Source organism: Lissotriton vulgaris, chromosome 11, assembly GCF_964263255.1.
Source record: "Lissotriton vulgaris chromosome 11, aLisVul1.2, whole genome shotgun sequence".
NCBI lineage: Eukaryota > Metazoa > Chordata > Amphibia > Caudata > Salamandridae > Lissotriton > Lissotriton vulgaris.
In genome coordinates this window covers 646,740,537-646,884,715 of record NC_141699.1, presented here as the reverse complement: position 1 = coordinate 646,884,715, position 144,179 = coordinate 646,740,537, and the positions used below count along the sequence as shown (strand labels likewise).

Sequence of the window (144,179 nt, the reverse complement as noted above, 5' to 3'; positions counted from 1 at the left end):
GAGATCACAGACTCACATTCGCTTGCCTGATCATCAACTATGAGCGGCTCTTTTCTAGAAGGTGCTACAATAGGCGTAATAACGGGAGTTCTTGGAGTAGCCTGTCTATCCCCATAAAGGGGAACAACTGGATCAATAGTAACAGGAATTGTCAAAGCTTCAGGACTGGGATTTATCTGCACTATAGTCTGAATAAGTTCATTTCGCTGCTTTATCAATGCTTCCTTTTCTCGTTCATGTAAAACCCTTTCCATAGAGTTGTCATGCATTACTTGGGGTACTAATGGAGGGTATATACTCGGGGCAGTTGGGATTGCCAAACTTGGTCTGTCATCACCAAAGGGTCGATAATTTGGAATTGCAATGCCAGGTCTACAAAATCCGTCACTATCACTGGGTTTGCTACCAGTACCAGCTACATCTGTCTCACTGGCCCTTCTACTTGTAGGATGTCGGAAAAAATGATTTTTCGAGCTTAGGGGCCCAGACTCTTCAGCATAAGGAGGTGGATTTTTCATTAATAAATCCTCCAGGTATTCATCCTCCGAATCCCCCATAGCCATTAAATGTCGGGTTTTCTCTGCCCTTTTTCCTCCCCCTTGTTCAGTTACCCAGAACATCGGAAATAGTCCCTCAACCATCATATTCTGTCTCCACTGCTTCATCTTTATCTCCTTTGTTTCCCGCTGCAATTTTGGGTACCATTTTCTCACTCCCTTATCCATCCGGGGTCTGTCTCGCTCTAGAGCCTCAATCTCCCATTCCTCTAAAGCTTCATATTGCGTTAATCTGGGTCTGGGGTGTAGTTCATTCATTCGGGTCCTCAAGTTAAACAGGATTCTACCATTAAAGGTACCATCGAGGGGAAATGCTAAGACTCCGTCATCTTCAGTATACTTCACCCAATTCTCCAACTATACACAGGTATGATACCCTTTGTCAAACATCATAAATGATGCGGGAGTATTAGGTGGTGGAATGATTACACCTTCTCTAATTCTTATAGGTTTGTCTTTCTTGAAATAATTCTTAATCTTTTCAGCAAATGTCAATTTTCTCTTTCCTCCATACATATTGTAAGATCTACCTCTTAGCATCTGCTCCTTATGAAAACCTAGATTTTTCGGATTAGGTAAGAATTCGGGATACCACATACACCTCTCCAAACTATCTTCAAGCTCGGATTGATTAATTCAGTTTACTAAGGTGCTTCCAATGCTAGCGCGCCTTTTAATTCACAGCAACCAATCAACACAGAGGTTGCAAATACTCTTGACCAATGGGTGCGCGGCCCTTTCGCGAGACGCGGTCTCACGCTTCGGCACTCACCCCTCCTTTACAATTCCAGCTTTGCTACACACTCGCTGTCTCAACCAATACCAGCGCGGCACGGAGTGACGTCAGTGCAGCCTTGCGACTGACTCCCTCCTTCACAAGGTAACGGAAACTTTGAATTTTTCTTAAAGTGCAAGTGCTCAATTTAGTTAACAACGTGTAACATTCGCCACTGTGCTCGAGGGTTTTAAAAAGAAAGAAAGTTTTTCTCTCACTACAAGTAAACCACTTCTGTCTACTTTTCATTCACTACGGATAGAACCTTCTGCCTATCCCTTCACACGAGCATTAGAGAACCTGCTACTTCTTTGACTCATCCACTTCTTTCCGGGATATATACTAAGTCAAACTTTCACCAGCGGACTCCTTTGCTTATCACTCAAGCTCCGAAGAACCTATTACTCCTTCCGCATGTGACCCTTACTAGGTGATATCACACCGGGAGTTTCAACAGTGGACTCATAGCTATCATTTATTCAATAATTCATTCAGGAAAATCCTAATTAGTGCTTCCAGTTCTGCCTAACCATGCACTAATCTCCCTCCCAGCCAGTTACCTCACAGCCAAGTGGATTCTACTCACCACCCGCTATTCTATTTCCCCGGGGATTCCAACAACATAAAACAATCACGGACAATTATGTTAATTACATGCAATAATATAGCAGTGATTCATAAATCTTATTTCAAACCTTTTATAACATTTAAATGCAATAAAACTTATTTTAGCAGCAATAAATTTTAGCAGCACATTTTATTTTTCACAGTTCATCAAAACTATCTTATCTACCTATCTTAACTAGTCCTAACCATAGCTCTGCTACCAGAAAATTACTGATAGAGCGCACAGGTCACCCGACTCTTTATTTCACCAGATTTCGCGCACTTGGGCACATGACGTATTTATGACAGTATTTTTGTGAATCGGGCGAGTTTACACGACACCATCAGTAATTCTATGTGTTTTCTTGCCACTATTACCAGAGTACCTGACTTACCACCTTGACGCAGGTACCTATATTTCCGATAGATCAGGAGCTATCAGTGGATAGGAGATAAGCCTAACAAAAATACTTTATACATTTAATAACACTTTATATCTCTTGTAATGACCACAGACACCTGACGGGTTTTAAAGACTTTATATAGTAAGTTTTAAATTCCAAATACCATGAGAATAAAATTGATACAGATTAGAATATCAATAATCAGGATTATGACTATAATGTAACTATGAATAAGTGCAAGTACCATTGAGTACGAGAGAAAAACTACAGGGTAAGGGTAACAGGGAACATGCTATTCAGTTTCAGGTTTATACTAAGGCTGGTGAGTTAAAACATATTAGTCAGTGGATTGCAAAATTTCTACAAGTGATTCAAACTGATCTTAGTCTAACTGCTAATTTAAGCATAGATGCAAACCACACGTAACATTAGATCACACTAATTATGTAAACCGTTTCAATAATGTCCTACAGGTAAGGGGAAAAAATGGAACATAACTAATAAACAATAGCATGTACATTTTTAGACAAGGCAGAGGAAATAATACGGTCAAGAATGCTTTATTAAAAGGAGGAAGGAAAAGAAGATAGATAGACGGTCACCCACAATTATATATTTACCTAGGACAGGAATGAGGACTAACCCTGGCCACGGGTCAGTTTGGGAAAAGGCGAGGACAAGGACCCTCAAGGACTTAGGATGCCAGTAGGCGAGCAAGTACAGCTCATGGACAGTCAGGACAGGATACCCCTCAGGATTTGGATCCGGACTGGGCTCACCAAAGGTACGACCAACACCTGCTGCTTCGGATGCAACGCCTGCGCTACTCCCTCTCTGCACGGAATCCGCCAGTAACCCCGATTGGGTTCTCGAATCTCCCAGCAAAGTGCTTCGCCGGTACTTAAGACTATTCCACCCCTTGGAGTTTTTGAAAATTACGGACAGAGTGCTCCGCAGCTCTCTGTATCAATCACCTATAGAGTTCATAGGGTCGGTGACAGGTCTGCTACTCGGACAAGTCGGACAATTTCTCTAGCTAAAACTAGGCTAGTTATACTAATTTCGGGTCCCTAGACCACCCACAAATGTTGCAAGTGACAGGATCCCCAACTTTGGATTGGTCAGGAGAGATGGTTAGGTCATTGTCACCACCTAAAATTCTGTGTTCCCACCATGAATATTTAATTTTTGTACCCACCCCTTACATTCCTGTACCCATGGCATGTGGAAGGTGTAAAACAATAGGACACACATAAAGTATATACAATGGTATCATATTAAGGTACAGCCGAAATCTTCTCCTGGTGCAAAGGTGACTTTCCCAGTCGCATCTCAGCTTCAGAAGCCAGCTGGCTTGGCTTTACTTCTGCGCAGTTCGGGTTTTCCCTCATCACGTGATTAGGGTGACATGGGTTTCAAAGATGGAGCGGCTCCCCACTCCCAGGCCCACAGATACGCGGTACATGAAAGGTAAGCGAAAACAGATTAGAAACACAGAAAAAATGAATACACTGTACACCATGAATAGCTACACTGCACACCTTACTTTATAATATCTATAGCATTAGAGGTTACGCAGAAATAGACAGCTGGGCAAAAGCGGCAGTAGCAAGCGGAGAGCATGTTAAAGACAAAGCGGCCATATAAGCAGTAATGCGCATGAGCGAAAAATCCCTCCAGAACTGCGAGTGCGTCACATCACATGGGTATGACCGACGCATGCGCAGACTGAAATCCCGCATAGCAGCGATTCCGTAGTACGCAAGCCTCATTAGGATTAATAGACACATAGGCAAGCATCTCTGGGACACCCGCGTGTAGTGTGAAAGTACAATATTAATGACAAACAGGTTGATTAATGACATTATAGATTAAACGAGGTTCTTGAATGTGAGCAAGTCGCTTTACGTGCGAATCCTTGCTCCATCAATCCCTCCGGGTGATCTTGTATCCGTCCAGGATGGCTATTGCGATGTCGGGCGCTGAGGATATATTTTATAATGCTGTTGTAATGTTTTGAAATGTTGTATTGTATGGGTGGGGGAGGGGTCATGAAATTTTAGGGGAGGGGGTGGGGGCGGGGTTTAGGGTTATTTATTTATTTAGTGAGGTTTAGTTTTGGAAGGCTTTTGCCAAGGTTTATTTCTTTTGTGATGTGCACCTGTTCCAATAAAAGCGGCCTTTTTCACATTCAAGTTTCGTGGTCTGCTTTAACCCCCCCTCAACCCTCCCTCCCAATAAACAACAATGCAGGCTGAGGCTGGGCGCGCGTGCACCGTTCCGCGTTTGATTTGAAATGATAAGTAACATTGCTGTTACTGTTACTTATCATTTTAAATCGAAATTGTGTGCGGCTGTGGGCGGCTTGGCTGCAGTCAGTGGGTGATGGCATGCATACACTGACTGCATACCGAGGCCGAGCAGGGTGAGCAGCGGCGGCGGGCAGGAAAGGGAGGGCGCCGCCCGCTCGCCCATTGCAGAAAACCTCCGCTGACTGGAAGGTTGTCTAACCTCAACGTGCTTCTGTGAAGGTCTTCCAGACAAAAAGGTGTATCGTAAACAAAGAGATTGCACAGAAAACATGCATAATATTTTAGTGAACAGTTTCAAGCATATTCAAAAAATGGACTTTGGAAAAAAAAATGTTTGTATAAGAGTTGTCAGCGTCCCAGGACCCCTCCCCTACCAGACAAACGTTGTAATTATATTCACAAAAGGGAATGGATCTCAAAGGGACACACTCCCCTCTCCAAATGGGTCACCAGCGCCTTTGTGGAATCTGTATCCTATTACTGTTTTGCAACTGAAATTGCGGTTGCAAACCATTGGTACATAGCATTCCAAAACTCAATTTGGAAGGATGCCCTAAACACACCCATTCCCAAACTGAGATGTGGTATTCATTCCTAATTCCATTTTATGATTCAGTAAGAACGTACCAAATCACAAAATAGGGTTAGAACATACTAAAAAGCCATTTAGCAGTCACAAAACTTGTGATTTAGTTAATCGCAGGTTTTACAACCATTTACTGGCTTTCTACTTATGACGCCTTGTTCGTATCGGAAGTATTAACACACCTCAAACTCATTGATAGGCAAACCTCAGCCTGTAAATATTTACTGTGTATCTCAGGTAGTTGTTTGCCCTTTCAAAATTCTACTCCAACAAAGACAACATAAAAACAGTGTTAGAAGTGAGATGAAGGCTACAAAAACAAACATATACCTCGACCTTGAAGAATATGCATGTACCTGCTAATCAAGATCTTTTGGTTCATGTGCTACAGGTCCTTGTTTTCAAATGCTATGCTCACCTCTCAGCTAAGGTTTTTACATTTTGTTATTTCACTCGGAAAACTGAAAAGTTGTTGTAGAAGTCTAGTTGGTCATTGCATGCTTGTAACTAAGGTTTGGGTACAGTTTTTAGGAAAGATGTAACTGCCTTGTATTAAGTATGAAATTGTATGAAAAACAGTATGGCAGCTGACCTTCCCTATTCGAGTATTCATTACATGAGGAAAGATTTCTAAGACTAAATTGGATTTACATGGGTGTTTATCTGGAATGGAGCCTTCACACATACGTTGCAGAAGTTGTCGAGAATGAAAGTGCAGGGCTTAAGAAACATCAAGATGTGAGTCCTCATTGGGAATCACATTCTGTTAATGCAAGCTGTTTCAAATACTCACATCTTCAAAATGGCTGCCATGACCTTGAAGTAGATGTACTGCACCACAATGTCAGGTTTTCAATATTGTCCTGCCATTAATATCGTCTACTGCAATATCGTGAAGATAAATATAAATAAGTAATTGTAGAACTACTATACTTTAAGTCCACATACACGTACTTTGGCTTTACATATCTTCAAGGTACGACGATGTGGCATTAAGAATTGCAAATCTATACTTACCTATCTAGACTTACTTACCTTCCAGATTTCATGGGAAGTCGATATTCTGGTCACAATTAGGCCTGGGCAAAATTCAGTGGAACTCCGCAAAGTGACCAAAAATTTCCGCCTTGCTATGCAGAGTTCCACAGGCGGCAGAGTGCATTAGGTCACGCGGTTCACACTGATTTTTAGCGCTGGGTGTTTGCTCATGCTGGAAAATCAGCTTGAATGGCACCATGCGCAGCGCAAGAGGGCGCTGCTTCTTTCTGCCGCTCAAGTAGGTTTTCTACTTGAGCAGCAGCTTCCTGAACGCGAACGGAAGGTTTCTCAACGCGAGCGGAAGCTGCCATCCACGACTGCCCGCGTTGAGAGGTGGTCTGGAGTAAGATTTTCCTTGCTCGAGCTCACCAATTTAATGTTGTTGAGTGAGGAAAAACTCTACCTTACTATGCACATTAGAGTTTTTCAGAACTCCGCATGCTTAGCAGAACAATGAGTGGGAAACAATCTGCAAACTCCACAAGCGGAGCGGAATTTCACACCCAGGCCTAGTCACAATATCATGGCAGGATGATATTTTGTCATAGACATATCTGTGAGATTAAATAGAAGCTGATATTTTTATGGACATGGTCTTCATGGTCTCGTTCACTCAATTTACGTTTGAGGAAGTATTAGGGAGCATTGAAAACATTTGCAAATCAGCAATTGCACATTTGGGAACTTGTAAACAGATTTGCCCTGATGTATTTTTTATTTTAAAAGTCATTGTGCAATTTAGAACTCAGCACCATATCACTTTGCAAGATATATCAATAAAAGCCTACATAAAACATTCTAGGGACATTTAACATTTTAGGTATGTGAAACACCATATGTTCAAAAATAGCAAAAAAATATTTGTCTATGAGTTCGTCATCCACAATAAAGAAATTCTAGAGACTTGTGAGTGTCAGGCCACATACATAATATGATTAACGTTAACAATCAATGCACTGCAGCCTTAAACTTGAATGTTCAGCAAAGACAAGTTGTAGTTATGTGTATCACCTAAGAATATCAGAGTGGTTATTAGATCGTGAAATGTAACAAACATTTCACTCCAGCCAAACTTTTCATTTGTTTGGGTACTATAAATGTTAATTGATATAAAATGGTGCACTATGGTGCTTTGGTTGAGTCGAGTCATAACGGTTGAAAATAGGCTGTAAACCACTGAACTATTTCTAAAATACCCATTTAATTCCTTTTGCGTGAATTGTAAACAGCTAACAAGAAAAAAGTAGCAATTTCAGATTGATTCCCTGCACTTTAAAGCATTGCACTGCGCTAAAGCAGGGCCTACTTGCATACACGTGCACCTCAGACCCTGAGAGCTAATTTATAGAAACTAATTGGCAATCAATGGCCACTGTTTGTCGAATTAGCCGAGTCTGAAGCAGTGAACCGTGAAAGGCACATGCAGTCATTAGATTCGGGGCCACAGTGCACACAGACACAAAGATGGGGAACGGCGTCGGAGGGAGGAAGTTTGCTGCTAGATTTCTCAATTACCCCCAGGCATGCGTGTTGTGTGTGACTGCCACTGATATGGCTCTTCTCGGCTTTCCTCTTACAAGCCATATGTCAGTGCACTTGTAGGGAGAATGACAACAGTGGCTTTTTGTATCAAAGGCCGACGGTGGCCCGACCTCCAAGTGTGAAATTGGAAAAGTCAAGACTTTTATCTCCCTTGTCCATTTACCTCAGCTAGCTTGCTTACTGGTGCTAACTTACGCTGAAGTCACTTAGGGAATGGTCAACACTCTCATCTATTCACATCTAAAATGATTTTTATATGTTTGGGAACGTCACGCTGCGTGTTGCAGCTGCACTGCCTCCTGGCCTCTTTAGTGTGACTTATTTTGGAGACCAGCTCTTCATTTTCTAAATTTCTATGGCTTCCTGGACAATTTGCTCACGTTTTTCTCTGCACGGTTCTTATGCAGCTATGAAAGGCTTAAATTATTTCCAAACCTCACAAACAAATTCCCCTTTGTTGCATGAACCACTCAGCAATCCCACCTTAAAATGTAATTCAGGGCTGAAACCGCTATAAACATCGTAACCATTACCTCCTCGTCCGTCTTCCTGGATGCAGTCCTTATGCATGATATTTCTCCTTTCTGGCAGAACCAATTTCCTAGCTGAAACCCAAAAAGTTTCCCCAAGAAGGCCCCTGTTATCCATGTCATTTTGCTCAGCTTTAGCGAAGTGTGATTTGTTTCAGGGTTTCACCCTTGCTCTTCGGCGTGGCGTGTTTTGCCTCCCCATGGGGTCCTCTCTAAGGGGACTGTTGGGTCTTCGCACTCTTTATACGTGGCCAGCCCTGAGTGCTTTAGCAGGTGGGTCCAGTACACCAAGGGGCATATTTACATGTTCTGGCGCATCTCTGCAAATCAGCAGGGATGCGCCAGAACAAATGCGTCATGCAATCTCCTCCTTCCGCCACCACAGATGCGCCGCATTTACAATGCGGCGCACCATGGTGCAAGGAAGGGAAGATGCGTGACGCATCTGTGGCGTATGGGTGGCACATTGCTGGAGTTGCGTCGCAAGGGCGACGCAACTCCTGCAATGCACAGGGGCCACCCATACTCAACGTGGTGCGTCACTCCTTACGCTTGCTTCAAGCAGGCGTAAGGATTTGACGCAGCAGCGTCGTAAAACTGACTCAGTGAAATCTAGTAGATTTCACTGTGTCAGTTTTACGGGGCTTTCCTGCGAGGGAACGCCCACCCTCCGACAGAACGCCCACATGAAACCTGATGCAGGTTTCATGTGGCGCAGGACTTTACAACGTGACACATCTGCCTAGATGCGTCACATTGTAAATAAGTCGCAACGTGGCGCATTGTTTACGCTGCCGCTGCATCACAAAAGTGACGCAACGGCGGCGTAAAAGTGTCGCAAGGGGCTTGTAAATCTGCCCCGTAGTCTTTCTTGTTCTTTGCGCGTAGCTATATGCAGATAGCGGGCGGGGCTAACAAGTTCTTCTGCTTTTGGAGCCCTGCTATAGCAGGCTTTTTTGTGCTCTTGCCAGGACTCACGGAGCTGTCCTTTTGGCAGCCTATCGTGCTGTGGCTTGCCGGGCTTTTTTCCCCCTCATGACGCATGGGGATTATAAAGGTTTGGCTCCCCCCCTCAGTAGTCCTCTACGGGTGTTTTCCATGTGATCTTAGTTCATAGGGCACCCATATGTAGCCTGTATTGGCTTGTGCCTTCTCAGTGTTTCGGCATTTTGGATACTGTGGAGCCTGATGAGAGGTCGCTTGTCCTTCAGTGCAGCCCTCGGTGCTGTCCCTGCAACACTTGCTTGAAGCTGCGGTTGAGGTGGCTTTTAAGGCCAAGGAGAGAAAGCTTCTGCCTAAGCTTACAAGGCAAGAGCTGGTGGAGTCTTGAAGGACTGGGTTCTGTAGGACCCAGCGGTGCCAGGGCACAACACCTGAAACCTTCGTGGGTAACCTGCTCCGGCGTACGAATGACAGAGACACGGGACACTTCCTTCGGCGTCAAAGATTCAAGGTTTATTTGCTGCAGGGAACACAGATATCACGACAAGTACAACTAGTGCAACTTGGGGAGACTGCTTCAAATTGGTTCTGTAGATCGCTCCTTTTATACACAATTTCCCCATAGGGTTACATTGAACACAAAAGTTTATGACCCGGTTCCCACAATCATCCCCCAGAGGGGTCGTTTTGGTCACTTTGAAACACACAAGGTCCGGATCATAAGTGCGGAAACATTTGGCGGTTCCCAACTGTAAAAACCCATCTTCCCAACATTAGTGCATTCCAATCGGTAATAAACAGAACGAAATAGGAACAAGAACAGGTGTAGAGGAAGACAGAGACAGTGGGGAATCGGAAAGGGTGTAAAAAAGGGGAGGTATCGGAAAACACGAGATACAGGCATCAAAGGGACGTGCCTAATGAGATGCACGGCTAAGACAATAAGTCCGTGCAGCAAGATGAGCCTCGAGCGGCGCCATCTGCTTTACAGTAGCATCTCCCTCATCATAAAGACACTTACAAAGAACATGTGTCTTCCGTAAATATCTTGGGAGTCCCAGGGTCGCGAAGCGGACAACGTCCGTTCGCTGGCTACTTGAGGGCAAGAGACAAAATGGATGCCGTATCTAAGATGGAACCCGTGGGTACAGATAGAAATACCCACGTAACAGACGAACGGTTTAGGTTAGCACAACGAAACTGCGTACACCCACTAAACTCGTCATTTGCGGTTCATAGATACCAGACTCGACCATATTCGTGCGAGTCGAAAGCACCACTTATAATTGTCACGGAACCTCAGACGCTCCTTTTGCCCTCATGTAGGCAAGCACTAGTCGGAATCATACTCGATATTCATCAGACCATCTAGATGCTGTTGTAGCATAGCTCTGTCCAACCGAGTCCCATTGGTGACAGGCGGCTGTCTCATACACGTTGTAGCACAGAGGCCACATAAGGCAGGACCACACTGCACGCAAAGGCAACACGTGAACAGGAACGCCACAACAACTCCGATAATCATCAGAATCTTCCAACCCCAAGTCGACATCAGGCCCCAAAACCACCCAAGCAGCGTCCAATCCCCTACATCCACGTGTATGGATTCAGAGATTTTATGCAACTTAGAGATGGCTTGATAAACAGTCGGAGCATTATCTGGAATGAAAATGCAGCAGCTCGAATGGATCACCTTACATACCCCACCTCGATCTGCTAAGATGACATCTAAAACCATACGGTTTTGTAATGTCATAAGTCTATCCGCCTGAAGTTCTGTGGTGATATTACCAAGGGCACTGGCAGTAATATTAGCTGTCGATTCTACCACTCGAGTCAACTGTCTCAGGTTCCTACTATTAACCATAGGTCCCCAAAACGGGAGGAAACCCTTGAAAAAGTCTCCTGCCTCTTGACCGGCAGTGTCCTCTTCGCTAATTACGCCTCTCACAACTCTAGTCTTGTGATAATCGGCATCTACAGTGAACGTCGGAGGCAACAGATTTGCAATAAAACATGAGCCCATGAAGTCAGCGGGCAACCATGCATATGCACGATCATGACAGATGAAGTATGTACCCTTGGCAGCCAGAAACACAGGGGACGAGAACATCGGCAGAATGTAATTTTCAATGCAAGCACTCGCTCCAAGTCGGGCTTGCGATCTTCGGCCACGACCCATAAGACAATAATTACCAATGTGGGGTACGACTTATATCGGAGGTGAGCTTTTAAGCTGCTTTTCACTCGTGAAGACACTATACTCACCTCTACTCAGGACCCTGTAAGCTTGTACCTCTTCTTCGGGAATAAGCGAGGGATCATAGATATCGCTGTCTAAGTCCTCTATTGCTATTGACAAAGGTTTCTGATACGAGGTAGGACCAGAGTAGGGGGAACGTGGTTCTCGAATGGGGTGGAAACCCAGTGCGCTTCGAAACATTGTTTGAAATGCTCGAGCTGACCCTTGGGAACTATATGGTAACACCAGATATGGAATTCCCTTATCCGTAGTATGCGGCATCAACCCACACACCCAACAGTTAGTAGTGTTAACCACTAACTGATGCTGATGAAGGAGCTGAATAAAGGAATTATTACGGAATTCTGCACGTCTAGCCTGCTCGTGTTCAGGTAGGATGTGGAAAGAATGGGGGGATGCAGTGGAGATAAGTTTAGGGTCAGGGGTAGGAGTAGGTGTAGCAGAAAGTAAGAAGTAAGACATCGTGCAATACACCCCACCCGCCAATAATGCAGAAGCAGTCAAAAACAATACAAATATTTGGAATATAAAACATTTGGTACGACTAAGTTGCTGCAGCTTGAATCTATGAGCCTGTGCTCCTTCCAAATCGTTCAGCTTCGAGAATGCCATTCCCTACTACCGTCCGCAACGTTTCTTGACGCACTTCGTTCTGTGTAGCAATAGTCAATCCCTGGGAATTCCCAGGAACCGACGGCCTTTAACCTAGCGTCAAGACCTACTATCCAGAAGGAAGTACGCGCGCGGCCCTACGGCCTTTAATGCACAATATATATATATATATATACAAAAACAAAGTCTCTCGGCTGTGGAAGCAAAAAGTATAAGGAATGAAGCTCAGTGTGTATATACAAGAATAATCACAGTAATATGAATGTTCAAACTGATCGTGGAAAACGGGATAATGCAATTATCGAAGAACAGAACAGGATCTTTTATTAGTCTTTAGTGTGGGATCGTAGAAAGTATCGCGTTTTCCCAGGACGTGTCTGCTCGTCGAACAAAGGATCCGTTGAAGAGACAGCGTCCTGCTGATCAGTTGAGTGTTCTGGTCTCGAGTCCTTTGATGACAATTGTTCAACAGAGTCTTTCTGCTGCTCTGAGGACTCTCCAACAGGCTGTGCGTCGCTGAAAGGGACAAACGCCGGCAATCCTTCGGTTTCAGTTGATACAATGCCTTTCCTCACCCACGAGTCTGCTGGCAACGGGATGGGGACTTTCTTCGTGTGGGTGGCGTGCACCCAATTCTTCCGCCCCTCAAGACGAACCGCAGTTCTCGTGGCAAGGAGGACCTGGTAGGGTCCGGTGAACCTCGGGTCCAAGTTATTCTTGCGCGAAAAGTTCCGCGTCACCACCCAGTCTCCGGGCTGGAGCTGGTGGCCTGGACCCTCCGTCTGCGTCGGCAATGCTTCGTGAACCTGTTGGTGAATTAACCTCAGTTTAGCAGTCAAGTCATGAAGGTAATCGATCAACATTGGGTACTCGAGATCACAAAAAATACCTGGCCTAGGAACCCCCCACACATTCGCAGGACGACCGAACACTATTTCATAGGGACTAAGCCCTACTCGGGAGTGTACAGTCGCCCTAGTTGACAGTAATGCTAAAGGTAAAGCGTCAGGCCACGAAAGACCAGTCGTAGCCTGAATCTTCGCTAGCTTTAATTTAAGGGTGCCGTTATACCCTTCAACCAAACCAGCTGACTGGGGATGATTGGCGCTGTGGAATTTCTGATTAATTCCAAGGCCCTTACACACACTCTTCATCACACTACCCACAAACTCACTTCCGTTATCTGACCACACGACTCTAGGCATTCCGTACCGAGGAAAATATTCCTTCAGTAGGATTTTCGCAGTAGACAAAGCAGTATTGTCTTTGAGAGGATAGGCCTCGATCTATCGGGAGAATGCGCAAACCACAACTAAAACGTATTTCAGGTTATTGCATCGCTCCATATGGATGAAGTCCAATTGGATCACCTCAAAGGGACATGAAGGGGGAGCAAAACTGCCAGGAGGAGTTGGGGTTCCTTTGCCAGGATTGTACATCATACACACCATACAATTCTTCACCAGACGTTCAGCACATTTCGTGATACCATCATTCTTCCATACAGGAGACAACAACTTACAAATACCTTTCGCACTAATATGTGCTAACCCATGTGCCATTGTCACAACGGCCAGCACATACGCATCGGGCAACAACCATCTTTTCTGATCTGACAAATCAATCCAACAACCATTCGCATCCAATTTTCCCGTGCTTTCTTTCCACTTCATCTTTTCAGTCTCGGTGGCCTCATTCTGAATTTCTTTCACACTTTCGATAGTGTCCTCACACATGCTCGATTCTGTAGGCCACCTAACCGAACTCGTCACATACATCCGAGTGCTAAGGTTCCGGGCAGTCTCCTTAGCGATCTCGTCTGCAAACGCATTACCACGACCAACATCATCCGTCACCTTACGATGCGCACTACATTTAACAATCGCTACTTGCTTAGGCAACGTCAGTGCATCCAAAAGATCATTCACAAGCTGGCCATGCTGAATCTTCGTACCGTGCGACGTCAAGAAACCTCTCTCTCTCCACAATCGTCCAAAACTATGTGCGACACCAAATGCATATTGGCTGTCGGTAAACACATTCACACGTTTCCCTTTTGCTAACACGCACGCTCTAGTGAGAGCGATCAACTCTGCAGCTTGGGCAGAATTCTGATTCAACCTTGCAGTCTCAACAACAGTATTCAACGTTACAACAGCGTAAGCAGTAGTCACATCGCCATTCGGCAACTTAAAACATGACCCATCCACATACAATGTACCGTCCGGGTCTTCCAATGGGGTGTTTTTAAGGTCCACTCGACCTTTTGTTTCTTCCTCTGTCCTCAAGTAGCAATCATGTTCTGCTACTTCATCTGACTCTGCGCTAATTGGTAACAAAGTTGCCGGGTTCAGAACATTACAACGTTTTATCTGAATATGACTTGCCAGCAACGTCAGCTCGTACCCAGACAACCTCGCACTCGTTAAGTGCTGCGTTTTCGTACGATTCAAAAGAGTATCGACTGCATGCGGAACCATCACCGTAAGCATATTATCCATGACCAGTCCTGCTGATTGTCGGATGGAGACCGCAGCTGCCGCAGTTGCTCTCAAACAACTCGGCAATGCTCTAGCTACTGGGTCCAAGGTCGAGGAAAAATATGCACATGGACGCTGTTTACCACCAAAAGGTTGCGTCAAGACACTTAAAGCACAACCTTCCCTCTCGTGAACATATAATGTAAACGGCTTACTGTAGTCGGGAGTACCCAACACAGGAGCCGAACACAATGAATCACGCAGTTCAGAAAAACTTTTCTGACATTCTTCCGTCCATGGTAAAGGAGTTGAAACATCCTTGCACGTAAGAGCCACCAATGGTTTCGCTAGCAAGGAAAAATTAGGAATCCATTGCCTGCAGTACGACGTGATACCTAGAAAGGCACGCACATCTCTTTGGGTGTTTGGCACAGCCATTCGCGCAATCGCTGCAATCCTCTCTGGGGTCAGCCTCCTTCCCTCCTTTGACAATAAGTGACCTAAGTAGGTTACTTCTTGACAACAATATTGGAGTTTAGAAGGGGACACCTTATGATTCAACTCACAGAGATGTTGCAGCAATGACACCGTAGCAATTTTGCAAATGTCCTGAGTATCAGCAGCCACCAATAAGTCGTCGACATATTGGATTAAAGCCGCACCAACCAGCAACCTAAACGCATCCAGTTGACCCTTCAAGGCTTGACTGTAAATCGATGGACTTTCACAGTAGCCCTGAGGAGCGCGTTTGAACCGGAAGCTGCGTCCACCGAGAGAGAAACCAAAAAGGTCTCTGCTCTCCTCGGCAATCGGGATGCTGAAGAACGCATTCTTTAAGTCAATCACCGAAAACCACGATGCAGAAGCTGGAATCAGAGTCAGTAGCGCCGTGATGTCAGGCACAACAGGGAATTGAGGAACCACAATTTTATTCACCTCCCGTAAATCGATAACAAAGCGATAAACAGGCGGTTTTGAAGGATCAGTACGTTTAAGAATAGGCAGTACAGGGCTGTTGCACACGTTTCCCCGTGTCTCTTCAATAACGTCCTTCTCGATCAGGTCGTAAATGATCGCTAACAATGCTCGTTCACCATCAAGAGAGATACGGTACTGGGGAATACGTGGCAATCGCACATTACATTTCAACTGAACAACATAAGGGGAGATGTCAAGCAGGCCCACATCATTGGGACCTGTTGCCCACAAAGACACAGGAAGAGAACTCAATTCCGGTGGAAGCTTATCGAGAGACAAATACATAGGAGAGACAACCCTCTCTCCTAACGTAAGCTTTACCCCCGCAGGAGAACAATACAAAGTTGCATACAAACGTTTAAGCAAATCCAGGCCCAAAAGGTTTTCACCACAGCCAGTAGTCAAAATTAACGGAGCTTGAAGCTCACGTGGCCCTATTGTAAGGGGCAAAGGGCACGAAACTGGATTGCTAACGGGGGCGCCAGAGAATCCAACGGAAACATTTGTTAAGCCAGACAAAGGTGCGCCAGGGAGTTTCGAATGCTTGATGAAACTTTTCGCTGCACCAGTGTCCAACAGAAAAGGCTCAACGACGCCCGATGTAGCAACTGCGACGTAAGGCCCTCTCTGATCAACCGGAACTGATACCACTCCCTCTCCTTGTCTTTGGCTGTCCTTTACCCTGATCGACGTAATAATCGTCTACATTGTACTGCGCAGATCGTCCTTGCGATGATCCACGTTGATCGAAACAATTAGTAGAATTAGAGGGGTTATCGGAACGATCATTCTGAGCACCACGACCCCTACCGCGTGACACCTGATGAGAACCACCACGACCTCCTTTGGACGAATTACCACTATTTCGATCGTTCAAAACAGGGCAATTGAATTTAATGTGTCCCTCCTGTCTACAATAAGCACATTGGTTGTACCCTAACGATGATCTTTGGGAGGAGGAATCATTACGCGGCTGCGATCGATTCGATTGCGACTGCGTTCTATTCTGTTGGGATGCATTCTGGTTTAAACGTGGAGGATACGCTTGTTGCAGCAACACTTTAGTTTTTAGTTCTTTCGTCTTTTTATCAGCACGGTCGTTCTCCTCTTTCTCTCTATTCTCATAATATTGTGCTGTAGCCAATATCTGAGCTGAGGTAGAAACGGCCCATGCACTTTCCGAATTCTTTAATTTATTGCTCAAATCGGGCAATAAGTTTGAAACGAATTTATCCACAAACAATCGCTGACCACCCTCGGTACCCATATCCTGTCCACTGTGGTCAATGAATGCTTCCTCGAACCTCGTAAAGAAGTCGGAAACACTCTCGTCCTTCTTTTGCTTACAAGCTGACAATTTGTCCCAGTTCACCCTCATAGCCGGCATAAGAGTTTTCATTAACGCTATTATTCGTTGAGGAAGAGCAGTAATCATCTGCTCAGGTTTAGCCCCACCAGTTTGTAACCCATCCGCCGCCACAATGGCAGCCCAATCACCACCTAATTCATTCGGATGATTTTCCTGTCGGATCTTAGCCCATACAGGTTGCGGTACGACATTGCCGAACAACATATCAATATCGGCAAGATTCATTATTGTAGCGTCCACAAGCTGCGATAGTTCTTTGTAATACCCTGTAGGATTTTTGCGAGGGTCAGGCAAAGATTGCTTCACCTGCAACACTTCTGAGCGTTTCCATGGGAGATGTATCCATACTCTCTGGAAATGCGGCAGAATAATAGGATTAGCTGTAGCATCACCTGGCATCCACACTGGTGGAACTTCACGCATGGGAAACTGACCAGACTCATCTGGCTGTCTTTCAATATCCTCAACAAACAATGCATGAGGTATCGGAGTGGGACGAAAAGATAGCAACCGCTCAACAGCACGTCGAACATTGGTATCCACTATCAGTCCATTTGAGAACTGAAGCTGAAGATCAGACAAAGCGGCCAGCACCTCGTCAGGCGCATCAGCCGATATCTGATCGCGAAGGAACTTACACATTTCATCGAACACGTATGTCTGGGTTGGTATATTGAATTGACAAAACGTTTCGAGCACAACACGGGGCGGACTTCTAAGAGGGTTCACCATCCAACCCATCGCCATATTATATAGCGCAACGCGTTCTCTGTTTCCAGGAAGCTGACTACGTCTCTGAGGACCATCGGAACCAGCGGACCCATGAACAGGTCCGAGCGAATGAAAGAAACTAGCCGCAAGAGGAGTAGTACGAGAACGAGTCGAGGGAGAAGTATAGGACACAGGACTAACAAGTGAAGGGGTAGAAACAGTAGCGACAGCAGGAGTTAACAGAACAGCAGCAGCAGCGGGAGCAGGAGTATGTGGAAGCGGTGGAGCAGTAGGGATAGCAACAGGCAAAGGAGCAGGAACAGTCGGAAGAGCGGGTGCAGGTTGAGGAACAGGCGGGGGAATAATAGGCGGGAGAATAGGTACGGCAGGAACCACAGGAGTTGCGGTACCCTGTACGTACGGAGGTGGCGACTTCAGAAGATAAGACATTAAAGGATCCTCAACTGGCTCTTCCTTCTTTTCCGACTCCGTAGGCAAAGCGGGATAACATTTATCAGCGGTCATACGCTGTAGTCTATCAAACACTTCCTTATCCTTAACCTCCTTGTCGCGCTGAAATTGCTCTGCTTTCTTCACTATGGTAGCAACATTATCTCTCTGATTTCGTTTAGTCTGTCTGATTTCTTTCTGTTTGGCTTCTTTACGCCACAACCGAAAGGCATCAAACATGGCCGGCCTTGACTTTCTTTCGAACAATTTAATTTCTAAATTATCTAAGATCGGGGCCTCGAAGCTACCATGAGGTGGCCAACGAAGGTCACCGTCCTTCTTCGTGTATTTAATCCAATAATCATTAAAAGTAATGGGGCCTAGCCCATGTTTACTATATAGTTCTCATAAGTGGGAGTTCCAACCGGAGGTATCGGACACGAGTCCTCCAGTCGGGAATCCGTACCACAAGGTCTGAAACAACTAAACAAAGTACTACGACCAGGCATCTTGCACACTAGCCGAGTTTCACAGACTTCAAGGGTTACGGGATTTACCAAGTCGCAGCAAAGAACAAAACCCTCGGTTTTTGGCGGCTGCAGTCGTCAAACAACACAACAAAATACGCTTAGCAAAGTGTCATCGACAAAAACACTCTCACAGCGTCAACAACAAAAACACTCGCTAAAGTGTCAACAACCAAGGACTCTGGGAGCGACCCACAAATACTTAACTCAAAGATCAATGGCGTCACCAGGAAGGCCCGTCAATCGTCTCGCTCTACCAAGGTCTACGCCAGGCGCCAAAACAGGTCTACAGTCAGGGCAGCAGTCCGTCGCAGCCGTCAGGAGGCGGGAATCTTCGCGGGAAAAGTCTTCGGGCCACTTATTTCGACAACAGGATCGATGAAGCGGGGTGCACCTTCCCTCGGAGATTTCACACGAAGTTCCTCACGATCGTCGGGCTTGGACCGGTACCACTGATGCAGCCCCACGTTGGGCGCCAACTGAAGGACTGGGTTCTGTAGGACCCAGCGGTGCCAGGGCACAACACCTGAAACCTTCGTGGGTAACCTGCTCCGGCGTACGAATGACAGAGACACGGGACACTTCCTTCGGCGTCAAAGATTCAAGGTTTATTTGCTGCAGGGAACACAGATATCACGACAAGTACAACTAGTGCAACTTGGGGAGACTGCTTCAAATTGGTTCTGTAGATCGCTCCTTTTATACACAATTTCCCCATAGGGTTACATTGAACACAAAAGTTTATGACCCGGTTCCCACAATCATCCCCCAGAGGGGTCGTTTTGGTCACTTTGAAACACACAAGGTCCGGATCATAAGTGCGGAAACATTTGGCGGTTCCCAACTGTAAAAACCCATCTTCCCAACATTAGTGCATTCCAATCGGTAATAAACAGAACGAAATAGGAACAAGAACAGGTGTAGAGGAAGACGGAGACAGTGGGGAATCGGAAAGGGTGTAAAAAAGGGGAGGTATCGGAAAACACGAGATACGGGCATCAAAGGGACGTGCCTAATGAGATGCACGGCTAAGACAATAAGTCCGTGCAGCAAGATGAGCCTCGAGCAGCGCCATCTGCTTTACAGTAGCATCTCCCTCATCATAAAGACACTTACAAAGAACATGTGTCTTCCGTAAATATCTTGGGAGTCCCAGGGTCGCGAAGCGGACAACGTCCGTTCGCTGGCTACTTGAGGGCAAGAGACAAAATGGATGCCGTATCTAAGATGGAACCCGTGGGTACAGATAGAAATACCCACGTAACAGACGAACGGTTTAGGTTAGCACAACGAAACTGCGTACACCCACTAAACTCGTCATTTGCGGTTCATAGATACCAGACTCGACCATATTCGTGTGAGTCGAAAGCACCACTTATAATTGTCACGGAACCTCAGTCTGAGGGCTATCCTGAGTAGGAGGGTAGGTGGGGGCAGTATGTTCAAAGTCCTGAGATGGTGGCTCTTTTGCAGCATATTCAGGAAAACTTGAGTCTCCCTGCCATATGTGCATCGAGTGATGAGGATGATTTTTTAGCCAACTATCAGCAGGCAGAGCCTGAAACTGGGCCTTTATGTAATGCAATCCATAGAGGGATGTTGCATTTGTGGAAGGAGGTGGACAAATCAGCCTTCCCTTGGTTTCTATCCCGCCATAATCTGGTAGACAAGTTTGCGTAGGACTTTCCATCAGTGGTTAAGGTGGATAATCTCATTGCTGGCATGTCCATTCAGGGGAATGTGGTTTGCGAGGATGCTTCACCCCTGATGCAGTGGATAAAATGGTGGGTGGTGCGGTTAAACAGGGTTATGCTGCAGCCAATTTCTTTGTTCGTGCAACCACTTAAACTACTTACACTGTGCAGTCTTTGCTAAAGGCCTTTCAGACCTTGTCAAATCGTATGTCTGAGGGTTCATATTGTTTGGATATGCTGGTGCTAATGGAATAACTGGTTCGCTTTTTGTCTGATATGTCCTTCAACAGCTTGTGTGCTTCTGTGACTACTTATGGGGCGGCTGTTGCTGCTTGTGGACTTCTGCTGATGTGTAACTGGAAGGCTGATGCTGCTCAGAAGGAGGTTTTCTTGGGTCTGCCCTTTGAAGGCCCTAGTTGTTTGGCCAGCAGCTTGAGGAGATGGTCAAGAAGCCGGTAAAGAACAAGAAGTTGATGGCACCGGTGAGTGGCAAGGGTTTTGAGTTTAAGAGGGCTTTACCTTCCGTTCTGTGAGGGGTTCAGGCTAGCCCTTTCGAGATAGGGGTCACAGCCGTGGCACCCCATATCCAGCCAAATCTAGTTTCATTCTTCCTCTTCCACTGCCAACCCCCAGCCTCCTAAAGCATGACTGGCAGCGTGCCTTTCCAGTGGGAGGGTGCCTTCTGTATTTTCAAGACCAGTGGCGGAAGGACGTATCGGATGCCTGGGCCTTGCAAGTCATGTCCGAGGGGTACGTCCCAATCTGTCCTCTGCATCAGAAATACCTAAAGTTTTCGGTGGAGGCCCGCCATTACCAGTTATTTTCCCTCCCCTTTGGGTTGGCATCAGCTCCCAGAGTTTTCATCAAGCTGCTGGCTCCTCTGGTGGGTATTTTTCACTCTCAGGATATTCTGTTTTTTCCTTACCTCGAAGATTGTCCGAGAGAAATGGCTTCCACTGTACTCTGGTCCCCTGGAGCCAGCCTCATCTCTAACCCTTGGTGCATCATGTTCTGCAGCACTGGAATCCAGTGTCTCAGGATTTCGAATCCCAGCATCCTGTTACTCAGGGGGTGGGGCAGGACCTTCAGTGGTGGTTGAACCCGGCCAACCTCAACAAGGGTCATCAGTTGTGTGTTCCCCCTCCAGTGATCATTTCCATTGATGCCAGCAGTCTGGGGGTGGGGAGTGGTCCCGGGAGCCTCTTTACACAGTGGGGCAGGGTGGAGTCTCTCCATTCTTTTAACTGGAAGGAGCTGACTGCGGTTCGTGCAGTTCTGTTTTATTTCCTCCCTTCCATCAGGGGTCGGGCGTGTGTGTCCAGATGGACAATCAGGTCATAAGGAATTATGTTTGTCATCTAGGGGGTATGGTTTCTTTCCTCTTTGTCCTGGCCAGGAAGGTGGGGTTGTAGGCGGAGCCGATGACTGCAGTCTATCTTCCGGAATGGGAAAATGGGCCTGCGGCCCAGCTCAGTGACAGGTTTCCGTCGTCGGTGTGTCTGTGTCTCGCCCGCAGGGCCTTTTGGAAGGATTGTCTTACGTTCTTCTGATGGCTCCGGGGTGGTCAAGAGGGCCTTGGTTCCCTCTGCTTCTTTAAACTGTCAGTGGGTCCTCCCTGATTGTTTCCTCTTTTTCTGTCTCCTCTGAGTCATCCCATTCTGGATCCTTCCTCCATGCAGCGTCTCAATCTGGGGGTCTGGCTGCTGAGCGGTTGAATCTATTAGATCTGGGTTGTAAACTCCATCCAGTTGTCCTGCAAGCCATCTCACTAGTCGTGCGCTCGCCATTGGGGTCACATTGATAAGTCGTGTCATTCTAAAGGGTTGGTTTCCTCTTCTTGTCCTCCTTTGCAGATTTTGGATTTCTTGCAGGATGGCTTTACTTTAGGTTTGGCTGTTTCTACCCTTAGAGTCTAGTGGAAAACTATTCGGGTCTTTCATGGGGCTGATCTCTCTGATATTGTCCCTTTGGCCTCTCGGCTCCTTTGGAGTTTTTGCTGCAGAGACCGGTTTCCTATTCTCTGGTTCCTCCCTGGGATTTGCCTCTGGTGCTCTGGGCGCTGACTGGTCCTCCTTTTAAGCCTCTGGATGAGGTTTCCTCCACTTTTCTGATGGAGAAGGTGGTGTTTTGGTTGCTGTGTGTTGCGGGTGAAGGGTGTTAGAAATTGGTGCTTTGATGTTGGTTTCTCCATTTCTCAGTTTCTTTCTGGTTAAGGTTGAACTTTGGCCTGGCTTTCCTTCCTAAGATTCCTTCTCGTTTTCATTTTTCGGACAACATTGTCCTTCCAGCTTTCTTTTCCGACCCTCTGTCGACAGAGGAGGTTTGTTTGCACTCCCTTGATCTTTGTTGGGCTTTGTCCATTTAATTGGAGCACTCTTCTTTTTTCAGAGGGATGATTCCCTTTTTGTTACTAGCGGTCTTCCAAATAAGGGCTCTCATCCTTCAACTGCCTACATTTCCCGCTGGATAAAACCTGCTACTGTGAGGGCTTACCGGGTGTTTGGGTCTTCTTCTCCCTTGCACGGTGCAAGGTCGTTAGACGTTGGAGTGGCTACCTCTTGGACGGTCTTTGGGGGCCCTCTCTGCGTGTTGTTTGTGCTGCGGCTACTTAGAGTTCCCATCACACTTCTCTTTCCCACTGTTGTTTGCAGTTGGGTGGTATTTTTATCTCCTTCTTTGGGGATCATGTCCTGTCTGTGGTGGATGGTGATTCTGCTCCTTTTGTATCTTGAGCTGCATTGGTTTTTGTATGGTGCATTAAAACCTTGATTTGGTTCCGCATTCTTGGTGCTTCACTAGTGTGTTTCTTTCCTGCATTTGTGTCTGGAAATAATCATAGGTTTGCTTGGGTACTGTATCATGCTTTAGGACTGCATCCAGGAAGATGGACGAGGAGATAATGCCCCGGTTACTTACCAGTAATATTAATTTCTCCAAATCTTGGTCTTCCTTGATAGAGTCCTGAGTCCCGCCCTTCCACATGGGCATGGTGGTTGACTATTTCCTGTTTTCTTGTGCCATTTGGCATGGTATGTTACAGGAAGTTCTTTGTTTGTTCCTTCCTTTTGAGGTGGATCATGGATAACAGGGGCCACCACAAAAGGGAGGAACAAACAAAGCACTTCCTGTAACATACCAGGGAGTTGGTTCTCCAAGGACTGCATCAAGGAAGACCAGGACTCGGAGTAATGATGATTACCGGTAGGTAACCGGGGCATTAGCATTGCTGCTCACCTCTTTCTTGCACCCTGTTTCAAAAGTAGCCATGTCTTGAGTGGCCCCACACTCCAGTGGTTTTATGGCTGCCCAGCATACTGGAACCTTTTAAGGTAAAGGATACAATACAGATTGCCATTAGAGGTATAATTTGTAACAGTGGAGTGGAGTGGATTGTCCAATTGCATGGGTACATTGTATATTTAATGACACTATTTACATGATCACATTCATGGTTTGGTCACGGGTTATTTTAATATATAAAATAGGACAGAGTTTGTGCGAGGAGTGTACTTTTAGTGGGAAGTAGGACTATTCTTTAAAATCTTTAAAGGCTAAAGTTGTCATGCCTTTTACTATTGTAGACACTTGTATACGTGTATATTGTATTTGTATAGCACCAACCTAACAAAATGGTAGCAGAGTGCTGTGCGTAGCAAAGAGCAAGGACAACGTCAATAGGTGATTGGACGGGAAGTCGGGTTGGAAAATGTATTTGGGTGAATAGGAAACCCTCCATTACCTCCCGTCCCTCCCTCACCTTCCTTCAGTACAATTGAGGCCCCGCCTCCCACCCAGACCCACCCCCAGCATAAAAACTCTGCCCGCCCCCACCTCCACCTGTTTTTTTCTGTCTCCCTAGTGGGACTTACCTTTCAGCTCCTCCCTGTGGTGGTGCCGGGGAGTCTTCGGTCTGGTTCTCTGCTACGGCGGTGCCTTCAGCAGCGTTCTCCTGGCGGTGCCTCCTCTCCTCGTCTCCCTCGTGGTGTGGGGGCGGAGCGGTGGCTCAGGAATCCTCGGCGGTGTCCGGCGGTCCTCCTGTGGCTGGGGCTGCGTTTCCGGGTCGGGCTGTGTGGCTGCCTCCTCCCGGTATGCTGTCCTCCCGGAGGCCAGGTAGGGCGGGTTTCGGCCCGTTTTTCCGATTTTGTTCCTGCTTGGGTGGTTCTCTTGCCTGCGGGGCGGCCCTTGGTGCTGTGGCTTGGCGGCTGTTCTCGTGCCTTTGGTGGCTCGGGCTCTCGCTGCCTGGGGTGCGTCTCCGGCCACTGCTCCATGTTTCCTTGGGTGGTACCCTTGGCGCTTGTTTGCCCCTGGGTCGCTGGGGGTTGTTGGGGCCTGCTGCCTCTTCCCTACTGCTGGTTCTCCGGTCCCCCTGGGGTGCCCTGGCCGCATGGGCTCCGTGTGGGGGTGTTCTGCCTCTGGTGTCTGCTTCTGTTGCTTGACTTGGATGAGGCTGCTCTGTCCAGTGTTCTGGGGTTCGGCGGATGGCTTCTGTTCCCTCCCATCTTCGTCCTGCGGCTCCTGTTCGGGGCTGGTTCCTGGGATTTGGGGGGTCCTTCTGCCGCCTTTGGCGTTGCGTTGGGCTCTGGGTTCTTGTCATGGATTTTTCGCTGAACTCCTGCGCTGGTCGGGGGTTGGGGGGGCTTTGCTCTTTTCCTGCCGGGCTGGAACTGTGGGGTTCTTTCTTTGCTGTTCCCGGCCCTTCTGGTTAGGGCTTGACCTTAATGCCCGGTGTGGTGTGTGGTGCTGTGGGTGTGGCAAGCGTTGCCCGTGCGTGGTATTTTTCCGTGCTGTTCCCACTGTTGTGCGCTGCTCTATCCACGGTGGCCTGCCCGGCTGGCGGTTGCCTGTGTGACGTGCCGGGGCGGTCTCTCCTCTGCCCTCTGTGTTCCTTCTGCGCTGTGTTGGTCCTGGAGGGTTTTCAGGTTTCTTTACGCGCTTGGTTGGTGTCTGGGGTTTCGCTTCTGTGCTACTCATCCCTTTCTTCCTCCAGTGGCTTTGCTGCTTGGTGGTGGTCGCCCCTTTCCTCCCGTTGTGCTGCTGGACTCTGTCCTGGCCATGCTGCTTGGTGGGTCTGAGCTTTGGCTGCTGCTGTTGCGCTGGTTGGCCTGTTCTCTGCTTCTTCTGTGCCCTCCTTGTTGTTGGGTTTCATGGAGTTGGCGTCGGCGGCTCGTGGTGGCTGGGTGTCGCCACCTTGGGCCCTCTGTTTGCCTTGCCTGGGATGGGGCGTCCTGCCTTTCCCGCGTGCCTTGCACTGGGGCCTTTCCGTTCTCCCCACTGTGGGTGTCTCCACTGGCTTTCGGGTGTTTGTGGTTTTGGCCTTTTATTCGCCCGGGCTTGCTGCCTCCTTTTCTGGGTGCCATGCCCTGTTGGGTTCCTGTCACTGCTGTCTGGTCGATTCCCTGTCGGTGGGTGGTCGTCTTTGGCATTTCCTCCTCTGTGGCTGCGGGACGTTTCTGTTGGCGGGGTCCTGTGTGCGGTGGTTCATGGGTGCTGGGTCAGCTTGATGCCGGTTCCTCCGGTTCGTTGGGGGTTCCTCTGCCGGTGCCCCGTCTCCGGTTCCTGCTGGGTGGCTCTCCTGGACTGGGTGTCCTGTTTGCTTGCCTTTTGTTCCCTCTGCTGGGTTCCTGTCGGTGGGGCCCGGGTTTGAGGGCCGCTCCGTTTACTTGCTGGGGCTGTCGGTGTCCGGCGGCTTTGTGCCTGTTCCAGTTCTCCTGGGGGTCTGCTCCTGGCTTCGGCCCGATTTGTTGCTGGGGCTGGGGTGTCCGGCGGCTTTGTGCCTGTCCCGGTTCTCCTGGGGGTCTGCTCCTGGCTTCGGCCGGTTCCCTTCCGTGTGTTGGCCTTTCGGGCGGCTTTTCCGCGGGCTCTGCCTGGTGGTTTTTGGCGTGCCCTGGGTTTTTGGGGGGGGGGGGGCGCTTCTCTCCGCTTCCCTGACGCTGCTTCTTTTCTGCGTTTTCTGTGGTTCTCTGTGTGGTACGCACGTTTTCTGGGTTGCGTCCTTCCCCTTCGGCCTCGGGCCTTCAACCTGGGTCTTCCGGCATGTCCGGTTGCTCTCGTGGTTCTCCGTCTTACGGCGGGGGTGTTCCTTCTTCCTTCTCTGGTCAGCCTCTTGCGACTTGCGGCTGGAGTGTCTTTTTGCTCGGTCTGTTCAGGAGGTCCTTTGTGGTTCTTCTGGTGATCGGGTTTTTGGTGGCCTGGGGTGTCTTCGCTGATCCACTCTCTGGGCCTGGGGTTTGTCGGGGTGCCGTCTTCGGGCTGTGCTCTGCCCCGTTCCCTTGTCCGGGTGCCTGGTCTCTCTTCCTTTGTGGGTTTGGGCCTTTTTGTCCCAGGGCTCCTCGGGCGGTCCTGTGGCTGCGGGTGCTGGGGCTCCTGGCTTCTGTGGTGTTTCTGGTTGCCTGGGCTCGTTTTCTTCTTCTCTGCTTGTCCGTCTGGCTCCTGTTGGGTTGGTCTCCGGGGTCTGATGTCCCTGCTGCCCTTGTCGGTCCGTCCCCGGGGGTGCTCTCCTGGTGGCTCGGCCTCTGTTGACTTCTGGATGGGTGTTCGCTGGCTCTTCCGGCTCCGCTTGTGGTGGCTTCGGTCACCGGCCTGTTCTGGGCTTGGCTGAGGTCGGTTCGGGTTCCAGTTCTGGTTCCTGCTGCTTTCCCGAGGGTCCTCTTGCTGGCGACTGTTGTATCATTGGGGCTTGCCCTGGTGCCCTTTCGGGGGTCTCTGCGGTTCTGTGGGTGTTGGCTCCGTGGTCGTTCTGGTGGCTTGGTCCTCTGCCTCGATTGGATGGGCCCTGTTTCTGGTCCTTGTCCTTCGTTGCCTGGGTCCTGTTTCTGTGGGCTGGGTGCTGGATCTGTCGGCTCTCTGCCTTGGTGGGTGACCTGTGTGCTGGCTGTTCTGCTTTGCTGGTTTCTTGCTTCGTCCTGGGTTTTCTCACGACTTCCCCTTCTTGGTTTTTTTCCGCTGCTCTGGCCTTTCCTGTGCGGCCTCCCTGGGTCTGTTCTCGGGGGTTGCTGCTGCTCCTCGTTGGCCTTGGGCTCTTTGTTTTCCTCTCCTGTCCGGGCTGTGTTGCGCTCGGTGGAGGTTCCTTCCGGTGGCTCCGTGCCCTTTGGGGTTTCGGGCTCTTCCCCTGGGTTCTGTGCGGGGTTTGTGCCTGCTGCCTCGTGGTTGTGCGCCTGGATTCGATTGTGTTGGGGGTTCCGGTCTGGTTGGTGGTGGCTTGCGGGCTTCCTGTCGGTCCTCCTCTTGGCTGACCTGTGCTTGGTGTGTGTGGTCCTTTTGGGCCTGGTGTTCTGCTCTGGGTGTTGTTCCCATGCTGCTGGCCTCCTTTTGGTGGGGCGGTTCCCTCCTGCTGGGGCTCTTCTGGGGTTGTCGGTGGCCCCTCTGCGAGTGCGGTGGGCGTCTTTCCGGCTTCTTGGTGCTCCTGTCTTCCTTGCGTGTTGCCTGGGGTCTGTTATCTGGTTGTTTTTCCGGGTCTGCTGTGTTTGTTTCCCCACCTTGTCCGGTCCTTCCCTTCGGGGTCTTTGCTCCTGGGGTTGGTTGTCCTGTCCGGTCTTCCCTCTGGGCCCCTTGCGGGTCTTGGGTTTCGGCTCTTGCCTTTTGGGTTTGCCCCCCCGCGTGGGCCTGGTCGGGTGGCTGTCTGGCCTGCTGCATGCACTGTGGCGGCTTGTGTTCCGGTTCTTGGTTCCGGGTTCGTGTCCTCTTGGCCTTTCCTCCTTGGGGGGGTCGGCGTGGTCGGCGAATCTGCTTTGGACTGTCGTCGTCCCTGTGGGGAGCTTGGGGGTCTTGTGGGCCCTGTCAGGGACGTTTCCCTTCTGTCTGGGCTGTTCGGATCTGTTGGTTTTGGGTCTGGTTCCGTCCTTTGTCCCTCCGGTGTCTCGGCGTTTTGGCTCTGTCGCGGGTTGGTTTTGCCTGTGTTCGGTCCTGCTCCTTCCTTGGCTGTGGCTCCTTTGGTCGTTTTGACTGTCCGGCCTCTTTTTTCTGTGATGCCTGCTGGTTGTGGTGTCCTTCCGGGTGGAGGTCTCGGTTTGTTCGTTTTGGTCCGGCTCTGGTGTTTGTCTTCCCCTGCTCCGTGGGGTTGTTGGTTTCGGTCCCCTGTCTTGGTGGCTTTTCCTCTGGTGGGGGTTCGGGCTTCGGAGTCTTGTCCTCTTTGCGAGGCCGGGGATGTTGATCTGCTGGGTTTGGGGCACTGTTTTGTGTTCTTTGTCACTCAGTTGTCCGTCCCTGTTTTCTTCTGCTTGCTATGTCCTCAATTGTACTGAAGGAAGGCGAGGGAGGGACGGGAGGTAATGCTTCCATTTCTAACGATAATGGCATTACTCCTAGTCCTACTCCCTCGCCTTCCTTCAAGGACCCTCCCTCCCTCCCGGTGCGGTTCAACTGAGTGCTAGCTCGGCTTGTTTGTGTACAGGTGGAGGTGGGGGCGGGCAGAGTTTTTATGCTGGGGGTGGGTCTGGGTGGGAGGCGGGGCCTCAATTGTACTGAAGGAAGGCGAGGGACTAGGACTAGGAGTAATGCCATTATCGTTAGAAATGGAAGCATTCACCACCGGTGCCTACTGTAATTACCAGAGGTGAAGGTAGAGAAAGTGACAACACTGCCAACACTAGCCCCCTTCCCTAAAGAAACAGACTCCAAAGGCGCCATAATGCTGGTTAAATGGACAGTGGGAAAAACGGGCAGTCCGGGCATACATCAGATTAACGGGAGGTGACAGAAATGCCAGCGAAAGAATGACGTGTAACTGCAGGAAATTCTGTACATGTCCTGTACTGTTATGTTAAGCAGCAGTGCTCCACCTAATAACTGCTACAAGCATTAACATTGCTTTGATTTGAAAATGAGGCACCTTATCAGAAATGGCTTACACCCATATGCTTGTAATGCATTGGAAACCTTTGTCCCTGTAGTTTGGTGGGCTAAAGAAGAATACTTTACACACATTTGTAATTAAAGTGAAATAATATATTCTGTCATGGGACTGTTTCAAATTTAGTAGTTTGCGATTTGTTGGTATTTATAAGTCTGAAAGTATCAAATTATGTGTTCCTACATTAAATAATTCAATTTAAAATGCACAAAATAAATTAAAATCATTAAAATAATAAAACCGGTTTCCTGTATTTTGTGGTTGGTTCTTTATTACAGTTGAAAGAAAAGCAGTTAATTTCACAAAGACGTTATGAATGAAGATACATCTGTTGTCCTCTGTTCAGCAAACAGTGCGGACACATAACGTTTTTAGGAACTAAAAAAATGGTGCTTTTTCGCACACAATCACTTCGGGTAATATTAAACACGTAACAAAATCACTCAAGCTATACAAACTTACGTATAGAGGGGATGGAAGATTATGCCTGCTCGGTCTCACCTATTTGCCAATTATATAACCGTTAGAAACTTAACTCATTTCCTGTTTTGATGCACTCAAAGTAAACAAGACAAGTAGCAAGAAGGATACGGATGCAAAGTCGGTTAAACATTAATTATGTCATCAAACACAAATCGTTTCAGCGTAAGCCAAATTCTCCAATGCTTTGATGCCAAGGCAAACTTCAAAGGAATGACTTAAAAGGGGAATTCCTTATGCAGACGTATGCTCTTTCTACATACAGGTCGGTTTGTTACACCCTGGAGGCAAATTCTCTGCTTTCTCACAGTGTTAGTTATATTAATTTATTTCGAAGTTTCCTTTTGCACTGAAATACAAAATGTTGAATATAGGAGTTTCACTTAGTAAATAGGATCTAATAATTTTCAACACGAAAAACCCCAGGGCTAGTTTATGCTATTTCACTTAATGCAGGTGTCTCTTTTATCCTATCAGGTTATCTGGATGAGGTTAGATTTTTTCTGAAACCTAGGGTGAGTTTACACCTTTTGACTTGCTTCTGAGGACAAATGGATTTTTTATTTCAGCTTTGCTTTTCGAAAGCAGGGTGAAGGCTGTAGCGTTCTCCCCAGCTCGGGTACATGCAAATGATCATGCCACACACAGAGTTTGGTATTACACATTGTTATTCCTTGCTGTGTAACCATTAACTGAACATTCTACATCAGGAATCCTGTCACCCACGCACTTACGTCGTCTTTCTACAGAGTCCATCAGGAACCAAAAGGATCATGCCATCTCTAACTCACAAGACACTACATCTCCCCCTTTGTTAAATAAAAAGTAGAAATAATACATATATACATCACAACTCTTCAGTAAGTTATTTTGGTGCTTGAATCAGTTTTCCAGATCTGATCATGTGTGGTTGCAGCGATGCAGAAGAAGTGTCCATGACTGGCACTAGTGACCAAGACACTGGTACACTTCTTGGGCTCTCTGGATTCTCAGGTTGAGAAGTCTCACTTCTGACATCTGGAGCTGGTGATAGTCGAGGCAGGTGAATGAAATGTGAAGAATCTTGCGTAATGTACTTTCCAGGGCAGTGAGCAGTCACCATGTGTCCTTTACCAATCACAACCCTCAGCGGGGCAGCATCAAAAGGAGCATCTGACTTGCGTTTCTGTTTCTGCCAGACAATGGCTCAGTCTCCTCGTTCGAACAGAGTGCTCCGAGCACAGCGGCATCTATCCGCATAGGTCTTCATTTTGAATTTGTTAGACAAGTCAGTAGCGCAAAGTCTATCAAGGTCAATAGATCTCTCAGTGGTCCATTGTGACAATTTGGTGCCTGTGGCTCTCCCAAACATTAAGGTGACTGAGCTTTCACCCGTGATAGAATGGGGAGTTGAACTGTATCCACGCAGCGTAGACTGAAGACCTGATTTGAGTTCAAGCTTTTACAATGCAGCGCGCTGAACGGTCTTCTTGAGGGTGCTCATAAATCTATCAACCACACCATTCGCCTGAGGACAGAGAGGTGTGCTTTTCTAATGGTTGACAATTAGAGGAGTGAGAAAATCTTTAAATTCTCGATTGAAAAGGCCATTGTCAGATTTCAAAGACATAGAAACACCCCATGTTGCAAAAATACTTTCTAGTCTCTCAATGACTCTGTCATGAGCAGTTAACAACAGATCTTCCACAAGGGGAAAACAGGAATATTCATCAACAATTACTAGTAGATGATGTCAATTGTCAGGGGGTCAAAAGAAATCACTTGCAATCTTCTCCCATGCATGCTTTGTAATACCAAGATGATGGATTTACACTTGGTCCTGTAGAGCTCGTTTAGTAGCAACAACTCCACAATGTCCCTCATGGGTCAGTTCAATAGTTTAGTGTCTCAGACTCTCGCTATGACAATTCTTGATCCTCATAAGATTTTGCCTTCTGGGGTAACTGAATGTTCTTCCTGTACAATTTTTGAATTTCTGGTATTCAAGGTCACCATGAAAAGGTCAAATATGTTTTGACCACAACTGATGTGTAATAAAGTCTTTGAGTATCAGCAACTCTTTTTCAGTGCTGATGGCAGCAATGATTTGTGCCATCAATACGGCAGCCATGGTACTGGATTTCACGATGAAGTTAACATAAGCATCAGCTGCTTTAGAAGTAGTGCCATTACACTGTATTCGTACATGTGAGAAGTGGTCAGCAGCGTTATGATATTTTCCTGGACAATGCACAATCGTATAATCTTACTCTTGCAGTCGCAAACCCCACCTCTCAATGCAAGGGAGATTCTTGGCTTTAGGGATCGCAAAAATTGTGGGGACTGCTTGGTGGTTGGTGACGACAGTGTGAAATACTATCAATACAGGAATACATGTAAATACTCACAAGCCACACCACAGTGAGACTTTCTTTTTCAGTTTGAAAATAGGCACATTTCGCCAATGGCAAGCTCTGGCTAGCATAAGCCACAATGTGTCTTGGAATATTAGGATGTCCTGTGTGCTGGGCGAGGATGACACCCAACCTTACTGGGATTGCATCAACAACAACCTCCGGCTATAATTTTGGATCAAGGAATGCTGTTTCAGTGACATTCTTAATTGCATGCTTGATTTTCTTGAAGCTTTGTTCACATTCACTTGACCATCGAAATGGGATATTTCGTTTTGTTTAGTCTTTCAAAGGGGCACTTACCGACACAAAGTCATGTATATACCTTGAACATTAACTGCCCATACCAAGGAAGGATCACAGCATAGCTACATCTTGTGGGGGAGAAATGGATGTACAAGGCTTGTACTTTATTTGGATCCAGAGTCATTCACCCATCAGAAAAGATATGACCAAAGAACATGAGTTTGATTTAATGAAAATCACACTTTGCAGCATTTAACGTGAGACCTGCATTGGTAAGTATAGGGCACACTAGTGTAAGACCTTTATCATGTTCTTTCGTGTGGCCCCAAAAACTAGTATGTCACCAGTGTAATTGAAAGCATATTTGACTGGTTGTATTATGTGATGAACGACATCCTGAAATAGTTCTGCGACTGGTTGTATTATGTGTGGAACGACATCCTACAAAGGTTCTGCAGCTGATTACACTCCAAGACGTAGTCATTTGTATCTAAATAAACCTACATGAGTCGAAAAGGTAGACACTTTGGCTTCATTGAGCTGCGTAATCATGTCAGCAATGTGCAGACTTGGATGTCATTCTCTTTCAATCGCCTTGTTTTTGTGTTGCTGTAGGTGCCCTAAATGGGAAACGTGTGCCCAGACATGGGTCCCATTCTCACTGTGCCACTGAATTCAAGCTAGCCTATGTCACGAGGGGTGAAACCTCAAAACCAGTCCCAGGATGCTTGTGTCCAGTCGAGGGAGGATATGGTTTGGCAGTTCATGCTGGACTGTTCCCAAGGGGAGCAGGGTCAAGAATGATGTGCATATGGCTGGGTGCAAACTTGGGTGCCAAGGTAAGCAAAATAACCAATGGATTTAACCCAGTTCTGTGACTGTGTGGTTCTGAAATTCTCAAACCTGTCTGCATTTTAATCTTGCCTTCACGTAGGCTAGTGAAGTGGGCCCAACAAGCAAGTGGCTTTGCCTTCTGAGTTCGTGCATATATTAATTTGGGTTTCTCTGACTCTGAATGAACTGCAGAGAGAGTAACCCTTTTCACCTGAAGCTGACCTTTTGCAAAACCAGTTCCGCTAGCTGATCGTTGTCTGAGTTTTCAATCACTGTTTAGGACCTTGTTAACCATTAGTTTCCTTTGCACATATGTTATCTTAAACAACATCTAAATGGTTTCTTTCCTTAAAGACTTTCTTTTCTGAAACTTGGGTTTTTGCTATGTGTCGTGATTGCCATCTAGTGTTACTTTTCATGTAGGCTTCAGAAGTTAGTTTGTGAGCAAAGCAGTCTGACCTGTTGCGAACCACATATACACATTAACCAGGGATTTCTTCGTGCAATGGAGTTAATTTTAGAAGCTGGCCTTTCACCCAGGAATTGACCCTGCCAAGCCAATTTCCCTGCAAGACCGTTATTTACTTTTTCCAATCACTATTCAAGACATTTGTTAACTTTTAAAGTTTCTTTTCGTATTTGTTATCTGGCACATTATCTGAAACTACTTTTCTTGACTGTTCTTCATTTCATGGGTTACGCTTTCAATTAAGGGTTTGTGCGGGCCTTCCAGATTATTATTTAGATATGCCTAAATATTAACTTGTGGGTTGGGACACTGTAAAATGAGCTTTACTGTATGATGCTGTGTGATGTCATGTACTTTCTACTGGTTGAATTTTGGTGCAGGGGTGTGTATTTTAAATGTACCTTTTTGTGTATAAATTGGGATGTCTCTCCTTAGTAAAATTGAGCAGTTTCTTGAGTTGTACACCGTGTTGTATTGCTGGGATTTCTGCTACTAGCTGCAGCTAATAAATTTGATCTCTGACGCCACCTAGAAGTATTCTGTGTCTCTGTATACCAAGGCAAGGGAACCTAGAGGACTCTGGGGGTGTCCCTGACGCTGCTGGGTACTTGAAAACCCGGTTCTTCAGTTGGCGCGACCAACGCGGGCCAACTTCAGTGGTAGCGGTCCAAGCCTGAAGATTGCGAGGAGCCACGTGAGGAAATTCTGGAGGAGGGCCCCACTTCATCGACCCCTGCATGTCGGTGTGGACCAAAGGACTTTTCTGCGAGGCTTCCCGCTTTCCAACGGCTGCGAAGGACTGCTGCCCTGACTGTCGCCTTGTCTTGGACCCTCCGATTGATGTTTGTAAAGCGAGACGATAGACGGTCTTCTGGTGGCATGACAGATATTTGGTTAAGTATAAGTGGGTCGCTCCCACGACTTTGTTTGATTCCTTGGTTTTGATTTGGCTGCTGCAGTGTCCAAAGCTGAAGGGCTTGTATATTTACATGTATATCATTTTTTGATTCCCTTTGAAGTTTGAAACCAGACTAGTGAGCAAGATGCCTGGTCTTGGTAAATTTGGTAATTGGTTTGTTTGTGGTAGTAACAGGGATTCCCGATTGGAGGATTCATGTCCGATACCTCTGGTTGGAACTCCGACTTATGAACTTTATTCGAAACACGGAGTGGGCCCTATTACTTATAATGAAGTATGGGTCCGCTATACTTAAAAGGATGGTGTTTTACAATGGCCCCCACATGGTAGTTTTGAAACAGAGATTTTAGACAATCTAGAAGTTAAGCTATTTAAGAAGAAAGCCCGGCCGGCAATGTTTGACTCTTTCCGCCTTTGGCGTAAGGAAGCCAAACAGAGAGAAATTAAGCAAGCAAAGAGAGATAGGAAAGATAAAAATATGTCAGTATTACAAGCTGCTAGACAGTTTAAGGAAGATGGAGAAGAGCGTGCGAGTGAAGTCTTAGATAGACAGCGTTGCATGGCCATAGGTAAATGTTATCCGGCCTTGCCGTCTTCTCCTCCGAAAGTGATGGAAGACCCTGAAAAAGATCCTTTGATCTCTCATTTATTGAGATTGCCTCCTCCCTATGTGCAGGGTGCTACTGCGCCTCCATTACCCCCAGTTGTCCCACCCTTTGTTGTTCAACCTCCTGCTGTTGTTCAGCCACCCGGTGCGCCACAGATGGTTTTGCCTTCTCCTGCGCAACCCATTCTAGGGTCGCCAGCCTTGCTACCAGCTTTGCCTCAAACTCCTTTGCCTTCTGCTTCTGCATCTTCGATTTCTAATGTTCTTGTTCCTACACCTTCCTTGCCTCAGAATACTTATTCTCCTGTTCTTATGTCTGCTTCTTCTCCTTCTGTTCGAAAACGAATGACAGAAACTGTCTCTAATTTGTTGTCACCATTGTTTGGGTCACTGAATATGACCCCTGTTTCGGAACGTAAACAGAGTCGTAGTCAGCTTCCTAGTTCTGAAGAACGGACAGTGTTGGATTTGTTGGCTCATAGGTGGATTTGAAATGCTTCGAGGTATAATTTGCCAGCAGTTATGGATGTTTTCTTTCAGTGGGAACCGCCTAAGCAAAGGTATGCTTTTGATGTAATGTGTACCTTTTTGCGTCAGGAATGGGAAGATAATGAGTTGGGTCCGATCCCGCAGGATGTGCTTGATGTTCAGTCAGATTTTGCTAAAGGGATGATAGTGGAATCTGATGTTACAGATGCTGTAGAGACGATACTTGCTTTCAGATCTAGGCTTTCGCCTCAGACATTGTATGAACCTGATCCCTCTGTTAGGAGGAAAGTGAAACAGTACCCTATGAGAGAAGTTCCTCCGGTATGGAAAGAAGCAGTTCAGGCTAATGTAAATCAGGGTATTCAGGCCGCTCCGGCTCATTTTCAGCGAGTATGGGTACATGTCCCTTGGAAGAGAGCAGAGGTCTTGGCTCTTAAGCAGACCTTACCTGACCCTCGTAAGAATCCTGCTGGTTATTACAAGGAGTTGTCCCAGACAGTTGAAGCGTGTATTATGAATTTAGCTGACATCGATATGTTGATGGGTAATGTAGTCCCTCAACCCTTGTGGGCGAAGATTCGTCATGAGAATCATGCTGCTGAATTAGGTGATACCTGGGCGAATATTGTCGCTGCAGATGGTAGACAGGAGGGAGGTGCTAAACCTGAACCTCTAGTTTCAGAATTACCAGGTAGAATTATTAATCTGATGAAAACGATGATGCCCGCTTTACGAGTGAATTGGGATAAGTTAGCAGCATGTAAGCAGAAGAAAGACGAGAGTGTATCTGATTTCTTCACTAGGTTTGAAGAAACGTTTATTGATCATAGTGGTCAGGATATGAGTACGGAGGGTGGTCAAAGGTTGTTTGTGGATAAATTTGTCTTTAATTTGCTTCCCGAACTTTCTAATAAGTTAAAGGACTCTGAGAGTTTATGGGCTGTCTCTTCGTCGGCCCAGATATTGGCTACTGCACAATATTACGAGAATAGGGATAAAGATGAGAAGGATAAAGTGGAGAAGAAAACGAAAGAGTTAAAAACAAAAGTTCTTTTGCAGCAAGCTTATCCGCCTCGTCAGAATCAGCCTCAGTTTCAGCAACCTCCACAATTTCAGAGATTGTTACAGAAGCCCGAACCTTATGTTCAGCGATTCTTCCCTGGCCCTAATCAGTGTGCTTATTGCAGAGAGGAAGGTCATTACAAGAATAGTTGCCCGGCTTTGTTACAGCGTGCGAATGGTGTATCAGGTCAGAGAGGTCGTGGTAGTTTTCAGCAAGCTCCTAGGGGTAGGGGACGAGGTGTGATCCCTTAGAATGAGCATTCCTCTTCCCTACAGAATTCTGAGAATTATTTTGACAGACAGAATGTGCAGAGTGGTCAGTCTGCCCAGTATTATGTTGAGGATTACTATGTCGAAGGTGAGAGTTCTGGTTATAATGATAACTAGGACAGCCAAGGACAAAGTGAGGGAGTAGTGTCAGTTACAGTAGACCAGAGTGGACCTTACGTTGAAGTGAATACATCAGGTGTTGTAGAACCTTTTCTTTTGGATACTGGTGCGATGAAGAGTTCTATTATGCACTCTAAACTTCCTGGCGCACCTTTGTCTGGCTTGATCAATGTTTCAGTAGGATTTTCAGGGGCCCCAGTTCGTAATCCGGTTTCTAGTCCTTTGTCCCTTTCGATTGGCCCTTGTGAATTGGAAGCTCCACTTATTTTAACGACTGGTTGTGGTGAGAATCTGTTGGGTTTGGACTTGCTGAAAAGATTATATGCGACATTACATTGCTCTCCTTCAGGAGTACAACTTACCCTTGGTAAGAAAGTTATTTCCCCAATGTATTTGTCTAAGGATTGTTTGCCACTGGAACTGCGTTCGCTTCCTGATACACTTTGGGCTACAGGTCCAAATGATGTTGGTCTTTTGCAGATTCAACCTTATGTTGTCACGCTTAAGTCAAATGCTAGGCTACTGGTTAGAGGCGGCAGACCTGAGAGCAGAGGACGGCCTGGGACCAGGGTTCGATTCCCGGCGCGGCAGGTTTCTGGACCAGGGTCAGCGGACTCGATAATTCTCTCGCCTCGGTGCCCACTCTGATCAGCGATCACACTCGGCAACTCTGGGCATTAGCTTGCCTCATCTTCACTAACGGCCCCACCAGACCGCCGGGGATGCCTGGTCTCACCCTGGAGATACCCATTAAGGGACCATCTCTCAGGGAAGCCAGGAAGGGTTTCGCAGCAGTCGAAGCGCCTTGGGACCCTACGGGTAAGTAGTGCGCTATATAAATGCCAATACAATACAATACAATACAATACCTCGTATTCCACAATACAAGATCTCGAGCAATGGCGAGAGAGCTCTTTTAGCGATTGTTTATGATCTGGTTGAGAAGGGTGTAGTTGAGGAGACGAGAGGTAATGTTTGTAACAGTCCTGTTTTGCCTATCCTTAAACGTACTGATGCTTCTCAGCCACCTGTGTACCGGTTTGTGATCGACCTTCGAGAGGTAAACAAGATAGTCGTGCCACAGTTTCCTGTGGTACCTGATATCACTGCTTTGTTGACTTTGATTCCTGCTTCGGCAGCTTGGTTTTCTGTCATCGATTTGAAGAATGCTTTCTTCAGTATTCCTATTGCTGAGGAGAGCAGGGATATTTTTGGTTTCTCAATAGGAGGTCGAAGCTTCCGGTTTAAGAGAGCTCCCCAAGGTTATTGTGAAAGTCCCTCCATCTATAGTCAGGCGTTGAAAACTCAGCTTGACGGTTTTGTGTTACCTGTTGGTGCTACTCTTATTCAGTACGTTGATGACTTGTTGATTACTGCTGATGATGAAAAGATTTGTAAAGAGGCTACTCTTTCTTTGTTGCGGTATTTGTCTGACCTTCATCATAAAGTGTCACCTTCCAAGTTGCAGTACTGTCGCCAAGAAGTGACCTACTTAGGTCATCTCTTGTCGAAGGAGGGATGGAGATTGACCCCAGAACGAATTCAAGCAATTGTGCAAATGAATGTACCATCCACACAGAGAGAAGTGATTGCCTTTTTAGGTATTACATTATATTGTAGACAGTGGATCCCCAATTTTTCACTGTTGGCAAAACCTCTGTTAGCATTGACTCTGAAAGATACTCCACATCCTCTTCCTTGGTCTGACGAATGTCAGAAAAGTTTTTCTGAACTACGCGATGCATTGTGTTCGGCTCCTGTGTTGGGTACTCCAGACTATAGTAAGCCTTTCACATTGTACGTGCACGAGAGAGAAGGTTGTGCGTTGTCAGTGTTGACACAACCATTTGGGGACAAGCAGCGTCCATGTGCGTATTTCTCCTCTACGTTAGACCCAGTTGCTAAGGCGTTGCCGAGTTGTCTGAGAGCTACAGCTGCAGCGGCTGTTTCTATCCGACAGTCTGCTGGTTTGGTATTGGACAACACGTTGATCGTGATGGTCCCGCATGCAGTGGATACCTTATTAAACAGGACTAAGACACAGCACCTTACTAGTGCACGTCTGTCAGGTTATGAGTTGACACTGTTGGCTAGTCATGTTCACATTAAAAGATGTAATGTGCTGAATCCAGCTACGTTGTTACGGATCCTCAGGAACAGCATGATTGTTTTCTTCGTACAGAGGAAGAAACGAAAGCTAGAGTTGACCTCAGGGATACTCCCCTTGCGAATGTTGATGGTACCCTATGGGTAGATGGTTCGTGTTTTAAGCTTCCGAATGGTAAAACGACTGCAGCGTATGCTATTACAACTTTACATACAGTTGTTGAGACAGCACGCATACCACAGAATTCTGCGCAAGCAGCAGAATTGATTGCACTGACTAGAGCATGTGTGTTGTCAGAGGGAAAGCGAGTGAATGTTTACACCGACAGCCAGTATGCGTTTGGAGTTGCCCATAGTTTCGGAAGCTTATGGAGAGAGAGAGGATTTTTGACATCGCATGGTACGAAGATTCAGCATGGGCAGTTGGTGAATGAACTTTTGGAATCTCTCACTCTCCCAAAGCAGATTGCAATCATGAAGTGTAGTGCGCATAAGAAAGTTGTGGACGATGTTGGTCGAAGGAATGCGTTTGCGGATGAAGTTGCGAAGGAAACGGCGAAAGATATGATGAGCCGTATGTATGTTGCAGGCCCAGCTAATTGGGTTATGGCTGGTGGAATGTGTGAAGACACAATAGAAAGTGTGAAAATGATTCAGGCTGAAGCGACTGAGAAAGAAGTGAGTGTTTTGAGAGAAACTACGGGTATGTTGGATTCGACAGGTTGTTGGGTTGAGTTGTCAGAACACCAGCGATGGCTGTTGCCAGATGCGTATGTGCTCCCAGTGGTTACAATGGCTCATGGAATGGCTCACATAAGTTCGAAGGGAATATGCAAGTTGTTGGCCCCAGTTTGGCAGAATGCTGGAATTCCGAAATGTGCAGAGAACGTGGTGAAACATTGTATGATTTGTCTGAAGTATAATCCTGGTAAGGGAACTCCAACTCCAGCTGGTCATTTTGCTCCTCCTACGTATCCGTTTGAGGTGATACAGCTAGATTATATACATATGGAGAGATGCAACAATTTGAAGTATGTCCTTGTGGGTGTTTGTGCCTTTTCCAGGTGGATAGAGGCCTACCCCCTAAAGGACAATACTGCCTTGTCTACAGCCAAGGTTTTGCTGAGAGAGTACTTCCCTAGGTATGGTTTGCCGAGAATCGTATGGTCGGACAATGGGAGTGAATTTGTGGGTCAAATCAGGAAGAAAGTGTGTGCTGGATTGGGAATAAATCATAAGTTCCATGCAGCGAATCACCCCAGTCTACTGGACTTGTTGAATGTTGCAATGGTACCTTGAAGCTGAAATTAGCTAAGGTACAAGCGAGCACTGGCCTTACATGGCCGGATGCCTTGCTGTTGGCTCTTTTGTCAACAAGGACGACTGTGCATTCTCGAGTGGGACTTAGTCCGTATGAAATTGTGTTTGGTCGTCCTGCGAATGTTTGGGGTGTGCCTCGTCCTAAAGAATACAGCAGTATTGAGTACCCTATGTTGGTGGATTACTTACATGACTTGACTGCTAAATTACGTGTTCTCCACCAACAGGTCTATGACAGTCTACCGACAGCAACTGCAGATCCAGGACACACAATTCAACCCGGTGATTATATTCTCACGAAGAATTTTCAACGAACAAAGAATTTGGAGCCAAGGTGGACTGGACCGCATTTAGTTTTGTTAGTGACTCGAACTGCTGTTAGAGTAGCTGGCAAGAAAAACTGGGTGCATGCCACCCATACAAAAAAAGTTCCTTTGCCTTTACCGTATGATCAGTGGGTGAGGGATGGTATAGCTGATACAGATTGCGAGCGAGTCCCCACATTTGTGCCTTTTAGTGATGCTCATTTGACATGGACACGGTCAGAACACGAGGATGATGATGTTCTGCAAGCTGCTGTGCCTCCTCATCTAAAGATTGACACCACCAATCCAGAACTTTTGTTTCCGGACCAAACTGTGCTGACTAAATCACGTTACAACCTCCGATCTCGGAATAAATAAAGGGACTTTGAACATTATTTTTTTTTCCACACTGAGATCAAAAAGAGACAATTTCTTCAAGTATTTAAGTATTTTGCATTTGACTTTTGTTTTTCTTTTTCTCTTGCTTTTTCTGAAATTGTATTATGGTTTTCTGTAAAATTTTTGATTGGTTACCATTTGCCAGTTGCAGGGTCACGTAGGAGTACCAACGGTTCAGTTTGTGACCTGAGTAGTGGCAGTAGGTCTGCAGGACTTGCAGTGTCCCTATGACCTGCTAATAATCACAGCTGAAGTACTCTGTCAAGATTGCGTTAGCGACATTAGAAAATGGAGATTGTATTGAGGAATGACGATAAAAAGCAAGAGATGAAAAACCGATATTATAGAATGTTGTTCTCTAAGTGTGGTATAGCTTTATCTATTTTAATACTTTTATGTATTCTATTAGCTACTATATTCTGGTTTGTTCCTTCTACACAATTGACGTCTGCACCAAATTCTCAACCTACTCTTTCTTTTTCTACTGTTTCTCCACATGAGTTTCATACGTTACCTGAACATGAACAGACACGAAGATCAGAATTTGTGAACAATTCGTTTATACAGATGTTGCATCAGCATCAGCTAGTCATTAATACCACAAATTGTTGGGTGTGTGGTCTTATGCCACATACTACAGATAAGGGAATGCCATATTTGGTTTTGCCTTTTTCGCCTAACGGGTCAGTTTGGGCACTCCAATCAACGTTTATCTATGCGAATGAAGCCTCTCCTGTACGTTCCGTCAAAGACAATGCAAGTAATAATGCCTTGATACAGGGAATAGTTCATATGATTAGAGATATCGATGCGTATAGCGCTATCCCTAGAGATGAGGTACGAGCATATGTCGGTTGGAATAAGACAACATATAGTGCTAGCTTGACGGAGAAAGAAAGACAGCGTAGGTCTCCTCCTATTTGGATTGTACCCCACCGAGGTCATCTTTGTTTGCAAGGTAATGATCAGAATCCGAGAGCTCAGCTTGGTAAGAGTGTGTGTGTTCACACATACGTTTATACGTCCCAGAAATCTCCTCCGTTTGTGCCAGCTAAAGGCACGTATTTTGTTTGTCACGATAGAGCATACACATGGTTGCCATCTGATTTTTCTGGCACATGTTATGTGGCATTTTTGCTTCCCCCTACATACACTGCTGTTTTCGACTACCATAAGACAAGATATGGTAGAGGTGTAATCGATGCGATAGATACTGTCGCACAAGAAGCTGGAGACTTCTTTAAGGGTTTCCTACCCTTTTGGGGTCCTATGGCTAATAGTAGGAATATTCGTCAGCTTAGGAGAGTGGTTGAGGCCACTATAAATGAGACTGCAGGTGCCCTTAGCAATATTACAGCTGAGCTTCAAGCGGATCGCCTTATGACATTACAGAACCGTTTTGTTTTGGATATTATACTTGCAGATAGAAGTGGGGTATGCAAATTGATTAGATCTAGTTGCTGCGTTTTCATACCAGATAATGCCCCGACAGTGTACCAAGCCATCTCTAGACTACATAAGATCTCTGAGTCTATTCATGTGGACGAAGGAGACTGGTCGTTGATGGGATGGTCATGGGAGTCATTGTCCAAATGGGGATGGAAGATTCTGACGTTCCTTGGTATGGCGTTAGCTATCCTTTTTTCGTGTTGTTTATGCATCCAGTTTGGTCCCGCCATTTGTAGTCTTTGTGCTACGATCAGTGTGAGAATACCAGTTCCGAGAGAGGTGAAGGATAATAAGATGATGTTACAACAACACCTTGATGACCTGATGAGAATAGATATAGACCTAGATTCAGATTGACATGAGTTTAGGTTATTGCCTACGTAATGGCAAAAGGAGGGTCTGTGGTTCTGAAATTCTCAAACCTGTCTGCATTTTAATCTTGCCTTCACATAGGCCAGTGAAGTGGGCCCAACAAGCAAGTGGCTTTGCCTTCTGAGTTCATGCATATATTAATTTGGGTTTCTCTGACTCTGAATGAACTGCAGAGAGAGTAACCCTTTTCACCTGAAGCTGACCTTTTTCAAAACCAGTTCCGCTAGCTGATCGTTGTCTGAGTTTTCAATCACTGTTCAGGACCTTGTTAACCATTAGTTTCCTTTGCGCATATGTTATCTTAAACAACATCTAAATGGTTTCTTTCCTTAAAGACTTTCTTTTCTGAAACTTGGGTTTTTGTTATGTGTCGTGATTGCCATCTAGTGTTACTTTTCATATAGGCTTCAGAAGTTAGTTTGTGAGCAAAGCAGTCTGACCTGTTGTGAATCACATATACACATTAACCAGGGATTTCTTCGTGCACTGGAGTTAATTTTAGAAGCTGGCCTTTCACCCAGGAATTGACCCTGCCAAGCCAATTTCCCTGCAAGATCGTTATTTACTTTTTCCAAGACATTTGTTAACTTTTAAAGATTCTTTACGTATTTGTTATCTGGCACATTATCTGAAACTACTTTTCTTGATTGTTCTTCATTTCATGGGTTACGCTTTCAATTAAGGGTTTGTGCGGGCCTTCCAGATTATTATTTAGATATGCCTAAATATTAACTTGTGGGTTGGGACACTGTAAAATTAGCTTTACTGTATGATGCTGTGTGATGTCATGTACTTTCTATTGGTTGAATTTTGGTGCAGGGGTGTGCATTTTAAATGTACCTTTTTGTGTATAAATAGGGATGTCTCGCCTTAGTAAAATTGAGCAGTTTCTTGAGTTGTACACCGTGTTGTATTGCTGGGATTTCTGCTACTAGCTGCAGCTAATAAATTTGATCTCTGACGCCACCTAGAAGTATTCCGTGTCTCTGTATACCAAGGCAAGGGAACCTAGAGGACTCTGGGCGTGTCCCTGATGTCGTTGGGTACTTGAAAACCCGGTTCTTCAACTGGGGTGAATGTTTGACAATGTTCGGCATTCATTCCATCTTCTTTTTGTGTTCCCAAAAACTAGAATGTAATCACTGTAATTGAAAGCATTTGTGACTGGCTGTATTATGCAATGAATGACATCTTGAAAAGTCTGTAGACGATGACTCTCCAAAACCTACCCTTTTTTATGCATATAAACCAACATGAGTAGAAAAATTAGTAATATGTCTGCAATTCTCTTCCAGTTTGAGCTGGTGATACCCTTTGTTCAAATCAAGTTAGGAAAAGACTTTAGCTCCATTCAGATGCGTTATCATGCGACAATGTGCAGACCTGGATGTCGTTCTCTTTCAATTGCCTCGTTGACTTGGCACATATCAATGCAGTTGCGCTCAGCCATTTTTGGCACTACCACTACGGGTGATCACCATGGTGTCGGACCATTGATTTGCTCAATGATTCTATGCTTTAATAGTGCCTCAAGTTCTTTCTCATCCCCAGTCAAAGCTGGCGAAGGTAAGTTTTTTTTTAACTTTAAAATGAAACCCCCCCTCCCCAGCAATGGTACATGCAAATGATCACACCTCACATGAAGCTTGGTATTACATGTCTTTATTCCTCAGCATGTAACCATTAACTGAACATTCTGCATGAGGAATTCTATCACCTACACCCACACTTCCGTCACTCTTTGATGGAGTTCGTCAGAACCTAAAAGGGTCTCGTCATCTCTAGCTCACAAGGCACTACAAACTCCACCTCACTCCTCACTCATACATTTGATGTAAAGAGACCTCATTGTGTTATAAGCACTTGGTGTTCCATATAGCTTCTTCTGGCAACAGGGGGTAGAGAAGTATTGGTGGGTCGCTATTCATTCTCCAGTCCTTGTGCCACTTTAAACAAATCCTACGGAGCATGTTGGGCGTTAATGGTGTCCCTGAAAGCCTATCTTGAGGCATCTGTGCACTTTGGAGAGAGACAGGGGCGACCCTTCGAAAATCTAATGGGGCCAGCTATAACATTAGAGGGACTCCTGCCTGGCAAGCATTTTTGAAAATGTTCTAAGATTGAGATTAATAGTGAGTGTAAGGTTTCCCCTCATATGCCTGCTCTGGATTTGTGTTGAGTGTGAGCTATCAACAAAATCTTCAGTCTTCCATGTTTGGCAAAGTTAGAAGGTATTTTAACTGTGTAATGGAATAAAGACTTCTTCCACATCCTTTAGTCACAAATGTTCCAATGGGACATTATTTACCACAGATGGAAAAATAGAAGGGACTTGTCACAATTTATATGTGGAACCTTCATCACAGCTTGACAGATGATTGACTGGTAAGCAGAACCTGTGCTTATTAACCAGCTATTTCTGCGTTTAGAAGCTTATGCAATACCACCATGATTTCAAGAATATCTACTGTCAACTCTTGCCATACCACCGCAAAACCGCCTTTCAACAATGATTTCTAAAAACCTGCCATAAACCCCTTCAGGAAACTGCTCACAAACAATAACCCACTTTAAGGTTTTGCACAAGCTGACCAAACAGAGTATAACACAAGGATAGGAGTAGTGATAGATTCACTCTTGGCCAAAGGCAGTGAAATGCTCTAGGGCTTTGAGGCCTCTGGTTCTGGGGGCTTTTAAGCACCACATTCAACAAACAGCTTGTAAACTCTGCATCCAAGCATTAGAGATCTTGTCTGCATCTGATACCCACATATTGCCTCAAAATGCAGCAGACCTCTCGGCAGCTAGACTTTACATAGGTGACATATCCATTAAGTATTGCATACCTAAGCTTCATCCAATAGGAACCTGAAGACGGCTGTAATTGCCTACTATATGTACTAAGCTACTATTGTCATGGTGACACACACACACATCTACATTGCTTCCAGATTGGCACACATACTTTGTGTCAGGTGTCATTGGATAATGTATCACACGAGCATACACCAACATTGCATATTTTCAATTATACAATAATGTTTTACATTAGTCAAGGCTATTTTACTCAACATTGTTTTCTTGGTGTCACATAAACCCTACATTGTGTCATGTGCCACAGTTCTGCATTGTTACACCAACATTATTGCTGAGGTATCCTTTGAGTCAGACATTTCAGAATCCACATTTCTTACTCTTACGCATAAGTGTGTGCATCATTTGCCACAATTTTGCATTCATACACCAACCTTGATGTTGAGATATGCCCCAGTGAGACATTTCAGTATCCATGTTTTTTAAACATACTTTCATGATTGTGTGGTTAGATATTTTTGATACTTCCATCATGCAGAGTTTAAACCCATTCCCTTCCATTTTACAAACAACTTTTGTTCATCTTGCTAAGTGGAAGTCATGGTTTAGCGCTTTGCAATATATTTAGGAGCTATGGAATGTATGTGGTACAAGGCGGAAAGAGATTGCAGAAAAAGTCTGATGACGAATCAAAATGAATGGTGCAGAGATACGATTTTGCAACAGTGTACAACGACAGGAACAGGTATTTAACTTTGAAGTAGCATTCTGTGTCTTGGCAGTAGAAAGTGATTTTGAACAATTTTTTTAGAGACCAAATTGTAGTGAGATATTTTGACACAAATGTACCACTCATTACTATCAATGAAGAATCCATGTTTTGATTATACAACTGACATTAATAAGAGTGCCCTCGCTTCACAGAACTAGATGACAAAAAACTCAACTAACGTTTTTTATTGTTCAAGGAACAGGCAGCAAATCTACTTTAAGGGAAGTGTCTGTAGGGGAAAAGAGAGATGCCCGAGTGCGTGATTCAAATGTATTATTCAAATGCAAAAGTATATTTGCTATATTTAGAAACCCCAGTCATGCACCTTTTAGCTGCACACACTTTTCAAGTAGTAACTTTTAGTTCAAAAGAGTTTTATTAAAAATATTAGAGAAGCGTAACACAAAAAGAAGAAAGAAAATAAAAATAACATATGAGCAATGCTTGATGTACAGCATAATAACTATGTAATCAGGAGAACAAATATGGTTCAAAATGCATAAGAGAAAACATTATTTAAGCAGAGTAACAGCATATGAAGAAAAATAAGAGTATACAGAAATAATGCAAAAACCATAATACAAGATAACATATCAAATGCAATAACAATTAAGAACTATGTCATGGAGGTTTAGCTACTTCTTGCTGTAAAGGAGATATAACTGAGGAGCGCTTAGCGCTAGTATCAAGAAAAAGTGTAACAGGTGACCATAAGTGTAGACATTTGGATGCCATATGCAATGGGTATACAAAGGAAGTGTCCAGTCTATGATTGTAACAAACTGCATACCACCATGCCTGAAAGGACAGTTTAGTGAAATCCTTCCAATTTTTGGTGATTTGCTGGAAAGTGACTGCCACCAATAGATCAATGATTTTCACCGGTGAATCACAGTTTTCCCAAATGGGGAACAAACTACCTAAGAAGATATGTAGAGGGGCAAAAGGATGATTGGTGTTGAAGATAGAGTTTATGTGGGCCCATACCTTGGTCCAAAAAACACGGGCAAGAGGGCACATAAAAAACATATGAAAGAGATCCGCTTGTGATGCGTAGCAGGACCAACAAGTGTTGGGGATGTGTGCATGCCTAGTATGAAGTATAGATGGAGAGAGCAGGAGCCTGTTGTAAATGTAAAAAAGTGTTTGTATAGTACTGGCCGCCCTTGAAGATTTACGACTCTTGAACCAAATTTTCCCCAAAAAATCTATCGACCAGGAAGTTCCCAAATCAGTCTCCCATGCTAATTCTGCTTTAGTTTTTTCTCTTGGATGAGGAGAAGAGTGCAAGGCCGCATATATAGCGGATGCTTTGGAAGCATTGAGGATCAAATCCCTAACGCTGTCCATGGATGTAGAAGTGGGCATATGAGTTGGTTGATCTGAACCGAATTTTGAGTAAGCACTTTGAACGGCTTCCGATAAAAGTAAAAATTTGGATTTAAAAGAGGGAGGTAGAGTGAACAAAGAACTGGCCTTATCGAAGGATATGAAGTGGCCATGATCATACAGTTGGTGAACCCATATTATACCTCTCTGTCTCCAAGATTTACAGAAGACAAGCTTGTTGTTAATCAAAATGTTTTTGTTATGCCACAAAGGCGAAGCAAAAAAAGAAGTGAGAATGATAGGTGGTAGTATTCGTAAGGTGTGCTTAATAATAGGAGTAAAGATGGATTGTGGCCTACGCGTAAAAGACAAGAATTCCTGAAACGAGAAGGGCGAGAGAAAAGACTTTTCAAGTAAAGCCCACTTGGGAAGATACGTAGCAGGGTCCGAGAGCCACTTTGATGCTTGGTGCAGAAGAAACGATTTGTGATAAGTAGCAAAATCAGGAAAATTCACTCCCCCCTCAGTCTTCGAGCGAATGAGCTTTGAAAGAGACATGCGTGCTCTTTTAGTGCTCCATAGAAAGGATAACAGGATAGAGTTAAGCTTTTTAAAATATCTGGAAGGAGTAGCTAATGGAATGTTAGAAATCATGTACAGAACTATCGGTGAAAGCATCATCTTAATGGTATCCAAGCGGCCCCACCATGATAGATAAAGTGGATGCCATTTTGCCGTTAAGGCTGATAGTTTCTGAATGCAATTAACCATGCAACGCGAGACTGTTTCTGAAAGGGTCAAAGAGAAGTGTAGACCCAAATACTTGATATAGTGCGGACTCCAAGTGAAACCTGAGAAGACAAAATCAGAGCTAAGGGTAAATTTGGTGAGGGGTAAAATTTCACATTTGTCCTTGTTTAATTTATAGCCAGAAACAAAAGCAAAGGATTGGACTTCAGCCAAAAAGGCAGGAAGGGAAACTTGTGGGCGAGATAAAAACATAAGGACATCATCAGCATACACTGCCATTTTTACAGTATTATCCTTAAAAGTAAAACCATGTATATCAATGTTTTGACGGATACGTAGCAGAAAGGGTTCTAATGCAAGATTAAAAAGAAAGGAGAGAGCGGACATCCCTGTCTGACACCCCTGTGTAGGGGGAAATAGGAAGAAAGATCTCCATTTGCTGCCACCGCTGCCCTAGGGTTAGAATATAGGAAAGAGATTAGGGCAAGAATCTTTGGGCCAAAACCAAACCAATGAAGGACGCGAAAAAGATAGGGCCATTCAACTCTATCAAAAGCTTTTTCAGCATCCAGTGCAATGGGCGCTAAAGGGTGTGAAGAGTGGGAAGCCTTAGACAAGATGTCAAAAAACAAACAGGTATTATCCAAAATGAGACGTCCTTTAACGAAACCAGATTGTACTGCCCCTAACAAGTCAGATAAGTATGATTCCAACCGCAAAGCTAAACCTTTCGAGAATATCTTATAATCAATATTGACTAGGGAAATGGGCCGATAATTCTTGCAGTGCTGAGGATCCTTACCGTCTTTAGGAATGAGGCAGATAAGGGCGCCCGCAAACGAACCAGAGGAATGACCCGATTGTACGAAATCAGAGAAAAGGGCACATGGTTTAGGAAGAAGTAAACTGGAAAAATGAGTGGAAAACTCTACAGTGAAGCCATTTGGGCCCGGAGCCTTATCCTTCTTAAGTGTGTGCAGGGCCTTCAAGAGTTCCTTTTGCAAAATGTCTAACTCCAGTGACGAGAAATCTAAATAGGTGGGAGAAGTGTATTATATTGAAGAGAGAAACTGGGTAATGTCATCGTCGCAAGAAGTTGTTTCGGACGTATAGAGTGACTTGTAAAAGTGAAGAAATTCAGTCAGGATCTCTTCATCCTTAAACTTTAGTTGAGCATCCCGACCAAAAACAGACTCGATATTAAGTTTGTTTTGTTTGACCTTTAAATAATTCGCTAATAATTTACCTGCTTTATTCTGGCCCCCATAGTATTTGGCACTAGCTTTAAGTAGAACATTAGAGGCGTTGTTGGTTGTGAGTTGATTGAACTGAAATTTAGCTTTGAGGAGATCTGACAGACATTCTTTGGATTTGGAAGAATAAAAGGAGTGCTCCAATGCCTTAGTGTTAGCTAAAAGAGCGTGGGTATTTTGTCGTGCCTTTCGTCTTTTATTGGAAACATATCTGAGAATGAAATCCCTAGCTGAAGCTTTAAATGTATCCCAGACTACAGGAAAGGATATAGTATCTGTGTGATTAAGAAAGAAAAATTCATGGAAAAAAGAAGTAAATGACGATGTGAAGATGGGATCCAAGAGCAAAGAATTATTGAAACGCCATTTACGATTTAGTTTGGGTGTACTTAGGACGTCAAGATGCATAGAGACTGGTGCATGGTCGGATATTAGTATGGAGCCTATGTCCGCATTCACGAGTGATTGAGCAACATTGTGAGAGATAAAAAAATAGTCTAATCTGGATTGGGTTTGGTGTAATGGAGAGTAGAAGGAGTATTCTCTCACTGTACGATTTGAAAGTCGCCAAGCATCTATCAGTTTGTGTTGTTTCATAGTTTGTATGAAAAGCTTATGAGAACTATGGGGAATAAAGGAAGATGAGGACTGATGGTCAAGGAAAGGGTCGAAAACTTCATTACAGTCACCTGCAAGGATAAAATTATCATCATAATATTGTGTGATAAGTGTAGCTAAAGAGGACCAAAAGTAGGGATCACCCGTTGTAGGCGCATATTCATTCAATAAGGAGAAAGGGACATTATCTACCAAAAATTTGACAAACACCCATCTACCATTAGGGTCAGAGGAATGAGAAAGTATCTTAATGGGAAGGGACTTACGAAAAAGAATAAGAACACCATTCCGCTTACCATCCCCTGGAAAAATAACACTTCCTGCACCCAGCTCCTCTTTAACTTTACAGATTCTTCAGATGTTAGATGAGACTCCTGTACACATGCAATGTCTGCATCTAATTTAGTCAATTGCGATAAAACTCTTTGCCTTTTAATGGGCGATTGTAAACCTCTGACATTCCAAGAAACAATTCTTAAAGGCATATAAGAAAACTAATACATTGATGCATGCATAGATATATCATATTTTGAACAAGAAGAACCATTTTGAACTGTTAACCAATAAAATATGAAAAGAAAGAAGGCTGTTAAAAAAGCGAAAAGAAAGAGGAAGTAATGTGTGAAAACTACGTAAGATGGAATAGAAAAAGAAGAGAAGATGATAAAGAAGTTTTGGGGAAACAGGAAGAGGAATCAAAGGAAAGAAAAAGGTAAAAAAGAAATGAAGAGCAAAAAGTGGAGAAAGAGATGGGATGAGAAAACAAAAGACTTACAACAAATCCAAGACATACGAGGAGTGGGAGGATGGAAGGCCACAACGAATGATGACGCTCTCAGGACTCATGAGGAGGGACGGAGAAGAGGACACACAACCAACCAGCAAGTAACAAGAACACGAGGGCAAGGATGAGGAACGTTAAGATAATCTGCGGAGAGAAAAGTAAATACATAAATAAATAAAATTAAATACACTTGTGCATATAAAGGTATGCAACAGACGGGAACATACAGTAAACAATAAACAATAGACTAAAGAAGAGTTACTGAGTAATAGGAAACTCAATACATTGTATACAATTTATAACCATCATGCAAACTTAAGGAAATAAAAAACTTGTAGGCCATATATACAAACGAGGACAGTCATTTGGAGTGTGATGTAGAAGCCATTTCCATTGGTTGGGACTGGAATGAGTACAGGAAACTATTGAGCTGCAAAGGATCTTCATAAGTATTGGTTTTGTTATTTATGGTGACCTTAAAAAGGTAAGGATGAAATAACCCATAGCGCGCCCCTATCGAACGCAGCTGAGGACGTAATGACAAGAATGCCTTGCGACGGTCTGCTGTTGACTTGGCATAGTCCTGCGTGAAAAACAAAGAGTTGCCAGACAAAGTTATTCTATTCAGTGCTCTAGCAACAGAGAGGACCCTCATCAAGTCAGTATATTCCAGGAAGTATATTATCACTCCTCTTGGCCTGCTATTAGAAAACGATGAAGATGCGGATGTCTGGAACCCAGACAGTGAGCCCTCTGAATATGAAGAGTAATATCCTCTGGGAGCTTGAGAAGTTGTGGAAGAAATGATTTAAAGAAGGTGATGGGGTCTGAACCTTGTGTTTGCTCAGGCAGACCGTAAATGCGTAGGTTGTTCCTTCTACTTCTATTTTCCAAATTTTCCACTTGCCTATGAAGCAGTATCACCTGGGAAGACAAAGACTCCATTTTGGTTGCAGAAGAAGAGAGATTGTCTACAGACCGCTCTAAAGTGACGACGCGTTCTTCTATATTAGACCATTTATCAGTGAGAGTTTGAATCGCTGAGTTAGTCTCTTCAATAAACGGTCTCAAAGCTCGAATCTCTTCCAACAACAAGTCCATAGTAACTGAAGAGTTTTGTTTCGTAGGCGATGGATGATCTTTTTTCAGTCTTTTAGAGGGCGATTTGGTATTCTTGGCAGAAGCAACAGGTGCTGAGGTTGTAGATATTATTGAAGATTTAGATGAGGTACTGGTAGAGTCCTCCATTGCTAGGCACTGGTAACGTGAGCTAGTCTGGAGCATAAACTTACGCAGTGGGGGTTTGGCTTCAGATGAGGCCTTTAGCTGTTTACCCATAAAGAGGTCATATAACTGTAATGTTTAACAAAACAATGTTGATAGTGAAAAACATGAAAAACAAGTTATCATATACGCAAGAGGAGTCATCAACATGTCATAGGAAAATAAGCAACATCTTTAAGGACTAGGAAACTTGCAAATACATAACAAAATGGTATAAAATTCAGCACAAATTGTAATGAATTTAATAGATGAGAGAAAAAGTCACTTCAGGCTGAGAAGAGAAAGAAAAAACAGCTGAGGATTAATTTTATGATGTAGTTGGAGGTGCCATAGGTCACAAAGGTGAAAATCAGTATCCTATAGACATATTGTGACGAGAAATTTCGTGTCAGTAATTTCCATGAAGAGAGAAATTATTGCTTGAGCCAGTTACAGTCACAGAAGAGCAATAATGCACAGAAATTAGAGTCAAACCACATGAAAATAAAGTTCCGAAAAGAATTAAACAACCCGGAGTAGTGCTGAGACGGGATACAGCAGATGAGACCACATAAATGCCACACAGGAGAAGACTCCGTCAGTGGCTGTGAGGAAATGGTGGGCTCCCATATCATGTAAAACAACACACCTCAAAAAATGGGCTAGAAACATAGAAACAGCTGTGTAAATGAAACAAGGGCTGAGAAAGTGAAGCAAAGTTGATTGTCCAAGGTCACACACCTCAAAAGTACCATTATTGCTTTCCACAGAGAAATAATGTCAATTGTCCATTCGTAGGATATATATTCACTATACTTGACAAAGTCAAAGTCAAATGATCTTTATTCGGATATGAAATATCCATAAAAGTACATCATCACCACCAATAGGACAATCAACAGTTGATAAAGTGCAATATATAACATTGAGGAAACGTCAAGGATAGCAATATCATTGTGCAATTATGCAAATTGTAAACTTTGGACTGGGTGCAAAATCAGCAGTTACATATTTATTACATCCTCTTAAACAGGCAAAACGACAGAATTCTGACAAAGTAATTGACATTTGGCATTCATATAAAATCTGAACACACAACACAAAAACATGCAATGACAGTACAGTTTATACAGTGTTCATGTACAAAGAAGTGATTTCACATGCTATATTAAACATTAAGCACATATCCTCTGTTCTCTGTTCCCGACTATTTCACAACATTCTTTGCGCAAAATCTGTTTTGGGAAAGAATGTTCCATTTTCAGTGGGAGTCCTCCTGTCTAGGTGCTTTTTGTGTGTTCTTATGTGTAATCTGGGACTTTAGGTGCATATTTATAATAAAATGGTGGGATGCGGTGCTACTACAAAATTGGTAACGCCAAGCTCCAACAGTTTTGAAATGCAAGGATGCACCTTATTTACAAAAATATGGCGCACCCCTTAATTTCTCATAGAGTGGATGCCAAAAAGCTGCCTAGCGCCAGCGCAGACCTCCTAGCGCCATTTTGCTGTTCTGCAGGGGCGACTGTTTATGTGCAGGAAATGTGCAGGAAGGGACACCTCCCTGCACATAAACAATTTTAGCAAGCGATTTGCTCTATTTATGTGTGCTGCAGAATTCAGCACACCTGGAAGAGCAATATAAGAGGAAAAATAAAACATTTCTCCTTGTATAACCTGTTTAAGAGCAGGTACTTCCTGGTCTTATTTTTTATGCTGCCCATACCTTGTTAATATGGGACCGCTTCAAAAAGCAAAGGGTCTTGCAGCATAACGCCCACTGCAACACCCACTGCATGCCCCTTTCACGCTAAGAGCTGTGTGAATGGGGACATTATTTACAAGGTGGCGTAAAGCCAAAAAAGTGGCTTAACTCCATCTTGTAAATAAGGTGAAGGAGTTAACGCCACCAGAAAGTCAAAATAAGTGACTATACTGTGTACATATGCACCTTTGTTTCTTAATTACAAGGAACTTTAGCACTCCATAGGCAGTGCCAACGCATTTCGAGATCTGCGGGTCTTATGCTTTAGACAATATCTTCATCTGAGCTTGTATTTTTATTTCCATAACATGTCGGGTATGCCAGTTCTCTGGGTTCAGAGGCTTTATATGTTGTTGGGTCTGCTATTCAATAATTCAGATGGCCAGACAAACTCAAAGAAGCTTGTGATTCCTGCTACAATGGGTGGTGCAGGAGGATGCATCAATACCCAAAGGGGTAGCCGAAGAAAACCAAACCAAAAACACATTGTGATTACCTGTTGAAAAGAATTATAGAGTGGTGTTGCGATGTTTCATTCCAATGAGAAGCTGTTAAGGCTGCATTGTGAGGTATGTGTCCACGTGTGTTGCACTGCTTCTGTTCCAATGAGGAGCTGCGAAGGTCTGCATCAGTGCTGATGAAGACTACAGCTGAGCTGGCAGAGCACTGTTATCCCCACTTCCAAGTGTCCAGGACTGGAGAGGCACCATTTGAGGGATTAGAATTCACAGCAGACAGAGTCCAGGTGTAGGGTTCAAGGTGGCTGTATACTTTTCTGTCCCTTAGTCTTTGATGAGGAGGCCAGCCAACTAGCTCTTGGAGCCACTTTGGTGGTCCTGGGTTCAAGGTGCAGTTCCAGTCCTTTCCTTCTTACTTAGGCAGCAGAGCAGCAGGGTAGTACAGCAGTCCTACTTCTGAGTCTTCCACAGATCCAGAAGTGACCTGAAGAGTGGGTCTGAGGGTTCATTGTTTATTCCTGGTGCCAATTTTGAACTGGGAGAAGTTTCTAGAGTTTCCCCCTACAGAGGTGTCTAGAATTTCCTGCCTCCGTGTCCTGGTCCCAGTCCATCTGGGGGCACAATTGGCTAGTGTGAAGTCTTTTGTGTTTGAGCTGAGCAAGTACCTTTGAAGTGCAAGTGTGATAGGTGACAGCTCCGCCCCCCATCAAGTCAGAGATGGCCTATCCTGCCAATATCTAGCCCCTCTATTGTGAAGCTCTCTGGAGGGAATACCTAAAGGCCAACTGTGAACTACACCTAGTCATGTGATCCAGGAACAGGCTGCAGGCACCAAATGGATAGGGCAAGCACATGCCAGCTTTCTAAACAAAGCAATATCAAAGGGGATGATGGAAGAGCATTTGAGCAAATCAAACACTCCCCCCAGTCAACTGATCTGGGTTTAATCCATCATCATTCTTTAGCTCACTCCACCACCCCATTTCAGACATGGCCATGTGCAAATCAGTCTGACCCTGTGCCTCATGGGAACAGTCCAGCCCGAACTGCCAAGCCATGTCTTCCCTTGACCGAAAACAAGCATCCTGGGACCGGTTTCTGGCTAATGAGCCGTCATCAGCCAGGCTAGCTTGAATCCAGTGGCAAAGTGAGCAAGGGACCCACGTCTGGGCATACCCTGGCAACTTAGGGCGAACAAAGCGATATCAAAGGGGTTGATGGACGGAGCGTTTGAGCAAATCAAACACTCACCCCTTTAGTATCGCTTTCTAAACATGGCATTTTAAGAATTGTGACTTAAAATTTGAGTATAACATTAAAGAGGAATTTAAATGACAATTCCTCTGACAACAAACTTGACTTTCCCACCTGCTCCCAATCAAAAGTTAGCACTTTCACCACCACAACATGTACACCTTAAAAATAAATTTTCAACTTTTAAACAAGAATGCCCTATGGGCTGTTTATGGCCTACCAGAGGGTGACATATATTAATAAAAAGAGACTTTTAGACTTGGCAATGGGGTTATATTGCAGTGGAATTGGCAGTTTAAAACTGCTGGCAGGTGGCAATTGCAGCCTTGAGAAATGTTTAACAGGGCTACATAAGTAGATGGCATATCGAGTGCTGCAGGCCGACTAGTATTATTTCATTTACAGGCCATGTGTATGTGATATACAACTTTACTAGGGACGTACAAGTAAATTAAATATGCCAATGAGGTGTAAGTCAATTTGACCATGTTTTAGGGAATGAGCACAGGCACGTTAGCACTGGTTAGAAGTGGTAAAGTGCAGCGAGTTCAAAGGTCAACAAAAATAATTTTTGCAAAACAGGAGGGGAGAAGGCAAGCAGTTTTGGGATGACCCTGCAGAGAGGGCATGGACCAACAGGACCCACCTCCAGCCAAAAGCCAGGGGAGAGTGATCAATACTTTGATGGGGTTCCCTGATTAGGTGATAGAACATGGACGATGGCCCTCTACTGCAAAGGTCCTTCCCAGTTCTGTGCCCTCCTGAACTCAGTTAGATCCCTCTGTCTAAAGTCCCCTCAGCCACAAAACTGGCCCATGGTGATCCCTTTCCCTCACCTGTGGACCCCATCTATACAGGACCCAACTTTAATTTGCTCACAGATGCATCCCAGTAGGCAGACAGTACCACTATGGCCAACAAAGTGATGTGGCCTATTCCACCCCTTGGATCAGACTTCTGTCCCCAATCCAAGGAAAATATGGCCCATAAGGACAGCAACAGACCCAGGTGTTAAGTGCCCTTCCTCCACCCTCCTTCCCACCAGTCCAGGGGTTGTAGCCTGAGACTGGCCACTCAGTCCTTGGTCTGTACCCTGAAGAATAACAGGGGTTGGGGTAGGCCTTGTCTCCCCCCACCCCTCTATCTGGGCCTCTGTACTCTCCATTTGGGAGTAATACCCCCAGAAACCTGAGCATTCAGGGTGCACTGGGTTGCCGCCCCTCCAAGTGCCTCTAATACTGGTGGCAACTCATTTCCCATAGTGCAGTCAATGAGCATCTGGGGACTAACTATGAGACTCCTCTGGGCCACCTCCCCACCTCACTCCAGGGATACCAAAGCCATGGGGCAGAAAACATTTGCCCCTGGGTCTGGGTTACCTTACACACGTGTCTGGTATACTGCTCTGGGAAAACCACAGGGGAGGCTCCTCAGTTATCTTGGAGGAGAGTCGTCCCACTGAAATGCCCCCAAAGATGAAAAATAAAATGGTAATGAAGTCAATTCATTACCATTTTAATTTTCATCACCCTGTCCTAAACGGAGTGCCAGAATGGGGCGGGCCTGATGAAATGCATCAACAGGGAGGAGGGTGGACTGCCTTTTGCGCTTGTTTAACATGCACATGTCTCTTAGGCCGGCCACCTGGTAACGGGAAGCCAGATACGCGCACTTTAAACCTCTCAACTCAGATGTCTTAAGACAGCTGGACTGAGAGTATGTACAAGCATCCAATGCCCTCGGGAACGCCAACAGAGGCCACTTCCTCCAATCAGGGAGCTGCTCTCATGAGCATAAGAGCAGCTCCAGGATTGGCTTGGGAGCCTTCCTGGAGGAGAGAAGATGATTGAGGACGTTGCGCTCATTGCAGGAAGGTAAGTGTGTTTTATTTTATTAAATGTATTGATGTTTTTTTTTGCCACCCTCTCCACGACCCTTGGTTCATGTCAGCCCCCACTGGAAAATTAGCCTTTCCACTACCATGGTCCCGCTGACACTGGTATCCCTCAGAGCAGTGATGGTGAACCTATTTACTGTGAATTGAAATGAAAGTAACATTTATATAGCGCGATAGCTACCCTGAGGCATCCCGTTGCTGTAGATGGACGCAGACAGAGGAAAGGAATCAGCGGTTAGAGGTATTTCTTAAAAAGTAAGGTTTTTAAAAGTTTGTGGAAAGGTAGGAGATTGGGCTCCATTTGCATGCAGAGGGGGAGGGCATTTCAATGCTTGGCGGGGTTGTAGGAGAAAGAGCGTCCACCGCATCTAGCTCTCTTTATTGTGGGCAGTAGGGCGAGGGAGGAGGATGCTGAGCGGAGGTGCCGGTTGGACTGGTAGGGGCTTAGCAAGGGCTGGCTGATTAAAGAGCCCATCTTCCAAAAAGCCTTGTGAGCAATGAACATGGCTTTGAATTGGATTCTCTCCTTGACCGGTAACCAGTGGAGGCTCCTTTGCGCAGGGGCTGCGGACTGTCTATGAGGGGTCTGGAGGAGCGTGTGGGCTGCACAGTTTTGAATTATTTGTAGCTTGTCTATGGTGGATTGTGGGGCCCCTAGGTACAGGGCATTCCCATAATCCAGACGGGAAAGGATAAGACCTTGTATCATTAATTTTTTTGCTTGAAATTGGAGAAGGGAGAGTATTTTACATAGCATCCTCAGCAGGCCGTAGAAGGCAGCCGAAAGTTTCGCCGCTTGGTGATGAAAGCTGAGGGAGCGGTCCAGCCATATACCTAGGCTTTTGATCTGGTCTTTGGGGACTTGAGCGGGGCCAAGGCATTCCGGCCAAAGTTGCTCCAAGCTGAGAGAGGGGGGTTCCTGAGAAGCATACGCTTGGTTTTGTCCCCATTGAGCTTCATGCAAGAGAGTTCCATCCATTTGGACACCTCCTCAAGACAGCTATGACCTAGTGGTAGAGATGCCCCCACCCACAGGGACACAAGCTAACCCTTTCAGTCTATCTCCCAGCTAATGGATATTAGTGAATAGTCTAACTCCTGTCCCTGAGGACTACTTACCCCTAAGGACACATTGGCCACCCCTGCAGAGGTCTCTCCAGTGGGTGATGTCTTAGGACAGGTAGTGTCTTCCTGCTTGTATCCTAACTCAAAGCAGTGGGGTTGGAAATGGTGCAACCTGGGACATCACTCACCAGAACCTCCCCCGTTTCTCAGAAGAGGCTCCGGAATCCTTTCTTCCCACTTACTCTGGGGCTAGTCAGTGTCTTCCTTTACCTCTGCCCCCCACTCTGCAGGAGGAACCTGAATCACCCTTCTTGGAGTCACTCCCAGGTCTGCCCCTTAGCAAGTTCCTTGGGGTCAGTGAGCATACTGTTCACTAGGTGCTGGTGCATCTCTGTCAAGCAAGGGTTGAGCATGTGCTCCCTCAGGATCAACTTGTACAGCCCAATAAAGTCGTAGATCTTGCTGCTCCTCACCCATCCACCCAATGCCTTGTTTGTTTTAATAGTCTAGAAAGTAAACCTATGACTGGCTGGGGAGTTTTCTGCTGTCCCTGATCCTTAGGTAGTACCTCTCAGGGGTCAGTCCAAACTTGAAGACAAGAATAGCCTTCATAGGAGTGTACTGGATCTGGGTACCCCATCTCTAGTGAGAGAAGGATCTCCTTCCCCACCATGGGCATATGTTTCCATAAGCTAGCCCCCTATACTCATCTGTGGCCCTGTGCATTTTCAGGGCTGCATCATAGGCAGAAAGCCATTTGTCTATATCATCTCTCACCACATAACCAGACACCAAGTCTTCTGGGATGCGTATTCTCACCTCTCCAGTGGCCACGGGGGCATGCTGCCACCATTGTTTCTGGACTCCACTTGTTTGGCTCTGATTTCCAGCTGTTTGAGACTTAGTTCATGGCCCATTTTAGTCTCCTCCACTGTCAATTTCTTTTCTTCAGCTGCCATTTGTAGTTTGGCCATCTCAGCCTGATTCCTGTTCAGCCCTTCTGTCTGGCCACTCAGGGGAAAGACCTATGGAAGATACAATGCTCCTTGCTGAGGCAAGGGGCTCCATTTCGGCCCCCATGTTATCCTGATCATCCTCATGGTTCTGCAGCTCAGGGCCTAAGGCCAGACCTCGCACCTCCCCGTCCACCTCCACCTATAAATTCACTTCTTCCTTCTCCTCTAGGGTGAACCTTCTCTTAGGCATGTAATACTACCTGGAGAACAGCTTTTTGTTCCCTTCCTCCCCACATTCAGCTTTCTCTCCTTGCTAAGTTTCTGTATCTCAGCCCTGGTGAGGTTATTCATGTTGAGCTGCTCCAACTCCATTGTAGAAATAAGCATTTGCAATGCAATAGGTCTCGCATTAGGAAAGTTTGAGCTATTGGTATTGTAAATGACACTTTTTTTTTTTTTTTTTTTTGAAAATAGCGAAATTAATAGCTTTGTCATTTACGATGCCAATAGGTATAACTTTTGCAAATGTGACACCTATAGCATTTGTAATGCAATATGTGTTGTATTTACGTGACTTACATGTATTGATATTACAAATAACAATGGGTTTTAATAATTAATACTTAAATAAAAATTATTGTAATTTATAATGGCAATAGCTTAAACTTTTGTAAATAACTTTTGTGAAGATTATGTTCAGTGTATTTCATTGGGACGAAAATCCAAGAACAGAAGTGAAATATTAACATCATTTGTAATAAAGCTTGAATCATTGAGAGAACATAATTGAACCAGTTGTTGCTGAATGGTTGCACAGAGTGATGCTGTGGCATTGAGTGGTGCTGTGGCGTTGAGTGGTGCTGAGTGATGCTTTGGCCTTCAGTGGTGCTGAGTGATGCTGTGGTCTTCAGTGGTGCTGAGTGATGCTGTGGCGTTGAGTGGTGCTGTGGCGTTGAGTGATGCTGTGGCGTTGAGTGATGATGTCGTGTTGAGTGATGCTGTGGCATTGAGTGATGCTGTGGCGTTGAGTGATGCTGTGGCATTGAGTGATGCTGTGGTGTTGAGGGATGCTGTGGCGTTGAGGGATGCTGTGGCGTTGAGGGATGCTGTGCGCTGTGTGGTGCTGTGCGCGGAATGGTGCTGTGGCAGAGAGTGGTGCTGTGGCACAGAGTGGTGCTGTAGCACAGAGTGGTGCTGTGGCATAGATTGGTGCTGTGGCAGAGATTGGTGCTGTGGCATTGAGGGGTGATGTGGCATTGAGTGGTGCTGAGTGGTGCTGTGGCGTTGAGTGGTGCTGTAGCGTTGAGTGGTGCTGTTGCGTTGAGTGGTTCTGTGGCATTGAATGGTGCTGTGGCGTTGAGTGGTACTGAGTGATGCTGTGGTGTTGAGTGGTGCTGTGGCGTTGAGTGGTGCTGTGGCGAGTGGTGCTGTGGTGTTGAGTGGTGCTGTGGTGTTGAGTGGTGCTGTGGCGTTGAGTGGTGCTGGGGTGTTGAGTGGTGCTGTGGCGTTGAGGGGTGCTGTGGTGTTGAGTGATGCTGTGGCATTGAGTGATGCTGTGGTGTTGAGTGGTGTTGTGGCGTTGAGTGGTGTTGTGGCGTTGAGGGGTGCTGTGGCATTCAGTGGTGCTGAGTGAATCTGTGGCGTTGGGTGATGCTGTGGCGTTGAGTGATGCTGTGTTGTTGAATTGGTGCTGAGTGATGCTGTTTACGGTGTGAAGTATTGTGAGTCCAACGAATGTTCACAGAGTTAATGGTTGTGAAAACAAAGCCGGCGTCAAGGATAACGGGCGTCCAGCAACTACAATTAAGGAAGTAAAAAACAACCAGTGAGCAATGGGGAGGGGGGGGTGGGCTGCCTACTAATGCGTGTGGCAACAGAGAGAGAGTGGCGCGTGCTGGGAAAGCTCTTGGCATTGCTGTGGGGGGGGGAGGGTGCGGGGGGCTAGTCTTGCCGGTATTCGAATTCATGATTTCCACATCAATGCGTTTGTTTTCGGCAGTCGTTCAACTCACTGAGCCATTAGGCCTAGTCAACTATTCAAATTCTTGTACACAAACTGAATATTGGGTCTTTCGTAGAATACAGGGGCAATGTCGAAAGTGTAAAAATAAGACTGGCTTGCTCTTTTCCAACTCTATTGGTTGGATGTGGTGCACTGTCAGACTGCGCGCACGTTGTCGGAATGCCACAGGTGGAACCAACTGCACGTGCATTGTCCGTATGGCATAGAGTGAAAGTGACTGCATGTGCATTGTCGGAATGGCAAAGGTAGATAGATAGATAGATAGATAGATAGATAGATAGATAGATAGATAGATAGATAGATAGATAGATAGATAGATAGATAGATAGATAGATAGATAGATAGATAGATAGATAGATAGATAGAGTGAGGGCGATAGATAGAGTGAGGGCGACAGATGGATAGAGTGAGGGCGACAGATAGAGTGAGGGCGATAGATAGATAGAGTGAGGGCGATAGATAGATAGATAGATAGATAGATAGATAGATAGATAGATAGATAGATAGATAGATAGATAGATAGATAGATAGATAGATAGATAGATAGATAGATAGATAGATAGATAGATAGATAGATAGATAGATAGATAGATAGATAGAGTGAGTGAGGGCGACAGATAGATAGAGTGAGGGCGACAGATAGATAGAGTGAGGGCGATAGATAGATAGATAGATAGATAGATAGATAGATAGATAGATAGATAGATAGATAGATAGATAGATAGATAGATAGATAGATAGATAGATAGATAGATAGATAGATAGATAGATAGATAGATAGAGTGAGGGCGATAGATAGAGTGAGGGGCGATAAATAGATAGAGTGATGACGATAGATAGATAGTTAGATAGATATATAGATAGATAGATAGATAGATAGATAGATAGATAGATAGATAGATAGATAGATAGATAGATAGATAGATAGATAGATAGATAGATAGATAGATAGATAGATAGATAGATAGATAGATAGATAGATAGATAGATAGATAGATAGATAGATAGATAGATAGATAGATAGATAGATGGGTGAGGGCGATAGATAGAGTGAGGGCGATAGATAGAGTGAGGGCAATAGATAGAGTGAGGGAGATAGATAGATAGAGTGAGGGCGATAGATAGATAGATAGATAGATAGATAGATAGATAGATAGATAGATAGATAGATAGATAGATAGATAGATAGATAGATAGATAGATAGATAGATAGATAGAGTGAGGGTGACAGATAGATAGAGTGAGGGCGACAGATAGATTGAGGGCGACAGATAGAGTGAGGGCAACAGATAGATAATGATGGTGATAGATAGATAGAGTGAGGTGGCCTCGTGGTGGACATGGTGGTGGCCGTGGTGGTAGATGTGGTGGTGGTGGACGTGGTGGTGGTGGATGTGGTGGTGGTGGACATGGTGGTGGAGGTGGTGGCTATGGACATGGTGGTGGAGGTGGTGATGGGTGTGGTGGTGGATGTGGTGGTGGTGGACGTGGTGATGGTGGATGTGGTGGTGGTGATGGACGTGGTCGTAGTGGACGTGGTGGTGGTGGACATGGTGGTAGTGGACGTGGTGGTGGTGGACGTGGTGGTGGTGGTGAACGTGGTGGTAGTGGACGTGGTGGTGGTGGACTTGGTGGTGGACTTGGTGGTGGTAGTGGATGTGGTGGTGGTGGCGGACGTGGTAGTGGCCTTATGGTGGATGTGGTGGTGGCCGTGGTAGTGGTGGTGGATGTGGTGTACCTGGTGGTGGTCGACGTGATGGTGGATGTGGTGGACGTGGGGGTGGATGTGATGGACATGGTGGTGGTGGACGTGGTGGTGGTAGTAGTGGTGGTGGTGGAAGTGGTGGATGTGGTGGTGGTGGTAGTGGTGGCGGAAGTGGTGGTGGTGGGTGTGGTGGTGGTGGACGTGGTGGTGGAAGAGGTGGGTGTGGTGGTGGGGGTGGACATGGTGGTGGTGGACGTAGTGGTGGTGGACATGGTGGTGGTGGTGGATGTGGTGGTGGTGGATGTGGTGGTAGTAGATGTGTTGTTGGTGGTAGTGGACATGAGGGTGGTGATGGTGGATGTGGTGGTGGTGGAGGTGGGTGTGGTGGTGGTGGACATGGTGGTGCCAGATGTAGTGGTGGTGGATGTAGTGGTGGTGGATGTGGTGGATGTTGTGGTGTTGGAGGTGGTGATTGTGGACGTGGTGGTGTTGAATGTGGTGGTGTTGGACGTGGTGGTGTTGGACGTGGTGGTGTTGGAGGCAGTGGTGTGAAACATTGGAAATAGCTAGAGGCATAGAGAGATCTGTTCTAGCATCCAAGGAGTTTGGTAAATCCAAAGTGTATTTAGCAGAAAGTGTGAATACAATCTCATAAAACCAAACCTTCTTCAAATACTAAGGTAGAGTTTAAAATATAGGACAAAAATTTAACATGTTTCCAATGAGGATCTAAATCTCATGTTGCATGTTCCAATAATTGTCCGGCAGTTCGTAAGGCCTGCGTAAGTGCAGAAGAGTTGGCAAGTTTGCATGTGTGTGTCAAAACTTACAGAAAGTCATGTTGGCAGAGACACAGGATAATTTTGATTCAGGCTACAGTCGAGATGAAGCTGATTTTAGAAAAAGATTAGTACTGTCTGTTAACATGTTATCAGCTTGTACTCAATCCTTATCTGGAGGGACGGAAGAAAAAGGTGGCGATCCTGTTTGAAATGTTTGAAAAGTAAAAAAATTGGAGAATTTTAAACCAGGGTCCCTGGAGAATCAGTGTCCACTATCACAATCATATCAGACACACTATTTAAAAAAAGCTGCTGAACTTGCTGACTTTAAGCAGGACTCCGTGAAATTTTAAATCAGAGAGGTGTAATTCAGGCAATTTTGTGAATTTCACATTATGCCTGAAATTACACTGTGCTTAATTACGCATCATTCATGGTAAAAATGTGCTGCAAATGCGCCCTTCGTGGTAAATGTTTATTGTGGTAGCCACCGATCAACAAATGCGATCAGCTGTTGCTCGGGTGTTTTTTTGCACTTTATCCTAAAATGTAAAAATTTACTCAAGTACGCATTTTGTGCTACAACTTGGTATACAATTATAGATTTGCATAATTACTCTTATTTTTGCAATCATTTGCTGCAATTTCACTTAATTGCGCAAAAGCAAATTACACAAACTTCGCTTACACGTAATTTTAAACATTCTGTATGTGTGCTACCCGAGTTCGTAGAGGACAAAATGTCTTGAGTTAAAAGCTGACGGAATCTGTGGTGACATGCAGTTCTCAAGTCTGAATCTTGCTGAGGCCAACTCAGCCTTCCGCGCTTTCAAGGTTGATAAAGTGAGTACCACTAAGTTAGGTAGCACTAAGCCTATTATTTATAGCAATTACAAATGACTGAAGTTTAGAAAAAAATCATAACTGTGGTTTTAAAGTACAAAGCAACAGCCTGATCATCAGACACATAAACCGTAATTCACCCCAGCCTAGGGAAACTGCAGTTGTCCCGAAAGCTTATAAATTGTTCTAAAGAGACGAATGAACTTAGGAGTTGTTTTTGCCAGGGCACAACATTGAACCTTCCTATAATTTGACAGTGAAATCATTTCTGACCTGACCTATAAAAGGTTCAAATAATGATGTGATTTGTTAACTTCCGACACAGGGCAGCATTTGAGAGAGGAAAAGTGGTTACGGGGTCTCCTAATTGTCAGAGGTGAGGAAGTTCTCTTTAGCCTGAGGCCTGGGAGGAGGGAGGGGAGCGATGGCATCCCCATTCCATTTGATTGAAGCAATTAAGACCCTTCCTCGCTGCTCCTCGGTGCTCTCACATGCAAATTGACCCTAGCCAGCAGGGGTGCTGTGCTTTGTAACTCTCCTGCCTGCCGAGTCCATGCATTAGAATGGCACAGGAGTGCGTGTCTTCTGAAATCAAATTGTCTGCACAGAAACCTGCTCGCAATTAACTTTGGATCGGCCTGTTGAAGCCTTAAAGAGAGGCAAAAAATGTTCTGATGTGGTGCAGAGAATGCAGGATTAGGACCCAAATGAAGTAAAATGAGCATTGGCCGCACGAAGCTTGGAACAGAGATGAAGAAAGGGGGGGGTAAGGAAGATAGAGGGAAGAGATCGAGAATTTCTCGATGAGTCTACGTCTTGAAACTACACATATAAAAAATATAACAAACTCATTACAACAGTTAGTTTCTGTGTTTTTCCCGCTAAGTCATCTTTACTAACCACAAAGTGCTTTCCTAGCGTCCTGTTGTGGCGTGAACAGAGAAGAATGACATTTTATGCGAACTCCTTAATTTCGATGTCTGTGTTCTGGTCTTTTTAACTTTACTCAAAAGTAAAGAAATAGAAAATACAACTATTTATGTTATTTTGCTATGATCGCGGCACATGCCTTTACGGCGCCGCTAAAGTGAAAAGAAACATGGCACAAAGTAAAGAAATAGAAAATAAATAAATAAAGGCTTATTAGGGGTGTTTGTAGTGAAAAACGATGACACGACTGAACGAGAGGGGCGAGTAAGCATACCGTTGCCCGCCCTTGGGTTTCACTGGAGATGAGGAGTGTTTAAAATTGCTCGTTCATAGGTGCGACTTCACGGAGCTCAAAACAATAATGAAAATAACAGGCGGGGGAGGAGAGGAAGGAGAAATAGATGGAAATAGTGGCGGGAGACAAAAAACAAGAGGAGGGAAAGAATCAAATGGATAGAGCAAAGAAGGAAAGCAAGAGAAAGACAAGAGAGGTCGCGAGAAGGAGACGAGAGAGGGGAGAAGTGAATAGGGAGGAAACGAAAGAGCGAGAGAACCATGAGGAAGAGAGATAAAAAGCGACAGAGGAAATTATGAAGATAACAAGTGAACGCGATCACCAAACAAGCAATGTCCTGAGAAAATGGTGGGGGCCTGAAGCAGTGGAGTGGAAGAGGTATGGGGGGAGTTACGGGGAGATTAAGGCGACAGGGGCACGGCCTGGCAGCCGTGAAATGCAGACAGGGGGCGGGGAGCAGAGCCTTTGAAGAGCCAGAGTCACGGCCTGCGGCCGTGAATAAGTGAAGTGAATAATTCGGGGAGGAGAACTGGCAGGCTGATAGGCAGAAGGCTCAGGCAAGCTCGTGCCCGAGGCGTGCACTTCCCAAAATCCGCTTTTGGGGAGAGCCCTTGGCTGGGGAGAGCCCTTGGCCTTAAGTAGTAGTTTAGCTGCATTAGGGCTCTTTTTCCTATTCCTGCGGAATAGGAAAGGGGCGAGCCCTAAAAAGGAGGCAAAGAAATTTACATTTGGAAAAAGGAGAAAAATAGGTAGTCAAAAACTAAGAAGATATTAAAAAGACGTCAACTCTGGTATCAAAGTATTTATCTATGATTTTAGTGTTCCTGTATGGTACAGCACACAAGTACTGTATCCCACCACTGAACACCAATGTGAGAAATTGGGTTGTTGGTTGAGAAGGGTGTAAGTCCTTCTGAAGCAACATCCACTCTCCCCATCAAAGTGAATCACAAAAGTCACTAAAATAACCTATGCTTAACGATCTGGTAGCTTGGCACAAAAGCAGGGAGACTTAACTTACAGGAAATGTGTAAAGTATTTATGCAGCACCTAAACAGTAATAAAGTGAAAACACAACACAACAAAAATCCCACACCTATTTAGAAAAATATAGTACATTTGAATATATTATTTAATACCAAAAATACAAAACTCCAATCAGTAGAAGCGGAGATATGCAAGTGTAAATATTTAGGTGAAAATTCAAAGTCCTGCATCAAGCTGCATTGATTCCAATGAGGAACTGAAAAGGCTGTGTGCTGTGAAGTCCTCTTCGAGTTGTGACATATTGTGACGGTTAAGATAAGGCGCTACGAGTGTTATGCCGTGTTGTGTAACACTGCATCGGTTCTGTTGGGGATGACTACTAGGCTGGTAGAGCACCTTTTCCACACTTTCAAGGGTCCGGGGCTGGAGAGACACCTCTTGAAAGTTTGCACCTAACAGAAGGCAGAGTTCAAGTGCCAGTTTCAAGGTGGTTGGAGCCTTTATGTCCCAGAGGCTCTGTCTAGAAGGACAGTCAACCAGCCCTTGGACTCACTCTGGTGATCCTAGGTTTAAGGTGCAGGTTTAGTCCTTCTTATCCAGGCAGCAGGACAGCAGGGCAGCAGAGCAGTCCGTCTTGCAACAGAGCAGTCCTTCTATTGAGTCTTCCAAATGTCCAGAAGTGATTTGAACAAAGGGTCCAATATTTAAACCACGTACCCATTTTGAAGTGGGATAATCTCCAGGAGTTTCCCCCTACAGAGGTGTCTAGAATGTCCTGCCTTGCTGCCCTGGTCCCAGTCTGTCTGGGGGCACAAGAAGCTAGTGTGAATTCCTCTGTATGTGAGCTGAGCTAGTGCCTTTGAGTGAAAGGGGAAGTGGTGACCGCTCTTCCCCCTATCAAGTCAGACATGGCCCATCCTGCCAACACGCATATCCTCTATTGAGATACTGTCTGGGATGAATATACAAAGGCCAACTGCACAAAGTCATGTGACTGGCGGACAGACTACCAGACTCCAAATGGTTTAGACAAAGAAATGCCAGCTTTCTAAAAGTAAAGTAAACACAAGGAGATGATGGACGGAGTGGTGAAACTTTTCAGACACTCATCCCCAGTCACAGATCTGGGATGAATCCATCATCATTTTTTAGCTCAATTCGTCACCTCTGTTCAGACCCAGCTATATACAAATCAGTCTTGACCCTGTGCCTCATGGGAACAGTCCAGCGTGAACGGCCAAGCCAGGTCTTCGCTATACCGGAGACAAGTCTCCTGAGAGCAATTTCTGGGTAACACCCTTCATCAGCCAGACTAGCTTGAATCCAGTGGCAAAGTGAGCAAGGGACCCACGTCTGGGCATACCCTGCCAACTTAGGGAAAACAAAGCAAACACAAGGAGATGATGGACGAAGTGCTGAAACTTTTCAGAACCTCACCCCCAGTCACAGATCTGGGTTGAATCCATCATCATTCTTTAGCTCACTTCACGACCTCAGTTCAGACCCAGCAATATGCAAATCAGTCTTGACCCTGTGCCTCATGGGAACAGTCCAGCCCGAACTGCCAAGCCGGGTCTTCCCTGTACTGGAAACAAGCATACTGGGACCGGTTTCTGGGTAACACCTTTCATCAGCCAGACTAGCTTGAATCCAGTGGCAAAGTGAGCAAGGGAGCCACGTGGTTGTTGAGGCCAAATTGTGCTGATGTGGCTGCCATATTGTGGATATTTTCTTGCATCTGCAGATGGGTATGGGAGAGCATGGCCAGGTCATCTGCAAAGTCCAGGTCATCGAGCTGCATCCAAGGTGTCCATTAGATCCTATTTCTTCTCCTTGCTGTGGATATCATCATGATCCTGTCTATGGCTAACAGAAAGAGAAAAGACAAGAGCAGCCGACCCTGGCGGACTCCAGTTCACACTTGGAAGGCTTCAGTGAGCTGTCTTTCATGGACTATCTTCCATGTCATTCCATCATAAGAGATCACAATGATTCTTAGATGTTTATCTGACACACCATAGAGGCAGAGGAGCTTCCAAAGGGTCTCTTTGTCCACGCTGTTGAATTCTTTCTTATAGTCGATGATTTTAACATAAAGGGGGGAGTTCCATTCTATTGATTGTTTAATGATGATGGTCTGACAAATGAGAGACGACTTGTCCCTTAGTTCTGTTCAGGATGACTCTATTGAACACTTTGCCTGGGGTTCATAGAAGAGGTATTCCTTTGTAGTTTTTACAGCTGCTCAGGTCACCTTTCCTGGGGATTTTAATGAGCTATCCTTCCTTACAGCCTGAAAGCCTATTTTCCTCTTCCCAGATCCTTGCAAACATGCGGGTAGAACATGTCTGCCTTCAGTGCCTCTGCAGGAATGTTGTCAGGTCCTGCTGCCTTCTCATTTCTCAGAAGTTTGATGACTTGTCATATTTCTTCCTTGGTTGGTCTGCTGCAGTTGATTGGCAAGTCCTTATCAGCTAGCTGCATGTCTGGTGGTGAATGCGGCATGGGCTGGTTCAGCAGGTCTTCAAAGTGATCCACCCATCTTCATTGTTGGCCTTTGTTACCTATGATTGTCTTCCTAGCTTTGTTTTTAACTGTATCTCTGGCTTGATATATCTGCCTGAAAGTTGTGGTCATTGTAAGGCTTGTGACACCACTATTCAAACAAAGGAATTTCTATACAAACACCACAAAATCTGTTTGAAAACACACACCAACTGCAACTCCAATAATGTGATCTATGGGATCCTGTGTCCGTGTAACCTGATTTATATAGGACAGACCCAGCAGAAGATCAAAACAAGGGTGTTACAACATTGCAGCCGCATTCGGTGTGAAGTTGTAGGGGCACCACTGGTCGAACATTTCAAGCAACAAGGACATGCTCCGGAAAGTATGAAGTGGATTGTACTGGAAAAAGCCACCTTGGACCCAAGGGGAGGCAACATTGGCCAAATACTGAATATCCGTGAGTCCAAATGGATGCTACATTTTGACTCAATAGACAAGGGTCTTAACGAAATTGACAGTAGCTATGCCCAACTAGCCACTATGTAATTATAAAGTCCTGCTACCATTCCACTTATTCTCTATCCTTAACCTTCCATCACATGGCCCCTATGTCAATTATACCACCCTGTGAGGTAGGTATTTGTCTTGGGGTGCATGTTATGTTCTATTTGATAACTGTAAACTTACCCCACCATGATTACTTCAGCACTGACACTATCATGCTATCAGTGACATGTTGACTCGAGTTGTTGTTTCCAATGTTCTGACTTGTGGCATTTTTACTACCCTGCGAGGCAGGTACATGGCCTTCTATTTGTAAAATTCCACTCAGGATTTGAATGCTCTGATCTGGTTCCAGCCTTGTGAGATTGTTTGGTTGAAAATATGAACCCTAAACTGTGCCTTACCCTATAGGTGTGTGATATTTTCATCTCTACTGTAGATGGCATGTCAACCACCTTGGATTTTTCGAATTAATGAATTTGTGCTATGTTCTCATATATGTTTTACAATCATCTGCACTTCATTCATGTTTCAATGACCCAGGGTTTTGCCTCCCCACAAGTCTTTCTTCCTTTTCACGTTGCATGCTAGATGTGTGGCAACTACGTACACTGGCGCCGCCAGGCCGCCAGCGCCTTCATTTAAAGTGTACACTGTCGCTGCGGCTTCCTGGATACACGGGATGCTACGTTCGCCGCCTTTGGATCTAAACCAAGAGGTATGTCCTTTCCCCTACTTCCCCTCCCCCCCCCCCCGCCCTCGTAGTCGGACCCGGCAGATCGCTCATGAGCTTTCTGCCCCGGTTACGTTTACCCGGCAGGGCCCACAATTTAACTAACATGAGTATCTTTTCCTTCCGTCAGACACCACGGGTAACTGCTGGCACTCTATTCGCTAACGCAGAGAAGCCTCGGCTCCACTCAGCTATCAACCTTATGAGTGAGTGGACTTCCTTTTGTTGTAATGTAGCAATGTTACGATATCGAGGTTTCCGACCCTGACAATGTCTCAAACCAAGGCGCACCATTTATTGTCATTACAGATCTTGGCCCGTTTTCTGGATCCACCAACCTGGTACCCTGAAGGACTCTTAAATCACGGTATTGAGCTTTCTTCTCTTCTCCTTTTTTCACTTTGAGCACGTACTGACCCTAGTTTAGGCTCACACAAATAGTTTTAAACCATACCCTATTTTTCCTTAGAACGTCTGCCCACCCATCCCCCACGCGCCCTGATGAAGACCCTCCTGTAAGGGCCAACCCGTTCCTACACATGTATGGGGTCAAAACGTCGACAACCGGATCCTACACCAGCCTTCTCCCCTAAGCTACAAATAATTTCGCTTTCATTTGGAGGCATGGTGTAAACCAATATACAGTGGCATTTATGTGTTGTGTTGTGCTTGGCGCTATTCGGGCCAGTCTTGTGATATTGCGCAGAAAGAGTATTTGTGACATATACTGTATTTAAAAACGCTGTTTCTGCACTACCCCCCAACCACATATACCCTCACCCCCTTCCCACCCCCCCTTTTTTCCTTGGGCACTATGTGATATCTTATCGTATAATCATGCTATGTGTGCTGATTTTTCATGCTGAACTTTGTGATTAAACAAAAAAGTTCACTTAATTTCTATTTATGGTCGTGTATTTTCTTTGTATTTATTATATTGAATTGTTAGTTTTCTTGCTGGGACCTTTCTCTTTCTGTACTTAAAGTTATTTGTGGCCTGCTTGGTAGAGGGTTGGATGTGTCTTTCTCTTTGGTATTGTCTTCCCAGCTGTGGTTGAAAATTAATTTATTGTTCCTCTTTTTGATTAGTGTATTGATAATCTTCTTTTAGCTTCTTTAATATTTTCATATATTTCCTCAACACTCTGGATCTACGAGGGGTGGAGATTCAATTTCAGGGTTAATTCCCTGGACATCACTTCCTGCTTCCAGTTGTTTGCTCACTGAACTTTGAGAAAGATTATTGGCTTCAAAACGTGACTGCATTTGTGTCACATTCTAAATGGTGGATTGTTCTTTTTTGTCATTGGACACATTTGTGGATTTGTGCTCAGTGTCTTATGTTGCCTTGCATTGTCCGGCTGATCGTGATTCATTTTTCTATTCCTCATTCTGATATTGTTCTTGTGTATCCCTTGCCAATTCTACCTCTTCTTTTGGGTCCTCAATCAGTATCCCCATTATGTCAGGGAGGGATGGGAGTTTCTCTATCAAGGGGCTACATGAGCAACATGGGCATTCATCCCTCACTGTAGTCGATCATTGGGCTATCAGTATTAGTTAATTTAATCAGTTGAGGTTTCCATTGATCATCATTATGATGGAGGCTATTGTTTGTAGAATAGTTACTTGCATGTCCAATGTGTCCACATGGAGCAGGGCAGCCCTTCCCATAGCTGCCAGCGCCCTACAGTTTTCTTATCATGCTGAGGGGTGCACTCTCTTTGACTTGAAAAACACCTGCCATCCATGTGCCAATTCCAGCAGTTAGGTTGCCATGTGCCTTCTTCGGAACTAGCCGAGTTGACACCTTCAGCTGTAGCTGCAAATGGCTGTGTGTTCTCTCATCTTCAGCTGATAATCCCTTAAACAATATGACATTTTCTGGCTTGACAATTGTCGCTGTTGGGCTTGATGAAGTTTAGGACTTAGTCCAAAGCTGTTGATGGGAAAGTTGCGGGGGGCTGTTCGCTAAACTTCTTGAGGTTGCTATTGTAATTGTCTCCTTCATTGGACAGTATTGATTAGGGCTAGACAGGAGTGAAAGATACTGGCCCAGTCCTTTCATACTCTCCCATTGCTTTATCAAAGCAGTGTCAGTAGATTGCAGCTAAGGTGCAACACTAGGGTTAGAGTGACATAGGGTGGATATTGCTATTGGCATTTCGTTTTTGCTCAAATAATGCAGCTTCTCAAGGCTCCTCATGAGCTTCTTGCCTACTAGGGGTTCATTGTGGATCTTAGGTTGCCTAGAAAATACCCTCTAAAGTCCCTCCTTGAGTAAACGTGGGGTATGATTGAGTGGCAGGCTTTGTTGAAGAGACTCCCTCTATAACGCCTGCTTGGTTTGTGCGGGTTATTATGTTCAATTTTTTTAGTCGAGGCATCATCCAGTGATTGCAGGCATCTTGGGTTACCAATACAGGCCTTGTTGTACTTTTGTCTCCTTATTGTCTTGATGGATCGGTTTTTGATGTAAGCATAGAATGGCAGAGAGCTATGTGTCCTCATATTGACTCTCAAGTATCTCTCAATAGGCTCTCAGGAGGGTCACCAGTGGCTGGATTGATATAGGATTGTGTGTGTGGCACAGCAGAGCTCGAAAACTTCAATATTGGGTGAGATTCTGAATGGAAGGGAATCAACGATTCTAATAGTTCTGATGCAGTGAATTGCCAACATTTGTTGACATTCGCATTCGAGTTTTGCTTAGATGTCTTATTGTAGTTTATGGGTTGAGTTGACGTGGGGTTAGAATATAAAGTTTCACTTGCCACAGGCCTCAAATAATATTGAGAATGAGCTTAAAATAAAATTTGAGCAGTGAGCTGAGATTTCACTCATCATTTTTTGTCTGGGCTACTCTACTCCGACAGTCGTGAATGGTGACTTAAAGCTCCAACAGAAACCTAAAAGAAATAGCATGAATTGCTCTAAGAGATGATCCTCAGGATACATACTTCAATAATTATAGAATGTTACTACACCGCTGAAGCTGAAAAATATCCCACAAGTTCTATTGATTTGGTTTATTTGGATTGCAACAGAGTTTGTGAAATTGAGCAAAGTCAAATTTTCTGTGAGGTTTACCCAGGTTTTCTGGCTTTTTTCTGGACCCTATTTTACCTGAATTAGAACTCGATGTGCTGTGACACTTTTCCCCAGTGCCATAGTGTCAGTTCACAGCCCCTAAAATAGTGGTCTGGAATTGGTTTCATTCAATTGGTGCATGTACTGTTCCTGTAAGACTATGGTAAATGGTGAAAGAATGTCATTAGCGGCTTGGAAGTTAAATGTTATATGTGGGCTCTGATGTGTCTTCATCCCACCCAGATCTACAACAAACATGGAAGGCTTAAGGCGTCACTGCTGTGCTTCGGCAGGGCTTTAGTTTAAAAACAGTGCAGTGACATGCAGCAAGAAAAAATACTTTTGCCAACGTAGGAAAATCTAGTTTTATATATTAGGTACGTAACACTTAGGGGCATATTAGCAAGACGGTGATAAATACATTATCGCCGCTTTAGTGTCCGTTTTCGGACGCTAAGTGATTATAATTATATCGCCATATCAACAAGGCCACTTAGCGTTGGTTTTCAACGCTTAGCGACCGGATTTTTTTATCGTCTAGCCTTGCATCGCTAATGAGATGCAAGGTAGGCGTGTGGTAGGTGTGTCTGGGAATACTTCAGGGAACGCTAACGAGGCTTTGTGATATTAACAACGAGGCCCCGTCAGCATTAGCATTGCGATTTATATCGCTAACAGCGGCTTAACTCAGGAATTTAACGTCTACTAAAATCCTGATTTAGGCATACCTGTAATGGGGGGTGGATTATGTAGCTAAAACCGCAGGTCCTATCAACAAGGTTATCGCCATTTTCATTGGAATATCACTGGAAAAACAGCGATATTTCATTGAAAACTGCGATAATCCCCGCTATCGCTGGGATTTTTATCTCCATGGCGTTAAGCGTGGTTAATACAACGTTAACATGGAGATTATCGCCAGCGATAGCCGGAAATAGATTTCCTCACGCCAACAGTGGTCAGTGATAATTATGGCTGCCGTTTGTTAATATGCCCCTCAGAGCGTGGCTTTTAAGCCCATGGTGCTTGGTACCTACCATATAAAAGTGTGTTTTACTACACATTGGGAATAGTATTGCCTCACCGTGAACAATCATCATCTAAAAGTAGTTTCAGTGGCAAGGTAAAGCTGGTTTTTCATGAACAGGCGTAGCTATAAATCAAATTATTATTTTAAATCAGCACCTGGGAAATTCTATAGAAATGATTAACAGCTATTTTTCACATAGTATTAATAAAAATCCAATTCAAGTGTGGAAGCAATAGTGGAAAAGTAACTTTAACAAAGTGCACTGTTTGCTGCTTGGCTTGACAGAGTACTTGTTCAGAACCAGTTTGCCTCTGATCCCTGCACCGCAGACTCAATGTGTGTTACTGGCTGGGTGTTAAAGATAACAGTAGGCAGATCCAACATGGCGGACAGAGGTTGGTCACAAGGCAACTAGCTTATTTATTTATTTATTTATTTTTTAAATTAGAGCTCCAGGCGCTGCCTGTCACCTGACCCTACCTGCATTTCTCCTCCCCCTCTTTTTCTTATCAATACAACAGACCTTTGTATGGGGAAGGGATGTCCCTCTCTAACAGGAGTTCCCCGAGGGGGCCACAGCCGTGGTGAAAGCGTGGCACCCAGGAGAATTGAAGAGTACCAGAAACCGAAGTTGAAGGCTTGATTGAGGAAGGGACCATGGCCCGCGTAGAGACCTATGAGGCTGCAACGGTTTTCCTGGCTAGACCTTTTTCAACGGCCCCAAGTTAACCCTCAGGTATAGCGTGGCTCTCCAGTGGCCGACCATTGCAGGCACTCCCTGGTGGCTGGACTGCAGGAGAGCTAAGGTAACAGACCCGTGGACAATGCCGGGCCCTGGTTTGGTGTTCATTTGAGGTCACATGCTGGTGGCTCCAGTGGCGGCTCCTCCGCTAAGGCGGAGGAACGTTGCCTCACTGTTTTGCAGCAGTGAAATAAAGGAAAAATAAAATGATAATAACTGAAGGTTATTATGATTTTATTTTTTCCTGCTGCAGCAGCTTTGTAAGTTGGGTGGGGCTGCTCTGGTGACAGAGGAGCATGGGGAGAAGTGGTGGCACACTGTAAGTGTGCATGACTGGCCGGCCGCCAGGTGCAGTGCAGCATTGTGATTGGCTCATGGGAGCCAATGCATGGGTGCTTCCTGAATATTTCAAGTGTGCAGTGTGACTTCTTGGGTCATGCTCACTCTCAAATGACCACCTTGTTTGTGGTTGGGTGTGTGTGCGTGTTTGTTTCTTTCTGTGGATGTGTGTGACTGGCGGTCCTTTACTTCCCATCAGACTATATTGATGTGAAAACCTCTCCCGGTAGGTGCAAATAAGGCAAGAGTGGCGAGCACTTTTGAACAGCCTTCTCACCAGTGATGACAGCAATGAAATTGAGTAATATAGTCAAAATTAATAATTAATATATCGAAGTACAAAGCACAGTTAAAGTACAGAATCAAGAAACAAACTCAGTACAGTTTTTTAAGCACTTCTGGGAAAGAGGAGGCGATTGGACATGATTGACTGAACCCCACTCGGCGCACATGTGTGATTTGAAAACAGACTACAATGTCCACCCCTTTCTTTTTCAAGTGAGTTTGCTACAATCAGTGGTTATGCTACTGCAGTGCTCTTCTACACTTTACCATCTCCAAGGATGAAGGATTTGGGCAGGGCTCCATCAGGGCAGGCAGGCAAGAAGACAACACATTCCCATCTACACACATAAAAACAGGTCAGGCGGGCTCTCGGCTTCCCTTGAAACACATGATCTAATGGCACGGCAGATAATACCAGATGGATTACAAGCACTTATATGGGTATGATAGTGTACACTGGTGTCTGAAGTCTATTTTGGATTCGAAAACTAAACTTGGCAGGTTGCACTATCACCAAACTCTAATAGTTGTCTGTTGCTCCTGAGAAAGTGAGGATTCCCAGACACCATAGTTATAAAGTTGGTGTTCACAACCAGGATCTCTTCTTTAGGTGGTGAGCAAACCTTCTGGATGTGATGGAGTTTTAGCTTTCTAACAGTGTGGAGGTCCAGGTGGGTGGCCTGGAGTCATGATGGGGTTCCAGCAGATGTGCTCGTGAATAACTAAGCTCTTTATGGAGTACCCTGTCTCTTTGCCAGCCTGTTGTTGAACCTAATAGTCCATTCAGTGTCAGTGACCGAATTAGTTAGTTTGGACACCAATCTCAGTTTATTAAAAATATGGCCACATTGTATTCAGCCTTTAAAATGCATTACACGTCACTTGCAATTGTTATCATTTTGCTTGAGTAGGCGTGACAAAAGCAATCGGCTCCAAGGCACTGATTATATTATCTTCCTTCATTCACTTTGATGGACACACCACTTCCATTTTAGGAACTGTCGGCCTGATTCATCAACGACCCGTTTTGCGAGTCTATAATAGCGATTCATAAGGAATCGCTATTACAGGCTCGCAAAACGGGATTCATGTAGGAATCGCAAAAAAAATGTGATTCCTACATATTCCTTATTTGCGATTAGCAAATTGCTAATCGCAAAAAAGGAATAACTCCCCATTCATTCCTATGGGCCAAAAGGCCCATAGAAATGAATGGGGAGTATTCCTTATTTGCGATTAGCAATTTGCTAATCGCAAATAAGATAGCGATTTAAAGGGTGCCAGGGGTGTCCAAAGGACACCCTGTAGCACCCCTTAAATGCAAATTTAAACAGGTGTTGCGCACACACATGTCCAAAGGACATGTGTGTGTGCAACATGCAACTTAGAAAAATGCTTTTAAAAGCATTTTTCTAAGTTTTCGCTATTTACCACGAGGTTTGCCCTTGCGGTAAATAGCGGGCCGAAATTGCGAATTCGCTATTTAAAAATGGATGATGAATTAATTTAAGGAATCTCAAATAGAGATTCCTTAAATGTAATTCCTCGCAAAATAGCGAAATCGCTATTACCGATTTTTGCATTTGGGATGATCAATCCCAAATGCAAAAATCGCACTTGCAAAGGGCCAGATTCTCAGAATCTGGCCCTTTGCGAGCGCAATTCAGCTTGATGAATCAGGCTGTGTGTGAGATTAGTTCTTCTCAAACAAGAATCACACATGATTTTCTCCGAAAACTAAAATGGCTGACACACTTATATTTTATGCACTCATCAGGTAAAAGATGGATCGCCTTTTTGCCTGCAGAATCCTGCTTCTGCCTGTTTTAAAATATGGGCTGTCAGCAAGTGTCATCCTGAAGAGTTAGGTGCAGTCAGGGCTGGCTTTAGGGCAGTGCGACAGGTGCCGCCGACCTGTGGAGGGGGCGCTGACTTCAAGGGGGGAGGGGCGCTATGTTTAGCAATAACTTATGATTGGAGAAATGATGGACACTTTTGCTCGGTGGAAGGGAGAGAATCCGAGGAGATGGTCATGGGGCCTGGGGGTGCCAAAAATGATTGTCGCTCTGGGCGCCACCAGCACTAAAGCCGGCCCTGGGTCCAGTTGAAAATTGTCTTTCATTTCGGAGGGGTGTGAATTCTGGGGGTTGTGACACAATTGGGCACAATGCAAAAATAATGGGCGCCCGTGCAAAATGTTATGAGAAGCCACTCCAGAATTCCAAATCTCAGAGATATCCAAAGGGTTTACATTGAATGGGGCCCCTCTGAAGGTTGAGCCCCCCAACCCCCCCCCCCCCCCCCCCCCCGCACCTGAAGGGCTGCCTAGGTCTGGGGTTCGCCCCTCCGCAGTGTGTTGCAGTACCTTATTCGAGTCAGTGTAGTTCAATAATATACCGCTTCTGCTAAGAAAGATGGATGCGGTCACCCGGGAGCTGTACACCAAGCCGCGTTCAATGCGGAGCCCATGTTCTTCTGCTGATTTACACTTCGGTCTCTGGGGTTCTACGTCACGGGCTGATTGAATGGCCACTTCTTCTGTTCCCAGGCCCAGCTCTGATGCGACTAATGATTACCCTGATTACGTGCACGTTTCATTACCTTTGTTATCTTACTTGTGAAAATGTAAATGCTATAGACTCTTCCAGCGGGAGCCCCACAGTAGTGCTGACTTTTGTGATAAGCGCCTCTTTTCTCCCAGCGCGTCTTGCTACAGGAAGACAGGAAACGTGGTCGGGAGGCAGAGACGTTTAAGGCATAAGCAAAGTGGGTTCTGGCCTAGGGCCTCAGACTTTCAGGGGGCCCCCTGATAGAGCCAGCTTTGTTCTGAGAACGTCTTGCCCTAATGACCTTGAATATTTCTTAAACAGATTTTTTAAAATACCTTTTTCCTTTAATTTATTTTAAATGAGGATGACGCATGGGAGTCTATTACAGACATTTTGCAGGGAAATATATTGTTTATGATTCATGCAACATCCATTAAAAATGTTTTTTTAGATCAAAATAGGAGGGCCCCACATGTGAGAAGTGGGAGAGCGTCACAGAGATTATTTGCAGTAATAGTGAGCTGCTGTTGTGTTACAATATTGAAAATACACATCACTATCTCTGAATACTAGATATAAACACATTTAGAATTTGGATGAGTGTACCAGTGCACTGTCAGTGACCTGGCCAAAGAGAACATGAAATAGCTGAAATGTGGTCATGAATTCAAAACTGTTCTGAGCAGGGGGCCCGAAATCTGTTTAGCTCAGGGCCCCAAAATCATTAGGATTTACCTGTCTGGAGGCCCAGGAAAAACAAAGCGCCCTGGCGCGCCCTTTATCTCTTGCAAACACCTCAGAGGTCTGTGTCTGTGTTGCTTGCTGCAAAAAAAGGCGCAATTAAGCCAATTACAATCAATAAGAAACATTGCCAAACATTAGCATGCGGCGTATTTAGCAGTTCTCACCTTGAAAACAAATTATGTGAGAATTACGACCTCTAGTCCAAAAATAGACTCCTAAAATGTGCAAAATTGTAATATTATAAAATTACATGCAGCGGGGTGTAATTAAGCTCCAGTTGCACAAGTTTCATGACCAACCTGAGAGCGGTGCTGAACTAAGACTACTGGTTGTACAGATGGAGCTGCGGAGCAATGAAATTCCAGACTGCAATGAGGCAAGCAAGCTCTGGAAGGCGGCGGTAAAAACACACGGCGTTCCTGGCCATGGGCATACTTGCAAGTAGTGGTGTTTCATCCTATCAAAAATGCTGTGACAAAAAGCGTATTCAGAAGGGACCTTACCAAGGACACCTAGACACTTTGGATGGGAGCTGGGTGGGCCGGCAAGGCTGTCTTGTTCTACACATTTGGTCTGTCCTCCCTGTTACCTATTGTATTGTATTGTAATTGCATTTATTTAGCGCCTACTGCTCCTGAAGACGCATCGAAATGCTTCTTCGGCGAGTAGCACACTACTACGGAACCCATAAAGGATTAGTGGTGAATTAGTATAGAGAAATATGAAAGTAATTTGAGTGGTCGATATTATAGTCAGGTTTTTGGATTCAGAAGAACAGTGGAGGGATAGAAAAGGGAAAAGGTTTTATATAGCGCTTGCTACCCCTAATGGGGTGTTGAATAGCTTTTTCAGTGAGTAGTACGCTACTCCGGGACCCATAAAGGATTAGTGGTGAATTAGTATAGTGAAATATGAAAGTAATTTGAGTGGTGGATATGTTAGTCAGTAATTTGGATTCAGATGGATTGTGGAGGGATAGAAGAGAGAAAAGGTTTGCATTTATATAAAGCTAGCAACCCCTGATGGGAAGTTGAAGCTCTTTTTCGGCGAATAGCACACTACGGAACCCATAAAGGATTAGTGGTGAATTAGTATAGTGAAATATGAAATTAATTTGAGTGGTGGATATGTCAGTCAGTTATTTGGATTGAGAAGGATAGCGGAGGGATAGAGGAGGAAAAATGGTTTGCGTTTATATAATGCATGCTTCCCCAGATGGGGTGTGGAAGCGTTTTTTTGGGCGAATAGCATGCTACTCTGGAACCCATAAAAGATTATCCCTATGGTATAAGAGTGCTCATGCTGCCAAAAAAGAGGCTCCCAGATTGAGGAACAAAATCTTGCTATCTTATGTGGTTGTAGAACCATCCATTTCAGTGTCTATGGTAACATTTTAGGGTTGTGAGTGACTGACCACAACCACTGAGCCCCCATTTTCAGTGATTATGCGCTTTGTCTATACAGAGGCTAGATTTCATCCCATGATTCTGGGACATTGATGGCCTTAAAGGGTCTGTTTCGCGTGAGGTTCCTGGTGGACCAGGTGCTGCCTTCTGCTCTCCTGCTTGATGAGGACCAAATATGCTGTCAGGAGACATCTGTTGGATGTTGGCTATTGCAGTATGTCGGTCTAACATTCAGATAGACAGTTAGTGCACCATAGCAGGATTAATGAAGTCACCACCGTCCTGTTTGATAACGTCAGTGTTCAGGCAAGGCTGTCCTTTTCTGTGTTTATGTTACTTCTCAGGAGTCTCAGATGATTGCCAACCTGCAGTTTCTAAGAGAGGGTGTTTGCTCATCCTCTGAGAGTCATTAACAGTGCAGTGAAGCTGAAAGTCTGCTTTTGCGAGAAGGTCTGTTTTAAATCACAGATACACTAGAAGTGGACACAGTGCCAAGTGCCCATTGTAATAAGTAAATGGACTGCCAGAGTGGACTGTCAAAATATGTCGACAAGCACTGGGCCAAACTCACTGGCATAGAATCATCGCCGACGTCTATCTGTTCCTTGATTAGTAGCTTAATCTGGTGTTGGAGGACTAGTCCTCACAGTATGCTGCTATGGAACGGCACTTCACCATTGCTTAATGTGGTGGTTCCCAGTATGACATGATGTTTGACAAAGAACCACCTTTTCAGAGACAAAAACGTCAGCTCTACTGCTCCCAGCAAGGGATTTCACAATGGAGGCTCAATCCATGCTGACACCTGTCCAGTTCTTCAGGTAGAGCACTTTATGAAGACTTCAATAAAAATAGAATATCACAGGAGCGGCACTACCAGTGTTAAATTACTGTATCTCTTAATTTCTCCTTAACTATCACATCACTCCTCCACTGCTTGATCCTCTGTGAGTCTTATGCAGGTGAGGTAAGTGAAACTATCATGACAATTCTCTAAGGATGATATTCTCAAGAATGTGTGATAATCATCGCAAAAGTAACTTAACGCAATACACAACATCGCAGTCTATCACGGGAAAATTACAGCGTGTTAACCAAGTATTCACAACACAGCGGTACCATGCGATAATCTCCAGATAACGTGTCAAATGACCGCATTAAAATCAACGCCACGCTGCAAAAATGCAAAACATGAACGCAGAAAAAGCTGCGATGAGGCCAATCGCAGTACACACATCAGTGAAAACCAGCACCTGGCCTGCAATTCACACTTGTCAGGCGGGAACAATCACCATAAAAGTAGAAATAAAAACGACAAACAAATGCCAAACAGCAGCAAAGCACAATGGACCTTGCCAGAGCAAGTACGGAGGAGAACCAGAACCCCACAATCCCCCCGGAGGACCAGCCTAGGACTTCGGGCTCAGGGAAGGCCTAGGGAAGGAAGAGTAGGAAGAGTCCACAGGAAAACAGGATCTTGATAACGGAGGTGGTAGAACACAATTAACAATTGTTCCGCACCTCCACTGTGTCATTGGCAACAAAAAATGGACTATGGCAGTCCATTGTGGACAAGGTGAATGCAGTCGGAATGCTGAAGAGGACAATGAAAGGGGTCAAGAGGCGCTGGAATGATGTCAAAAGCAAAACCAAGCTGAAACTCACCAACAACCGGAAGGCAGAAATGCAGACTGGAGGTGGCAGTCCTGCGCCACAGGAGGAGACTGACGAGATGGGGGAAATGGTGTCCACAGTCATCAGTGGGGAGACAGTGGCAGGAGTCGGGGGACTGGACACTGCTCAACATGACCGGACACAACAGCACCAGGGTGAGTAACGACCAGGGACTGGGTGAATGGGGGGAGATGGGCTCAATGGCACACATGTACAATGAAGTAGAGCACATCTGCGGACAAACCATGCCCCTGACCACCTACTCCCACCAAGAGACCAATGTACCCAAGTATGCTACATGTCAGCACTGTACAAGAACAGAAGTCAAAGACACACCGCATGAAAGAGATAAGGGGCAACAACATCAGAGCTGCAGGGGTGACTCCCCCAAAATGCAGCACACACACATAACATGCAGAGCACACCAACACTGACAACAATGTTGTCCGAACCACACAACACCTACAACAGACCACAGGACACAACTGGTGCAGAAACTGGCCAATCACATTTGGCATTGCAGGGAAATGTGGGTTGATAATGTACAAGTACAAACACACACACGTCTGTTGTCGAAATGTCCACTGTCCCCCATCAAATAGGCAGCTCCTCTCAAACAGCCACAGTCATGCTGTCTGTATGAAAACATGTACAATGCGACAACATACATAATAATAATAATAAAGGAATTTATAAAGCGCATGGTTACGCCATCTGACAGTGACAGAAAGTGGCAATGGCCCGGCTCCAAGACGCTCAACCTAACTTAGCCAGAGAACAAGTGGGTTTTAAGCGCCTTCCTAAACCTAACTTCAGAAGTCTCCATCCGGAGATTTATAAGGAGTTTGTTCCAGTTCTGAGCTGCCAAGACCCAGAAGGAACTACCTCCTATTCTGGCCTTCTTCACTTTAGGCACCATCAACAGGCCAGTCCCACTAGATCTCAGGGACCTTCCGGGCACATAGCTGGTGACAAGGTCCTTCAGATATGAGGGGCCTGTGTCCTGGGTGATGCGATGACATGTACATAATGCTTAAACATCACTCGCGTCCTAACTGGTAGCCAATGCACAGTATCCAGGGCTCTTTTAGAGGCTGCCCTCCTAGGCTGCGCCAGTACCATTGTCGCAGCGGCGTACTGCACAACCTACAGTTTCCCAATGCATTTAGCAGTAGCGCCCAGATAAAGGATATTGCCATAATCTAGGCAAGATGTAATGAGGGAGTGCATACATGTGGACACATTGTTAAACTGCATCTCCCCTTTACATTTTAGAGGGAGAATCAACACCTCCTGCAGAGCAGCCCAACCCTCTCTTCTCTGATGACGAAGAGGACCGCCACAGTTTTGACTCCGACGCCCTCAACAGCTCGTGGACAGCCTACGCAGCCCACTTCCAGGAGCTGGGCAGCCCAGCAGCTACGAGGAGACCCCACCCCCTGCACAGATCACACAGCCGGCAGCACCCACCACCACGGCTACCTCCCAGGACCCCCACGCAGAACACATGGCCTTCCAATGCTGTGTGTTGGGGCCAGGAGAATCTGGCTGAACAGGTGCAGATGGGCTTCGACCGCATGGCAGACAAACTAAATGCCTTATGTGGGTGTCTAAGTCCCATTAGGGACCACTCATGGTCCTTAAAAGACATCCACAGTCCGCTCCATGCTCTCCAATGGACCATGGCTGACATCCCTGGATACCTGACTCAGAGAATAGAACAACTGTCCAGTCAGAGTAGCTCTAGCGATGTCGCACGGGAGTTGGAAAACATGCAGAGGTAATGGAGACCATGACCATGAAGTGGGCGAATGCAGAACGAGCGGCTGTCCCGGCAGCACACGAGCGAGTGGTAGCTGGGTTTCTCAATGACTTTAAGACCATCCTCATGGCATTGCTGCCACAAGGCCTGGCGCTGATTAATGCTGCTGCTACCACTACATCCACATCTCCTCCCCTGAAGTGTCAGTGCCACACAGTGCGGCAGACCTTCCACCTCAGGCCACTGATGTGTCACTGCCACACAGTGCTGGAGACAGAACACCACCACCCACACGTGAGGCACATGAACAGCAGAGGACGAAGATGCGGATGAATCAGCCCTTGTGGTAAGAAGGACGCAGTAGCATGCATCTCCGCCATAGGGCCAATTTCAGCTTGGTTCTGCCCTCTGCATCATCACCTTCCACTGTCCCCCGATGCACTCTGCGACACTCACCTTGGACCTCGACATGGACTGCCATATGCTGTTTGATCGCAAATGACAGCAATTCTACTGTGGACTGAACTCTTCCTCTTCCTTTGGACTTATTGTTCCCTGAAGGACTGTGGCTGGCCCTCCATGGACCAACATTGTCATGTGGGGTTTGCATGGCCCTGTACTGCTCCAGATGCAACACTCCACTGAATGTGCATTAAACGTTCATAATCACACAGATGTATCATGTCTATGGTCTTTCAAGTGTGGAAGTATGGAGGAATGTAGGCTTACTGGACTCCTCTTACGTCCATGTGGCTCATGTCATAAAACAGGGGTCACAGGGTGACACATTGCCGAATGCAGTCCGGTTGGCTCTGACACAACAACAGGCAACATCACATTCCCCAGGACCGGAGGTGATATGATGTCGTCTGCAACACGATACCCAATCATACATGGTCCATGACTTTGGGGGCACACACTTGGTGGCACCGGATACATTGTGGCCGGCACAGCCACACCGCCACAGGACGGTGACTTTGGGTGCACTGAGGCAGGGGCGTAACACAGGCCCCAGCAGCCCCCATGGTGCAGGGGGGCCCCCAAGCTCCAGGGGGCCCCCTCAGCACAGCACTCTGGCTGCAGAGCTCCTGATTAAGCCCGGAGGGGCCCCCTCCCTGTGCCTTGCAGGGAGGCCCCCTCAAGTTTCGTAACGCCAGTGCACTGGGATAGGGGCACCTTAAGTGCTGAGCATGTGTGCAGCCAGCGATGATGCCCCGTCCTGGCGGTTTAGACTGCTCAGGATTTGTGTGCCCTGCTTGACCGCAGTGTAGGCCAGAGCCAGGGGCAGCGCGGGCCTACAGCCATGTGGCGGCACATCCCGGACCTTAGAGTTAGTGGCAACTCAGGGCTGAGCAGGTGTGCAGCCTGCGGTGATGCAGGGTGCACTGGTATGTCCTCTGCCATGGCAAAATCAAGACCCAGACTCAAATGTGTGAGCTGGGGGCCTGCGGAGCGGGCTGCATGATGTGGAGGTTGCAATGTTCGAGGGCCCTGGGCCTGGGGCTCGCACCGGCACGTGGTGGGCCCCCATTGTGACACACCGGTGGCGGAAGGTGAGCAGTGAGGCCTGGGTGAGCAGGGGGGCATGCACCGCTGGGCGGTGGGAGGGGCTGGGGTGCAGCTGCCTAGGTGAGCAGGTTCGGGCATGTAACGCTGAGCGACAGGAGGGCCTGGGGAGCGTCTGCCGGGGTGCGCAGGTGCTGGTATGCACCGCTGGGCGGTGGGAGGGGCTGGGGGGCAGCTGCCTGGGTGTGCAGGGGCGGGCATGTACTGCTGGTTGGTGGGAGGGGCTGGGGTGCAGCTGCCTGGGTGCGCAGGGGCGGACAGGTGATGATGTTTTGTGCAATTTTATGTACTTTGCCATTTATGTATTTGGACTCTGTTTCAGATGACGGATCTGTTTCAGATGTGGGACCTGGTGAATTGCACTTCATACCGGCATGTGGTTCGAGAAACACTGGTGTCAGTTGGTGAGCAGTGAGGCCTGGGTGCGCAGTGTCGGCACTCTCTCTCCCTGTCCATCTCTTCTGTTAGCTGTGTCTCTCTCCCCCTCTCTGTCCGTCTCTCTCTCTCCCCCTCTCTGACCGTCTATTTCTTGTTTCCCCAATCTGTCCGTCTTTCTCTCTCTCCCCCTCTCTGTCCGTCTATCTCTCCCTCCCCCTCTCTCACCTCTCTCTCTCCCTCTCTGTCCATCTATCTCTCGCTCCCCCTCTCTGTCCTTCTTTCTCTCTCTCCCCCTCTCTGTCCGTCTATCTATCGCTCCCCCTCTCTGTCCGTCTTTCTGTCTCTCCCTCTCTGTCCGTCTCTGTCCATCTATCTCTCGCTCCTCCTCTCTGTCCATCTTTCTCTCTCTCCCTCTCTCTGTCCGTCTATATCTCACCCCCCTCTCTGTCCGTCTTTCTCTCTCTCTCCCTCTCTGTCAGTCTATCCCTCGCTCCTCCTTTCTGTCCGTCTTTCTCTTTCTCTCTCTTCCTCTCTTTCTCTCCCTCTGTATCTCTCTCTCTCCTTTGCTCTCTATCTCTCTCCCTCTCTGTGTCTTTCTCTCTCTCCCTCTCTTTCTCTCCCACTGTATCTCTCTCTCTCCTTCGCTCTCGCTCTCCCCCTCTCTGTCTGTATTTTTCTCTCTCCCTCTCTTTCTGTATCCCTTTCTCTCCTTCGCTCTCTCTCTCTGTCCTTTGATGTGCCAAGACACACCTTCTCATCATGATTTTTGTCTTAAAGGTTGTGACCTACAGATTCTCCTGTGTAGTTGATGTGGCATGTCTTTGACGGCGGGGTGCCCGGGGAGGGTGGGGTCCTGGGGGTGTTGGCTGTGGGTGTTGTGGCCCTCTTGGAGATCCCAGCTGCATGATCAGTTGCTCCATGACATCTGTTGTACTTCTGGTGCGGCTGTCCGCTGGGCTCCCTTTTCTGGTGCATGCTGTGGTCCGACTTTACACCTGGTCAGAGCAGGTGTTAATTTTCTGCAGCTTATGCGCCTTATTGCATGTTTTGTGGTTGCATTGCCGATCTGGCTGGTCATTGAGAATGGTGCGGAGTGGTGTTGTCTAACCCTGGGCATAGTTTGCGTAGTAGCGCTACGCGTGGCTATGCGAAGTGCACTTCGCACTATGCGTAGCACTACGTAAACTGCGTAGTGTGGGTGGGAAATGCTGTTTGTAATGATTGTACAGTGCTGGATGCTTCTCTGCACTGTTCAATCATTGTATACGGCATCTTGCACAGTGCAAACGGTCATGAGCATACGCGACCACTCGCAATGAGAAACCTGGCCTCCCCACTTTGAGAATCTTGCCGGGAGGTTTATATTCCACGCTCGCGATCAGCAACTTGATGTCGCTGATCGCAAATGAGAAAAAAGTCTCGCCGGGACGTCATTTTGCTCGTTCGGGGTCGCCAAGTTGACGTTGAGGACCGCGAACGAGCAAAAAATGCCAACTACGCTACGTTACGTGTTTTTGCACTGTGCCACGTGTAATTTGCGTAGCGTGTGGTTGTGCAAACTGCGCGAGCGTAGCGTAGTTTTCTGCCCAGGCCTAGTGTTGTTGTGGCTTTTTGCACGGGAAGGCCTGCTCTGCATCTCATTAGCGATAGTTGCGGGTGTCATCTGTGGCGATGTTTTTTGCGGCTGCTATTGCAGGTAAACTGGTGCTATGGACTGTTAGCACCAGCTTGTGAATGGGGTGATAATTGTATCGCAACTTTGGTTGCAATAAAGTGCCGATAACTCGGCAATACCTCCTTGAGAATATGCCCCTAGGTATCTGAACTAATGGTTCAAAAAGTAGAGAGGCAACAAGAGACATTTTTCAAAAAAACACATATACCATTTGACATTAAACAAATTCTTATAAATCTTGGTTGTTGACTGCATTGTTCACTTTATTGTCTATTTTCAAAAGCGGGCAGCCAACCTGTTTCACCTTACAAAAGGCTTCATCAGGGTAAGAGATCTGAGCCACTTGGGACACACAAGATTCTTCATAGCGGGATGTGAACGATATTCATAATATGCCATGCAAAGTTAAGGCTGGTTGGCAAAGATGTTTACTTGTGCAGGTGTCCAGTAAAAGTCATCTGAATACAGTATGTGCAATTTGCATTCGAAATCATAAGTTTTCCACCTTCCCACTATTCACATTTACAAATTACTCCTAACACTTGAAATCCAAAACATGTTGCTTTAAATGCAGCACTTGTCCACAAGTTCTGTAGTAGGAAATGCTATAGGAATCCTAATTCCAAGACTCCTCGCCTTTTATATGAGCTGTGTACGGCACCACTAGTCTTCTTTGTCATTCCTGCGGAGTTGTAGGTCAACCAAAATGTGTTAATGTATGGTCAATGTGCAGCTGATCATTTAAGTGGGCAACGTCCTATTTTTTTATTTGTTGTAGCTACATTAGGATGTGCAGTACAGACAACAACTGGTCCTCGACATAATTTTGCCAATAAGAATAATCATAGCCTTCGATCAAGTTAATTGACTCCACATCCAGACTAAATCTGTAGTCTTAATGGCATAGAGGATACTAGCCCACACCCTCAAAAGAATATTATTACAATAAGTGCCAAATAACCAATGAAACCAAAGAAAGTCCAATTGGGACGATTAATTTAATATACCATACAGTAATGTTTGAAAATCAATGTATCTATGTACATGTATTTACACAAATCTTAAAGCAAAATACACTTTAAAAAAGAGAGAACGTGCACAGAGAAAGATAAAGTAAGTGCTCAAGTGAATGATCAAGAAGATCAGAAAAAAGTGTGGTTGAATTATATACAAACGAATAATGAGCCTGTCCTAGGTAATGCTTGTAAAAAATACTTCTTTTTTACTCGCTAAATGCTATGTACAATTCCTTAGTCCTTCAATTGCACCATTGGCAATGAAGAGAGGGGGTAGGGAGTGGACAAGGGACAGGGATTAGTAGGTACAGGCTCCCAAGGGGGAATGTCGTCGACGTTTCGACCCAACCATGTAGTGGGTGGTTCAAGTCCTCAATAACGGGTCTTCATCAGGACGGAGTAATAGGGAAAAGTCTCTCTCAGAGTGCACGTCAATTAAAAACATTCATTAGGCACCTGTAATGATAAATGAATAGTGGGGCTAAGTATCACTCTATCATATCAAATGAGTCCACTAATGGCCTTTCTGAAAAAGCACTCACCCTTCCGTAGTGCCTTGTCAAGATAAAGTGCGTCGATTAATCCGCACCCACAATGTGAGAGTATCCAAAGTTATACTGTAAGGACAAAAAGAAAGAAAAAGAAAAAGGGGGTAGCCATTAGTGCTACACAGCTATTCTTCCTTTTTAACTCCATAATCATGAGAGTTGCTTACATTTGCGGAGGTTGGCAAGATCCATCTAGTGATTGCCAATTTTCTGATAATTCAAAATCTCAGTTAATTTATATGAATACTGTTAAGATCTAAAATTTCTTGTATATATCACATGGGGTCCTCGTCATGGAGGTCTATCCCCTATCCAAAAATTGCGTAAAGACTGTTAACCAGTGGGCTCACAGTGATCACTTACCTACAGCGTTGATTCACAGCTGTTATTCAAAAGTGTCTATCAAGCCAATCTGACTCCGATTGTTAATGCGTTCGTTAATCGGTATCGTTGTGTCTCAATTGATACAGACACCCAGTGCTGTAAAAGAGAAGACAGAATATATCTTCGTTAGGACAATGCCCGAGTTACTTTAAGCAAAAACAGCTTGGGGTCCTCAGTTAAAATGCACGGTTGCTGCGTGTTACATACCCCGTGTCTTCTATATGGGCGAGGGGTATTGTGTCTCTCCTCTCTCAGTAGCTCCGCTTAGTGGCGCACAGCTTCCCGCACGAATTCGCGTTATGGAATGCGGAAGCCGGATCAAAATCGACGTGCTTGTATACGTAACCAAGCAACCAGCGCGCCTACGTCATGGCGTCCAAATGGTTGCTAGGATATCGGCCATTCTCGGGATGTGAATACAGCGAGGAAGTGTTTCGCTCTAGTCACAAATGAGTCGGCATCCCCAGTGGGGGATTCTTTTTATTACGTGAATACATCCAGAATTACACAAATACCAATCAAATAGTCCTGGATGTACTCATTAATTTAGTACGATTGTATCTATACGAGAAACAGAATGTCTCATTGGAGCGTATGGATAGTAAAGGGCCGATGTTAGAGCTTACTCACATGTATGACATCAAAGATTGTCGCCTGTGGTAAACCCTGCACGTCCACACTTTGATGTTTTTATTAGATGAAATAAAGGACAGAGTAATGTGACTCATACATATCCAACAAAACCAGTCCAATAACATAAATAAACATTGTAAATATTCAAACTGTAGACATCTATACACAATTGTAACAAATACATAGTGCATGTAAAGCATTTACAATATGTACCTTACACAATAGGAGGATTCCTGGGTGCAGCTCTTGGTTTTTGATTACAGCAAACAAGTCTCATCATTATCACAGAGACTTCAACCATTATAGAGTGTCGCCATCTGTCTTGTTATTTCCTCATATTCATTGAGGCCCTTGTTCACAGTATCAAAAGTGTGCATCCATTTACACTCCCGAACACTTAGACAGTTTGAAAAATTGCCTCCTCTCACATTAACAGTGACCTTCTCTAGTACCCACCATTTTAAACTTTCAGGTGAGTGATCAAATTTCGTAAAATGCTCAACCAGTGGGGCTCCTTGGACTTTACAGCGGATCCTGCTGCAGTGCTGTAGGATTCTGGTTTTAACTTTTTGAATAGTTTGACCTATATACCAAAAGTCACAGGGGCATGCAATCACATATATGACTCCAGTTGAATTACAGTTGGTATGTTGTTTCATTACATGTGTGTAATTATTGTTAGTGCACGATTGTAGTTCCTCAGTTAGTTGACATGCTTTACACGATCCACATTTGTGGTGGCCTAATACAGGTGGCATATTCCATAACGTGGACTGGGCATCTCTGGATATATTGGGTAATAATGATTGGACTACATAGTCCCTCACACTTCTTCCCTTCTTGAAGGCAAACATCGGTGGGGTCGTGATCCCCACGTCGTCAGCCACCAGGTGCCAATGTGTATTTATAATCTTCTTGATTTCAGTGCTTTTTGTATTGAATGTGGTGACACATGTTATTCTTTCTTCACTGTTATTGGGTTTGTTTTTTGGTTCCAACAGGAATTCTCTGTGACAGAACCAGGCCTTTTTTCTTGCCCTTTTTAACAGTCGATGTGGATATCCTCTCTCCTTCAGGCGCTCCATAAGTGACATGGATTCATTGAAAAAATCCTCCTTATGGGTGCAATTCCGGCGCAATCTCAGGAATTGACCATACGGTAGATTGTCCCTGAGATTGCGCGGATGATGGCTATTGTACCGGAGCAGGGTGTTCCTCTCACTAGATTTTCTATAGAGGGTAGTATGTAGCAATCCCTCATCCTCCACTATACTGATATCGAGAAAATTGATTTTCTTTTTGCTAAATTCCAAGGTAAACTGTATGTCCTTGGAGCGTAGGTTTAACCATTCGTGGAATTCCATCAAGGTTTTTTCATCGCCTTCCCAAACCATCAGGACATCATCGATAAATCGACGCCATGTCCTGATGTTTGTGAAGTATGGATTAGTGTCACTATACACGAATTCCCTTTCATATGCGTCCATGAAGAGTATAGCCAGGTCCGGCGCAAAACTTGCCCCCATGGCTACTCCGCGTGTCTGCACATAGTAATCTCCCTTGAAATAAAAGAAATTCTTTCTCATGGCAATCTCAAGTAGATCTAAAATAAATTGAGTCGGTACCTGACATGGTCTGGGGCGTTCTTCCAAAATCTCTCTAATCACCTCAATAGCTGCTGCCTGTGGTATGTTTGTGTAAAGTGATGTAACATCCATCGTGGCCAGGAAGTTTTTGTCTTGATTGAAATTATAGCCATCCACTAATTGTATCGCTTGCATGGTGTCTCTCACATAGGACATTGTACCCTCAGCCGCTGGTTTTAAGAAAATATCAATAAATTTGCACAGGGGTTCTAAAATAGACCCACAACCAGACACTATGGGTCTGCCTGGGGGGTTATTTAGTCTCTTATGCACCTTCGGGAGTGTGTAAATCGTAGGGAGTCTAGGGTGTGTGCTGTTCAAGAAATTGTATTCTTGTTTGGATAGATAGCCTTCTTTAAGTCCTTTGTCTGTAATTGATTTAATGTTAGATGCTATCTCTTTTGTTGGATCCGATTTTAATTTTTTGTAGTTCCCAACCACTCCTAGTTGTGAAAGGATCTCTGTTTTATACTCCTCTCTCCCTTGGACAACGATGGCACCACCCTTGTCCGCAGGTTTTATGACAATGTCTGTATTCTGCTTGAGGGAATCAAGGGCCTGACGTTCTTGTTTACTGATATTGTATTTGATGTACTTTTTTTCTTTTAGTACTAGGTTTACGTCACGCATCACCACCTGTTCAAAGGCTAGGATTTTATGTGATACCATTTGAGATGTTGGGGTGAAAGTTGATGGTGGTCGTAAGCCCGTGCTAGTAAAGGTAGGTTGAGAGGGGACTTTGTTAAAATAGTGCTTCAGTCTGACTTTGCGGAAAAACTGGTGCAACTCCGTTTTCAGACCAAATGTGTTGGGTAGATTAGTGGGGACAAACGAGAGACCCTTTTCCAGTATATTCAACTCAGCTGGTTTCAGAATATATGATGACAGATTTATTATTGGGCTCTCATCGGCAACATTCACCACTGGTAATGCTGTTGTCTCGTCCTAATCTCCCAGTGAGCTTCCTGGTTGAAACGGACCTGTTTCTTCGCAGCTGCTCCCCTGCCTGTGTTCCAATTGGACTGGCCTCGTCCCCTGGGTCTCCCCCAGGGGCGGCCCCTGTTCTGAAAACCAACCCATTGTTCCTCCTCTAAAAAAGTATTTTGATGTTCAGAGTACTGATGGCTAGTGCTCGGTCTTTCCTGTTCGTTGTCAGAGTTACTGGTGGCAGAGGAGTCTGAAAAGGTATTGTACTTCCTAAAACCACCTCGTCCTCTGGTAACGAACCTCCCTTGGTTGTCTTGTTTGTAGTACCCTTCAGCTAGATACGGATAAACTGCTTTTTTATCATAGAACTTCAAGTCCTTCGCCAATTTATCCAATTTAGTCGATTGTGTAAACACATCAAATTCTTTTATAGTTTTTTCTAGACGTTCAAGAGCTTCTTTAGCCTTGCTTAAAGCCTTGTCATCTATTATCTCTTTTTTTAGTTCTGATATTTCTTTCATCAGACGTTCAACCTCCTCTAGTGCTGTCTCCACCCCAAGCACCATCCAGTGCCTGGAACAGTTATTGCTGATGAAGCTTAACTTGCCTTTAAAGTTTGGGTTATCAATAAAGATAGCCGGTTCGTTTCGTACCTGTAACCCAATGGGAATTACATTCGCTTGGAGGTATTGTGTTAGTGTATGTCCATGTAATCTAGTGCGGATTAATTTCTTTTCCAGTCTCTCTAGTTTATTAATTTTGTCATTGAGAGTTAGATCAATTGGATTGGTGTTCCTACCCAAGAAGCTGCCACCTCCATGGGTCTCTATCAATTTATTGATGTACTCCTCGCTGTATGATAGAGTATCTTTTTCTGCCATGTTTTGCGCCGGACCTGGCTATACTCTTCATGGACGCATATGAAAGGGAATTCGTGTATAGTGACACTAATCCATACTTCACAAACATCAGGACATGGCGTCGATATATCAATGATGTCCTGATGGTTTGGGAAGGCGATGAAAAAACCTTGATGGAATTCCACGAATGGTTAAACCTACGCTCCAAGGACATACAGTTTACCTTGGAATTTAGCAAAAAGAAAATCAATTTTCTCGATATCAGTATAGTGGAGGATGAGGAATTGCTACATACTACCCTCTATAGAAAATCTAGTGAGAGGAACACCCTGCTCCGGTACAATAGCCATCATCCGCGCAATCTCAGGGACAATCTACCGTATGGTCAATTCCTGAGATTGCGCCGGAATTGCACCCATAAGGAGGATTTTTTCAATGAATCCATGTCACTTATGGAGCGCCTGAAGGAGAGAGGATATCCACATCGACTGTTAAAAAGGGCAAGAAAAAAGGCCTGGTTCTGTCACAGAGAATTCCTGTTGGAACCAAAAAACAAACCCAATAACAGTGAAGAAAGGATAACATGTGTCACCACATTCAATACAAAAAGCACTGAAATCAAGATGATTATAAATACACATTGGCACCTGGTGGCTGACGACGTGGGGATCACGACCCCACCGATGTTTGCCTTCAAGAAAGGAAGAAGTGTGAGGGACTATGTAGTCCAATCATTATTACCCAATATATCCAGAGATGCCCAGTCCACGTTATGGAATATGCCACCTGTATTAGGCCACCACAAATGTGGATCGTGTAAAGCATGTCAACTAACTGAGGAACTACAATCGTGCACTAACAATAATTACACACATGTAATGAAACAACATACCAACTGTAATTCAACTGGAGTCATATATGTGATTGCATGCCCCTGTGACTTTTGGTATATAGGTCAAACTATTCAAAAAGTTAAAACCAGAATCCTACAGCACTGCAGCAGGATCCGCTGTAAAGTCCAAGGAGCCCCACTGGTTGAGCATTTTACGAAATTTGATCACTCACCTGAAAGTTTAAAATGGTGGGTACTAGAGAAGGTCACTGTTAATGTGAGAGGAGGCAATTTTTCAAACTGTCTAAGTGTTCGGGAGTGTAAATGGATGCACACTTTTGATACTGTGAACAAGGGCCTCAATGAATATGAGGAAATAACAAGACAGATGGCGACACTCTATAATGGTTGAAGTCTCTGTGATAATGATGAGACTTGTTTGCTGTAATCAAAAACCAAGAGCTGCACCCAGGAATCCTCCTATTGTGTAAGGTACATATTGTAAATGCTTTACATGCACTATGTATTTGTTACAATTGTGTATAGATGTCTACAGTTTGAATATTTACAATGTTTATTTATGTTATTGGACTGGTTTTGTTGGATATATATGAGTCACATTACTCTGTCCTTTATTTCATCTAATAAAAACATCAAAGTGTGGACGTGCAGGGTTTACCACAGGCGACAATCTTTGATGTCATACATGTGAGTAAGCTCTAACATCGGCCCTTTACTATCCATACGCTCCAATGAGACATTCTGTTTCTCGTATAGATACAATCGTACTAAATTAATGAGTACATCCAGGACTATTTGATTGGTATTTGTGTAATTCTGGATGTATTCACGTAATAAAAAGAATCCCCCACTGGGGATGCCGACTCATTTGTGACTAGAGCGAAACACTTCCTCGCTGTATTCACATCCCGAGAATGGCCGATATCCTAGCAACCATTTGGACGCCATGACGTAGGCGCGCTGGTTGCTTGGTTACGTATACAAGCACGTCGATTTTGATCCGGCTTCCGCATTCCATAACGCGAATTCGTGCGGGAAGCTGTGCGCCACTAAGCGGAGCTACTGAGAGAGGAGAGACACAATACCCCTCGCCCATATAGAAGACACGGGGTATGTAACACGCAGCAACCGTGCATTTTAACTGAGGACCCCAAGCTGTTTTTGCTTAAAGTAACTCGGGCATCGTCCTAACGAAGACATATTCTGTCTTCTCTTTTACAGCACTGGGTGTCTGTATCAATTGAGACACAACGATACCGATTAACGAACGCATTAACAATCGGAGTCAGATTGGCTTGATAGACACTTTTGAATAACAGCTGTGAATCAACGCAGTAGGTAAATGATCACTGTGAGCCCACTGGTTAACAGTCTTTACGCAATTTTTGGATAGGGGATAGACCTCCATGACGAGGACCCCATGTGATATATACAAGAAATTTTAGATCTTAACAGTATTCATATAAATTAACTGAGATTTTGAATTATCAGAAAATTGGTAATCACTAGATGGATCTTGCCAACCTCCGCAAATGTAAGCAACTCTCATGATTATGGAGTTAAAAAGGAAGAATAGCTGTGTAGCACTAATGGCTACCCCCTTTTTCTTTTTCTTTCTTTTTGTCCTTACAGTATAACTTTGGATACTCTCACATTGTGGGTGCGGATTAATCGACGCACTTTATCTTGACAAGGCACTACGGAAGGGTGAGTGCTTTTTCAGAAAGGCCATTAGTGGACTCATTTGATATGATAGAGTGATACTTAGCCCCACTATTCATTTATCATTACAGGTGCCTAATGAATGTTTTTAATTGACGTGCACTCTGAGAGAGACTTTTCCCTATTACTCCGTCCTGATGAAGACCCGTTATTGAGGACTTGAACCACCCACTACATGGTTGGGTCGAAACGTCGACGACATTCCCCCTTGGGAGCCTGTACCTACTAATCCCTGTCCCTTGTCCACTCCCTACCCCCTCTCTTCATTGCCAATGGTGCAATTGAAGGACTAAGGAATTGTACATAGCATTTAGTGAGTAAAATGAAATATTTTTTACAAGCATTACCTAGGACAGGCTCATTGTTCGTTTGTATATAAATCAACCACACTTTTTTCTGATCTTCTTGATCATTCACTTGAGCACTTACTTTATCTTTCTCTGTGCACGTTCTCTCTTTTTTAAAGTGTATTTTGCTTTATGATTTGTGTAAATACATGTACATAGATACATTGATTTTCAAACATTACTGTATGGTATATTAAATTAATCGTCCCAATTGGACTTTCTTTGGTTTCATTGGTTATTTGGCACTTATTGTAATAATATTCTTTTGAGGGTGTGGGCTAGTATCCTCTATGCCATTAAGACTACAGATTTAGTCTGGATGTGGAGTCAATTAACTTGATCGAAGGCTATGATTATTCTTATTGGCAAAATTATGTCGAGGACCAGTTGTTGTCTGTACTGCTAAATACCCAGGTCCTTGGACTTCATTGGGTCAACCCCTGTTCTATAACAGTTACATTAGGATGTGCAGCTTTGAATTCTCTGGCTGTAGTTCTTCCTTGTTCAGTATCTGAACTAATGGTTCAATAAATAGGTCTTATTTAGTGGTATTGTATTGTATTGTATTGTATATTGGATTTATATAGCGCTTATCACCCAGGGGTCTCTAAGCGCTTGCCTTGGGAACCCGTCCTGGCTTTTCCCTGTGAGATAGCCCCTACAGGGCATCCCCAAGGTGAAAGCCAGGCATCCCGCCGCAGGGGGCCGTTGTGGAGATTAAGCAAGCTTAATGCCCAGAGTTGCAGAGTGTGAACCCATGATTAGGTCAGGCACCGAGCGAGAATTATCGAGTCCGTGGACATTTGAGCTCAAGACCCTGCCGCGTCGGGAATTGAACCCTGGTCCCGGGTCTGACCTCTGCTTCAGGGTCTGCCTGCTATAATCAGTGAGCCACACTTCTCCAAACTATAGTGCTTGATTTGTAAAAACATAAGTGTCAGAGCACTTGTCTGGAGACCACTGCAGCTTGTACCATACATTGCCCCTGACAGTGCCGCCAATGACACACCTACTAACCATCACACTCCTACAAGCCTGACAATTCAGGCAATTCAGGGCCAAAAGCTAAAAGAATAGCTTGGGTGGTCGGTACTAAATATTTTCGACATATATTGAAGTGATAAACAAACTTTTGTTATGCTCCTTTCTAAATAAAACAAACAGCGCCAACATGTGGCAGACTGTTATAAGTGTCTGTGTTTGCAATTAAGTGCCAGTGCCGAGCACTGGAAACCACTGGCTCACAATAAACACTAGAAAAAGTTTAAGGTTACGCACTCCACTGGTGATAACGTAAACCAGTTGTGGTGTGCACCTGGGATATCACTCCCTGACAACGGTGTGGAAATCAGAACACAGTCAGCGACACCTAGGATAGGTGCCGACTCCCTGGGCACAAGCAATATGAACGTATCTCCCAACGTTCTGTAAAAAATGTTTTAATCGATTTGATCCACAAGAAAATGAATTCCATCATCATGATTTATTTCATGTTTCTCCACATCTAGTTATTCAATGTTCATTCAATGATAATCCATTTGGCATAATTATCAATCCAACAATATATGCATAAGCATCAGTGTGAGTTCATCACCCAATGCATTTCGGACCAATGGGGTCCTTCATCAGGGGAAATCTGAAAACAAAGTACACAAAAAAAATTATATGTAGGGCCCTGTCAGTGTAAATCTACACAAAAATGTCAGTCATTAATCATGTGCATGCGTGCCATGCTAGTTATACATAGAAGAGCGTGCTCAGAAAGTTCAACCAAAAAATTATGAAAGTGATTCGACGATAAATCCAAAAGAAAATTGGTGAACGGAATATTAAAACAAATGGTTGACCCAAAAGGTGAACATGCATGAGAAAACGTGACTCAAATGAAAAAAAGAAAGTGATCGAATCTGCTGCGCATATAACAAACGCCTAGCTAGCTTGTGTATGAAAGATCGTGAAATATAAGTACCCATGGACCACCAGCGTGAGACGCCGTGCGGTCGAGTATAGACCGAAATAGAAAGATGTCAATACCCAGTGCTGGCTTCATTAAAAAATAGTGAGGCGCAAAAGCGTCTCTTGCTGAATGAAACTGACTTACTTGAAAACAGCGAGATGCTGAGTTTCAAAAACAGGCGTCCATTACCGTCGCACAGTGTGTTAGTTTGTACATAAGTGACGGGGGTTAATATCCGGACTCAAAATTATCAACATAGAAAGAGGACAGTAGTAATGGCAGCCATCTTGTAGTGGTTATCCATGAAAATAGCATAAAACGGGTGAAAACAAAACAATCACAGTTCAGACAAAGCCAAAATTTGACAATAATAAACAGAATGTGAGGATAAAGAATGGACCAACGTCACACGATAGCACAGATTAAATTCCAGATAATTGAAATAGTGCCACGAAAACAAGGCCAGGACAATTCCAAGATTCTATTACAAAGAGAAGTCTTTTGGATAAAAAAATTGCAAACTAGCTCCTTTCGGTCTCAATGACAAACTCGAGATGGCATGCTTTCTCAAAGTTAGGCTCATGACATACACAATCACCACATAAACACAACCTCAAACTAAAGCACATAAGGGCAATAAATATGATATTATGTTTTCTAACTGCGAGAAAATTGTCATAGATGAAAAGAATGAGTTAGTATTTTTACTGATGTAAATAATAGTGGGCTTGAAAAGCATTTCCAATTGATGTAAAATTACGTGTTATGTCAAATACTGGGTTGTGAAACACAAATAGTGCTGATGAAAATTCATGCAATCCCAAAACCAAAAAACACCTTCGTTATCTGAGTCGTAAATAAAAGCATAAGATAGACACGAGTTATCTATTCAGGTATTTTTTCCTTCCACCTTAGACTCGGTTTCAACACAAATTACTTTATATCACTATACATTACTTAAATATGGCGCCAGCATTTTTTCGAGAATTTTTTTCGAGTCATTTTCTTGATTTTTTTATTGATCTTTCGCCAGTCCTCTTTCGAGGTCGGTGAATCTAGTATATATTGACACTGAATACAGACTCATCTCCTAAGCAACGCTATGGCGAGGAGGAGATTGTTTGGCGGAGAATAGAGTATGCGCGGGTAAGAAAAACAAGGAACCTATATATTCGCTTTCCTTTTCAAATACAATGCACAGTATGTTGCATTGAGTATGTTTTTTGTTTTTTTTGTTATATCCGCAGTTCCCCAACTTGAGAGACTCCCAAAACCATTGTACATAAAGTCCCGCTTTCGCGGGTAAGTTTATACGTTTAAACGCCCTCCTTGTTTCGTTGATTATAAATCCAGGGATAGTCTATGAATCATTTGGCATTTTTTTCTTTTCACTTTAGTTATCGTTTGGACAGAGTTCCAATCATTTGACTTCTTCGTCTACTCACGTCACACGCAGGTCAGTTTCACATCGCAATCAGCCCTGTGACGTTTTTTTATTTTTTCACGCTGTCTTAAGATTGGGCTTCACGAACCTGAATAGGTTTTACTTTTATTTCCAGGATGCCATTGCAATCAATCAATCACTTGTGGATTTAGGTAAGATTAAATTTCCCGGTAACAACCTGGCTACAAAAAAAATCTTAATGCTTCAATTAAGTCCAGAAAAACGACATTTTTTATGTCTTCATGTGCAGATCCCAGTTACGAACAGTGGCATTTCGCGTATTTAAGCACTATCAATACCTTACAAATCTGTAAAAAAATGTTAAATAACTCCTTCATTTCGCTGTTAGAGCGATTGAATACACCTATATGTTGACCATGGCAAAGGGCAGATTTCGAATGTAATATGTTTCCTTTCACTTTTGTGTTTCAACAGAACCCCCGACGAAGGAACGTACAGTTCCGAAATGCTTTGGGTCATGTATTGAAATGTATTGTATAATTTCTTTGTATCATTGACTCTCATTTTGGAGACAACAATGTTTATGATTTGTATGTAACAAAAAATTGAATTTGTTAAAAAAGGAATTGTTTATTACTGATGAAAATAGATATCGGAATACCTCTCTAAAGTTGTTGCATGTCAGAGTCCTAGCTGCTTTCAGGGGCTAGGCCACTTTCAGATTTTTTATGTATGTTAGTAGACATCAATCTGACATTGCACACATATCGTTTCACTGAACAAACTTCGAATACCGAGTGCAATTTCCACACACATTCATAGATTGATAATTATGCCAAACGGATTATCATTGAATGAACATTGAATAACTTCATGTGGAGAAACATGAAATAAATCATGATGATGGAATTCATTTTCTTGTGGATCTAAATCGCGAAAAAATTTTTTTACAGAACATTGGGAGATACGTTCATATTGGTTGTGCCCAGGGAGTCGGCACCTATCCTAGGTGTCGCTGACTGTGTTCACAATAAACACTGACACACTCCCTGGCTTGTTTCTCCTCTGACTGACACATTCTCAGATATTAAGGGCCATATTAACTAACCTTTCATCCAACACAGTGTAGCAGGGCAGCTTGCTGTGCTGCGCTGCGTGAAAGGGATTGAGCAGAAATGCACCATATCTACTAAGATGTGCTGCCCTTTAGCTCTCTCATAGCATTTGCGCATTTCAGGCAGCCTAGAGCCAAAGCGGGAACCCTTGTATTACAGTGCAAGGGTGCCCGTGTTAGAAGGAGAATTGCTGCAGTTTGAAGCACACAAAGAAAGAGGACATAATATGGAGAAAAAATTTTGAATTTCATTTTTCTCCTCGTACACTATTCTCTGGGAGGCATACCGATTTCACGCAACCGCAGGTTTACAAAACATTTGTAAATCTGAGACTGCATGAAATCCATAGGTGGATGCATGGAAATTACCACTATGAAATGCCTCTCCGAAGAAAATGTATGTGTGTGCATTTTAACTGCTTATGTGTCAGATGCACACATATGCCAGATACATGTGGAAAAATGCTATCTACCGATTGCTGGGGTTTGCCCCATATGTGGACAGTCGTGGTAATGGGTATATGGCACGAAAAGGGCTCATCTGTAGATCGTCTCAAACAGGGTCGTATTCCTCAGGTTGAAGATCCTGCTGTGAAGTGGGGACCTGAAGAAAGGGATCCACATTGCAATCTGCCCGGTAGAACAGTAAATGAATGAGTATGCACTCTAAATTCTTCGTCACCGCCACTGTGAATGAGGTGGCCGGACCACTGCGGTCAGCTCATGGGAAAGACAACTCGTAATACGCAAGGCAATGTTGTTCCCCTCTACCACCCTATGGTGGCTGCCTTTCCCTGACCCCAAACCCGGTGGTCTGCTGGAGGTCTCAGCGATTCAACCACAGTCTACGCAAGGCAATCCCCCAAGTCATTATACAGCAGTCGTACCACCGAGCTCTTCGTGCTTGGAGTTCCATCACCAGTACGGCAGTCCACAGGACCACCAAACTCGTAAGAAGGCCCTTTGATTTCTTCTGCAATATTATCTGCATTTAGACTCTTCTGTGCCATTTGTTCTACTTGTGGTTGACTTTGTTTACTTAGACCTCCACTGTATATGTTCTGCTTACTTCGCCATTCTAATCATAGAGAAGAAGGTTTTAAATTAGTGTACAATGCCCTCATCCAAAGTCATAGTCTCAATACTCAAAATATCTTTTGTTCTAAAATTGCCTATTGTCTGTTACTTGTTTTTGATTTCTAGGCTAGAACTGTTCCACTTTGTTCTCCATATTTTTATTCACTAATCGCAAATTTTCCTTCATTAGTAGCTGATAGATAATATCATTTTCTCTGGAGTTCTGATTTAAAGTAGCTACACTATTTTTGTGTTCTAGATTTCAACCAATTCATTACCTTTACTACTGTCATTTGAAGTATTGTAGCAGTGGCGGCTCCTCTGCTAGGGCGAAGGAGAGTCGCCCACAGCTATTAGAGAAGTGAAAAAGGGAAAAATAAAATGATAACAACAACGTTATTATCATTTTATTTTTCATTACTGTGATGTTGTGTTAGGGTGGGGCAGGGTTGGTGGCTCAGGGAGGAGAAGTGGTTTGTGCACACTTAAATGTGCAGGGCTGCTTGGCTAGCCGTCTTGGCCCGGCCGAAACATTCATGCGCACTTTGCATATTCCCCACCAGGCTGTACTGGTATGGAACATGTACGGTTTCCCTGTCCCCATCTGAGCGCCTATCCATGGCACTCAGACTAACCCCTTCGATGCTCATGACGAGCTCAGCTCGTCATGAGGCACACTGGAGCTGTGCTTATGACGAGTTGAGCTCGTCATGTACACTGAGGATCACAGATTTCCAGCACAGGAGGGGAAAAGTGCTAGCAGCCAAGGTGTTAATCACAATGCTGCCTTGTGACTGTCTTGGAAGACCCTGGGTGCCCAGGTGCTTCCTACAGCTTCTTCCGGACTGGAGTCAGGAAGAAAAGAGAAGCAGAGACGGAGGAGAGGCGGCGGAAAAGGTAAGTGGATTTAAAAAAATATATTTTTCAACCCCCTCTACCCTGCCACCCGGTACCAGCCGCCACTGTATTGTAGTCCTTAAAAATGTGTTACAACATTTTAAATGTGCCTTTTTTTACGTTCTCTTAGCTAATTTCATAAGTTCTATATACCCATGAAATTATATTTTATACGTGCCCTGCACATTTCTTTAATGCTTGATTCTGTGTCAAGGAAAATAACAGGTTAGTTTAATCTGCAGTCATTTCATGGAACTGTTGTGTTATAGCAGCTTTTTATCCAATGTCCAAGTGTTATGCCTAAGGATTGTTTCCTTTGTTTTAATGGACAAATAGATGGCTTACTGATCTGATAAATGCATTGGTTTGGTTTTTACTTAGTCAGTAACTTGTTGTATTACTGAATCTGCAGGTACAAATTAATTCTTGGATATGTTCTGTATTTTAAGAGTAGAATGTTGTAGGAAAGCAGGATCTACTTCTTATGGTTACCCACCCTTTTTGCTTGATGTAACACTGTCTTTGGCTAGTCTGACTGGGATCCTGCTAATCAGGACCCAAGTCTATTTGCTTTCTCCTTACACTGGGGAAATCCAAAATCTCCATTCTCAGAGGTCTTCCTAATATCAATAAAGAACTTGGCACATAAGCTGAAATATGAAAAGACATCTTTATTAAATTTAATAAATGAGGCCACGTCACACAGAAACCGTAGTAACTGAATGAGGTAGTCTGAGGAATACAGAACACAGAGGCCTTTTATATGTTTTAGGGTTACATGACTCAGCACAAAATTAAGGGGCAGTCCTAGCTTTTGCAAGCATGCAAAAACCCCAACATTCCTTCTTACACAAGCTGGACAAACCCATATTGTAAACAGGTCATAAAAAGAAGGAACAGAAACAGATGAGAGGTAGGATAGGGGTGTGTATGTGTATACCAAACTTTACAATCTCCTGTGCTCTGATCCTTAATCTTGATCAGCTACTGGGCAAGAAACTGGTCTCACAAGGTCAGCTTCAGGCAACAGGGTCAGTTCACTCAAGTCATCCAACAGTCAACTAAAGTCATCAGCCTATGTGAGGGCAACTATAAAATGGCTGCCATGCACAAAATGGAACCCATGGTTCAGAACGAAATCTTCAAATACACAGTGAATCCATCGGTGTAACATGATGAAAACACTCATACCTGCTGAACTCACTGTTTACGGTTCACTGGGCCTGATTCACAGAATGAACTTAAGACTCAATCCTAAACTTACTACTGTTTTGGTATTCGCAGATTGCACTTACTACTTTTGGTATTCACAGAATGAACTTACTACTTTTGGCATTCACAGAATGCACTTACTACTTTTGGTATTCACAGAATGAACTTACTCATTTCGGTATTCACAGAAGTTAGGACTCCTAACTTTAGGACTCCTAAATGCCTTCTGTGAATACCGAAAGTCTTAAAATTAGGATTTTTCTCAATTTAGTAGTAGTAAAGTTAGGACTCCTAACTTTAGGACTCCTAAATGCCTTCTGTGAATACCGAAAGTCCTAAAATTATGATTTTTCTCAATTTAGTAGTAATAAAGTTACTACTACTAAATTGAGAAAAATCATAATTTTAGGACTTTCGGTATTCACAGAAGGCATTTAGGAGTCCTAAAGTTAGGAGTCCTAACTTTACTACTACTAAATGGAGAAAAGTCCAAATTTTAAAACTTTCGGTATTCACAGAAGGCATTTTGGAGTCCTAAAGTTAGTAGTCCTAACTTTACTACTACTAAATTAAAAAAAAAATCGTAATTTTAGGACTTTCGGTATTCACAGAAGGCATTTAGGCTTCCTAAAAGTTAGTAGTCCTAACTTTACTACTACTAAATTGAGAAAAATCCTAATTTTAGGACTTTCGGTATTCACAGAAGGCATTTAGGAGTCCTAAAGTTAGGAGTTCTAACTTATGTGAATACTGAAATGAGTAAGTTCATTCTGTGAATACCAAAAGTAGTAAGTGCATTCTGTGAATGCCAAAAGTAGTAAGTTCATTCTGTGAATACCAAAAGTAGTAAGTGCAATCTGTGAATACCAAAACAGTAGTAAGTTTAGGATTGAGTCTTAAGTTCATTCTGTGAATCGGACCCTGTTACCAAAATCGTAACAGAACCACGACCTTTATGACCCAGGTTCAGAATTCACGGAACCTCAACACTGAGGTGTTATGCACTTAGGTACACTCCAGATTGGATACTGGGGTATCCTTGTCAGTTCCTAGTATATGGTACACATGTACCATGGGCATAGGTACCCCAGAGGCCTCCCAAGGTCTGAAGCATGTATTATACTACTCATGAGAGGCCATGCAAAATGGAACTACAGGCCTGCCATTGCAGCTTGTGTAAGATGGTGCATGCACCACTTACTTAAGATATAGGTTTACTATATCTAAGGGTCACTGCACTTAAAACTTATAAGTCACCCCTAAAGCAGGCCTTTACAATCATGAAGGAAGGGTGCTGGATTTTAAGGGAGAGGGTGCCCCTGCATGAGCAGGACAGCCCTGCAGCCTACGGAGTCCATTCTTCCAGGTTGTCAGTGAATATACTATATATAGAGGGCCATTACACGACCGCGTGATGACCATCTCGAAAATGGCTGCAACAAACACTCTTGTGTTCGGCATCAAACATGTTGGAATCATACTCCCACACTGATGTGACCACCTCCCAGACAGGATTTCGTGTATTAGGGCTGGGTGGGTACCCTTGCAAAGTACCTGAAAGTCTGCATGAGGGGCACATTTGATGTCTCTGTGCATAGTCCAGTTCAAACCAGTCTTGGAAGCCGTTGGTCCCCCTTCTGGCACGAAACTGGACAAAGGACATGGGAGTAATCATCCCCCTCTCCAGACCCTCCCCTGGGAGGGTCTCCTGAATCTTCCCAACCCTCTCCTTATGGTATTTAAGGGCTTACCTGTGTGAAGGTCCCTAGATTTGTCGCTGACAAGATGTAGAACTGAAACCACTGCACTTCTACCGTCTGGGCACTCTGAACTTCACTGGGTTTTATTTGGGTCTGACTTCATCTCCCTTTCAGTCTGCTGCCTCATCTGTGCCTATGCACCCTGCAGGATCTGTGTAGGGCATGTGGAGCATCCAAGACACCTGAAGATATTCTCCCTTGGACTGAAGGAGTCACTCCCCTGCATTTGCAGGCACTGCTACACTGCTGACTGGTCTGCTGATCCCAAGCTCTTATGGACTCCAAAGGGTTCAACAACACAGGTGGTGGCTATCTATGTCTCCCGGGGCCCAAGCTGCTCTCTCACTCAGTTTGAGGTCAGAATCCCTCATGGGTGCTGCATTAGCTGAACCTCTGTGCACCGCGTGCTTTTGCAAGTGCATGTGCTTGTTGGCAACTTAGCAACCAGTGCATTGGGATCCAAGTAGTGATAACCTCTAGAAACTGCTCCTGCAAAGACCTTTAGCCACACCACACTGTGTGCTCTATGGCCTGCTGTTTATTAATGCTGCCAGAGGTCCTCATGTAACTCCAGTGCCTTCGGCCTGTGGGTCCTGTGGAAAAGCCCTATGTCTTCTTTGGGCTTCCCTGAGTGCTCTGGGCTTGCCCTGACTCCCATGCTTGTGATGAGTCCTTTGTCCTTGCTGTCCTCTTCCTGCAACTTTCTGACTTCCTGCACGGGTTGCTTTTGCCAAGGCTTGTTGTTGCTACCGCCAGACACCGACCCCTCAGCACTTGACATACTTTGTGGAAAAGCTCGTATCTGGCTCCTGGTTGTCCTCAGCCGCACCTGGTCCCCACTGCTGCAGAGGTTGTCGACATCTATCCTGAAGCATCCGACATCGGTGGGCATTTGTCTACTGAGCAACTGGTCACTGCCATGTGACCCAGACTCTTTTCCCTCTGCTTTCAGGTACTCTTCATCAAGAATCCACATTTGAATTCCTACAGGCACTTTCTACTCTTCTTCACCCTTTCCTGGAGTCCTCCATTGAGTTCTACTGCGGTTTCCGCCGCCACTTCACACCTACGCACCCGGCTTCCCTGGGATGAGTAACTTGGATACCACTGTATTGACGGGTGAGGTGGCTCTTCAACCTTCTGTCTTCCATGGGGATTTGTACATCACCCGTGGTCGTGTTCCCACACTGGACACATACTCCCTGGGGTTGTGTCTACTCACCTTGGGTGGTTCCTTGGGGTGCCAGCGATTCTACGTCCTCATGACATAGTCCTGACTCGAGTCGTGGTTCTTATACCACTTTCTTAGAATATGGTGTGGTCCCTCCCCCCCCGGGCCCACTGTATTAGCGGTATTTACTGTGATTTCTTTGCTATAATATTATGTGTTTGTGTATATCTCCATGTAGGAGATACTGAAACATACTAGAGAGTATTAAATAATAAAGACATATTTTTCTAAATACCTTGTGTGGTTATTTTTCATTTAATCCTGCTATGAGATTGCATTCCAGTAAAACAAGCTGCTTTACACTCCTTCAAAACTAAGCCCGAAGGCTGCTCTCCACAGGTACCATTTGGATATCTTTCTAAGGTTGTCTGAGATCTCTTAAATCACCATAAGGGTTGTCTGGACTGGTGTAGGGTGCCCACTTACATCAGTGAACAGCATATACCAGGCCAGCCTCTCACAAAAGTACATTGCTTCTCTTCAGAATGTTTCAGCCTCCACAAATCACGTCCGTCCAATTTCTCCAGCAACGGTTTAGGCTTTTTCTGGCCGTGTGTAATCTATCCACCCAGTGGCGAACACCAAAATAATGCCCCAGCCCCTGCAGAAGGTAAAGAGGGGCCGCTGAGTCTCCCATAATTCATAAATATTCATTGGTTTTTAACTGAATAGGGATGCATTGAATGGTTTGGAGGCCACTGATGGGATTGGGCCTCCTTGCATGGATTGGGCTACAGGGGGCTCCTCTAAGCCCTGTATCGAGCCCTTTTATCAATGTCTTCCTTATTAGCCTCCCTTAACCTATAGGTTACTTAACTGGATTAAGTCAGTGCTAATTCAATGAAACAAGAACTGCCATCGGTATGATAGTGGTGACTGCCATTGCCCATCATCCCTTGCCATCATCAATGACAGCAATGAGTTGAATATCAGTATCTCTAACTGTTAACATGTCTGCTCCTCTTCCTATAATATATTGTTCAAAGTATAATAGTTACCATACTGAAGGAACGATTAACAATTCCCCTCTTCACATATTATACAAATGCATCACTTGCAGTATGATTTACATTTACTTTCCCCAACTTTTAGTATTTAGAACATTCATTCACTTCCTACTATTTAGGAATCCATTAATGTCATACTGTATTACCTCCAACTTCCTGCTCGTTGCATCCTTGTGACATCCTCGGGACTCTTTGCCACTTGTGGCTTGTTTGTCCTTTTCACTTCGATGTCTCTTTTACCCTTCATTATATTTTTCACCTTTCCCAGATTTTCCTTATGAGCTGGCATCTTCTGAATCATTCACCTGCATTTTCTTCACTTCCCTTCTGGTTTTACTACATCTGTATTTACTTGATTTTCTTCTGCCACTGTCCATACTTGCTCTGGGCCCTTCTTTGCCTGTTCTGCCTATTTTCTGGTTTTATTTTAGTTTGCAGTATTATTTTTTGCTTTTGATCATGTTGCTTTATTTTTTTTAGACCTTTGGAATCTTCTATGTTTTCTTTCCCTTTCCTTCCTCCCTTCCCAGACCCCTGCAGTATGTCTCTCTTTTGCTGACTCCATAGGTAGGTGCTGTTATGGTGTTACAGAGTTTCTTTTTTAGGGCTCGGGCCTCCCCTACACGTAGTGTAGGAGGAGCTTGCGAGCTCTTTAGTATTTAGAAAAAAAAAAGTTTCAGAAAGGACTCCGGCTGGGACATTCCTTAGATTTTCATGGCATCTGCCTAGTGATTCGTCTTCGCTGTGCTGTGTATTCAGTAGCGTTGACGTGATAGGCTGTATGCAATGTACGCGTGCCCGAGTTGGCATTTTCTCTACGCGAACGAGCACGGGAGAGTGATTCATCATAATTAGGAGCTGTCAGAGTGCCCGTGTAATGCAATCCAGATGATGCGCATTCAATGTAAAATGACGAGAGCAGCAGGCGAGGCTCACAGAAGATGACTCATACATGCTCGTCGAAACTGTAGTTTTTCGTCTCTGAGCGTGGAATGCGGCCGGATTCAAATTACAAACCAAGCATTTTTTAGGTTTCGCTGGGGGACGGAGCCGTTAGGCTCCGCCTCCAGAGAAATCTGTAGTTTCTAGTATGGGTGACTTGAACACGCCCCTCTGCTTCATTGGCTAGCTCCATAAATGGAGGCTAGCCATTGGAACAGAGAGGGGTCCGTCATGGCCGGAGGAGACACGGGGGCGTTCCCGAGATTCTTTGGCTTTTGCCGACGTCACGCGACGCCGGGAACGCCCCCGAATCCATCGACACGTGTTTGGTGCAGACTGAAGGTTTGTGAGCCTTCCCCGAGCAGAGCGCACTAAAATAACCTGTGTGCAGCTTCACCACCGCGACCCGGGATCAGTAAACCCCCGACGAAGGGCCCCGTACCTTGCTGGTACCAACGCGACCGAAAACGAGCCCGCTGCTCTCCGATTGGACGGGAGAGCCGAGCCCCCTCACCAAACGCCGCGACGGGATTGGCCCGTGCGGCGCAGCGTCACCACTGTTGCCGTGTGGTGATTGGCTAGGGCGAGGAGCGTCATCGCAGGCTTGACCCGGGAGCCGCACTGCCATAGGCTGACTCCCGGGTGCTTTGGAGGCTCGCCCGTTCTGCCGTGTCTGGATTGGCCCGCTCGACTGGAGGAGCCGAGAATTCACCGCGATCACCGCCGGGCCCGGGGAAGACTGACCTGACCTCGCCGAGGGACCTGAAAGAGTGCTCCAGCCCCCGGCCTGCCGTCTCTGCCCCCCCGCTGCTCCCTGGAGAACAGAGAGCGGGCGGAGGAGCGTCCTGAGACCGGCCGGGCTGGAGCGTAATAAAGAGTTCAGTCCCCGGTGCCAAGGTATGCATTGCATCGTCTAACGCTAGACAGTCAAGTGCTGTGAAGCGAGTCAACCTAACCAGAGCTCATTTCGAACGTGAGACCTGCGAGGGGTAGAAAGAGTTAATATTAAAGGGGAGAGAGCGAAAAAAAAAGGAAAGAGAAAAAAAAAATGTTGGAGTTGTCAACTTAAAAGGAGGGTCTTTGATCCCCTGCCGTCTCATTGGCTTTAAACATCTCCTTCGAAAAGTTTTTTTCCTCGCTCTCTCCCCTTACCTCCCACCCAGCCAGCCTCCTCCCGGGAGCCAAGAAGGGAGGGCGCGAGGGGGGCCTGGGAGCCGCGCAGAGAATAGCGATCAAAAATAAACCTCTTATGTGAAAGGGAAAGAGGGGGGAAGAACGTGTGTATATATACGGAGGCCGGCAGTGTGCGGGGACCGGGCACAGGCGAGGGGCAGGGTTGGGAGGCAGGCAGGGCACTCACAACGACGGGCTCACTCAGCTCAAGTTATCATAGTTTTTTAATATAATTTATTAACGGGGTGTTTCCGCTTCTTTTTCCTGATCCTGTTTTGACTTGATTTTGGGAAACGCGCAGCCTCTGGAGACAACAACGTACTTTTTAAGAGGCAAGGGGGCGCCGGCATTTGTCCCACTTTTAAAATATAATGTATTTATTGAAAAAAGGGTCAGGTTAAGCGTACGATATTTGACTTTGAGCAAACTCTATATTTATTTACAACTTGGGCTGCAGCAAATCAGCCTGCACTGTAGTTTTCTGTTCGTCGTGTTGCTTTTGGCGTCTAGTTCAAGGGTAGTTAATATATTTATTTGTTTTTTTTTAAATTTGGCACGCGCACACTTTCTGCACTTTCCCCTTGACGTTCAAGAGTGCGGGGAGGTTAGATACCCCAACTCTTGCTTTTGCACTTTCTCCTGCGGTGTCGCTATGGCACCTTATGCCCCTCTGCACCGGGCACTGGCGCGCGGCGGCTCTTTGGTGTTGACGGGTTTGCTTCTTTTGGTGTCAAACACCCAGGCAGGGCCCACTGGCCGTCTGCACGGGAAGGTGCAGGGTATCACCCGGGGCCACCCACAGCAGCAGCAGCAGTACACGGTACCAGTCAGGGTGCAGGGGAGTCCGGGGCAGGTGTACTTTCGCCTCTCTGCCTTTGGGAGGGTCTTCGTGCTGCGCCTGGCACCTGACGCCAGCTTCCTGGCGCCGGGTCTGCGGGTGGAGTACCTGCGGGACGGGAGGGGCGGGGGCACGGCTGGCAGCAGGGAGGTCAGCGACGGGCTCAGGGGGTGCTTCTATTCGGGCACCGTCAACGGGCGCAGAGAGTCACTGGCTGCGGTCAGCTTGTGCCAAGGGGTCCGCGGATCCTAAGTTGTGGACGGTGAAGAGTACCTCATCCAACCGGCTGCCCACGGGAAGCACCATCTGACAGGGGCACTGTTGGGGAGGCGCCCTGGGCAGGCAGAGAGGGCGTGGGGGTCGGGGAGAATGGAGAACCACCTGGCGCCTCACCTTCTCCGGCGACGAGGGCGCCCCAGCCCTGGGGGGCACCCCGATCCAGACATTGGCACCCTAAGAGCGGACATACACGCGCCAGGTCCCGTGGACAGCGCCACCGAGGAGGACTGGGCGCCCACGGCGGGGACTCACTCAGAACCGGCCCGTCGGCGGAGGTTCGTGTCCGAAGCCCGCTCCGTGGAGACTCTGCTGGTGGCCGACGCCTCCATGGTCCGCTTCTACGGGAAGGAGCTACAGGTAAGGAGGCCCTCCTGGCGTCCGGGAGAATGACTTTTAAAGAGCGTTTTGAATGTTTTTAAACACTTCTCTGTTGTACAATACTGACTACATGCTGAAACGACCAAGTATACAGGGTCAGTATCTGTCTTTAGGCCAGGGGTGTCCAATATAGACCCAGGAAGGTCAGATATATATACGCCAGATTTTCAGAATAAGCAGCTAAAATACATGTACAGTCTAGATTCAAACAATTGCCTTTGTATTGATGGAATTCGGTACTTTTCATTACAACATATTTTAGCACTGCAGCCATTTAGCCCTATTGCAGATCGCCTGATTCCCTCAAACCAACCTGCCTCTTAAAGCAGATTGTACCTGGGAACACGCCAGGCATGTTAAAATAGGTTCTCCACAAACTCACTTAGATACTGCCAAACACGATTCAAAATTTGGGGTAATCCTACATTGTGACTGACATTAATTTGATAAATTGTATTTGCCTTGATGTAGAAAGAGTATGTAAACGTGTGCGGGGTTTTTGAGAGCCGTTAATCCCGATCCTATGCAGTTTCTTTCTCGGCGCATTCTTTTTTACAGAAAAGGAAATAGAGGCACAGGGAGAGAACGGAGTGACTGCAGAGTGCTAGGGAGTGCAGAGTGACTGCAGAGTGCTAGGGAGTGCAGAGTGACTGCAGAGTGTTAGGGAGTGCTAGGGAGTGCAGAGTGACTGCAGAGTGTTAGGGATTGCAGAGTGACTGCAGAGTGCTAGGGAGTGCAGAGTGACTGCAGAGTGCTAGGGAGTGCAGCGTGACTGCAGAGTGCTAGGGAGTGCAGAGTGACTGCAGAGTGCTAGGGAGTGCAGAGTGACTGCAGAGTGCTAGGGAGTGATAGGGACTGCAGAGTGACTGCAGAGTGACTGTAGAGTGCTAGGGAGTGCAGAGTGACTGCAGAGTGCTAGGGAGTGCTAGGGAGTGCAGAGTGACTGCAGAGTGCTAGGGAGTGCAGAGTGACTGCAGAGTGCTAGGGACTGCAGAGTGACTGCAGAGTGCTAGGGAGTGCAGAGTGACTGCAGAGTGCTAGGGAGTGCTAGGGAGTGCAGAGTGACTAGGGAGTGCTAGGGAGTGCAGAGTGACTAGGGAGTGCAGAGTGACTAGGGAGTGCAGAGTGACTAGGGAGCGCTAGGGAGTGCAGAGTGGCTAGGGAGTGCAGAGTGACTAGGGAGTGCTAGGGAGTGCTAGGGAGTGCAGAGTTACTGCAGAGATTAAGCTAATGGCAATGTAAATGACAATGCCATTTATTTATCTGTTTTCAAAACCAACACAAATACAAATTTTGTCATTTACAATGCCAATAGCTCTAACTTTTCCAAATGCGAAACCATTGCATTGTAAATGCTTGTTTTTTTATGATGTGCGTTCACAGGCAGCTTCGGGGAGGTGCGATTGAAGTGCTATCCAGAGGCATATTGCTGTGTTTACAGGGCCAGCCTGGTTAACTGATGTATCCTATTCCAACAAGAAAAATAAATAAAAGATTTACAGAAACAGAACCCTTCAGGGAGAGCAGTGCAACAGCGGTTTCTGCTTAAAACACCTTGCAAAACGGAGGATTCAGAGAAGACATTTGCAAGCCTCGAAAATAATTAACCTGCGTTCCTCTACTTTTCTATATAGCTTAAAGTTACATAAGCATTGGAGTTGGGCACACACACTGCAGGCACTTACTTCTTTACAGCGCTGAGGGAACACGCCTTCTGGTAGCCAGTGCCCACAGCTCGGACTCTCCAGGGTGGCCCCGCCCACGGCAACACAAGCGCTGCCATGCAGGATTTAAACTACGGGCTGCTGGTGTACTCTGGACGGGCTGCGGAACCACTGCAGCTGAGGAACAACTCCAGCGGTCGGGCCAGGTTAACTCAACTGCCGGTGTGGGTTCGTCTTTGACTCCTTTCATTATTACAGCTGATGGCTGGCTCAGGCCACGAGCGAGCTACCCCAGCGGCAATCCACCTTTGTCGGCCCTGCTGCCCGCTGCATCGTGCCGCAGCCGGCATTACAGGCAGGCTCGGAAATTAATTAATAAAATTCACCTTCGGGCAACGGCTGTTATTATAAGCAAATACTGCCCTGAAGCTGTCCAGGACAGTATTTCATAGTGCATAAACGAGCTGTAATGTCTTCTTATAATTATTGCACATAAATAAACCAAGTATCAGAATCACCGATGCGCAGGTATACTACCCCCAATTTCTTAATGAACTACTCTAACTAGCATTGCAGCATATGAAAACAGTTTTTAGAGTTTGACAGATGTGAAACATTAACCAAAAATGTTACCGTTGTCATGTGTATACCCATGCATAATGGAGCAGGCCACATTTTTTTGCCCAATGTCCCACACCAACCACACTCTAAATAACCAGAGTGTTTTTACTTGGCTTTGTTTATGGATGAGGTGACGCTTAGGGCAGTGGAATGTATTTATTCACCAATGTTTTCTCTACAATTTCTTTGCATGACCATCTCATAATTTCGGCTACTTCCAGGTTGCCTTTTTAAAGCAGCTGTAACTTTCGTGTGCCCAAGTGTGATGCCTCAGCAATAAAGAAGTTATTTTGGTTTGCATGACATCAAGAAAACAAAGATGTCTTCTGCTTGTGACACAATGTAGTTTGGTACTTTTATCTCCATATTCCTCCAAATACAATCCTTTGGGTCTGGGGTTTCTAAGCGCAGTGTTTAACCAGACCTTCATCATGTCTTTCCTCAGGCCAGTGGAGTATACACCTCTGGACTAGTGCAATAAGCTGTCCGGGTGTATCCTTCCGCCTCCACTCGTGAGATTCCATAGGAATGGTGGGGGGAGGGGGGTTCTTTTACAGTTACAGCCCCCTCTAGCCGCTTCCGCTGGCAGTCCCGCTCTAAAATGCTAACGCTCCGTGCTTTAGCTCATTAGCCCATACATATTGGCATAGCCAATGCATTTTATTTAAAAGCAAGCACCACAGAAGTGGTTCCTCAGCCACCCTGGAGCACGTAAATTGTGAAGGCGAGGCGCAGGGCTCGTGGCTTACTGCCTGCTGCCGCGTGCACAAGCCTGGGCGTAACATGGCACCGACACAGCATCAGAAAAACTCGAATATCAATAAACGATTATCTCTAGCGGGAAGGACTGCTGGGCGAGAGAAAGCCCGCGATTAAGCTACGATTAGCACTGCCTGCAGCTGGAGAAGAGGGGGCACTAGAAAAGAATGTGGATACATGTGGGCTAGGAAGGATATTTGCGTTGTCTTTGATGTGACAGCTTCGCTTTCATACTGTATCGAAAAGAAGCGCGGAAGCAGTTTAGATTACACGTTGACTGTGTAGCGTCGCACACAATCACGGAATGTTCAAGGCCCTTTGGGCTCTGGAATGAAGATATGCTTCTTTGGATTTGATTAGTCATAAAGTTCACGAAGTTGAGCAGCTTATTTTTCGTGCTACTTACCAACAAGGCATCCTTTCCTATGGTGCCTCAGCAGTGTGTGGAAGGTTTGCCTCGTAGCTCACATATCCAATTTTTTTTCTGTTTGTATCTTTTCTGCAACGCACGTAATCCTGAGTCCTTATGTATTGCAACTAGTTCTTATGTAAAGCGCTCTGACACCTTCGGGTAATGTTCGCGCTATATAAAATCGCATAAATAAAATAAATACATAATAAATAAAAGTGGCCCACACAGGAGGAATTTCGAAAGCCGTCAAAATCATGACGTGGTCCGCTGCTCGCTCCGTTCCTGCACTCTCCCTCGGCCAGGTAGGCTCGTCATGATTTGCGGCCAGACAGAGCGACACTCAAACTGCCTCTCTCATATTCCCAGCTGTAATGCAACACGACGTAACGTTCCACGGCGCAAAGTCCACAAATTGTGTCACACAATCTGACGTGGGCACAGCTCTCGCGGTAGTAGCTATTGAGCACTACTCTGCAATGGCGCAACGCAGACTGACACTGTCTGACTCAAAGCTGCGCAGCGCCGCAGGAGCAATCACAAGAAGATACATTGTAGCACTGCCCTCCAGGCCTTCCCTAACTCAGCTGGGAGCGCCCCAGGACTGCGGCAGCGCGCACAGGCAGCGCACTGTACTGACAGCTTACACACACAGATTCTAGGTAGCACTAACAGGCAACTCAAACACTATGCATTATGCGTGACAATGCATTTCAGTGCGGTGATGCGGAGTACCGCACTGAAATGCGTCAGTGTCACGGCTGATGCGTGATACTTGGCAGGACTGTATTTGGTAGGCACAGGGAGATTAAGTGATTTGGCCAGAATCACAGGATGTTGATTCGGGCCGAGGATTGAACCATAGTTTCCCAGCTCCAAAGTCGACAGTCTAGCCGTGAGACCACATCCTCTCGAAACGGGGAATCTGAAAAGCAGCCAGAGATTCTATTTAACAGACAGCTCCCTAAACCTCTTGGTTGAGATGCCCCCAGGTGAGGCGAACTTCGTTAGACTTAAATTCTGTTCGCATAGAATTATCTATCATTCAGCAATCACGGAAAGCCTCTTTGTTTTCTAGCCTCTCCGCCAGAAACCTATGAAAAACACGCTTTAGAAACAGCCGAGCGCCCCCAGCGCTGAGTGCAGAGTGACAGCGAGTGACAGTGAGTGCAGAGTGAGTGCAGAGTAACAGTGAGTGCAGAGTAACAGTGAGTGCAGAGTGACAGTGAGTGCAGAGTGACAGTGAGTGCAGAGTGACAAAGAGTGCAGAGTGACAAAGAGTGCAGAGTGACAAAGAGTGCAGAGTGACAAAGAGTGCAGAGTGACTGTGAGTGCAGAGTGACTGCGAGTGCAGAGTGACTGCAGAGTGACAGTGAGTGCAGAGTGACAGTGAGTGCAGAGTGACAGTGAGTGCAGAGTGACTGTGAGTGCAGAGTGACTGTGAGTGCAGAGTGACTGTGAGTGACAGTGAGTGCAGAGTGACAACAAAGTGACAGTGACAGCAGAGTGACAGTGACAGCAGAGTGACTGAGTGCAGAGTGACTGTGAGTGCAGAGTGGCTGTGAGTGACAGTGAGTGCAGAGTGACAGCAGAGTGACAGTGACAGCTGAGTGACAGTGACAGCAGAGTGACAGTGACAGCAGAGTGACAGTGAGTGCAGAGTGACAGCGAGTGCAGAGTGACAGAGGGTGCAGAGTGACAGAGAGTGACAGCAGAGTGACAGTGAGTGCAGAGTGACAGCAGAGTGACAGTGAGTGCAGAGTGACAGTGAGTGCAGAGTGACAGTGAGTGCAGAGTGACAGCAAGTGGCAGTGACAGCGAGTGACAGTGAGTGCAGGGTGACAGTGAGTGCAGGGTGACAGTGAGTGCAGAGTGACAGTGAGTGCAGAGTGACAGCGAGTGACAGTGAGTGCAGAGTGACAGCAGAGTGACAGTGAGTGCAGAGTGACAGTGAGTGCAGAGTGACAGTGAGTGCAGAGTGACAGTGAGTTCAGAGTGACAGTGAGTTCAGAGTGACAGTGAGTTCAGAGTGACAGTGAGTGCAGAGTGACAGTGAGTGCAGAGTTACAGTGAGTGCAGAGTGACAGTGAGTGCAGAGTGACTGAGTACTGAGTGCAGAGTGACTGTGAGTGCAGAGTGACTGTGAGTGCAGAGTGACTGTGAGTGCAGAGTGACTGTGTGCAGAGTGACTGTGAGAGTGACTGTGAGAGTGACTGTGAGAGTGACTGTGAGAGTGACTGAGTGTGACTGTGAGTGTGACAGTGAGTGCAGAGTGACAGCAGAGAGACAGTGACAGCAGAGTGACAGTGAGTGCAGAGTGACAGCGAGTGCAGAGTGACAGCGAGTGCAGAGTGACAGCAAGTGCAGAGTGACAGTGAGTGCAGAGTGACAGCGAGTGCAGAGTGACAGCGAGTGCAGAGTGACAGCGAGTGACAGCAGAGTGACAATGAGTGCAGAGGGACAGTGAGTGCAGAGTGACAGCGAGTGCAGAGTGACAGTGACAGCAGAGTGACAGTGAGTGCAGAGTGACAGTGAGTGCAGAGTGACTGTGAGTGCAGAGTGACTGTGAGTGACAGTGAGTGCAGAGTGACAGCAGAGTGACAGTGACAGCAGAGTGACAGTGACAGCAGAGTGACAGTGACAGCAGAGTGACTGAGTGCAGAGTGACTGTGAGTGACAGTGAGTGCAGAGTGACAGCAGAGTAACAGTGACAGCAGAGTGACAGTGACAGCAGAGTGACAGTGAGTGCAGAGTGACAGCGAGTGCAGAGTGACAGCGAGTGCAGAGTGACAGCGAGTGCAGAGTGACTGTGAGTGCAGAGTGACTGTGAGTGCAGAGTGACTGTGAGTGCAGAGTGACTGTGAGTGCAGAGTGACTGTGTGCAGAGTGACTGTGAGAGTGACTGTGAGAGTGACTGTGAGAGTGACTGAGTGTGACAGTGAGTGCAGAGTGACAGTGAGTGCAGAGTGACTGTGAGTGCAGAGTGACTGTGAGTGCAGAGTGACAGCGAGTGCAGAGTGACAGCGAGTGACAGTGAGTGCAGAGTGACAGTGAGTGCAGAGTGACTGTGAGTGCAGAGTGACTGTGAGTGCAGAGTGACTGAGTGACAGTGAGTGCAGAGTGACAGCAGAGTGACAGTGACAGCAGAGTGACAGTGACAGCAGAGTGACAGTGACAGCAGAGTGACAGTGACAGCAGAGTGACTGTGAGTGACAGTGAGTGCAGAGTGAAAGCAGAGTGACAGTGACAGCAGAGTGACAGTGAGTGCAGAGTGACAGCGAGTGCAGAGTGACAGCGAGTGCAGAGTGACAGTGAGTGCAGAGTGACAGCGAGTGCAGAGTGACAGCGAGTGCAGAGTGACAGCGAGTGACAGCAGAGTGACAATGAGTGCAGAGTGACAGCGAGTGCAGAGTGACAGCGAGTGCAGAGTGACAGTGACAGCAGAGTGACAGTGAGTGCAGAGTGACAGTGAGTGCAGAGTGACAGCGAGTGCAGAGTGACAGCGAGTGCAGAGTGACAGCGAGTGACAGCAGAGTGACAGTGAGTGCAGAGTGACAGTGAGTGACAGTGAGTGCAGAGTGACAGCAGAGTGACAGTGATTGCAGAGTGACAGTGACAGCAGAGTGACAGTGAGTGCAGAGTGACAGTGAGTGCACAGTGACAGTGAGTGCAGAGTGACAGCAGAGTGACAGTGAGTGCAGAGTGACAGTGAGTGCAGAGTGACAGTGAGTGCAGAGTGACAGCGAGTGACAGTGAGTGCAGAGTGACAGCAGAGTGACAGTGAGTGCAGAGTGACAGTGAGTGCAGAGTGACAGTGAGTGCAGAGTGACAGCGAGTGACAGTGAGTGCAGAGTGACAGCAGAGTGACAGTGACAGCAGAGTGACAGTGACTGCAGAGTGACAGTGAGTGCAGATGGACTGTGAGTGCAGAGTGACTGTGAGTGCAGAGTGACTGTGAGTGCAGAGTGAGCATAGAGTGACAGTGAGTGCAGAGTGAGTGCAGAATGACAGTGAGTGCAGAGTGACAGTGAGTGCAGAGTGACAGTGAGTGCAGAGTGACTGTAGAGTGACAGTGAGTGCAGAGTGACAGTGAGTGCAGAGTGACAGTGAGTGCAGAGTGAGTGTAGAGTGACAGTGAGTGCAGAGTGACAGTGAGTGCAGAGTGACAGTGAGTGCAGAGTGAGTGTAGAGTGACAGTGAGTGCAGAGTGACAGTGAGTGCAGAGTGGCAGTGAGTGCAGAGTGACAGTGAGTGCAGAGTGACAGTGAGTGCAGAGTGAGTGTAGAGTGACAGTGAGTGCAGAGTGAGTGTAGAGTGACAGTGAGTGCAGAGTGAGTGTAGAGTGACAGTGAGTGCAGAGTGAGTGTAGAGTGACAGTGAGTGCAGACTGAGTGTAGAGTGACAGTGATTGCAGAGTGAGTGTAGAGTGACAGTGAGTGCAGAGTGAGTGTAGAGTGACAGTGAGTGCAGAGTGAGTGTAGAGTGACAGTGAGTGCAGAGTGACTGCAGAGACAGTGTGTAAAGGTGCAGGGTGCACATTGTGTGAGTGTGCAGAATGAGTGTGCAGGATAAACAGTGTGTGACTATGCAGGGTGACATTGGGAGTGTGCGGGTGAGCAGTGTGTGAATGTGTAGGGGCAGTGTGTGTGTGCAGAAAACACCACACACACATACACCACACACAAATACCACAAACACACACCATACACACATACACCACACACACACCACACACACACACAAACCACACACCTCACTCTCTCAACACCACACACTCGCCACAACTCAACAACACACACTCACCACCACACTCACTCCCCAGGCTCACCCCCACAGACTCACCACCACACACTCACCAGTACACAGAAAACAACACACACAACAACACACCCCCAGCCGTCAATGAATGCTTTCACCATGCACAAACACCAACAACCATCAATGTACGCTTTCACCAAAAACAAACACGACCATGCATCAGTGCCGCTAAACACCCACGCACACAACAAACAATGTCAGTGCAACTTTCACTAAACACACACACACACCAACAGCTGACAGTACACCAGCCACTCTTTCAATTGGCACAATCATCAGCAGCTGTCAGTGCAAATTACCATTTACAATGCCATTATCTCAAACTCAAACAAACCCGAGCCCTAATGCATTCCTAATGCTTGTTAGAACATTGCTGGCATACTATTGTTATATGTCAGCTATCACATCTGATATGATTTCTCATGTCTCAGTTATTGCAGTGACGATCCTCAATCAATCAATCAATCAATCAATCAGGGAATTATAAGCACGCTACTCACCCATGAAGGTCTTAATGTGCTTGGGAGGGTGGGAGGGGGGCACGGGGATCCAGAGATCTGTTTAGCTGAAGAATCAGGTCTTGAGGGTGTTCCTGAAGGTGTACAGGGAGGGGACGCGTCTGATATCTTCCGGAAGCTCATTTCAGGTCTTGGCTGCAAAGTGAGAGAAGGATCTTCCGCCTGCTCAGGCTCTGTGGATGACCAGGGTTTCGGCTAGTGCGAGGTTGGAAGATCGGAGGATTCTTTTGGATATGTGGAAGTTGATTCTGTCATTGAGGTATTTGGGTTCGTTGTTGTGTAGGCATTTGTAGGCATGAGTGAGGATTTTGAAAGTGGCTCTTTTCTCCACGGGGAGCCAGTGGAGACTTCGTAGGTGTTGACTGATGTGTTCATGTCGGGGGATGCTGAGGACGAGTCTGGCGGCAGTGTTCTGTATTTTCTGTGGTTTGCAGAGTAGGGACTTGTTGATGCCGTCGTAAAGTGTGTTTTCATAGTCCAGTCTGCTGGTGATGAGTGCATGGGTGACTGTCTTCCTTGACTCAGGGGGGATCCACTTGAAGGTCTTACGGAGGATGGGAGGGCGTTGAAGCAGCTGGAGGTGACGGCTTTGACCTGTTGGTCAATGGTGAGTGATGAGTCGAATACGATGCCGAAGTTCTTGGCGTGATCTAAGGGGGTAGGTCGGCTTCAGAGGGCGGTCGGCCACCAGGTGCTGTCCCATGCAGAAGGGGTGGTACAGAGGACGAGGACTTCTGTCGTCTCAGCGTTGAGCTTCAGGCAGCTGTTGGTCATCCATACTGTGACGTCTTGCATTCCTTTCTAGAAGTCGAGTTTGGCAGTGGTTGGGTCTTTGGTGAGGGAGAGGATGAGCTGGTTGTCGTCGGCATAGGATATGATGTTAAGGCCGTGTTGTCGGACGATGGCTACGAGGGGGCCATGTAGATGTTGAAGAGGGTGGGGTTCACGGATGAACCCTGTGGGACTCTGCAGGTGATTTTCGTGGAGTCGGAGAGGAAGGGTAGGAGGTTTATCCTTTGGCTTCTTCCGGTGACAAATGATCGGATCCAGTCCAGGGCTGTTCCATGTATGCCTGTGTCGTGAAGTCTGGTGACTAGTGTGCAGTGGGAGATGGTGTCGAAGGTTGCTGATAGGTCGAGTAGGGTGAGGGCTGCAGAGTGACCTGGGTCCAGGAGGGTGCGGATGTCATCTGTGGCGGTGAGTAGGGCGGTCTCTGTGCTGTGGTTGCTTTAGAATCCAGATTGGGACAGGTCGAGGACAGCGTTCTCTTCAATGAATCGTGTCAGTTTCCTGTTAACTGTTTTCTCAGCAACTTTGGCTGCGAACGGGAGGAGCGAGATGGGCCGATAGTTCTTGAGGTCGGTGGGGTCAGCTGTGGGCTTCTTGAGCAGAGGTCTGACTTCAAGTCATGTGGGAAGGTGCCTGTTTTGAAGGTGGTGTTGATGGTGCATTGCAGTTCGGGTGCAATGGCGGCCGCAGCTGTGTGGTAGAGGTGAGGGGGCAGGGGTCAGTGGGGGCCCCCGAGTCGATGCTTTTCATGGTCGAGGTGGTGTCTTTGGCTGTGATCGGTGTTCAGTTAGAGATGGTGGGCTGACTGGTGTTTCTGGGGGGTGGGGGCCGTCGGTGGTGCCTGGTGGATAGTCGGTGAACTTGTCGTAGAGATTTTTGATCTTGAGGTGGAAATAGGGTCCAAGCTTGTCGCAGAGGTCTTGGGATGGAGTGATGTCTGTGGCTTTGCTGCATGGGTTGGTGAATTCTTGAATGACACTAAAAAGTTCCTTGGAGTTGGCCAGGATATTCTTGTGGATGAAGTTTCTCTTAGTGGCTCTGATCTGGTTGTGGTAGTCCGTCATGGCGTCCTTGTAGGTGGTGTGGTTTTCAGTTGTCTTGGTGTTTCTCCAGTTCTTCTCCAGGTGTCTGTAGGTATGTCTGGCTTCTTGAAGAGTGGTGGTGAAACAGGTGGCTTTCCTGGGGCGTTGTCTGTCGGGGTTGCATAGATGGGCGAGCTCGTCTGCGCAGTCGGAGATACAGGTGTGGAGTTCTCTGGCTGCGTCATTTGTGTCGGGTGCCCAGGTGTGGTTGTCTCGGGTGTGGGTGGAGTTAGGTTGATTGTCAGTAACCTTGCTCCAGTTCCTTTGTGGTGGACGTGGGGCTGGTTTGGGTCCCTTGGGTTTGTTGATGGCGAAGTGTACACAGTGGTGGTCGGTCCATGGTGGCTGCGTTATATGGCTGAATTGGACCCTGTTTCCTGCCGCTAAGATGGGGTCGAGTGTGTGTCCTGCTTTGTGGGTTGGTGTGTTGGCGAGTTGTTTAAGTCCGATGCTGGTGAGGTTGTCACAAACAATAGTGGAGTTAGGGTCTCTGGGGTTGTTGAGGTGGATGTTCAGGTCTCTAATGAGTATGTAGTTTGTTGAGGCGATGGCGTGGGGTGCGATGAAGTCGGTGATGGTGGTGGCGAAGGGTGTTCGGGGGCCGGGGGGTCTGTAGACGAGGGTTCCTCAGAGTGTGGCTTTGGGGGTGGTCTGGATCTGGAAGTGCAGGTGCTCGAAGGATGGGAAGGGGAAGGTTTTGCTGAAGTTGGTGAAGCGGAGGGTACTCTTGTGGGCGATGGTGAGGCCCCCTTCCTGGGTGGTTGGGGCGGTCTTTCCACTGGATCTTGAATCCATCTGGGATGGTGGTGCTGATGTCGGGGGCGGAGGATGCGTTGGTCCAGGTCTCTGTGAAGAATTTGATGTTGGGCGAGAGAGAGTTGAGTAGGTTTCAGATTTCCATGGCGTGTTTGTGTATGGAGCGTACGTTAAGGAGGATGCATTTTAGGGTGTTGCCGGCGCTGGCGTCGGCGCTGTTAGAGGCAGGAGAACTGGCCATGGGTCATGTGTTCGGCGAGGCCTGTTGGCATTCTCTAAGTCTGCCAGGGTTGAGTGCGAGGAGGGTGGTGGTGTTGTAGCGTTGGGTAGTGGGAAGTCCAGGGTTCCTGGCGCTGGCCGTGGACAGGTTGCAAACGGGCACAGACGGGCTTGCCTTTGGCGAGCCTTAGGCGCACTGGCGGCACGCCTGCCACACACGTCTACTGCGCGACCGCGTAGTGGCTGCCCTTAAGTAGGGGAGGTGGGAGGGAGGAGAGGCTAGGAGGCGGGAGCGGGGGAATTCTGGGGGGAATTCCCGAGGGGGAATTCCGTGGGGCAGGGGTCGCAGGGGCAGCAGCGGCGAAAGGCGAAAGGAACAGGCAGGTACGAGAAAACAAAAACAGTGGTGGAATTGGAGCAAGACACAGATGGGCACAATAACAGTGGCACAATAGGGAAAAATTAAGAAAAAAAACGCCTGAGAAAGGTTACAGTGGTTGCAGGCAGACTGGTCCCAGTTGGAGCGGGAAGCAGGTGCAGGAGCGGACAGCAGCCTTTAACCTCCCAAGGAGGAGGTCGGGGACTGGAGGAAAGAGACAGCACAGCAGAGCTGTGGAGAAAGAGTGGACCTAGACCAAGGGTCGGAGGTTTTACTTAATTTGAGCCAGTGGTTTCCGGTGTTCAGCACCGGCACTTATTATTCAACACTTGGGCTTTTCTTGAGCGCCAGTTAAGGACACATTCATTTAGGCACGGGGAGATTAAATGATTTGCGCAGAATCACAGGATGTTGGGCCAAGGCCGTTCAAACCGTTCGTTTGCTCCTTCTGGTGCTATGCAAAAGTATATTTTTATCTTATACACAATTTAGAAATGTGCATGTTTCTGTAAGAATGCAGAGACCCTCGTCTTTGTGTTTTAGGTGAATGTTTGGTGATTTCAATGCATGATAGCTACTTCTTTGATTAAGGTCTTGTCTTATCATGGACGTCATTTAGGGGTTGCCAGGCTTGCCCTTGTGTGGCCCCTGGAACTGTCTGTGCGACCCCTGACCTCAGACGTGGCAAAATAAGTGCCAGGGCCACAGATGCAGCTTGTCCTTATGGACATTAGTGGGGCTCCACTCTGTTTTCTGTTAGTTTTTGATTACAGGAATAGTGAATAAAATTACATCATTCGCTAATATTGTAATATAAAACGGAGTAGAATTAGCTGGAATTAGACCTTCCCTGCGGTAAGTAACACAATACGTTTAAATGTATTTAGTGTGTGTGGTTGTGGCAGAGAGTGTGTTTACCTGAGAGAGTGTGTGTGTATGTGTAAGCTAGTTTGTGTGAGTGAAAGTGAAGGTCAAAGGGCATGTGATGTTATTTTCGCTACCCCTGGCATTTTTTTGAATTTATGTCCATTTGTGTTATGTGTTCTGTCCTTACTATATTAGTTAGTACAAAGCGCCGCTAGAAAAGCACCCAAATTGCCACTGAGAATCCAGGACAAAGGGCAGAATCCTAGAGTACATCAAGTCTGCTACGGTATGTAACAGACGTCCTGTAGGATTCTTCCAGTAACCTTTGCTCAATTCACCAGGCGTAGTAAATACTGCTAAAGACTACACACTAAATGATATCTGCAAAGGGGAGAGTGTGGATCCTCCATGCCCGATACTTTATGAACGCCCTCGGGGAACCTATTTACTGAGAATTATAGTTCCTTGCCACTGTGTAATATAAAACTGTTCGGGTTTATAACCTGGCCCCCAAAAAATCTTTAGATGTTCGTATTTTTAAGTGGCAAACATTTCCTATGTGTAATATAGCCTTATAGCCCGCCGTAGAGGGCTATACCGGCTATTAAAGGCCCTCTCCAGCGTTAAATGCCCCGAGCCGAAGGCGAGGGCTTTTAACAAGGGAGAGGGACTTTAATAGCGGTATAGCCCATCTACGAAGGGCTATAAGGCTATTAGAACATTCTGTCACTAGAGGACGGAATGTTCTAGCAAAAAAAAAAACGTTTTGGGAGCGTGAGGGGATTGGAATACCCTCAGGTTCCCTGAAGCCTTTGTTCACAGCCAGAGCGGTGAACAAAGAAACATTGGAATGTTGGAGCTCCAGGCTTATACCAGCCATTATAAGCCTGGAGCAATCCATGGTTTTCAATGGAGCTCCCAACATTCCAATGTTCTAAATAAAGATATAGACAGCATCTTTAGAAATAATGGATGAAGTTACTGTGTTTGATTTTTTTTGTAATGCTGCGTTAGATTCAAAACATCCATGTGGAGTTCCCCTGATTGCTGGACTCACTTTCGTGAGACAGTCAAGTGTACAAAGACAGTGACTGGGTGATGTAGTTGAAATGCATTGGTACCTGAAGCTCTAGGATAACAGTGGTAATCAACAGTAGCTGCCACAGATGCTTTCCAGCAACCATCGACTGTTCCAGGGCCCACAAAAAAAGTCTCACAGCAACCCTTCACTTACTATATGTGCCCTGAACATATGTTTTAATAGGTTGTTCTCTGGGTCCCACTACGTGTCTCATAAAGTGGTACTCCCCTCTCATACTTCTTCCCTAAACTTGTAACAGTGAGGACATGGGAAAATACTGGAATCTGAAGAGCAGTTCTTTCAACTCATTTGGCACACAACCTTCAATGCACCCTTCATCAGCGGTTAGACTCAACCATCCTTATCAGTCACTTACTGTCATAGGTCAGGGAGAAATCCTCTGGCAAACTCATCGATTTCACATTTATTGTCCATTCTGTGTTAGGACCTTGATTTTCTTGTGGCAGCATCCAAAACCTCTACTAATGCATTCATCTATTTTTCTCTGTTATTGGATCTCCTCCTCCGAATCTCTCTTCTAATGTTTGATGTTTTTGAGTCTCAGTTGCTTCTCTTACCCTCCTTTTCTCCCTCCGACCTCGTGTCCTTTCAGCCTGATCGCCCTTTCTATCACCCTTTTGTCTTATAAAACAAACTGCTTGCTCTATACCTGCCCCTCTGCTGCATTCACATACCCCCTCTTTATCTGTTTCTTATACCCTGTCCTCTGCCCCACAATGCCCTCAACGTGTCACCCATCTCTCGACTGCCTTTCTTTCACAACAAGGACTTCCTTTTCTTTTTCTTTTTTTCACACTGACTAGGTTTGTCATAAGGGGCGAAACCGGTTCTGTTTGCTGCACGCCTTATGTAATCAAACATTGGCTTGTTTTATATTCATGTTGTATATTTATACTTACTTCAATGTGGCTACTTGGTGTCTGTAGTCCTTTCTTAGTGCTCCTATCTTACCAGTCTCCCATACTACCTATGAGTGTTCTATCTGTTATGTGAAGATTCCAGCCTTGACAGTTGATGGTCCGGTCAGCTGTGAGGTTTTACTGCTCTTTTGTCTTATCATATCTTGTAACTTAATAAATATATCTTAATAACCTGAAGACATATCCTGCTGCCTACCTTACTTACTTACAAGAATTCACGAGTCAGATTCTCCAGACACCTATAGACAGCACTATGCTGTAGCTGTCGCCACATTTCCTCTGGATAATTCTTCTATTTTGCCAAAGATGCTCATGCTGCCACAAAACAGAGGACCTTACATTAGGTTTGGGGTCTGAGTCACACAAAACCTTCTGACGTAGGGGAAGCACACTTAATCAAAACCTACCTTCTCCATCTGTACAAAGGCTGGATACGTATGTGCAGGTGACAAACGATGAGACGACTTAGCTCCAGTATTACATTCTGCCTGATCTCTAAAAGATGCAAGAATTCTGTGCCTGTCCATCAAACTGAAAACTCTCATCCATATGCTAGCCTGCACCGGCTCTGCACTAGCCCGAACAACTTTCTCGGTAGTTGGTGAGGTGCAACTTTCTCTACAGCGGGTCCCATACTGTGACGTGTTCTGCTTTTTTTTTAAATTAAAGTTGTTTGCCTCTGCAGGCTTTGATTGTAGCACATGCTAGAAGTGGATTTTTAGATGTTTATACTATATTTTTTCCCAGTTACCTTCTGGTTATGGACTTGGCCATGTGTCCATGAACAGGCATTGTTTTTCCCTGTAAATCCAGGTGCCTTCTGACCGAAAGGGGAATGGGCGCTGCGTTTTAAGCTTGCCTGACCTCCTAAAGAAGCTTCTTACATCGCACCCCACTCTTGTAAATAGCAGAAGCTGCCACAGCGGTGCCAGTTGGAATGTGGGCAGCTTCCCCTGACGCCGGAAGGCAGGCACGGCTCTTCAGCGTCTTCTCCTCGCGCTGAGTAAATGTTTGCTTTTCGGCCAAACACCTACATGTGCGGGTGCACGGAGCCGGGTGGGCCGTGTTAAATTAAGCAACCAGCAAACAACAACAGACTGCGAGCACACAGAAGCTCACCGCCAAAAACCGCCCAAGAAACAATGACGCTATTTAAAGTTTACAAAACTCGCAGCAAGAGAAAAAACATTGGATTTTTAAAACCCGTGGTGGCTTCATTTTCAAAAGTAAGAACACAGAATGAGCATTTTTCTAACTTAAGTTCTCCTGCGCTTTTATATGTGTTTGTGTTCATTTTATAATGTTGAAAACAGATTCCAATGTAAATAAGTTAGATCTGTGCATGGAATCCTAGTGGTTTTTAAATCAACGAAAACTGCTTCGGATTCTTCCATTCTGGAGGCTACTGTAAGCCAGGTGACAAAAAGGAGAGCCTGTAGAAAGGAAGGCAGTGGCACCTGCTTGTGTCTGCATTTATGGGCGTATGTATGTTACTTTGAGTCTGATGTGTTGTGCTTTTACGGCATGGCTTGGAATGATATGTGATGTCATTGTCTTAACTCTCCATAACATACCATGCCATGTCATACTATGTCATGTTATATTCTTCTAAGATGTTGCGTGCTTTCCTAGCGTGGTCTATGTATTATTGTTGTGAATTGGTTGCATGCACCAAATCAATCAGGGGTCTCTGTATAGTGCAACTACTCACCCGTGAGGGTCTCAAGGTGCTGGGGGGTGGCTCCATTGAGTGCTAGAATCATCCGAAGAGCCAGGTCTTGGGGTCCTTCCTGAACTGGGGCAGTGTGGGGGTGCAGGGGAACATCCTTTACAACGCAACTTTTACACGCAGTGCCTTTACGACGCAACTTTTACAACGCAAACCATTACAACGCATTGCGCTGGGGGGCGCTCTAGGATAGGGAATAGGTTTAATGTACGTACTATCCAACACCTTCCCAACTATCCACGGGGGACTGGAGTTGGAATAGTAAATTAAACTATTCACTATCCAGCACCCCAAAGCACTATGTGTTGTAAAGGCATGCGTTGTAAAAACCGTGTTGTAAAGGCATGCGTGGTAAAAGCATGCGTTGTAACGTCATACATCCGGGGGTGCAGGCACCTATCACTCAATTTGCTCCTGTATGATGGACAATTGGTTTCTGCAAATCGTGAAACAACAGATCGGACGTAAACGACGACTACCTGAAACGTACAACAGTGGGCAAGGTTCTCTGTGTCTGATCTTCTAGCTTTGGCTCCACTGACATTCAGAACAATAGGCCCGATCGAGAGTTTGCATGATGGACACACTGTCGCAAACTCCTAATTAGAAGTGTTTTAGGACATAATGCGCTTGTAATAAGGCACGAGCCCGTTGTCTCTTCAGGACCTTTGTTTTGGTCATTGTGGGAAAACAAAATGGTGAACATTGCCATTGCCTGCTCATTTCGTTGCAAACCTTGCATAGGATGAAGTTCCTTAAGATTTCTCCAGGGCCACCCAGGAGATGTTACTATCTAAAGCAGGCTTGCTGAGAAAATTGACTGCAAGGGACAGATGCTTGACACAATTGGAATGTCACTGCAGGAGAGCATGTGGTCCCAGCTACTTTTGTGTGGTCTGGGGCTGTATGCATGAAAGACCCCAGTGGATCTTTTTGTGATAACACACTATAAAGGGGAACATTAACAAATGGGGACATGCGCACTTCAGAAGACTTGGGCCCAGGAACTCTTAAGAGACTTACAGTGCAAGGCCAGTGAAATGAAAGAGACACATTCGAGTGAACCTGCTATGGGTTGCCTAAGCGGGCCAGCATAAAAAAGCCAGTAAGCTTTGAAGTGAAATGCCGATAATACGTGCAAACTAGGTCTAAGGAACGAAACTTAGTGCTGTCACAAATAGTGGCATATCTTGCCTTGATGCCAACCATAAAGTGTAAATGCTGAGTAATAAAGGGGGTACAACTCTGATCCCTCCCCACAGATGAGCTACAGTCGAGATGGTAACATTGCAACTCACTCAGACTGCTGTAATAATTGGTGAGAATTCAACCAGGAATAGGCTATATGAGGAAACATATACAAACTGAGGGTATCGTTGTTTGGCTAAACAGAAGTCATTATAAAACAAAGCTATTGATTAAATGGTAGCACTCTACTAGGATTCTGTTGTCACTTTTCGCTATCCCTTGAGCCTAGAACAGGTAGGTCTCATTCAACATCACGTAAATGTGCAGAATAACCTGCTGTGTTGCACCTTCCGCCTTGTGACACCATGGAGAGCAAGAGCACGTATCTCACAAACTGCACTAGCTGCATTCCCACCAATCATAAAACCAAACCACAGCCCTGAGGTTCAATTAACTAGGCCTCAGCATGGAATTAGCAAAGGTTAGCTTCTATGTCATAGTCAGTGTCTCTCATGCCACTGATGCAATAGATGGTGCATGTCACATTCGTACCAGCCCATAACGTGGTGCACCTTTACAGGAAACACACACAGTCCATCAACAAGCAGGACATATGTGCTGCAAAGTACTGCTTCCCAAATATGGCAGCCAAGCTTCCAGGGAGTACACATGGGGGGATAATCTCAAGAACATGTGATAACCATGGCAAATTTAGCTTAAAGCTACTTTGCATATCGCAGTCCATCGTGAGAAAATAACACCGTCTTAACGTCCAGTTCCCAACCCGGCGGAACAATGCGATAGCAGCATGATATTGCCCCAAATGACTGTGTAAAAACCAACGCAACAAACAAAAAATGTGAAACAGAAACACCCAAAAAGTTGCGATGCCCCAAAGCGCGATACCAAAATCAGCGAAAACCAGTGTCAGGCCTGCAATTCCCAAACGTCATGTGGGAAAACGCACTATAAAAGCAAGAAAAAAAAACCCACCAAAACCAAAAGAAACTGTGTTGCACCATGGATGCACCCGGACCAAGTGCAGAGGACGAGCCGAACTCCACAAGCCCCACGAAGGACCAGCCAGTCCCTAAAGGACACCCCTGTCCGCACCATGCTCACCGACAATTCTTGGCTGATCTCGCTGGGGCCATTACTTGGATACAGTAACTGTCTAGTCAGACAGGCACCAGCGATAACAGCACAGAGTTGGCACAGATGCTGAGGACAATAGAGACCATGGAGCAGATGCAGGCTGAAAGTATGGCTGCCACGGCTGAACACCAGCGAGATGTAGCTAGGATCTTCCATGCCCTGCAGCTCATCATCTTGCCATTGCTGCCAGTGACCCAGTTCCAGATAACTCCAACGGGAACTTCAACACACACATCTCTGACCCCTGATGTGTCAGTGGCACACAATGATGCAGCCCCATCACCTTCGCACCCTGATGTGTCAGTGGCACAGTGATGCATCCCCGTCACCTTCACACCCTGATGTGTCAGTGGCACGCAGTGATGCAGCCATTACACGCCACACACACTGGGCACACCGGACACAGAAGAACTATCAGAGGAGTAAGATGTGGATGGTAATTAATGTGTGAGGAAGGAGGTAGTAGCATCAATCACCACCAGATGGCCTGTCCCTGCCTAGTTCTGCCCTATGCTTCATGCCCTGGGACAACACCTTTCACTGACCCCCGGAACACTCTGCGACATCCACCCGGACTCCAACATGGAATGCCACATCTTCACTGCTTGACAATTACACAACAATCCTGCTGCGGACTGCACTCTCCCTCTTCCAAATCACTTTTCAATCCCCAAAGAACTCTGGTTGGCCCATCACTGGGCTTCCATGTTATGTGGGCTTGGATGGCCATGTACAGCTCCAGCTCCGTCATTCACCAGAGTGTGAATAAAAAATTAGAAATCACACAGATGTGTCATGACTATGTTCACTCATGTATGGAAGTTTGGCTGGATGTAGGGACAATGATTGCACAAAAAGGTACACACTAGTGAATTACATCAATGCACATGTTTCTCCCTGAGACACATGGCCAATTGGATGACTGTGAAGGTGAGTACCAGCTGTGCCCCCATTGCACATTAACAACAATCTCACAACCCCCCAACGTAGGCACACATCCATGTATTGAATAGGGCTTTGTGTAGGAATTACCAAATCGGTAGCAGGCCAGGACTGGTGTCCTACATCACATGTGAAAACAGAACTTCATGTCGCATACCTACTCACACACATCTGTGTGGACACATTCTGTTATGATTTATGACATTGCGCCAAATGGTCAGAGATTGGACACCATACTCACAATGCTGAAGACACATAAGTGCACAGGTCTGCCAGCAACTATCCCAAAACAATGTCTGGCTCACAGAGGTGGAGCTGTCAAAAGGGACCCATCCCCATTGTACATTATTATTATTATTATTATTATAGAGGCTTTTGTAGCGCGCTCTGTTACTAAAAAGTATAGTATCCTGGCGCGAGGGAAAGGGGAGACAGATCATATTACATGCGGATTAGAGAGACATCCATTAGGCAGTGATGTTAAAAAGGTGGGTTTTTAGGCCTTTCCTGAACGCCAAGATGGATGAGGATGTTCTCAAATGAAGCGGAAGGGTATTCCAAGCTCTCGCTGCTCTGACAGAGATGGATTGGCCGCCGAGCCTGCTATATTTAAACTTTGGCACAGTCATTTGGTGGAGGTTGCTTGATCTAAGAGGGCGATTGGGAACATAAAGGGAAAATCTTTTTCTCAGATAAGCTGGACCCGTTTGATGAAGTGCTCGGTATGCTAGCACGAGGATCTTAAATAAGATCCTTTGAGCAACTGGGAGCCAGTGAAGATCTCTGAGAGGTTGACGGACACTAGATCTTCTGGGTATGTTGAACAGCAGCCTAACCGCGGCATTTTGAATAACCTGGAGGCGGTGGATCAAATAGGCTGGGAGTCCGCAGTAGAGGGCATTCGCATAATCCAATCTGGATAATATTAGAGCGCGAATGACCGTTTCCTTGGCCTCTCTCGGGAGCAGAGGGAGAAATCTGCGCAGGGTTTTGAGGGTGGAGAAGCAGATTCCAGTGAGTTTTTTTAGGTGGTCCTCAAATCTGAGATTGTTATTAAACCAGACTCCTAAATTTTTTGCAGGTCCACCAATGGATTTGGGACATGGGAGATCGGTGGGCCAGAGGGAGTCACTAAAGTTATCTGGAAAGGAGCCATATAGCAAGATTTCCGATTTACTCTCATTGCATTTGAGCTGGGCACACGCCAGCCAGCGGAAAACCGATGATAAACAGAATTGGACCCTCGACGTGTCCGAGTTGTTTTTGGGCCAGGTGAACAGAAGCTGAGTATCATCGGCATAAGCCATAATTTTGGCTCCTAGCTGTTCCACAAGATAAATGAGGGGGGTCATATATATATTAAAAAGCAGGGGGCTTAGAGTGGAGCCCTGTGGGACACCAGTAGAGAGTTTTTTGGGAGAGGAGGAGAAAGGTGGCATCCACACTTGCTGGGACCTGTTATCTAAAAAAGATGTTAACCAGCCAAGAGCAGAGCCAGTTATGCCTATGGCTGCTACTCTGGTGAGTAAGAGGGAGTGAGGGACCGTATCGAAGGCGGCAGAGAGGTCCAATAAAATCAGAGCCGCTCTGCCACCTCCGTCCAGACATTCCCGAATGGCCTCAGAAACCTCGACTAGAGCCGTCTCTGTGCTGAAAGCAGCTCTGAAGCCTGATTGCGCAGGGTGAAGAGCTTGAGAGCTTTCAACAAATTTGTCTAGCTGTGTGAATGCAACTTTTTCACATATCTTTGCCAGGGCCGGCAGTAATGATATGGGCCGGAAATTAGCAGGGGTCTTCGGGTCTAGGCCATTTTTTTAAAGAAGTGGAAGCAGTTTGGCCTGCTTCCAGCATGCCGGAACAGTGGCGGTGGAGAGAGAGAGGTTGACAATATGTGTCACCTCTTGGCCGACTGTATTAGCCAGGCCCGCAAGTACTCTGGCCGGGCAGGGGTCAGCGGGGGATCCTGATTGTAAAGTAGCAAGAATTTTAGCAACCTCTGTTGTATCCACTGGAGTGAAGAGGGCAAACTGGTCCATAGAGATGGGCATAGTGGGGGAAGGAATAGTCATTGAAGCTGGAAAATTGTTACATACAGTAAGCAAGTCATCTTGGATTTTTGCAATTTTGTCCACAAAAAACACAGAGAGTTCTTCACACCATTTTTCCGAAGAGACTAGAAGAGGTTGAGTGGCACAAGGGGAGACAAAGCTTTTAACAATAGCAAAGATTTCCCTGCTACTGTTGTTGGCCTTGGTTATGCGTCCGTTGTAGTATAAACATTTTGCTGATTTAATTGCTGCATAGTACCTCTTTTGAGCCGTTCTTAGTTCTTTCTTAGCCTCAGGGAGATAGGCTTGTCTCCAATGTCTTTCAAGTTTTTTACAACCTGATTTAAGATCGCGGAGAGTATTAGAGAACCAAGGCTGAGAAGGGGTGGAGCGCACTCTACAGACACGACCTATTTTAGTTGAAGAAGCAGCGCCGCCTTCAATCCATGAGTTGAATGAGCTAACGGCTGACTCAATTTCGGAGGGAAGTGTGGGGCGAGAGGTATCAAGCTGATCACGGAGCATAGCTATGTTAATTTTCTGTGTGTGAGCAGCAGAATGATTGGACTCAGCGGGGCGGGACAGGGGCCAGGTGAATCTTATCAGCATATGGTCAGACCAATTTACTATTTCAGGGTCAGACATATTTATGTCGAAGTTGGTACATAATAGGTCGAGAACGTGACCCCCTGAATGGGTGGGAGCTTTAATCCACTGTTTTAGCTGGGCCATCGTCAGAGCATCGTTTAGCCGAACTGTATCAGGTAGATCTAGCTGATCCACGTGGATATTAAAGTCTCCCAGAAGGAGATATGTGGGGTATTTCAGGGCACGTGGGACTATCATGTCCTCTAGTGCCTCTAGAAATTTTCCTGCGTGGCCAGGTGGCCGGTACACCAAAGATCCGCCTAAGGTGAAATGTGCCCCCAGAGTGAGAGAGAAGTGGAGCACCTCTGCATCAACTGAGGGGCCCATAGGATCCAGAGACAAAGTCCACTTATCTCTGAAAATGGCTGCTATGCCACCTCCTCTGCCTAAGGGGCGATCTTGTCTAATGATTTTAAAGCCACGTGGAATAGCCAGTTCAATCACTGGATTGCATGACTCATTAAGCCACGTTTCTGTGACAAAAAGAAGATCAAACTCATTGTCATTTAGCAATTCAAATATGTCATTAGAATGTTTGACCAGTGATCTAGCATTGATCAAACCGGCCCGGAGATATGTCGAATCGGTGGGAAGCTGGGTGGGAGCAGTTAAGGTAGGCTGAAAGCGAAAATTGCATGCCTGGCAAATACGCTGAGATAAATCAGCCTGGTCCCAACAATGCAAACGGGGGCAAGAGTTAGCACTAAGTGTTAATAGATACTCACGAGAGTAGGTGACACGTGACCGATCAGTGACTGGGGAAGCAGCAACAGGGGGGCTGGCGCTGTCCACGTCCGGGACACGGACGGGCGCAGACGGGCTTGCCTTAGGCGCGCCTTCGGCGCGCAAACGGCGCTCCCGCTGCGCTCGTCCGCTGCGCTTGCGTGGGAAGCACATTTGTGGGAGAGGGGTGGTGGGCGTGGCCTGAGGGTGGGCGTGGCCTGTCGGCCGTGAAATCTTTCCTCCAAACAGCGCTTAGATCCGCTGATTATTGGTAGCTTGCCTAGCGAAAATGACAGAGATTAGCTCTGTGTTGGTGCCCAAAGTAAAATACAGCTTTATACAATGTGATACAATTTTTTTAAAAAACGAGCGTGGACACCTCCGGCTTCCGCCTCAGAGGTCTTGGAGATTCCCAATGACGCGCTATCATTCAGCGCTTACATAGGCTTGGGGGGTGGGCGTGGCCTGAGGGTGGGCGTGGCCTGTCGGCCGTGAAATCTTTCCTCCAAACAGCGCTTAGATCCGCTGATTGTTGGTAGCTTGCCTAGCGAAAATGACAGAGATTAGCTCTGTGTTGGTGCCCAAAGTAAAATACAGCTTTATACAATGTGATACAATTTTTTAAAAAATCGAGCATGGACACCTCCGGCTTCCGCCTCAGAGGTCTTGGAGATTCCCAATGACGCGCTATCATTCAGCGCTTACATAGGTTTGGGGGTGGGCGTGGCCTGAGGGTGGGCGTGGCCTGTCGGCCTTGAAATCTTTCCTCCAAACATGCGTCAGTCAGACCCTCCCTGTGTAGGGACGATGCTCATGGTGGCACACGAGTGGTCATTCTAATCTACACTCATCACAGTTAGACACTAGTGAAGTTGTGTAGACTTTATTGGCATGTGCGTGTCAGTACGGACAAGGCAATGGCCACAACATTCAGGGACATGCTTAAGACACTTGCACGCAGCATGGGAACATGTAGAGGTGCAGGAAATGTACACCAATCATTACGGATGGCACCATTCTCAGCCCACCTTGCCTTCATGGACGAGTCATGTGTTGTTTGGCATCTTCCCATTGCCTTGTGTGAGGGGGCACAACTTACAGCCCATGGGGTCTGCATAGTGATCTGCCACCGGACTCCGCCGACTGTCTGCTGTGCTGACAGTGATCAGGTGAAAGGGTACGAAAAGGTCACATGTCGTGCTACATTGCCATGTGAGTGCTCTCCCCCCAGCAGTGTGTCCAAATTGGTATTGTTGCCAAACAAAGCTGTGCTACTTCGACCATGGAACTGCATCACCTTGCACAGTTGTGTGTACACACGCGTAGTTCCACGCACACGAATTCAGAGTCCAGACGAAGGCAGACATGTCCTCTATTGTGGTGGGATATGTGAGCATTTCCCACTACGCAACAAGGTGTTGGGACCTGTGCTGTGTGTGACAATCCGATGTGGCTGCAGGAACATAGTTACTCGTCCATGAATGCCAGCGCAGCTTCATGTGCAGTGTGTTCCAATAGTATGTTCATTGTCGAGTTCAAGGAACACCAGAGTGAACACATCCATTAACTGGTCTGGGCAGCTGTGTTCATTCCACGCTGTTTCCCCAATCCGCAACACAGCCCAATAGGGGAGCGCCTGGATGTGGTCACTAAACACGAGGAGTTGTGCAATCTCCCAAGCGCAACTGCCAGCACATACGTCAAAGATCAGTGCATCTCATGCACGGCTATCCCGGTGATACTCCTGTTCGTGGGCCAACAGGTGGTGCACTGTCAGGTCATAATCCAATTCAGCTACCATTGCCTTGGATAGGCAGACCTTCATGGGCCACTCAAATGTGCATGATCGACAGTGGAACCAGGGCTGGACGCAGGTGACGTAGGCAAGACGGAAACTCAGACATTTGGACGTATGGGTAGTTTTCAGCCAATGTGTCAAGGGCATCCCTTGCAGGTGTAGGTCGTGCAGGGACAAGTGTGTGTGGGGTGTGGGCACGTTGGTGTTTCATTAGCGCAGTTCGTGGTGTGGGAGTTGTCAGAGGCTGTTATGGTATCTCACTCAGGGTGTGCCTGCCACATTCAGGACCAAGGTCGGGGGTTCGGTTTGCCTTCAGCCTTGTGTGTTGAGACAAACGGGCTCTCATTCCTGATTTCAGCCTGACTACTGTTTGCATTTCTTAAGTGTAATGTGGACTATGCGCTGACACTGATGCGATGCCTGTGATTTGGGGTGCACATATTTCAAGACACACGTAGCTGTTGGCATGTTTGCATAAGCCAAGGGCCCGTTTGGCCTTGCACTCCTTGTTCAGTCTCTCTCTTTCTCTCTCTTTCTTTCTCTCTCTCCCGGTCCTTTTGATGAGTGCCTGACGCACCTTCTTATCTTTGATATTTTCTTGCAGGCTGTGAGTCACAGATTGTCCAGGCATGCTCCACCATGACTCTTCAAAATTGTTGTTTGGGGACAAATTAGGAAGTGACATTTTGTTTGGTCTTTCAATGGTGAATGTATGAATCAGGGTTTCAGTGCTCACATATATCTTGATTGTTACAACTGTGCGACATCAGGTGGGGGCTTTTGTTCATGTTTGCGCGCCATTGATTTGCAGTGTCTTGGTCCAGTGGAGGTGGAGGGTGCCTGGGGTGGGGCCGGGGGTGGAGTTTGTTCCTGGGGGTGGTGGCGGTGGATGTTGTGGCCCTCTTGGGTGTCCGGCACACATGTTCAGTGGATCCATGGCATCTGTTGTTCTTCAGGTGTGGCTCTGGGCTGAGCTCCCTTTTCTGATGCAGGCTGTCATCCGACTTTGCACCAGGTCAGAGCAGGTGTTAATTTTCTGCTGCTAACGTGCCTCATCGCATGTTTCATGGTCTTTTCGCCGATCAGGCTGGTCGTTGAGAATGTTGCGGTGCGGTGTTGTAGCGGCTTTTTGCATGGGACCGCCTACTCTGCACCTCATTAGCGATAGTTGCCGGGGTAATCTGTGGCAATGTTTTTAGCGGCTGCTATCGCAGGTAGACTGGTGCTATGGGCTGTTAGCACCAGCTTGTGAATGGGGTGATACATTTATCTCAACTTTGGCTGTGATAAAGTGCAGTTAACTCAGTGATAGCTCCTTAAGAATATGCCTCATGGTACTTACATTTTGGATGTTCAAGGACAAACCCAAAGTCAAGATGAGTCTCGCACATATTAAGATATATTTATCTCTGTTCTCGTGGCAGAGACATTTGCTCACATGTGCAACTCATCCCAAAAAGCCCCCACATTTAAATAAATAAGGTCATTTGAAATGAGGAAGATTAGAGAAGTGAACTCTCAACATCCCAGGAAACCATCTTACAAATGTAGCTCGCAGTAACATTTTCTCTGTGTGGCAGTATTGGTTTACTATAGTTACCAACAAAAGAGCGCCTATTTAGATGTGTTCCTAACAAGACAATGTGCCCAAGTCATAAAAAACACAGATAATGAACCTAAACACTGGGTGGTCAAGAAACTAACAGGACAAAGTAAAGAAAAACTATTTTCTAAAAAGAGCCCTCACTCACCCTAGTGATGACATGCTTCATCATGGGGCTCGTCACAGGGGAGACCAAACATCCCCCCTGTGTGCTTCAACGCCTGCAATTGCAGCGGAGCTGGTATGTCAACTATGTTATGTGAAAAACAGTGAATAAGTGGTGACATTAAAAGATCACAACCGGAACCCAACAACTTTATTAAGAGATCCAGTCGTTCACATTAAAATAGTGGGATCACTACGGGTTGAAATTAAAGCCCTAGTGATCTTGTGTAAGTGGTCGACATGTTTCTGCTGTGTTCTGCTTTATTTGGCTCAGCTTTCTTCAGGTCCATAGAATTGTGATAAAAGAAATATTATTATATATGCCCTCCAGGGATCCACCCACGCTAAGGGGTGTCCACACCGTTAGGACAATATAGAGAAAAAGTTCAACTTTAGACTTCCCTCATTTGACTCACGGTTTTACCCGCAATTGGTGTTCCTGTACTTTGACTGGATACCATCTGAAACAAAAACAATACAAACAAACTCTATTGTATTCGTATTCATCATAACAAATGTCTTAGTTAGTTACTTTGACTCCTGATCACAGATAATCGTTAGTCTGTATATGACTCAAAAATCAATTGCTTCAAATAAATTAGATTTGTAGCCATGAATTATCGACCATCTGGTCACTCCCATTCAGAGTTATCAGATTCGTTACACCGGGTTTAATAGCTCAACAATATCGTGATCCTTACTGCCCTTACACAAGAGCTAGAACGGACCCTTAGCGTGGGTGGACCCCTGGAGGGCATATATAATAATATTTCTTTTATCACAATTCTATGGTCCTGAAGAAAGCTGAGCCAAATAAAGCAGAACACAGCAGAAACATGTCGACCACTTACACAAGATCACTAGGGCTTTAATTTCAACCCATAGTGATCCCACTATTTTAATGTGAACAACTGGATCTCTTAATAAAGTTGTTGGGTTCCGGTTGTGATCTTTTAACGTCACCACTTATTCACTGTTTTTCACATAACATAGTTGACATACCAGCTCCGCTGCAATTGCAGGCGTTGAAGCACACAGGGGGGATGTTTGGTCTCCCCTGTGACGAGCCCCATGATGAAGCATGTCATCACTAGGGTGAGTGAGGGCTCTTTTTAGAAAATAGTTTTTCTTTACTTTGTCCTGTTAGTTTCTTGACCACCCAGTGTTTAGGTTCATTATCTGTGTTTTTTATGACTTGGGCACATTGTCTTGTTAGGAACACATCTAAATAGGCGCTCTTTTGTTGGTAACTATTATGAGTAAGGGGTAGGAGAGTAGCCCTGTTTACCCTCACTCTCTAGTTGTATTTACAGTATTGGTTTACTCTCTTCACCGGCCTACCATCCTGTGGGTGATGACGGCTTGAAAGGAGACTGATGCTCAGGTTACAACTTGCAAGACATGCACTGTAATGTAGACTTTACGTTCAAGTCTGTAAGGCCCTTTGGGCAATGGTGCTTTTGAGGCTGATTTCTTTGAGTTGTAGTTTGGCCCTTTCTGGAAATGGTGAATGAGGTGCATGTGGATTGTAAGTTCACCTAAACATGGTGTGGTGAACTGCCAGCTGCAATAAAGTCTGAGGTATTTCAGAAGTGAACCAAACAATACTTCACATTTGTGTACCAATCACAGATTTCTAGAATTTGCCTAACTGATACTACTAAGTGAATTGGAAGTGCCTCTTTTTAACACTTTTTAAAATGAAAGCAATGTGTGACCTAAGTAACGTGTGCTGATGTGAGCAAGCGGACCCACCGAGGGAAGGTAAATCTTGCTACAGCGTTATTGTCCTGGAGCGCCTGGCAAAGGGCTCCTGCAGTCTTTTACTTTAACCTGAGTTCACTGCGCTGATAATTACTGAAACACACTGCTAAGTCACTGCTTTTATCCTGTTTTTAAAACTGTTTGCTCTCACCTCTTTTACCCTCTTCCCCGGTCCACCGCTGAATTACTCAGATTGTTGTGAAGGGAAGCAGGATTCCAATTGCGCACCGGAAGTGATTACTACTTCCTCTGCCAGCGGTGCATAGGTCAGCAGGCTAGTTGTTGTGCCCCGGGCCAACCTATAAAAAGTGCTGCCTTTCCTTTCGCGCAGCAGACACACCGAGGGAAGGTAAATCTTGCTACAGCGTTATTGTCCTGAAGCGCCTGGCAAAGGGCTTCCGCAGTCTTTTACTTTAACCTGTGTTCACTGCGCCGATATTTACTGAAACACACTGCTAAGTCACTGCTTTTATCCTGTTTTTAAAACTGTTTGCTCTCACCTCTTTCATGCGTTTCCTTTCACGCAGCAGACGCGCGCAGAAGGCGCGCCAAAGGCGTTCCAAAGGCAAGCCCGTCAGCGCCCGTTCGCGCCTGGACCGGGCCCAGGGCCACCCCCCTGATCCTTCTAGCAGATTCACCCACCATAATCCACTAGTTTACACACCTGAACAACTAAAATACATATTCTCCTCCTGCAACTACCCATACAAATATCACACCTTCAAATTTGAAACATCTGTTCCTCATCCCATCCCACACTGCCCAAAATGCCACTTCTCCTTAGACACTTTCCAGTCACCCCTTCCTCCACCCAGCTCCATCCCCTCACATTCAAACATTCACTCTGCCTTGATAAACGCTCAGTCCCTTCCAAAACACAAATACGAAATTCGGACCCTTCTTGAAAATCATAACTTGGACCTTCTCTTTATTACCGAAACCTGGGGTGACCTGGAATCTGGGCCGGACTTTTGCACAGCCACACCAGAAGGCTACTCTGTCTGCAGATTTGATAGACCTCATAAAAAAGGGGGAGGTCTTGCACTCATTTACCAGGAAAACTATTCCATTAAGACGGACTTGGTCCCCAACAACATCTGTGAAGCTTGCTGCTTCTCTATTACAATTCCCCAATTCTCTCCTTTCAAACATATTCTTTTAAACCGTCACCCTGGATCTCGCTCAGAATTCCTTACTGCCAGGATGTCTACTCAAATTAGTGGCAGGCGAAAACAACTTCTCCATTCCAGGAGATTTTATTTTCCATCTGGAGCCACCGGATGACCAAGACACCACAGCCTTACTATCCGAACTCGATGCGGTAGGCCTCACACAAATCGTCGCCTCCCCCACACATTCGGCTGGACACACATTAGACAGACTGTTTTCTAATCACCAGCAGCTTGTCTTAGGACCTGTCCTTCCTCTACCTTGGACCGACTATCATGCAGTCCTCTTTGATAACCAATCCAACACCAACTACCCTCCCCACCTAAATGAGACGCCCTTGCAGGAAAAACGGAAATGCAGACATCAAGAGCACCGCTGGCGCGTAAACTATGACCCCATCCAAAAAGTCCTCTATAAACAATCCCTAGGTAATTATAAACGCCTCCTAATCACGACAAAAAGCTATTTTTTCTGCAATCAAATTGAATCTGCAAAAAACTCTACTAAGCAACTGTTTCAGGTCGTCTCTAAGCTCTCAGGGCAAGGGTCGACTCCTCCCATCACAGCATCCCAGGCACTCTGTAACTCCCTAGCTACATACTTCCTGGAGAAGGTCAGCTCTATCTACAATAACTTCACACTAAACAATTTCTCTAACATACCCTCAGTTGACACCAGCGAATCCAGCGATCCTGTAGGCGCTCTTGCTCCTCCGGATTTGACTCCCAATTTACTCAAATCTCCCCGGACCTCACCACTCATCTCCTTTCCTCAATTAAATCAGGATCCCCAGACGATCCATGCCCTCCACCACCCTTAAACTTAATCCTGTCATCATAGTATCTAACTTAACTCACATACTTAACTCTATGTTAAAAACCGGTATTTACCCTTCCATCTGGTAAAGGACGGTCACTAAGCTTCTTATCAAAAAGTCCAACCGTGACCCAGTTCACACAACTAGCTACAAGCCTATCGCATGTTTACCCTTACCAGGAAAAATTGCAGAAAAAATTATGAATACATAATTGGCACACTTCATCGAGCAAAACCACCTACTGGATGACACCCAATTCGGCTTCAGAAGGGGACACGGCACGGAAACCGCCCTCATCAAAGCGTCTGATGAAATAAAAAAAATTCTCGATGCAGGAGGAGCAGGGGTTCTCGTCCTTCTTGAATTTCGGCAGCATTCGACACGGTCGACCATGCCACCTTAATCGACTGTGTCGCTGCTTTGGGTGTCTCTCACATGGCTAGGGCCCTCCTTGCATCATTTTTGGCCAACCGTTCACAATCAGTCACGCTTGGCAATTACACCTCCCCTCCATTCACCTTTCCTTGTGGTGTGCCTCAGAGTTCCTCGCTAAGCCCGACATTGTTTAATATCTACATGTCGGATCTGGCGAGGGTCATTAAAACCTACAACCTGGATCTCACATCCTACGCCGACGACACCCAACTAGTGTTGGCAATACACAATGATGGTGCTCAAGTTGCAGTCAGCTTCCAGCAGGGAATGCTTGCCATAAGCACTTGGAT

General features: G+C 45.8%; 1 long non-coding RNA gene across 1 annotated transcript; it reads left to right on the top strand.

Annotated features, from left to right (window-relative positions):
* Positions 1-32,964: 32,964 nt before the first annotated feature.
* Positions 32,965-133,818, top strand: LOC147683281 (uncharacterized). The gene is made up of 3 exons (XR_015301030.1): positions 32,965-33,182; positions 86,865-86,946; positions 133,800-133,818. It is a non-coding gene; the product is annotated as an uncharacterized LOC147683281 (long non-coding RNA).
* Positions 133,819-144,179: the final 10,361 nt, after the last annotated feature.